This window comes from Vulpes lagopus, chromosome 6 (genome assembly GCF_018345385.1).
Source record: "Vulpes lagopus strain Blue_001 chromosome 6, ASM1834538v1, whole genome shotgun sequence".
NCBI lineage: Eukaryota > Metazoa > Chordata > Mammalia > Carnivora > Canidae > Vulpes > Vulpes lagopus.
The window spans coordinates 44,241,298-44,385,476 of record NC_054829.1 but is presented as its reverse complement, the minus strand read 5'-3'; the positions used below and the strand labels follow the sequence as shown (position 1 = coordinate 44,385,476).

The following is a 144,179-nucleotide window of genomic DNA, read 5'->3' as shown; positions in this document are numbered from 1 at the left end:
AGAGCCTGACTCAGGGTTTAATTTCACAATCCTGAGGTTATGACCTGAGCAGAAATCAAGAGTCAGACCCCCAGCCAACTGAGCCCCCCCAACACCCAGGGGCCCCACAATGACCCTTTTAATGGCATCTATAAGGACCTCATTTGAAAAAGGGATAGAGAGTGGTGCTATTTCAGGTAGGAAGATCACAAGAAGCCTCTCTGATGAGTAGATACCCGAATGAGAGAAGGAGGTGGCCATGAGAAAACAAGTGCAAGGTTCTTGCGATTGTAAAAAAAGATGTCCATGAATGCTCCATGCCCTTCAAGAGGTGGAACTTAACTCCCATGCCCTTGGGTGTGGGCTAAATGTGAAATAAATAGATATGGAAGAAGTGGTGGCATGTTACTTCTGCAATTAGGTTTTAAGGAGATTGCAGCTTCTATTCTGGGTGCCCATTTTCTCCCATATCACTCTCCCCAGTGGAAGGCATCAGCCAGGAGAGCGGCTTCATGCTCTGCAGAAAGGCCTGTGTGGTAAGGAGCAGAGGAACTGGCCAGTACCTGGCCAGCAACCAGGAAAGAACTGAGGTCCTCAGTCCAAAAATCCATGGGGCTCTGTGGCCTGCCAACAACCTTATGAGTGAGCTTAGGAGATTCTCCCCTAGTTGAGTCTTCAGATGAGACTGCAGCCACAGCCGTAAGCTTCACTCTTCCCAGAACTTGATCAGAACCACCCAGCTAAGCCACGCCCAGTGTTCTACCCTCAAAAACCACGAGATATAATAAAAATTTGTTATTTTAAGCTGCTAAGTTGTTTTATGAAGCAACGTATAATTATTAATCCCCCGAGGCTGCAACTGGCTTGCCAAGTTGGAGAAATAGCAAGAGGCCTAACGTGGTGAAACAAAGTGAGCAGGAATGGGCACAGTCCATGGTGAGGTCAGAGAACAAACAGAGTCCTGTGAGCAGCGCCAACAGCTCTGGCTGCTAATCTGAAGGAGGTGAGGGTCTAGATTGCAGAGTTTTGAGTAGAGGAGTGACATGATAAAGGATGGACCTGATGGGACAGATACACAGGCAGTGGGGAATGTGGGGGACCAGTGGGGAGGCTGCTGTCCCAGGAGGCTGCCTGCAGTAATGAGGGTGTGGTGATAGTGCTGAGCAATGACTGGGCTCCAGTAGGCTTTGCTGTTGGAGCCAGTCACAGAGGAAAGAATGGCACATTTCTGAAGAGGCTGGCCTGTGCCAGAATTAGGATAATTCCATGAAACTTCAGGGGAAAAGATGAAGTGATAAAATTGGTTTCCAAAATACCTACCTGGCAGCTCTCTTCTCCGGCCTTTGGGCTGGCTCCTTAAAGTCTCTTGTCCTCACACATGTTTCTTCATGTTCTTTTTCCTCTTCTCCTCTCTACCTATTAAAATCTCCTCCCAGGGAAGAATCTATGAATTTGTTCCCAGTGAGATATAAATAATTGATGAGATAAAAATCAATAGCATTTGTTTATACTAGCAATAAGCAACTGGAAAATATGTAATAGAATAAGATACTTTCACACTAGCAACAAAAATACAAGATACTCTAGGAATTAAAGAATATACTTGAGCTGTAGAAGGAATAATTTTAAACTGTATTAAAGGACAGAAAAGGGAAGGCCTAAGCTGGCTTAGATAATGGAAAATGTGACTCTTGATCTTAGGGTTGTGAGTTCGAGCCCCACAACTGGGTGTAGAGATTACTTAAAAGTAAACTCCTTTTTTAAAAAAAGGACACAGGGGATGCCTGGGTGGCTCAGTGGTTGAGCCTCTGCCTTCGGCTTGGCGTGATCTCAGAGTCCCAGGATCAAGTCCCACATCCGGCTCCCTGCACGGAGCCTGCTTCTCCCTGACTATGTCTCTGCCTCTCTCTCTCTCTCTGTGTCTCTAATGAATAAATAAAACCCTTTAAAAAATAAGATAAAAAATAAAAATAAACAAAGGACACAAAAGATCTGAATAAATGGGAAGATATTCCATGCTCATAAATTGAGTAGCTTAATATTATGAAAATGAAGGTCTCTCCAAATTAATCTATAAATTGAATCTTATCAAAATGCCAGGGTTTTTGTTTGTTTGTTTGTTTGTTTTTTTGAGAAACACTGAAAACTTATTTTTAAACTTATTTGGAAAAACAAGTCCATGATTTAGCCAAGTTTCCTTTGAAAAAGAAATACATAGAGGTGATATTTAAGACATACTACTAAGCCACAATTGTACAAACATGAAACCGATTCAAGGACAAAATGGATAATGGAATGGAATAATAGATGGCTTAGGGACAGAGCTGTATTTAGATTAGAACTTGGTCCCCACATACAAATGTAGGAAATGATACAGCTAGAGGGAAAAGAGTGGGAAAAGATTTTTACTAGATGGGAAAACTGGCTCACTACATTGAGAAAAATAAAACCAAATCCCTACCAACTGCATCAACAAATGTTGGCTCCCAAAGGGGTAAAGATCCATTTTCAAAACTATCATGAAGTTCCTAGAAAATATAGAAATCATTGTGATCTATGTGTGAAGAAGGGCTTCGGAAAATGCAAAAGGCATAAACCAAGAGAGGAAACCAAATTTGCTTGACGTTGTTGAGGTTGCCCTTCCTGCTCCTGCTGTAACCATGGAGTGCGGAACCTCCAGGTGACTTGTTTTGACAGTTTAATCTGGGCCAACACAGCAGCTCTTCTGAGGGATCCACTCTGCTGACAGGTAAATCCACCCCCAGAGACTCAGGCATCACTTTCCAACCTCTCATCTGAGATGTGCAAATGGGATCCCATCTTTGTCACTTCCAGAAAATCTATAAATACTACCCCTTCCCAGCTACCCAGGCTTGGGGAAATGCTTAGCTCCAAGCCCAGCCTTGAACCAATGGACTTATTTAAATCAGTCCTCCATACTAGGTCCCAAGTGCAAAAACTTTTTTTCATTGAGAGAAAAATAATAAGGACCACCCCCAGATTTTTAGAGTCAACATACAACACATTAAGCATGAATAATACAATGAGTAATTGAGGAGAAAAAGAGCCCTGATGTAACATTTCCTCTTGCCCTCCATCATAGAAATGGGTTTTGAAAATTTAGAGAATCTTTACTCCATCCAGGACCCCACTTATTTATTCAAGATGCCATTCTGATTTCACTTTTTATACTTAGTGCCTCCTAAGGGCCTTTGGAATTACTCTGAGATCTGTAAATGAGTACTGGAGTGTTTCAATTCTGGTACTCTCGAGTTGCAGGGATACATATATTAAGTTGTTGGACAAGGAGAACCCAGCTCCTGCCTCAAGCATCCCACAACTCTCAGTGGTGGCTGACTGACAAAGAGACAAATGTGGCAGGAGGTGGTAAGTCTAAAGAGGTATGTGCAAATGTGATGTTGTGGGATGCCACCTGCTTCCTTGAGCATGACAATTATTACAATGCTGAGCTTTCCCTGGATATTGCTGTTGTTCTGTGTTTTGAAGCTGATCATACTTTTAGATAGTTTAAAACCTTATTTTAACTATTATAACCATTAGAGCTTACTAAAGTAATTAGCACTAGTCAGTTTTGAACATCCTCAAAAACAAATGATTGTAATCAACCTAATGTAGATGTTACAAAAAAAACCAAAAATGCCCAAATAATAAAAAGACGTGACTTTGACCAAATTAGGCACCATCTTTAATTCTGTACTAATTAGGAAACTTTTGATTGCAAGCAACAGCAAGTCCGACTCAGACTGGCTTTAGAAATAAGGAAGTGTGCTAATTCATGTAATAGGAACTCCAAAGCTATGACAGGCTCAACAATATCATCAACCACCCAGATTTTTTCTGCCTCTCATCACTGCTACCCACAGGATTCATCTGAAGCCTGGTTCCCCTTGTGTCTCTAATATGGCTGCCCACACCAATTTTAGCTATGTGATTCCTTGTTCTTATCCACTAGATGAGAAAGCAAGTAAATTCCTGACGGACCAACTTAATTAATATGTCCCCTGCTCCCCTGGTTCAGGAGCTGTCACCAAAGGGATTGCTGTGTGCTGTTTGGCTCAAACCTTGCTTACCAAACCAAACTCTGCCAAAGTGGGGAGAAGGAATTACTGAAACTGGTTTAGGTTAATCAGAGCACATTCCTTGAGCAGGAATAGAGGGGACAGAGTCATTTTCCTTCAAATCCCATGGGCTGCATGAGAGAGTATTGGATACTTCAAGAAAGTCTGGATTCTCTTGGGAAGGAGAGAAAGGCAAATGGATGTGAAGTGGTTACCCCAAAGTGACAACTTCAAGGCTTGATCTACAGTATAGAGGAAGGGCTGCTGGATGCAGTATGGATCAGTGAGGGCTGGCAAAGACATCAGAAGGGATATCTGTGGTGTGGGTCTCAGACATATTCCCCCCACATGGTGTGCCATGAGGGAGACTTCAACATTTCCTTGTAGGAAATTATGGGAACAGGGGTGCCTGGTGGCTCAGTCAGTTGAGCATCTGACTCTTGGTTTTGGCTCAGGTCATGATCTCAGGGTTGTGAGACTGAGCCCTGTGTAGAGCTCCACGGTCAGCACAGAGTCTACTTGAGATTCTATCCCTCTGCCCCCACCCCCTGCTTGTGTGTGCATACACACACATGTGCTATCCCTCTCAAATAAATAAATCTTTTAAAAAAAGAAAGAAGGAAGGAAATGATGGGAACAAGACGCTTAGGCTGGGAGTGCCTGGGTGGCTCAGTGTTAAGTGTCTGCCTTCAGCTCAGGTCATGATCCCAGGGTCCTGAAATCCAGCCCTACATTGGGCTCTCTGCTTCCTTTCCCTCTCCCTGCCTTTCCACCTACTTGTGCTCTCTCTGTGTCAAATAAATAAAATCTAAAAAAAAAAAAAAAAAAAAAAAAAAAAAGGATGCTTAGACTGGCTGCAGAAGTTTTCAGGTGGCTCTGAGGAGCAGCAGTACAGGTGGAGTTTAATGAAGAAACTCTTGACGTATTTGTAGGAAGCAATCTGTCAGTGAAGTAGGTAGGGTAGGGGAAAAATACCTGTGAATTGTGAATAGCCCCACATTTGTTGATTGCTGGGGACTGAGTAGTAGAGAGGGCTAAAGCATCACACACACACACACACACACACACACACATACATATACACACACTTTTTTTTTAAAAGATTTTATTTATTTATTCATGAGAGAGAGAGAGAGAGAGGCAGAGACATAGGCAGAGGGAGAAGCAGGCTCCACGCAGGGAGCCTGATGTAGGACTCGATCTGGGGACTCCAAGATCACGCCCTGAGCCAAAGGCAAATGCTTAACTGATGAGCCACCCAGACATCCCTACAATTTTGTGTTACAAGGAACCAGGAAGAATTTTTGCCAGCTGAGAACAAATATGGCTCCTTCAGCTAAACCTCCTACAAATTGCTCTTCAAGGAATACTCCCCTTGTGTCTGGCTCTGCCACTTATTAGCTGTATGACCTTGGGGACTTGTTGAATCTCTCTGTACTTCATTTTGCTCTTACGTAAAATTAGGATAATAATACCACGTACCTTCCTGGGGCTGTTGTGAGCACTAAGTAAGTTAATACATATAAATCATTTAGAAAAGTCCTTGGAATTTTGTAAGCACAATGTACCATTATATATATGCCAATATATGTTATGGACATTTTGAACAGACTTAAACCTGTGAATTGCTGTGGACAGTGACTTTCGTACCTCCCACCATCTTCCTTTTTGAATGGGAGTGTTTGTTATCCTTTGCCTCTGTTAGGTGCATGGGCAAGTGACAGGTCACATTAGTTTCACAGGTCTGCAGATGGGGAGAATTGTGCTCCAGGAACTGGACCTAATGAGCTATGTCTGAGGTACCTGAGCCACACTTGGCCTGGTTTAGATGATGACATTCCAGACTTCAAAGTGATGCTGTAAGGGGATGAGACTTTTGGAGAACATTTTGCTTGTGAAAGGGACATGAATCACTGACCAGAGGGCAGACAGACTCTAGGATGACCCCCCAATGAATACCCATATCATAGTATTCACTCCCTTGTGTAATTCCCTCCCTTTGAGTGTGTGTGGGACCTGTGACTCAATTCTAACCAATAGATGGTGGAATGTCACTTCTATCCATTAGATAAGACTGGATAAGATGGTAACTTAAATCTTGCCAGCAGACTCCCTCATTGACTCTCTCCCTTCCTGGCTTTGATGAAGTGAGCTGTCATATAGCCAGGAACTTAGAGCGGCCTTCAGCAGATAGCCAGCAAGAAGTTAGGCCCTCAGCCTGACAACCTACAAGGAACTGAATCCTTCCAACAGCCATGTGATCTTGCCAGCATGTCCTTCTCCAGTCAAGCCTCAGATGAGACCCCAGCCCCAGCTGACACTTTGCAGCTTTGTGAAAGGTCCTCATGCTGAGAACCCAACTAACCTGGGTCCCACAGAAACTGCAAGGGAATAAAGGTGTGTTATTTTTGTTGCTAAATTTATGGTGACTTGTTATGCAGCAATAAATTACTATATAAACGCATTTGAAAACTTAAGTTTCCAATAAAGGTAGTATTTCAGTTTAGTTGCGGGGGGATTGGGTTTTTCAGTAGGTGGTTTTGGAACAGCTGGATAGCCATCTGAAGAAAGATATAGATCTTACCAGTACAATAAATTCTGCTGGATCACAGATTTAACTGCTAAATGCAAAATAATACATCTTATATAGAAAATATGGGGCCAAGTTATCATAATTTCAGGGGAAATACTATTAAATGCTAAACTTTCTAGATGCTAGAAGTTAAAAGGTAACTTCAACAGCAGAAAACTAAGAAGAGTTCTGTATGAAATAAACACTGTACTTATAGGGAGAAGAAAAACAAATTGGAAAACAATTTTCTCTATATATACATTGACAAAGGGCTATTTTCCTTAATACATAGAATTCAATGAGTCAGAACCATCAGTACATTAGAGAATGGGCAGAGAACATAGCTCACAGAACAGTAAATACCAGTGCATCTCAAACATAGGTAAAGATGCTCAGCCTCACTTGTAAAAGAGACCAAATTAGAATTATGAGATACTATATTTTAACTCCTCAATTGGCAAAGAAAGTTGGATAATCCTGTGCTGAGGAATAAGGGAAATAGACACATTCATGCATTTGAATATAAACTGGTATAATCTCTCTGAAGGACAATTAACAACATTTCAAAATGTCAAAATACATGGCACCTGTATTTTGTCTGTGGAGCATATGACTCTTTTTTTCTGTTAAAGATTTTATCTATTCATGAATGACATAGAGAGAGGTAGAGACATAGACAGAGGGAGAAGCAGGCTCCCTATGGGTAGCCCAAAGTGGGACTCGATCCCAGGACCCCGGGATCATACCCTGAGCCACCAAAAGCAGATGCTCAACCACTGAGCCACCCAGATGCTCTGGAGTATGGGACTCTTGATCTAAATTGTAAATTGGAGACCCACGTTGGGTATAGAGATTACTTAAAAATAAAATCTTAAAAAACAAGTAACAAAATATCAAAACATAACACAGAAATTCTGCGTCTAGAAATTTGATCTGTATATAGACCTGCACATATATTCAAAGATACTCACTGAAGCACAGTTTGTCTTGGGCAAGGATTGAAGATAACTGTCATGTGTATTAACAGGGTACTGCTAAATATCTAGGGTACTGTTAAATGAACAAATAAACAAGGGAGTTCTGTTTGTACTCATATGAAATGGCTTCCAAGGTTGTTAAAAACAAAGAAAGAAACACTGTGTAACATATGCTATTTGTACAGAAATTTACATATATCAGACATGTTTGTGCATGTAAAGAACACTTCTGGAAAAATACACAAGACACAAGTAAACAGTGCTTGCTTCCACTATGGAGAAGGAGGTGGCCGGGGTGGGCCAAGTAAGAGAGGCATATAGTCCTCATCCACAATTTTTTGAATATTTTGGATGAATATATGAATGTATCCTCTATTCACAGTTATTCATAAAATAGTATAAAAGAGGCAATGTTTTGACACCCAAGGGCTCTGATCAGGATTTAAAAGACAGTCATACTTTCCGGCAGAGAGAGCCCGTGAATGCCCTCTCTGTTGGCAATAAGGAGAGAACGCCCACTACGTTTTTAAAGTGCATCTTAAAATAGTGTATTGCAAAGCTCACTGGACTCAGCCCTTTATGATTGTTGGTTAGAGGACTGTCGGGGATCATTTTCCAAAAACCAACTTCAGCCCTCTCTATTCCAGAAGTTGTTTTTTTTTTTTTTTTTTTTTTTTTTCTGTGAAAATGTTCAAGACTTGGAGAATGTGGCTAGAAAAGCTGGGAACTCCCCGTAAAGCAGGTGGGGAAGCTTCAGAGCAGTGGTCCCATGCACCCTGTTCCTGGTTGTTGACTTTCCTCATTCCAGCCAGTGCTGACTTTCCTCATTCCAGCCAGTGCTGACGCTCCTCTTTCCTGGGTCCAGCCTTTGACACGAGCTCTGCAGCTGCTTCCACTGACCCCTCCTCGCTCCCTCTCCAAGTCTGGAACAGCCCTAGCTGGCACCATGGCAGCTGTGACTCATTGCAAATGCTTTGCATTCCGGGATGGTCTGCAGGGTTTGGGTCTCCCCTGTGGCTCCAAGCATTAGGCAAGTTTAAAGGGAGGAGAACAAGGGGCCCCACAGCTGCCAAAACATTGCAAGGAAGAGGGAGGAATTGTTAGGAAAATTGGAAAGGTTTTGTCCCGGCAGGACCCCAGCCAGCTGCTCCTTGGCTTGGGTCTGCGGTAGCTTGAGCCAGGCTGGGGGACATGGTGGAGGCCTACCCAGGGGCTCGTTGAAGCCCCGGTGAGGCCCATTCACACATCCAGAAGCTCTACCCACCATCTGGAGACATCTCCATCTGTCTGGGAAGGACTGGGTTGAAGCCACTCTAGAAAGCAGACATGGGTCTCATTCAGAAATGTTTTTTTGTTTCAAATATTAGTTTACCTTTAATTCACTGGGATTATTTTGTTAGCTTATTTCTTCTCCCCTCCTCCTATAACTGTACACAATTTATTATTTTAGCTGTACACATTTATATTCAAGTCAATTGACATCCTTTTTTTTTCTTTTAAAGATCATTTATTAAAAAAAAAAAAAGATCATTTATTTATTCATGAGACACACACATACAAAGGCAGAGACATAGGCAGAGGGAGAAGCAGGCTCCACGCAGAGAACCCGGTGAGGGACTGGATCCCAGGACCCTGGGATCATGACCTGAGCCAAAGGCAGATGCTCAACCGCTGAGCCACCAAGGTGCCACGACATCTATTCTTAAAATGTTAGTGTTTGGATCCCTGGGTGGCTCAGTGGTTGAGAATCTGCCTTTGGCCTAGGGCATGATCCCAGGGTCCCAGGATCAAGTTCCACATCAGGCTACCTGTATGGAGCCTGCTTCTCCCTCTGCCTGTGTCTCTGCCTCTCTCTCACTCTGTCATGAATAAAAAAGTAAAAATCTTAAAAAAAAAAAAAAAAAGTTAGTGTTCTTTCCCTCAAAGCTTTGGAACTCTATGCTGAAGGCTTTATGTAAAAAAGAAAAAAAAAAAAAAAAAAAGCCAAGCTACCCAGGTTAATTTAACAGATGGGTAGGAGTTAGGGTAGGTGAGAGCCCTGACCACACACCTTCACCTCATTTCTTCCCTGCTTTTCTCTGCAGACTCCAATGCAGCATAATTAAAAAAAAAAAATCTTTATAACTTAATCAACTTTATTGAGGCATATTTACTTATAATAAAATGTACCCATTTTAAGTATACAGTTTGATGAATTTTGGCAATATCCATGGAAGGCATAATTTGAAAACAGTGGTTTAGTAGATATAATGAAATAAATGTACATTTTTTAAGGGGGAGATCAACAGTATTTAATATTCACTATATTATCCTAACTGCATGCATTTACATCATCACATATTAAGCTTCTTTTGCTATCAAACAAATAATGATAGTCAATTTAGTTTTACTTGTATTTCATAGAAGGAAACAACTTGGATTTAACACAAAACAAAATTGAAGTAAAAGAATTGCTAAATTCTCAATAAAGTTTTCTTCTCTATGAGAAATATTAGCTTCTAAAATCTCTCTTTAGGATTCAGGAGGAATTTTGAAAGTCAAGTTTTTTTTTTAACCTTGACCTCTTCTATATATAAGACAAAGATAACAGACGATAACGTTCTCACACCTACTCCCATCTGCATATCCCCTTCCTCTTTTATAGTATTTTTATACTGACATGTTTGGGACATCGGCATTCTCACAACAGTACAATAGTTTGTACTGGTCTATATTGAAATGGTTTTGGTATTCACCCAGAGCCTCTTATATGGCTTCTCCATCCCCTTTCTGTTTTTCTTCTAATTTTAATTCTTAATTTCCAGCCTATCATTATGAAGTTTTTGTTTGTTTGTTTGTTTGTTTTGAGAGATGCTCATGGGTGCTGGGTTTCCTTTCCTTTTCATGTTTTGGAAAGTCTATCTCCTGAAGTGGCAACTTCTTTTGTTAAGATATTCTTGGGTTACGAGTTAGTCACTGCTCCAGTCTTTTGCCACTGAATTCTGAGGTCAGTATGTTCTCTGCAGATTATCTGATACTGTCAATCTGAAAGTGTGAATAATTCCTTACTTTTGAGCTTCAGTAGGTAGGCCAAGATGGGCCTCAGGGTTGGGCAGTCCATGTGGAATTTTTCTGGAATGCAGTATGCTCTTTAATTCAGCAGATTTGCTTTTGTTTCAGGGACATTCTCTTGGGTAGTTTTCATTTGAGTGGTTTACTACTTCAGACACCACTTGTCATTACATGAGGTCGCTTTTATCTGATCCCCACTATCCTTTCTACTAACTTTAATCTTTAGTTCTTTTTTTTAAATTTGTATTTTATTTTTTTGCAAGATTTATTATGAGAGGCACAAAGAGAGGCAGAGACATAGGCAGAGGGAGAAGCAGACTCTGTGGGGAGCCGGATGCAGGACTCTATCCCAGGATCCTGGGATCATAACCCGAACCAAAGGCAGAGCTCAACCACTGAGCCACCCAGGTGTCCCTAGTTCCTTTCTTTTTTAAAACCTGTCTTTACTGTGGTTATATCTAACCTCTGCTCTATGTTGTAATTCAAGTTTTAGCTGTTTCTCTGTTCTTTGCTGTTTTTTTCCCTAGTTTTGTAATTATGTTGTTTTGTACTCATTTTTTTTTCAACTCATTCTACTTTTTTCTTCTTTTATCACAGGGTATTTGAGCTCATGTTCTATTTAATTCATGTTCTTAAAATGTTTTGTGGAATCAAGCTGTGGTAGGCAATTCCCTTGTTTTTGAATTGGACCATTTATCTATTAGGTTTGTGACTGTTTCCCTTTCTCTGAATTGTTAAAAAGCCAGTATGTTTGTCAAATACCTTTGTAATTTTTTTCTCACTCTGCTCACATTCTATCTAAATTTCCTACTTTCTATTTGCTTTGAGTCAGGATTCTTTTTCCTCTATAAATATATGAAACTGGTTTGTTCCAGTTTGTTTTCCTTTCTATACCATGGTCTGAGGGCTGGAAATTTGGGGTCTTTACATGTTCTGTAACTTGAAGTGATGACAAGGGATGGAAGAGATATATATCAGCTAGGCAATATGCAGTCTTACAAGACTTGCGCTCTGCTTTTCTGAAATTTGGTTAAATATCCCTTATCAGTTCTTTTTTTACCCTGTTGGAGTTTGTGTCCTCTTCTTGGGAGTGGTGGGAGGAATACCTTTAGGATTATTTAGCAATCAGAATTAACCATCTAAACTGGGATTAAATAATTAGTAATGTGGATGGCTCAAGAGCGTTACTTGACAATTAGTTATTGAAATTCATGGCATTTGGTGAAGCCCGCTCCTTGTTTGATTATTGTAGGTATTTGTGTTACTCTTTTAAAAAAGATTTTATTTTACAGAGAGAAAGAGAGAGAGAGAGTGAGAGGACAAGCAGTGGGAGTGGCAGAGGGAGGAGCAGATTCCCAATGAGTAGGGAGCTCCACCCTGTGATCATGACCTAAGCTGAAGGCAGTTGAGTAACTGAGTCACCCAAGTGCTGGTTTTACTTTTTAAAAAAACTGTATGTTCATTTCATTGGGCACTGAGGTATTATTTTTTACCTGGATTTCTCTAATAGCTTGTTTTTTAAAAATGCTAATGATAATTTTCATATTAAATACTTTCAAATTTACAGAACTATTATAAGAATAGTCCTCTAAGCCATGTGGGAGGGAACTGCCCTAGAGCTTACTTCCCTCCTGGGATAATAAAGAGTCTCCTTAAACACAATCATGTCCAATGAGATAGGAAAACTGATTTCTTCTTTAATCATATTTGGTCTATTGAGAATAGTAATAAAAATAAAAAAACTAGAAAAAATAATACTGTGAAGTTCAACAGTTTATTCTTTAATGCCTATTATCTTTGAGACATGAAAAATGGAAACTATGTTTTAAATCCTTGTTGTCTGACTTTACTGTCTCCATACCTCTGGTGGCTGCTGGACAGAACACATTAACAAAATTGAGGGGATCCCTGGGTGGCTCAGCGGTTTGGCGCCTGCCTTTGGCCCAGGGTGTGATCCCGGAGTCCTGGGATCAAGTCCCATGTCGGGCTCCCTGCATAGAGCCTGCTTCTCCCTCTGCCTATGTCTCTCTTTCTCTCTGTGTATCTCATGAATAAATAAATAAAATCTTTAAAAACAAAACAAAACAAAATTGATAGGTTTAGTAGATTGGTAGATAAGGGTACTTACTGGTAGAGATCTAGTGTGTCTAGATTTGTGCAAGGCATCTGATAAAACCTTCCTTAATACCTGTTATTTAAGGGATGCCTAGATGGCTCAGTGGTTGATTGTCTGCCTTTGGCTCAGGTTGTGGTCCTGGGATCCTGGGATTGAGTCCTGCATCGGTTCCTCACAAGGAGTCTGCTTATGCCTCTGCCTATGTCTCTGTCTCTCTCTGTGTGTCTTTCACAAATAAATAAAATCTTAAAAAATAAATAACAAAAAGCCCGTTATTTAAGTGGCAGGATGGAGGTGTGTGTACTGGGTGATCAGATTAGGCAAGTAGGAGGACCACAGCTGGTTAGACAACCATTTCCTGGAGATCAATGTGTGGTCCTCCAACCACAGGGAAGCCTGGTCACAATGCTTCCTTCTGACACTCTCCTGTGTAATCCTTTGAGTGTGGGGAAACACAAAAAAACTAGCTTACAAAGTCTGTAGCAGCAGCAACCTGGGAATGAAAACTGACTAGATGACAGAATCATTCTTTGAAGGTTATTATTTGCAAGTAATGAACCCAAATTAATGAAATGAAAATATATGCATAATAGATATTTATAATTTGGGTTGCCTAGCATCTAAAAGCTTTTCCTATTTGGGAGGAATCCTAAGATAATGATAAGGAAGAAGCTACCTCTTTGACTACAGAAACTAAAAGGGCAGCTATCCCCCTGGGAGCACAAGCAAGGACAAGACCTAAGACACCTAATCAAATGCTGCCACCTGGGACTTTGTATCCTGAAGGATAATGACACGGCTCAGGTCAATTGGGTGTGCTCAGGGTGGCTCTGCAGGGGAAAAGTTAGGGGTGTGTGTGGTCTAGAAGAATGAGGTGCATGTCTAGACAGCAGAATGCAGCACAGGAGTGGTAGGTGTCCAGTGGTGGTGAGGCCAGTCTTGGGGCAGTGTGGTGAAAACTCAGCTGGGCCTTACCTCCCTTGGCTCCTCCTGTCTTTCTCAGAGCCACAGGAATCAAAAAACATCCCATTTCTGCTTAAGGAATCATAGTTGTCTTCTGTTTTATAATCAAGAACCTTGTTGAGTATAACATATCTCAGCTCAGGATCCCAAAATCAACTAAGAAGACCTGGATACTTGGCAGTTCATGTGAAAAAGACATAGTGAACTGTGACATAATAGGTATCAATCAATCAATCAAAATAAAAAATAAAAAATAAAATAGCGTGGCTGCCAGAGTGCTACAATGGACAGGGCGAAGACGATCAGAGATCATATTACTGAATATTCTGGTTTTGTTAACTATCACTAGAGTGCATTTTGCTGTTCCAACTATTTTCTTTTAAGGCCAATGGGGACAGATTGAAATATGTATGGTAGAAGAGTGACCAGGAGGTTGGTGATTCTTTGTATGAGGAGCTGGAGAAATTTAACTTAGAAAAGCCACAGGGAGGGGCAGCCTGGGTGGCTCAGCAGTTTTAGTGCCCTCTTCAGCCCAGGGCATGATCCTAGAGACCTGGGATCGAGTCTCACGTCAGGTTCCCTGCATGGAGCCTGCTTCTCCCTCTGCCTGTGTCTCTGCCTCTCTCTCTCTCTCTCATGAATAAATAAGTAAAATCTTATATATATATATATATAAAAGCTACAGGGAAGACATTCTGGGATTCTTTCCAATAATGTTGCTGAGATAATTTTATAAAAATCTAATGATAAAGACAGATGCAAAATGAGCTAAAAAATAAAATGTTCCCCAACCAGCATTAAGTTCTGTGTATATATCACAAAAGGTGAGAGAAAGTAAAGGCTGAGAATTTTCAGATGGGACAAGGATAAGAAGTGAATGTTGTTTCTTCTTCTATCACTAGTAGAATGAGCATTGGAGGGACCATTTTCCAGGCTCCAGTTAGACTAACACCTTCCTCCTGGGTACTTCCTCCTTTTTAAAAAGCTTTTATTCATTTGAGAGAGAGAGAGAGAGAGAGAGAGAGAGAGAGATTGAGACAGCACAAGCAGGAGGAGCAGCAGAGGGAGAAATAGGCTCTTTGCTGATCAGGGAGCCTGATGTGGGGCTGAATCCCAGGACCTTGGGATCATGACCTGAGCCAAAGGCAGATGTGTAACTGATTGAGCCACCCAAGTGCCCTTCTCTTGGGGGCCCTTATTCACAGGGTGTAGATATCTTTTACTTCAACAGTGTTCCTAAACTATTGTTCCAGAGACTTCAGATGACTCACCTTTTCCATTGTAGAAGAAAATACAAGATCTAAATGTACTGAAATATTCCAAAGATATCCTCTTGTATACTATCATAGTCTTGCTTGCCTCCTGGTTTCTCATGTCTCAAATGAGTAGCAAGCCTCAAATCCTGTTCTTTCCTGTAGTTTCATAATAAATCTAAGGCTGCTTTCATCATCAGAGTGTTCCTGGGGATAATGTTGATTATTTTGAATTAACTATTTCAAGTATGAAATAATAAATGTTATATATGAGTATATTACCTGCATATTTCTTCCAACTTTTATGTGGAATTGTCAGAATTAAATAATTACATTTTTTGAGAAATTAAAACCTCTGAAGGTTATTAAACTCTCTTGTAAGCTTTATGCAAACTGGTCTACCCTCCTAGGATCCCCTGGCATCAAGAATTGAGAGAGGTTAGGAGGAAATGAGGCCTCCCCACCTTCAACTCTTTTTGGCACAGCACCCGGAACCAAGTCTTCTCCCCAGGAATACAATCAGGGGATTCAATACTGGCAGGGTTTAGAGAGTCAAACAAGAGCTCCATTCAGGCTCCTGAGGGTTGCTACAAGTAATACTGCTGTGAATATCCTGCTGGAGACGGAGCATGCATATTAACCAGCTTAACTTTTGTTCCTTGTTTTTAGAGCTATGGCAAATGATCTGGATTTAGCCATTCCTCTTTTCCTCTGTCCTGCCTTACAACACATCTATCTCTCTGCAAAGTCTGATTGAGACTAGAAGAGCAATCCGTACCAACAGAACACGGTGTGAACTCCTAGGGGTGAGAGGCTGGGGAGATAGGGAGAGGAGGAGGTATGGTTTATCAAGTATTCTCTCTCTCTAGCACCTAGGACAGTCAAAGCACACAGTAAAGGACTGCTGGATTGAAGTGAACTAAAAGGGATGGAACTACTTGGCTCATAATATCAAAACCACACATAGACAAGGAATACTTGCTAGGTATCTAAACAAATTAATAGAGAAAGAAAATTTTGCGCACAGAGAAAAGCTGGGGATGTATTTTTCCTTGATTTCCTTGACCTATGGCATAATCATTTATTAAGAAATAAAGGAACAGAGGACTGCCATCTTAAAGAAAGTCAATAAAAACAGCATCCTTTTAACTCCTAGTGTATTATTAAGGTTTGTTTCTTAGGAAAAATGAATTGTCAACAATTCTAAAATCAAAAATCGCAAGACAGTTATGATATTTACCTAGAAGAAAACAAGAATTAAAGACTTCATTTAATTTATCCTCTCTAAAGTTTAATTCTCTCTCTCTTTTATAATTATTTATATGGGGGGAGCAATAGAAATGGCACATTACTTTTTATTTATTTTATTTAAACAGTTTCCTAAATTCTACCTATGCAGGAATTGGCATTATTACACTCAATACAGCAAAAAGAAGGAATGCATAATGAATTAGAAAGACAAAAGGTAGTACTGGTAAATAAATCCAAAAACCAACAAAATTAATAATCCATTTTCTTTTTATTTATTTTTATTTTTATTTTAAATTAATTTTTATTGGTGTTCAATTTACCAACATACAGAAAAACACCCAGTGCTCATCCCATCAAGTGTCCACCTCAGTGCCAGTCACCCATTCCCCCCCACCCCCCCGCCCTCCTCCCCTCCCACCACCCCTAGTTCGTTTCCCCGAGTTAGGAGTCTATGTTCTGTCTCCCTTCCTGATATTTCCCAACATTTCTTTTCCCTTCCTTTATATTCCCTTTCACTATTATTTATATTCCCCAAATGAATGAGAACATACACTGTTTGTCCTTCTCCGATTGACTTATTTCATTCAGCCATTTTCTTTTTAATGGAGAAAGCACACAGACTAAAAATAGGAAATGGAGGGGTGCCTGGGTGATTCAGTTGGTTACGTGTCCTCCTTTGGCTAGGGTTGTGATGGGATCAAGCCCTGAGTTGGGCTTTCTGTTCAGCGGGGAGTTTCTCTCTCTCCCTGCAGCTCCCCCGGCTTGTGCTCGCTTTCTCTGTCAAATAAATAAATAAAAATCTTAAAAAAAAAAAAAGGAAATGGAAATGGATTAATAATCACATACGTGGAAGAAATTAAAAGAATTCTAAAAGTTGATTTTGCTCAGCCCTATGCAAATAAAAACAATTAAATATAAAATATGGATGAATTTCTAGTGAAATATTAATTGCCAATATTGTCCCCAAAAGAGACAATCAAAACAGCAATTACTGAGACAAATGTTGAGACTTGTTAACCTCCTTACCGAGAGTAAACAACTAAATAATGCCCTGGTCATTAAAATCAGTTGATTTTACTAGTAAATTCTACCCACTTTGGGCAGCCCTGGTGGCGCAGCGGCTTGGCGTCGCCTGCAGCCTGGGGTGTGATTCTGGAGACCTGGGATCGAGTCCCACGTGGAGCCTGCTTCCCTCTGCCTGTGTCTCTGCCTCTTTCTCTCTGTGTGTATGAATAAATAAATAAAATCTTTAAAAAATAAATAAATAAAATAAACAGGTATTTTGTGAATGTAGTTGTAGGGGCCCAGGGCAGGCTGCAACAGCATACTGATTACTTTGAATTGAATCTATTTGGGAAACAATCAGGACAAGGACACTCAGAACTTCTTTTATCTCCCTGAAAGCAGAAAACAAATCTCCCATATGGAAAATAGCCTCCCTGTACTCAAGGTAAAAAGACATCCTTATCAACATAGAGAAATAAAATTGAGAATGCTATAAAATAAGCCTTGCTATTTTTTCACTAATTCACTTTCTCAGGCTAAATTCTGCTTAGAATTTACTAATTAAAGATCCCAAACTTGCCTGTTTATTCCGCAAAAATCTATCATCCTTTGTCTAAAATGTATAAACACTGGGATGCCTGGGTGGTTCAGTGGTTGAGTGTTCGCCTTTGGCTCAGGGAATGGTTCCAGGGTCCTGAGATGGAGTCCCACGTTGGACTTCCCTGCATGGAGCCTGTTTCTTCCTCTGCCTGTGTCTCTGCCTTTCTTTCTGTGTGTCTCTCATGCATAAATAAAATATTTTAAAAAATAAAAATAAAAAGTATAAAAATTGCCTGCCTTGGTCATTTCTTTGGGTCTCAATTTCATTATGGGGGCATCTGTTTGCATGTAACAAAAATTTGTTTTTTTCTTCTGTTAATCTGTCTCGGGTAAATTTAATTCTTAGTCCAGCTAGAAGGCCTCGAGGATAGACAAAGAATTTTCCCTCACCGTTAAAGTCAATGGAATAGATTACAGAATCCAGAAATAGACTTGTGAAGAATTTTAGCACAATTAAAGTGGCATTTTAATTGAATAGGACAAGGATTGATTATTCAATACAAAATGGCTGGACAGTTAACTGAGTGACTATGTAAAAAAACAAAACAAAACACAAATTCCTTTTATATCTCAAAATAAATTTGAGATCAACAGATTTAAATGGTAACAAATGAATCCCTGAGAGTACTAGAAAAAACCATGGAAACATTTTTATGAGTAAATTCTTTTTTTTTTTTTTAATTTTTATTTATTTATTCATGAGAGACACAGGCAGAGGGAGAAGCAGGCTCCATGCAGGGAGCCCGATGTGGGACTCGATCCTAGACCCTGGGATCAGGCCTGAGCCAAAGGCAGACACTCAACCGCTGAGCCACCCAGGCATCCCTTATGAATAAATTCTTTGGAAGAATTTTGGGAGTTCTTTGGAGGAAGCAAGTATTTTAAAGATCTCAGAAATGAGAGGTCTTAAAAAGCCTAATTTCCTGACCAAGAGTTTGAGATTGGGTTAGGGGAAACCTCTGAAATTCTCTCCTTAGAAGAAGGAGTGGGGAATTCCAAGTACTCCCCTTGTGCCTGCTTAGTGCTGTTGAGGTAATAAGTGTATTGGCCTATTTCACAATCTCACTGTGCAAGTCTTGAGTGGAGGGAGGAGGTATAGCCTGGATGTCAGCGGGATTACCTTCTCCTTTGAAATTCAAAGGAAATTAGCTGGAGCCTCTTGAATTCTCCCTTAAAGAAATCTGGGTAATTTATGTATTTTCCAATCCCCTTGGCATTTGGAAATTAATTTCATTTATCTACTGTTTTGCCTAACCCTGTGCTGTTAGTATTGTGCATTGCTTTGTCCCCAAGTGTGGAATAGCCCTCCTTCCCCTTATATTAACATTCATAAAAGGGATTTACGTATGGAGCAGACTTTACAGAAGTTTGGTTTCCCTTTCCCTTTGACACGCTGTTTGCATCTTTTCACCTTAAATTTACCAGGACTCTTGTGGCTCTTTATGTATTAACTCCGTTCTCTTTGCATGCAGAACTATTTTGATCTTTTCCAGGCTTGCCTTTGCATATCCCAAAACTCATGGGTATGTTTTGCAAAACAATGCTCATGAACCTCAAGCCTGCCAGTGGTAGTAGTGCTAGCAAAGACTTTTCTTTTTGGCCTCTGTGTGAAGTAGGGGGCTGATATTTCTACTATTGTCCTTAGAAGGCAGAAGTGGCTGCAGTTTTGATCTTACATAATCTGCTTTTTCTTCCTCATAAAATGGACCAGATTTCATAGCCATCAGAGTTACATTTGCTCCTTTGCCTAACATTAATCACTACATAAAAGAAACATTCCAAAGGTAAAACAATACAAGATGACAAACTCATTTATGGAGTTCCTAGTTCCTGTGAGAAAGTGCTCAAAGTCCCATTAAGCATATTTAAATACTATTCCTAAAATGTTTAGACCATTCAAAAGGCAGGATTCATGGGCAAGCATTATGGTTTTTAAAGTTACTGGTTATTTGGCTGACTTGAAGCTATGTCAGGGCCATCAGTTACTGAAACTCAGAACACTGAGACAGATAGTTAAATTGTCCTTTTAAGAGATTCTGACCCTTTATTCCTCTAAATGTCTGGGTAAGACATTTCTTTCCTGTTTCTTACATTCTAAATCTTCCAGTGTCCACCTCTGGAATAATAATCTTATTTATATTGTTCAACACTCTGAACAGAATAAGAAACATTTATATTCTGTGGTGTTTAGACTGTGGTATATAAATTTATCAGAGGTTATTTTTTCATATTATTTTATTTCTGCTATCAGTGTTATATTGTTTGTTCTTTCTTAAAAAATAAAAAGCCCCAGATTTTTGGGTCAGTTAATTTATGGGCACAATTTTAAAAAGTCGAAAGACACAAATGACTATATATAACTAAAAGTGAGTCTCTTCCGCTCTGTCCCTCACTTATTCTCTTTTGCAGAGAAAACCACTAGGATTAGTTTCCTTTCTGAAAGATATACTATTCCCCTCCCCCCAAGTATACATTCTATACACTCTACATTCCACATTCTATACATACTGCTCTGCATTTTGGTCTTCACTTAACCTTACAGCTTAGGAATTGTTCCATATCTGCACAAACAGGATTGTCTTATCTTTAAGCTGCACATCATTCCACTTTATGAAGGTATCATCATTCATTTAGCTAATCTGTCAATGGACACTTACATTGCTTCTAATTTTTAGTTCTCATTAACATTTCTGCAATCAATTACCTTATATGTAGGTCATTTTGCATATAAGAGAATATTTGAAGGGTAAATCAGTAAAAGCAAGGGTAAACATTCTCAATTTTGATAGCTATTGCCATATTGCCCTCCAAAGGGGTCATGTCTATTCATGTTTCCACTAGCAAATGTTTGAAAATACCTGTTTGCTACTGACCTGACCATTAGAGCATGTTTTTTTTTTCTGTCAATCTTATAGATGAGAAGTGTAACTTTTAGACTCTTCTCACTGAATGATTCAAAATGCCTTCTTTATCATATACTAAATTTGTCTGATGCATTTCTGGGCTTTCTGGTTTATTCCATTGGCCTCTCTTGTCTCTTCATATGCTATTACTACAGTTTTTAAAAAATATATTTTATTTATTTATTCATGAGAGACACAGAGGGAGAGGCAGAGACACAGGCAGAGGGAGAAGCAGGCTCCATGCAGGGAGCCCGATGTGGGACTTGATCCTGGGACCCCAGGATCATGCCCTGAACCAAAGGCAGACACTCAACCGCTGAGCCACCCCGGCATCCCCATCCCTACAGTTTTGATCACAGTAGCTTTATATCATGTTTTACTTCATAATAGATCTAGTCACCTTTATTGCTCTTCTTTTCCCTAAGAAATTTCCTGGCTGTTTTTCTTTTTCCTACATGAATTTGAAAAATTGTTTTGCTTAAAAAAAAAAAATCCTGCTGCATTTTTATTGAGATTGTATTACATTAATTTATTTAGAGACACTACTACTTTTTAAAGTTTATCATTGCAGGCTTACCATTTCTTACCAGTATCTTTTGGGTTATGTCTTCCTGATGCTCATAACCATGTCTTACATAAAATATTTTCTTATTAATTCTTCATAGCATCTTTGAAAATAGCAGGGAAGATAGAAGATAAAGAGATTAGCCTAGGATTACATATGATAAAGAGCCTTAATACAGTATTATATCTACTATTTGGTAATGCCTCACCAGTAGATATTACACAAATTCAAAAACAAAACAAACTTTTCTACCAAGGATTAAATTTTCCTGTTGCAAAAAAACCAGCAATGTGCAAGAACAATTCTGCAATATATTTCTGTGTGATGATCTGTGGCCAAGCACAGAATGCATTCCTATCATGGAGTAACAACTTCAAAAGAATTTTGAAACCAGAGTTGGCTTGGATGCTATACAATGACACCCAGGATGTTGGCCTACTTCCCAGATTTCCCCTTTTTGGTTTTCTAGCAAGTTGGTTGTGCCTGGGAATTTGCTGAATATGGTACTTGGATCCGTGACTTCCTGAATGTGACACTAGGATCAATGGTATTTGTCTGCCCAAGGGTTTTCGGAGTATAATTTTTAGACATACTGCAGTTGTAAATAAGTCCTTTATTGAACCGGTGCTCAGTTGCAAGGGTGTAGATAGGAAGGGCAATGTATGAATTGATTATAGAAGGCAAAGATCTTGAGAGATGTTCTCTTGTGAATATTGAGTTACATACCTGGGCATACTGGTGTTCCAGCTGGAGGATCTTCAAGTCCTTAAATAAATATTTAATGGATTTAAAAGCTGTCTTTCATGCCACATTTGACAAATAGCCACTTACTAAAGGTCAGGCAAGATTTGATAAATAGTTGATTATCTGCAGCACCTCCTACCATCACCCTGGCTCAGTTAACATGCAGAGAGCTGACAAAGGGCTTGCATGGGTTACTGAATTACTTAGGACACACAAGCATGTGTTGACATATATCTGAGTATACTTTTGGATCACATTTCCAAAACAATTACCGTTTTCATCATTTTGTTTCAGTCAGCACTATTCTCCTCAATGCCATGTATAATTATGAGCTGACTTATGTAAAATATTTTAAAAATGTATAGTAGTATGATATACGTACCTAGATAACGTCTGAGATTATTTGCCACCACATACATGAGAACATTCTTTGGCTTGGCTCTCTAAAACAAAAAGACTACTGTGTTCTAAACTAGAATGTTATGCAAGAATCTGAATAGCATAGCTTACTGAATGCTCAGCCTGTTTAGTGACATACCAAAGAGTAGGACAAAGGCTAAAAGCAAAAACATGGGGCAAGTTTTAAGCAATGAACTTAAAGGTATATGGATGGTGAAATATTTAATTATCAAGGCCTCAGAGACCAGGTTGTAAAATCTAGCTAATGAAAGTATAAAGATGAATTATTAATGAGATAGCTGTTTAATTAGATGATTCATTGGTTTGTTAAGCCATAAGAGTATTGCCAAAATCACAAGATTAGACCTCTCCTAACAGAGAATGGAGATGGTGGGATGATGTCATATATTACTTGCCTTTTATTTCCACTATCATGACAACACCTTAGGCTATACATATGAGCTATTTAGATATGAGAAATCAATAAAAGGTGAGGCAAAATGGGCAGCAAAAGGAAATTGTTGTGAATTAGGCATATGAAGTTAGGAAAACATTTACAAATCTAGGAAAATACACAACACAAATCTCATGATTATTCTTTGATTAATAGAATTTGTCTCAACCAAGTCACATGAGGAAGGCTTTTACAAACATGACTTTGCTCCTGTATCTTGAAATCTGCCTTAAGTATTATTAAATTCTGTGTAAAGGCATCTTTACAGGACTCAACAAATCTCAGGTCAGTGGAAATCTGAGTCTGTCAAGCCTCTCAGAGAAATGTAAAACATGATTTAAACTCGAGGAATTCTTTTTTTTTTTTTTAAGATTTTATTTTTAAGTAATCTCTACACCCAACATAGAACTTGAACTCATAACTCCAAGATCAAGAGTTGGATGCTCTTTTGACCGAGCCAGCCAGGTGCCCCTCTAGTTCCTTTTATTTTTATTATTAAATATTTTATTTGAGAAAGAGAGAACGAGCACGAGCAAGGGGAGGGGCTGAGGGAGAGGGAGCAGCAGACTCCTCACTGAGCAAGGAGCCTGGATCCCAGGACCCCGAAATCAGGACATGAGGTAAAGGCAGACACTTAACTGATTGAGCCCCCAGACACTCCCCTCTAGTTCCTTTTAATGACAATTTTTCATTAAGGATTTATGGACTTCTTAGGGACCTCTGCACAGCTAAGAACCTGAGTGCTGATACATAGATAGGTAGGTAGGTAGGGTGGGTAGGTAGGTAGATAGACAGACAGACAGATAGATAACATTATTCACTACAGAGAGTAAGAAACATTCAAGGGTAAAACAAAACAACAGAATCATTATGGAGTTCTTAGGTCCTGTGAGAGGAAGTGCTTAATCTAAATCTTGTTGAACAGGATTGTTGATATGTATCCTGTATGACTGAAAGATTTCAGGGTCTGAATTCTGGAAAAGACTTAATACCATTAAAAATGTAGCACCAAAAAAAAATAAAAATAAAAATAAAAAAATAAAAAAAATAAAAAAGCACCAGGATGATTGTGATAGATTATAATACAGGTTATTTTCAGCTTTCTTAAACCTGGAGTATCTAGATTGACCATTCACAGGATGATTTTATTTCTGGGTGAGAATATTTAGCTGTTGTATGTATTGAAAGTAGTATAGTTAAGGTTATATTCACTGAGGAACCCACTGGTCAAGACATCAGCCTTCCTACTTACAGCCTGGAGGAAGGCAAAGTAGGATGTGATCCCCAGGTTTATTTTTCTAGTGAAATATGGTCTTTTCTATCCCACTTGCAAGCACTGTGGTTATTTTTACCAGTAATTGAGACCACAAGCAGGGGAGTAAGTTAGAATTTTGACTGAGTCATGATTCCCAGGCCTCTTCCTATAGATATTTATGTGGAGTCTGGTTCTGAGGCTACCTGGAATGTTCTCCCACACATCATGCTGGGCAAGGCAGTAGAACACAGGTTTAAACATCCCCACAACCAGGCTCCACCATCACCTTGTGGCTGTGTGACCAGGGTCTGGTTACCTAAACCTTTGTGTCTTGGTTTCCTTGTGGAAAAAGAAGTCTTAACAACAGCATTTACCTCATAGAGGTATTGTGAACATTAAATGAGGGAATATATCTAGAGCATCTAGAAAGGTGCCAGGTAGATAATAATAATGATTTTATATAAAAGCCACTGAAGGGAAGATTTAATAAATTTGGCAAGCTGTAAGCTTCCACACCCCCGGATATAGGCATATCCTTAAATCTTTTTACAATTGAGTGGGGGAAATGAGCAGAGAAAACTTTGAAACAGGTGGTAACTGCAAGTTTTTAAAACCACAGATCCAGATGAGAAAAATTCCCAGGCTTTCATGCATCAGAAACACGTAATTTCCAATTTGGCATTACTATGAGGCACCAGCTCAGACAGCACCCAAACAAGGTGCCTCAGTTGTCCCCACTGCCTGAGAACTTTCTGCTGTCACTACCTGTGGGAATAGACCAGTCCTTCCCCTTCTCTGTGCAGTGGTAGCCTTTACCCACAGAAGGCATCTTTAGTACATGTGCTCATTAGAGGCATTTAAACATAGGTATGTGGGGTACCTGGGTGGCTCAGTCTGTTAAGCGTCTGCATTCAGCTCAGGTCATGATCTTAGGGTCCTGGGAACCAGCCCCTTGGTTGAGGGTGGTGGTGGTCCCTGCTCAGTGGGGAGCCTGCTTCTCCCTCTCCCTCTGCCGCTCCCCCGCTCCCCACCCCCGCTTGTGCTGTCAAATAAATAATATCTTTAAAAAACCAACAACATAGTTACAAACCTTAGCTCCCTAAAAAGTTACAGCTCCAAAGAGTTATTTCAAACTTCTAGTACACTCTCTTCTTTATAAACACTAGAGCAGAATATTCTAGTCTCTCACAAAAACAGATTAACTGACCAACTACCATTTCTCACAAACTCCCTCTTCTTTGTTTTCCCTTCCACTATGTTTCAGTTGCTCTGGGGATAAATTCTAAATTACTGTCTGGTATAGAGAGAAACAGTCTGCAGCTAGAAGAAACTGGGAAAGCACTAGAGATTTTTCTCTCCTTACCATGAATTCAGTGATTACTGACTTCAAAATAAAAAAACCAAACACATTCCAAGGTGAAGGGATGGCAGGTACAAAGATTGAAAGATATGAACATGGGAAGCCTGGGTGGCCCAGTGGTTTAGCGCCGCCTTCAGCCCAGGGCGTGATCCTGGAGACCCAGGATGGAGTCCCACGTCAGGCTCCCTGCATGGAGCCTGCTTCTCCCTCTGCCTCTCTATCTCATGAATAAATAAATAAAAATCTTAAAAAAAAAAAAAAAAAGATGAGCACACACTGTCAGTTTTAGAGCATATGGTGAGAAGGAAATAATTCTTGGTCTCTGAGGGAAAACTTACTGAGTTACCAAGGGGCACAATTTGGGGAATGCCTGTAATTTTACCTAGCTGGCCATTTTCATTTGACACAGGTTAATACAACCATCTTTTAAAATAGTATGCTCAAGTTCTATTTTCTTTTTTTTTTTTTAAGATTTTATTTATTTATTCATAAGAGACAGAGAGAGAGAGAGAGAGAGACAGGCAGAGACACAGGCAGAGGGAGAAGCAGGCTCCACGCAGGGAGCCTGACGCGGGACCTGATCCCTGGTCTCCAGGATTGTGCCCTGGGCTGAAGGCGGCGCTAAACCACTGAGCCACCAGGGCTGCCCTCAAGTTCTATTTTCAACTTCATCCTGACATATACTTCCCATACTTCTGCCACACTAAGAGCTCTTTGTTTTGTTTTCTTTGGTTGTGGAAAAAGCAAAGTCCTTTTGGTCTGAGGCTCTTGGTTCCAGGTAGGGTTTGCCTTTCTTCAAGGCTTTTCCCAATTCAGCAATTCCCATGAATTTTGGTCAAATAATTTTCCTATTAGAATGTCAACTCCATGAAGGCATGAATTTTCATATTGTAAAATTCACTGTTATTCCGAGTTCTTAGAACAGAGCATGCATGATACATAGTACCAATCTAGACATAATTCAAAACATTTAAGCACCTACGAGGTGGTGCCCTATGGAGCGTCCAATGATGATTAAGGTATGCTCTTTACCTTTAAAGACCCTGCAAATGAGGAAAAGAGATGTGTAATCAAACCCCAAATCGAGGCAGAATGAAACCAGTGCAACTATTGAGGTACACATTTAAAAAAAATTTTTTTTTAAATTTATGATAGTCACACACACACAGAGAGGCACAGAGACATAGGCAGAGGGAGAAGCAGGCTCCATGCACCGGGAGCCCGACGTGGGATTCGATCCCGGGTCTCCAGGATCATGCCCTGGGCCAAAGGCAGGCACCAAACCGCTGCACCACCCAGGGATCCCGAGGTATACATTTGTTAATGGAGGATGCTACGGACTGAACATGTCTCTCCCCCAAACTTATATACTGAGACCTAATCCCCAGTGTGATAGAGTTTAGAGATGGGGCCTTTGGGAAGAAGTTAGGTCATAGGGTGGAGCCCTCACCAAAGGGATTAGTGCCCTTATAAAAGAGATCCTAGAGAGCCCTTGCACCTTCTGCCATGTGAAGGTAACAGAGAGAAGACAGCTGTCAATGAGGAAGCAGGCCCTCACTAGACACTGAATCTCCTGGTGATCACGAGTGTGGACTTCCTAGCTTCCAGAATTGTGAGAAATGTTTATAAGGCATCTGTGTTATGTTATTTTTGCTATAGCAGCCCCAAAGACTAAGACATAGTACTCACGTGCAGTAATTAATTTCAAAAAAAGTAATTAATTTCATAGAACTCACTGTGGAAAGGCTTCACAAGACATTGTCCTCAAAGACAGAATTTCCATTAAGGATGTAGAGGTTATTTTTGGTCAAATGATTATTAGTTTGTACTCTTGTTTCCAAGGGCCAGAAACCCATCTCAAAATAGCTTACATAAATACAAGGAAAGTGTAACTGGGAAATCTGGGGGTGGCACTTGCTTCAGCTCTCCCAGAACTCTTGACCCTGTTCATGTGTGTATGCTTCCTTTTCTCCCATAGCAGATAGACATAATCCATGTTGCAGAGGAAGGGGTGGTTTGGCCACAGATAGCACTATGCTCATATCACACTGGATTGTATTTAATAGCCATAGAAGGCAATCCGTATTTCAAGGCCAGCAAAGAAGATCCCATGGAAAAGCTCTGCTCTGTCTAAACCCAAACTAGTTTGGGTCACATGCCTATCAATAGACAGGCTAATCACTATAGCTCGTGGAGTGGGAAGTTTACCTATCACCTGGCCATGGAATAGACAGCGCTAATATGGAGCTCTGTTAATAGAGACTCATACAAAGCAGAAAATAATTTTAACAGAGGTAGGAAAGGTTGTAGGATTGGCAGCTCTATTAGAACTGTATAAAGTGGGCAGGGCTAGGCAGTATTTCATAAGAAGTTGGAGAAGAAAGGACCCCAAAAGAACTAAGGTGTTGGACAAAAACAGCAGGTAACCACTACAATAACTAAAATGCATGCACTCATAGGCAAAAGGGATGCAGTTTGCTTTGAGAGAAATTTGATTGCCAAAGATAGGCAGTGGGAGCTTAGGCAGGAGTTAGGTTGGGCTAGGTCATGGAGAGCCTCCACTGATAAATGGGAGTTGTCAAAGGGCTTAATTGAAGCAATGCTGTGATCAGACCTAGGTTGTTCTACTCCCCATCTCTCAGAAACATAACCCCTGGGCTAACTTTTCTGGAATGCCTAAGCTGTCAGACTTGACCATGCACCAAGTTTCTTCTTCCAGTCCCATTTGCTTTTTCTTTCTCCAGTCCACACACTGTCTCAGCTCAATTCTGGATGTAGCCTGACATCCTAGCCACTTGTTTCTCAATCTAAGGTCAACACCCCATTAGGGAATTGCTTTTGCCCAGCACCAACATTTCTGGATTCTTACAAAATACATCTAAAATCCTAATTCTCAGTCATTCTGGCACCAACCAAAGTAGGGGTGTGGGGATAAGAAATGGAAATGTACTACCAGTTGGTTGTTAATCTGCATGGGTTACTGGGGTTAATTAGAAAATTATCACTTATCACATATTCAGATTAGCTTGAAAGCCTGAGAACTATGGTCATCTTTTGAACCCTCGACTGATCAGCTGTAAATGGATTATGCTGTATAAGACCTGAATGTGCCAATCAATGTTTCTCTATACATGTTTTTGAAGGAGCCAGTGTGCCCTTGTGGCCACCAACCTCCCGAGTAGGAGGTGGTATTATGGCCATAGCTCATGAATGTGTAGATTTTAATATCTTTCACTCTTCATAAACTTTTGGGGAAGATTACCATAAACTATATAGGATCAGGAGAATTATGTTCCTAAGAATGCTTAGAATAGCCTACTCTTTCAGGTTGTTACTCTAGGGCATAGTTACTTGCTCCTGGTGAATGAGATAATGGATCCATTCAGTTAGAGAAACATTGTGTAATCCAGGAGAAAACTACATTTACATCTCACTTTCCTGAAATTATTAAATGTACATCCACTAACTCCAACTGAGAAAAATCAAAATTGAACAATTCTAAAATGATAGTTTGTCACCCAAGTGAATCACTGCAGAGATAAAAGAGGAATAATGCTTCAGTAAAAACTGAAGTTTCTGAGAAAATTAACCTTGCAATGAGAGGAAAGAATGGAAAAAGAAAAAGGCTACCTTCTAAGAGCTGGACTGTCAGGGAGGGTGGGCGAACATCAGAAGAGGTCATGGAAGCTGAAGGGTCTTGGGAAAGGCACAGTGCCAGCTGCTTCTGAGAAATGTACCTAATGGCAAAAAGCAAAAAGCTCTCCAGACTCTTACTGGCAGAGTTTGGATTTATTATGACAGCCTTAGAACCAAAAATGGTTATATTTTTCTATGACAAACTTCACAGGGAATCAAAGATTTTCAGAGATCAAGCAGAGAAGGTGGTGTGTGTGGGTATAGTCAAGGGAAGGTATGAATGATGCTCATATATTCCATGTTTTCCAGGAGAAAGCATTAAAGGTGAAGTGTTAATACACTTGTTTTTCATCTTATTCCAACAGAAGACCAGATGTAATCTTTTTAAAGAGTGACTTCCCAATGTATCCAGATAACTGTAGGGTGGGGAGGAAGCAAGTTGCACTCTGTTACAAATAAATGAAAAACCATAAGGTGACAGACAATACTAAGCACACTCCCACCCTTATTCAAACACAAAGGCAGAGGAAAAGTTCATGCTATCTGCCAAGAAATTATTTTTGGAGGGAAACAAGCAGATACACACATCAGCAATAGGAGCAGCAGCAAAAATTCTTCTGTTCTCCAAAATACTAAAATTGAAAAAACTTCAAATAGTTAACCTCTGTTGGAATAGTTTTAGAAGGGACCTGCTTGTCATGAATTGATAAAAAGCCAACATACAAACACTAAGGAAGGGAGTGAAGGGAATATAGAACATTATTGAACACTGTGCAACTTCCCTACCAAGTTTGCATTTGTCACCAGAATGGAAAACTAATAAATTGTTTCTGGTGTAGCTTTAAAAAATTTTTTTCATTCTTTTTTCTTTTTCTTGAGTATGTTGAGTCTAAGACAAGAGGCCTTCTGTCCTCACCCAGCAGGGCACTCTTTCTTGAGGGCCTTGGAAACAAAGGAAACCAACTGGGGAACTCAGGGCAGGAGCCATTTGTGGAGAGCTTGCAGCCCATAAAGCATCAGGCTACACAAGAGGGCTATGGGTGGGGCGAGGAGGATGCACAACAAGGAAGAGGGGCAGTTTCTGCCCTTTAGGAGTTCCAGATCTACTAGGGGAAGGAAACAGACCACAGTGTGGCCTAAGATGTCACTGGGAAGGGGCTGGGGTTGGGGACTAGGTTCTAGTTCTGACTCTGTCATTGGCTGGCCATGTGATCTTACAGGGTAGGAGTGGTCACTTGTCAAATGAAGAGATTGCATGAAGGTGCAGATCTCTGTAAAATGGAGTAATTAAATTAAATGTGATCAGGATTCCTCTAAGTATATTCCAAAACAAAAAACCAAAAACAAACCTGGTTAAATAAATTTGGAAAAACTGCCCTTCCCTGACCCAACCCCCACAGTAGCATATAGGTTCTTAATACCTTTAGGGTATCACAGGCTCCAAAGTCCGGCTGTAAAGGATTCTTTTAATTTGGCATTTCCCAAACTTATTTTCTGAAAAAAAAAAAGTCTGCTGATATTTGCAAAACATGCTTTGGAAAATGTTGATCTATTCACTCCTCCCAGCTTTAGAATTCTACTACTGCTAGTGGTTATCTTTCCTTAGGGGCTTGTCATTTCCCTTCTCTGCAGTGTGCAGTCAGGCCTTTCACTGAACCTCTTGGGCTGAACCTAACATGCTGCCTCTGGCTTTACTTTTCTTGACTCTATGCTATTTAAATGTTCACATGAAACTAAAACAGAGTTGGAGCAGTAGACCTCTAAACTCTATATAAATCCTGAGATTTTAGGATTCTTTGAATATTATCACAGCCACTGAAGACTGAAGCAGGATGTATATAACTGAGGCTGTTCCCATCATAGCACTAACATTTACTAAATGAGAACTTTGAGATGAAATTCTATATCCTGCCATTCTGTACACTGCCCCAAACTCAATACTGTATTTCCTTGCAACTTCCTTTCCCCTTGACTAATACAAAAGGAGAATATATAGGGAGACAGTGTGTGTTGTACAGGCTCCCTAGACCCATTCTAGAGACAGAGTTAGGAGACCAAGGGGGTGCTTCCTGCAGATCTGTTCTTTGTAGGTACGGCTAAAGGTTTTTCATGTAAGTGAATTCTTACAAAACATTAGGAAATTATATATATTCACCATACCTAATTATAAAAATACTTAGCACACGTGTTTCAAATTCAGCCAGAGTACCCTCCAATTCCTGGCAGAGGCTGGAGGCCCAGGATGACAGAATATGGATAAGGTAAAACTTGAGAATATTCGCAGAAGTCAACTAGCCAAGGCTTAGAGGGTTGAGTAAAATTCTAGTTCTCTGGTGTAGGATTAATTAATATATCCTCTTTTTTGCTCTGTCTTGACCCTTCTTTAATGTCACATGTTTCTTTTTTAGCCTCATTTCCATGTCAACAAGATTGTTGAAAAATACTTTTAAGACAGAGGTGCCTGGGAGGCTCAATCGGAAGAGCAGGCAAGTCTTTCTCTTGGGACTGTGAATTTGAGCCCCATGTTGGGTATATAGATTACTTAAATAAACTTAAAAGAATATTAAAAAAAAAACTTTTAAGACACACACTCAAACTAACTTTCTCAATTGTCCAAATGTAGTAGCTGGGGAGACTGAAATATTAACCAACCTAATTAACAAGAAGGCCATTCAATTCATTTTCCTCCACTGCAGGCCTTACAGTGAAATCTCAAGGTCTGGTCTCTTTAAGGGGCTGAAGTGCCATCACTGAAAATGAATGGTGAACCGACTGGGACACCACCGGTGGTTTCTTTCCCCCGTCTATGCTTCAGGGAAATGCAAAGCTGGCATAAGGTGTGTGAAATGCCATGTAGAACACGATACTTCAGGCCCCAGTGAAGAAACAACAGAGAGAAGAGAATGAGGATGAATGTTCACACTTCACTGTCTGAAGGCTTCGGTAGGACATGTGAAGTTTGAGAATTTCCAAAGGCTGACAGATGCTATTTAATAGAAAAAAGTAAAAGATAAGATTCTTAAGGTTTGCCTCACATAAAAGGGGTAGTTCTTGGGAAACCCAGCCCATTTTGTAATTTTGTCCTATAATACAGTAATGACGGATTTAACATAAGCCTAATTACTGCTGAAAATAAGGTTATGAACAAAAGGGTTTAGCAAAGGCTGACTTCAAAGTAAAATAAGGTAAGATTTAATCCCAAACATTCTCCTTATTCTAAGTTTTGATCATCCTTGGGACCCTAACTGGATTAAAATTGAATGATCTGACCAGCACTCAGAAGAATCATCATAGCATATACACAAAATAGAGAATAAAATTTTAATGGTATCAAAAACAGAACTTTTTGGCCAATTTAGTACTTGCTGGAATAAAGTTGCAAAATGTTACTCAGTAACGGACTTAGCTTCTAAATCAAGCCGGAATTACACATACTCTGTATATTACTTGAGTATATACAAGTACATTCCATGATAACATGCAGAGACATGGAAGCAAGAAGAGTACGACCAAATCAAGATCACCATCTCTATTGATGAAATATTGAATTGAAAACAAAACACCTGTTCAGTAATCCAAGACTATCTCATTTTGCCAAGGGGGTTTTAAGTGTTGCTCTTTTCAAGAATTCAAATAAACTCCATATGGTTAAATCTGATTTTGTTTCCTCAACGTGAAAAATAAGCAGATGATATGCTGTAGCTATGGGTATATCCTTTTTTTTTTTAAAAACTTATTATCAAATTAAAAGGTTTGATAGACTTTTCTCTTCACATTCTAGTAGTTAAGAATGAATCGTTTAAAGATCTTAGATATTTGAATGTCACACCACCTACAGCAACATATGCTCAAGTACCTTTAATGATACAGTCATATGAGACAGGAGTTTAATTTTCCTGAGAACTAAATTAGACTTACGAAGTAAAACAGGGTATGAAAATGACCTGAGTTCACTGGAATCTCTATATTTGAAAGAGATTGCTTCAGCTTTGCTAAGATTTCATCAAAAGCCATTTAGAGCAAGCATTTCTTAGGGAGTCACATATTTGGTCATGGAACCTTGGGATCTTTTTAAGCACTAAAAAGAAGTGCCTTCTGTTGTGCAAATTCATTGAAAGGCCAGAACAGACCAGAGAACTGATGGTGCTGCAGGAGAACCTATAGGTGAGCCTATGGATTCCATTATTTGTAAAGAGAGTAGGTGAGATGTGCAACTGACCAAATTTGCTCCCAGTCTGACAATGATTACTAGGCAGCTAAAATCCTTGTAAGATAAGCAAAGACAGCACCGTAAGTGGAACCTAGTAGAATCCACTAGGGAGTGAGGGTTGGTTGGGGTAGAGATGGTCCCCCTCCAAGTAACTCTCCTTTGTATGTGAGAACCCCAGAACATATATGAAAAGTAGGCTAAAATAATGGCTTCACAGTCTCTTCTCCAAATTACACATTTCAACCTTTGTGATTATTATTGTTTGCAAACTAAGAGGTCACATGTGAATTACTAGTCACTGAACAGCTTATAAAAGAATACAGTCTAGCCTCAATCTGAGCTCTTCTGTTTGCTCTGTAATCTAATTCAAGGCACTTTAAAATATTTTGGTGCCTTAGTGTATTAACATGTAACATGAGAAAGACACTCATTTACTTACCACAGGGAGCTACCACATAGATGACTGAATCTTAAAGCACTTTGAGCTCCTCAGATGAAAAGCACTGTGGAGACCATCACAGCAGAGGAAAACTCTCTCAATGCCTTGGAATCCTGATCTATGTGCCTTGTGTCCCAACCAGGTTTTCTTATATACTTCGCAAGTAAAATCTGTTGGTGGCACTCCATTCCTTTATATATGTTAATTGTTTGGCACACAGATGTTTATATATTTAAAATAGTTGTAGTACTCACTACTCCAAAGTTGTTTACTAATTGTCCAATAAAGTTAATGAGATGTAGCCACGGTGGAGTACTTTGTGTCAAATTTAGAAAACTTGAGCTTTTTCAAAGGTACATCTGACATAATACAAAGTTCTTTTTTTTTTAAATAACTGAACTAGTATTAATTATGTGAAACCACAAGTTTTTAATGCAAAAAATACTGAGAGTATGCCACAGTGTCTTTATATTCATCTGAAGAGTACAAAGATGGGAGTTTTGAGGAAAAAAGGGTCTTAACTCTATAGAAATCAAATGTGTTTCTTAAATTGTTCAAAGGAAACATTTAAAAATTTTCATGTTTCATATGTTGAAATAAAGTCGTTAGAGGAAATAAATTATAAATACAGTAGTAGTTTAAATATTTCTTTTTTAGCATTAATTTTTCTAAGCAAGTTAAATTCAAAACACTTGAAATCTGTTATCCTCTTCTTCCAAAGGAACTGTGGAGATAGAAGCTTTCATAGAAATCTACAACAGTGATACCACCTGTGATCTTTACATAGACTACACTGGACCTTGGCCATTTTAGATTTACAACATATTTTGGTTAATACATTAGATTCAACTCATTAATATGCTTTTATATTTGGGAGAAATTAAGATTGTGATTTATAACCTTACAGTTCACCCAAACTCAATTCTAGGTCTTGATTCTCTGCAGGGGGTTGTATCAGACTCATAATTAAAATGATGAAAACTGTAAATAACTTCTTTCAGGCTGAAAAAATATTTGTTTTTTAAATAAAGTGCTTTTAAATTCAAATGTTTCTTGCCCTAAACAAAACTGAAACACTTTAACCTGAAATCTCCCTATCTTGACACACATATTTTAACAGAAAGAAATCAGTTTTGGGCCATTAATGTCCTTCAAGAGTTCAGATTGGATCTAAATTGGGTTTTGCATTACTATCGTGCTCATGTTTGTACATGAAAGTTAAAAGAAAGAGGGCAACATCCAAGGATGACCAATAGGCAGTATGCGATGTGACAGCTGACCAGTAGCGGCTTTCCACAAGTCCTTCTCTGAGTTCAAAATCAATTCTGTGATCCAATTCCACTAAAAAGAAAAGAGAGTCAAACAAATAAGTTTTACAGTATGTTCTATATAGACCTTACCTAGAGTTGAGAATAAAAATTTAGCTAACAGAAGTGATTCTCCTAATTATATTTTTTTCCTCTTACATGACCATCCACTGTAATCTTGTGGGGGTTGGGGGAGATCCAACCACAGTCTAAATAGCTCAGGATTCTATTTGGTGGAGTCCTTTCCTTTGTATGCTCAGGCCAATATGGGATAATAAAGGAATAAAACAACAACAAAAAAATCACTTGGTATCACACAGTATATCTGAAGTAAAGAAACTGGGCTCAAATCTGACTTTCCCATTTAATTTTTGTTCCTAATCTGTAAAATAAGGAAAACCGTCTCTTGCAAAACTGTGGGCCAGACTTATATGCAGTGATGTCTGTGAGGGTGCACAGGTCACTCAAAGGCTCCTTCTCTGGGGTGGCCCTATTTACCTACCCATTACCTTGCTCTGTTGTGACTTTTTGCAGTCCCGGACTCCCCCTGTGGCTGCCATCACACAGCCTGGTCTCCAAGCAGTCAGCAAGGCCTCACATGCACTCGCGATATACAAGTGCTCACTAAATGTATGATGGATAAAGAATCCACTGGGTGGCAGGGGCAGTTAAACTGGGAGGAACAGTCGTGATCCTTGGGAAGAAGGACTTCACTTATAGCTTCTACCCTCAAATAATCCAGTGAATTCAAAAAATTTTTTTTCTAAAACCCATAGAAAGTCCTTGCAATACCTGTTAGAGAAAAATCAAGGCTAATAAGAGAATTACAAATGATTCATTTAATAAGTCCTTAGAGATAAAACACTTAGAAAAATAATATTTTGATCTTTAGGAACTCCTTTAAAACTGTCATTGGGCGATATAATACTTTGATGGAGCTATCTTAAAAACAAAAAACACCCAAATCTTTGTTCAGAGTGCCAGAAGATGTGGAAAGTAAAAGGTGTCAAAAATCAAGGAGGATGGAAAAAAAGTTGGGTTTTGCTTTCTAAAAAGCAAATTTGGTAGTTGCAGATGGGAAATCATATTATTCTAGAGAACACTTTCACATAAATATTTAGCTAATGCTTATTTTAAGTAGGTATTTTATGACAAGATCCTTTGGTGATTTAAAAATGCATATAGTTGTTATTTTTCTATTCAACTATGCTTTTCTTTCTTTTTTATTTTTTAATATTTATTCATGATAGAGAGAGAGAGAGAGAGGCAGAGGCACAGGCAGAGGGAGAAGCAGGTTCCATGCCGGAAGCCCAACGTGGGACTCATTCCCGGGGCTCCAGGATCGCGCCCCAGGCCCAAGGCAGGCACTAAACTGCTGAGCCACCCAGGGATTCCCCAACTATGCTTTTCTGACAAGGAACACCCATGTTGTATATAGATATATATACATTTTCAAATAAGCAGTATAAATGCCAATTAGGTTATAAAACACTCGTAAAATATATTGACATAGGCCTTTTACAGTTTTTTTTCCTTTTACACTTTTTAAAACTATTTTTCTCATTTAAATTACAGTAAGCTAATCCACAATACAACAGAAATAGCTGCAATCCATATGTGGAACTGTGGGATAGTAATATCTGAATCTTTTATCTTTTGTATTCTGTGGGACATTTGAGTTTGATTTGTAGGCACAGTCTGGCACAATAGACAGGAAGATGAAAAAAGAGGAAACTGGAATTCTCAAGCATGATGAGAAGTCAAGCTGCAGTTAGTTATAAAGAAGAGGAGAAACAAGAGGAAAACCAGAAGAGACAAGAAAAATACACATTAGTATCGGCAAAGACCATCAAGTTATAATTTTTTTTAAGATTTTATTTATTTATTCATGATAGACACAGAGAGAGAGGCAGAGACATAGGCAGAGGGAGAAGCAGGCTCCATGCAGGGAGCCCAATGTGGGACTCAATCTGGGAACTCCAGGATCATGCCCTGGGCAGAAAGCAGGCACTCAACCGCTGAGCCACCCAGGCGTCCCTCAAGTTATAATTTCTACTTTAAAATGCCACTAGAGAATGTTTTCCTAGTCCAACAGTTTTAAGTCGAATTGTTGTTTTAAAGTCAAAGCAAGGGAGATTTTTTCTGTTTTAGTAAGTATTATTTGGCTTTGAAACTGTGTGAAATTCTTTTTTTAAAATATTTTATTTATTCATGAGAGACACACAAAGAGGCAGAGACACAACACAGAGGGAGGAGGCGGCTCCATGCATGAAGCTGGATGTGGGACTTGATCCTGGGACCACGCCCTGAGCCAAAGGCAGACACACTCAACAGCTGAGCCACTCACAGGCATCCCTGTGAGATTTATTCTTAAATGTTGTTACTGTCACGAAACACTGTCTTTCATATACTAGAAACTCAAATGCTGAATTATCATCCTATTATGGGTCTTGTCATTCTTATCACCTACAGGGACTCTAGTAAGTGTTGTTAAATAGACTGACCATCTCTACCCCTTGCTATTTATCTGTAGGCTGCCCTCATCAAAATGGGAATAAAGTAGCCATCCTGTACCTGATCATTGGTTTTAGTCTCTCATTTTCCTTAAAAGGTTTACAACAGACAGTCTGGCTGCCCGTCCAGCTGACCTTACATATGTTGATTCTACAGGTAGAGGAATGGAATTAGGTGGGCCTATGTCCCATCTTCTCTCTCCCTTTTATGTAGATCATAGAATTCCCAAGGGAGAAGGGTCTAGATGGCAGTACCATTCTTTATGTGTTGTGAGATGGGCTCTTAGCCCAAGTAGGCCCAAATCTATATGGAATTGCCTTGGACCTACTTTCTCATTATTAGCATATCAAAAATGGGTGGCATAACACAGCTGATAGTTTTTCCTAGTTTCTCTCACCAAGTGAGGTCAAAGAGAAAGGAGAACATAAAATCATCACTTTATCCTTTTTTTTCTCTTTTGAGTGCCCAAGGGCTAGAATTCCTCTATCCACAAAGACTGAGACCCTGAACAATGGAAGAGAAGTGAAAATGAGAAAAAGACCGTTAGATTTTAACAATCATTAGCAGTTTGCTTATACTGTTTTAAAACATGGATTTTTTTTTTTTCTTTTCTGGGAGTCTCACAAACAGGCCTATTTCCCTTCCTATTCCCCAAAGTGAATGTTGGCAATTTATGAACTATTTAGGTAAGGTGTCATCAGTACTGTGCTTTCATCAGAGAACTCTCTACACAAGTCTTGTCCATATGGATATGGTATTAAGAAAAATATGTATGAATATAAAGTAAGCATCTTAGTATTAAAATGTGTACTAACTGGACAGGTTTCTACTATTTTAATGGAAGCATCTTACCTTCCCTGGAGAGAAATGTTCAAAACCTTAATTTTAAAGTTATCTTGAAGTACCTGGGTTGCTCAGTCAGTTAAGTGTCTGACCCTTGGTTTTGGCTCATGATTTCAGGGTCATGAGATTGGGCCCTGAGTTGGGCTCTGTGCTCAGTGGGGATGGGATTCTCTCTCTCCCTTCCCCTCTCATTTTCTCAAATAAATAAGCTTTTAAAAAAGTTATCCTATTTGTAAGTAATAATTATGGCAATAATTGCATGATTTTTGGCTATAGGCAGACACCAAGAAAAATATTAGTAAAGGAAACTGTGTTTTCAAATAACTGGCCAAAGATTTTTTCATAAAAAAAAAAAAAAGATTATGCTGAGTTCTTGTTGGTAAATTATGTTTTCTTATTTCTGTGCTGCCTCAGCGCAGCTATACATTTCATGTGGTAGGTGTTTGACATTCAAGGAATATTTACATCTTGTGAGTTGTTATAATTTCAAATATATTTAAGAATATTCTCCAACTGTCATTTATTTGAAAAAAAAAAAACCCTCTAAAATTAGTTTTATAGACGGTTTTCTTATCTGTCAAAATAATTTCAAAATAATTTCCCAACACTAATATATCCTGAAAGATATTCAAATATCTCACATTTGTAACAGATGGGCTTTATGGGTGAATATACGGTTTATGGGTAAATTTTGAATAAAAGGAACTCTAAGAGATGGCCAGATTTGTTGGAACCTCTAACAATCTGGTTTAAGAAACTTTTCCTATTATATTTGGAACTATTCCTTTCCATTCATCCTTTGGTTCAACTAAGTTCTGGCTCTCTACATACCCTGTGCTTTGCTTATGCTGTTTCTTCTCCCCAAAACATCTTTTCATCTCTGCATGTCCAAATTCTACTTCCACAGAGCCTTTTATGATTTCTCTAGGTCAAAGCATTTTCTCAGGCCCTAGAACTGGCAGACTCCTTTACTTATACCTTTGTTATGTGGCTCATCACATTCTATTATATATTATAATTATTTATATAGTCATCTACCTCCCTACTAGAATATGTATTCTCTAGAAAATACTTAATTTCCATATCAGCATTTAACATCTTTATGGGCAGTACTGAGGTCTGTTTCATTTTGCTATCTTTTCTAGTGACTAGCTTGGTACTTTGGCTCATGGTAAACATTGTTAAATGAAAAAAAGCAAGGGGAGAGAAACATAAGCCATATACATATTACCATTTGAATCAGTTTGGTGTAGTTACGATTAGTGGTCTAATTGCCTAGATAGCTGGGATGATTTTAAGATAGTAGGTATAAGGGCTACTTGAATGCAGGATTAGTAAGTATATCAATTTTCCTTCATCCAATAAAATATGCAAAAAGCACAAGTCAAATAATTTCTTCAATGGATTTGACTATTTACATGAGCAGGGGGCAGAGAGAACACTTATATAAGATCATTCCTTGAAGGAAATTCATGAAGTTACATCAACACAAACTGTTGCTAGGGAGCAAAAAAACTCATATTAGTTTGTTATAGTAAAATACTGTTTTGGAATTTTTATCAAGTTAAGAGTTTTCTTGTTTTTGAAAATAGAGAAAAAAAGTATGGATATTAGCAATTAAATAGAGAAGTTGTATAATTAGATGCAGTTAAAAATCCAAGGAAAAACCTGTAATGTATTTTTTGTTACAGAAAAATCCAATATTAAAAAGAAAGAAAGGAAAGAGGGAGAAGCTGTGGAAAAAAGAATGAAAGTTAATGATAAAAAAATGATTTTTTAAAAAGATTTTATTTATTCACAAGAGACACAGAAAGAGAGAGAGGCAGAGACACAGAAGAGGGAGAAGCAGGTTCCCAATAGGGAGCATGATGCGGGACTTGATCCCAGGACCCAGGATCACGCCCTGAGCCAAAGGCAGACGCCCAACCACTGAGCCACCAGGTGTCCCTAAAAATGATTTTTAAACTAGGATCAATCCTTAGTAATACATTTAGAATCTGCTGAAAATTAAGAGACTGAAAATATGTCTTGCATCCAAAAATACTAATTTTTAAAAGCGATCCTATCCCTTTTAAAGAACATTAAATATTTGTGTTGAAACCAGATATCAGCAGCAATGGCACACCTACAGCCCTAAGTAGAAATGTTACCAGTATCTGAAATAACTGGGAATGATTACATTTCTTATACCATAAAAACTTTTTATATCTAAATGTCTTACATGAAAAGAACAGTGAACTCTTTCGAAGCCTTTAGGACAATAAAGAAGGAAAATGGCCTAATGCTTTTCTTCCCTCTATAAGATTCCTTCTTTGTAGGAACACACAGGATTATCATTTTAGCACATTAATCAGCTAGTCAATACTTGGGTTTTAGGACCACCACTACTTAAGGTTAGAAAATACATATAAAATAGTCTATATAATGGTGACATTCAAGCTGATCTCATAGTTTCAATGAGCAGAAGACTTTTAAAGTAGATCATTGTCATAGTATTCTGAATGCTATTCCTGACATATACCATACCGAGGGCATTATCTTTATTCTGCATTACATTTTCCGGAAAAAGAAGTTGTGGGAGATTAAAGAACGATTCCTGAAGTCTGAAATCTGTGAAAAAAAAACACAAGATGTGTAAAGTGCTGGCTGATGATTACAAAGGACCTTCAACGATGTAGTGGCCAAATTTAGATGACTACCCCTAAATATGCTGATTAAACCTAGCAGACATAAAGAAGTACACACTTTGGTTTTTATGAAGAGCTCTTTCATGGAAAATGTAAGCATAATTAACTTTGAAATACAAGGTCATAATTAACACTCAGATATCCCCAACATTTATAGCTCATTTAAGTTCTAACCTAAGGTAAAACATGTTAAAAGAAATAGTTTTTTCTTTTCATATGTTACAAACACGGGGGAATATAAGAAATGGAACCATAAATAAGCCTAGACTTTTCAAAAGAAATGAAGGATAGCTATCTAAGATGCTTTAACTTGATGACAATAAAGTGGATTCAACAGACAGCACACACATACTCTTCAAAGAGAGGAACCCTGATTGATTCATGAATTCAGAGTCTTTGTTCATCTTACCCTCAAAAAGCAAGAGAATCAAAGTCCATAGCTTCAGAATAAAGGTTATCAAGAACTGAGGCAATCAATGTGAGCAGAAAGAAGGAAGGAAGCCAGAATCGCCTAATCACAATGACCAAATTCCAGAAAGAAGATTTAAGGAAGAAAGTCTTTATGGTTTGCAAGATATAGTCAAAATAGCAAGTATGACATAAGGAATGTCTAAATAGGATTATATAGAAAAATGTATTATTGAAGCAAATCTAAGAATTAGTAAGGCAAATCTTGAGAATCTGATTTAAAAGGTGGAATCCTACTATAGTACTTTCATTTTAATAGTTACATCTATGTCTAAAGATAAATATATGCAACCAAGAGTCATGATTAGCTCATATTTAGAGAAGAACAAAGAATTTATACCTAAGAATGGCAGAAAATGAATTTTGTTAAGCTATCAAAATATGATGATGCAATATAGCTAAGCATCTCTGTAACTGCTGTCCTGAAAGAAGAAAGGTTTTTCTATTATTCTTTTGAAATTACTATGCTAAATAGTAAAAAGACCTAAAAGCCAGCTTTCTTCCCTCAGATCCTATAGACTGTCTTTATGTCTTCATTACCCTTTCTAGGGAGCATTAATATTACAAGGAATTGTGACTTTTTACCTGCCATCTTACAAAATTCTTACAAAGTTTTTTTTCACAGAAGTTTAGAGTTTTGACCTCTGCATGTCACAAAAGAATTCTGTATTTTTACAGTCACATTTTTGATATTAAGTAGAAATGAGAGCTTAAGTCAGCAGTAGTATAGGAACTCATATAAGAAAACTAAAAAATGAATTTTGTACAAAGTCCAAAATGAATTTTCTAGGCAGTGTTCAAAAGGCTTACAATTATAAAATTTTCAGTACTCAGAGTTTGACATAAATAGAATTATGCTTAAAAAAATGCTACTGGTCCAAACAGGAACATCCAATTCAGGAATGTCCAGGATAATTTCTCCTGGAGTGGGGTTGTCTGTGGAGAAAGACCCAGTCTCTAGGACTGCCACACCTGAACTTCTTTTTTAAGTTATGTTTTATGGATGGCAATGGATAATGGTCATTTTGAAATTTAGAGTAGCTGATATAGCAAGAAAACAAGGCTGCAAGTATCTGAAATAAATTCTGCTTAAACATTTAGAGAGAAAGGAAGGAAAGTTTTCTGCTTGCTATAGTTACAAAAAGCAGCTAGTTCGAGAATCTACATTTCCTTACATAGCCAATGGAAAAGTAAGACTTGATTTATAGTCTTATTTAAATGGACATTTAAAAATAAGGTTCGAATTTAGACTCTTGAAATTAAATATAAATAAAATGTATAAGAACTTCATAACTATTTAAGATTTTAAACCTTAGAAATCTATTGGAAAAAATTAAATAAAGCTCTATTCTAATGCTAAGTCCAGCATAACTATCCATTCATTCAGTTATTTCTTGAATATTTACTTTATGCTAGGTAAGCTGGGATAGGATTGAAAGCCATACAGCAGATCCAATACAATATAAGCCTTAAAGTCTTATAATTTGGTTGGATAAAGAGAACTATAGAATTAGCAGCAGAATGGCTCTGGCATAACAGCTTTGAAAAAGAATCAAGAATATCACAGTATAGGTTTGAAGCAGTTAAATAAAATTTTGAGGCTGAAAAGACCATATTTTAAAAAAAGATCTACTTTATAAAACCAGGAGGTGCTCACACCAGAGATTTGTTTTATGCTTGATGTTTAAGACTCCTGTGCCACCAGGCTCCGATTATTAATGTTCTTAACTGTTAATTCACCAATGCAGAGTAAAACTGCATTTACCTGGGAACTCTACTTAAAAATATAACCAGAGGAAAAAGTATTTTTCCTTTAAAGCTAACTTATGCTTTAGATTTTAGAGTTGACTGTTCCTGTCAGAATCTCAATCCTTTCCACATTCAAGTTGTAAGTGATATAGTATAAACGTAAGGAAAGAAGAGTATGAACTAACATGCAGAATCCAGAAAGCCAGAACTGCTGTGTGGAAGGGTCTGTGTTGCAACAGTGGTGGTGGGAAGCGAGGCAACAGACTTCTTCTCGTCTTCTATTGAGTCTTTTGATGTCTCAGATGGCTGTGATGTAGATGAACGTCCAAATCTTGAGAACAACATTCCACCAAGGCCCTTTCCAATGCTAGCGGCCCCTGTATTTCACAAAACAGGGCAGTCAGACTGTTGAATTACACCACATACCAAGCTAAAGAGCACCATCCATAGTTACAGCCAATTGGCAGAGGAACCAAGCCATAGTCATATTTTTCCAGGGTGGGAACATAGGAAAACTGCAATTTATACTGTAGGTTTCTTTTCTCTCTCTCTCTCTTTTTTTTTTTAAAGAATTTTCTTTATTTATTCATGAGAGAGAGAGAGAGAGAGGCAGGCAGAGACACAGGCAGAGGGAGAAGCAGGCTCCATGCAGGGAGCCCAATTTGGGACTCGATCACGAGTCTCCAGCATCACAACCCAGGCCAAAGGTGGCGCTAAACCGCTAAGTCACCAGGGCTGCCCTATACTGTAGGTTTCTAAGTAAAAATGGTGTTGAATAGAATGAGAGTTGTACAAAACTGCAAAATCTAGCTTACAAAAAAAGGAATAAAGATTCTATCTCATTCAAGGGATCATTGTTTATTAAAGTATTTGGTAAGGTTAAAAACTTTAATAACAGAACCATGCCACTGACATGAGCATATATTTATTATCGATATGCTTTACTACTGAAGTGAATATGTTATAAAAAACTATCAAAAAAAAAAAAACAAAAAAAAACTATCATAAACTATCGAGATAACAAAGTGAAATATCAATGAAAAGTCTATTTATAGTGCCATCTTGTGGCATTCTATGTTAAGACAACCCATAACCAAAAGCAATGAACTAATTTAAGGGGCACATAATTGAGCTCCAGCGCTACACCAAACATTGTGGCTGGTGGAGATCATTTAAAGAGAAATTAAATATCCTTGTTGTCCCTAGGATGATACAATTTGAGAGACTATTAAGTCATGAATCAGAGAACTGGTTGGCACCCTTGGGGGCCCCTGAGAACTCAAGTACTCTCTCATTTTACATATGAGGAAGCAGACCGTTAAAAATGATGTGACTTACCCAATACCTCACAGTAGGTGGCAGAGCCAAGATTAAAATGAAGGTCTTGATTTCCAGACTTTTTGTCTATCCAGCTATCTCATAGTCTATAACTACAAGATCTGATCTAATCAGAACCTTTAGGGCCTTTGGCTCTCAATACGAAAGAGAGGGTAGTTAATTCTAAATGCAGGAATTAAATGTTGGGTATTTTGTAACAGAGTATTTTCAAGTAACCTAAACTTAATGCCTATCTAAAAAAACGCTTATATTTACTGATAAGAAATACTTAGGAGAAATTACCTAATATACTTGCTTTGCCTATATTTGTTATAGATTCCCCATAGTGTCGGCGGGACAAGACTGGTGAGGTCACAGGGCTTGGTATTGTTGAGATGCCTTCATTCTCTGAAATTGAGGTAGGTTCTTTTGCTGGGTGGAGAAAGCTTGGCTTCATATACTCATAAGGTAGAGGATTGGAAGTATTATACCAGTGGATCTGGACAGGTGAAATGTTGCTGTAGTGTTTCAGTATTAACGGTTCTAATCTATAAGCCTTGAGATTAAAAAACATTCAAAGAAACACAACATTAAGGCACAATGCTTGGATTTTATTAAACTTTTTATTCTTATTCTATTGCATGCTCAGCAGACCTTAGGGAATTTTTAAAAACCTGGTATTTCTAACATGCATTCCTATTTGTTCACTATTAATAATATATAATTGGTATAATTATATATCCTTAATGAGGAGATTATGGAAAAAAACTAGCATAGGTCTGTTAACAGTGCCCATTGATTTGTCTTTCAGACAGATTCATTTTTATTATGTTCTGATATCATCCTAACAATTAGATTTATGTTTGTCTTACCAACAAAGCTGAAGTAGTAAAGAGTAAACCAGAATGTGATCAAAAATCAATCTGTAATATCTTAGGAGCTCTTAGTAAGCTCTATTTTCAAATAGATTAACATAGTAACAGCACAAATTAGATGCTGATACAAGACCATTTGTCTAATGTGAAGAAGAGATGATATAGCAGAAAAAGGCAATGAATGGATTTGGCATTGGAATTCCCCCAAGTTCGTATTCTAGCCTTTGTCACTTATTAACTGTATGAAATCTACCAAGTTGCAAGGTCTCAGAGACACTGTTTCCTGAGCTGTACAAAGGAGATTAACACTTCCTACCTCATAAGGATGTTGGAAAGAATGGATAATGTTTGTAAATACTGCCTAGCAGAGTTCTGACATAACCGTTATTTAAAAAAACTTTACTTAAAAAAATCAGAGAAAAACTATAAAATGAATAATAACTTAAATACAATGAGTTTAGAGCCCCCCCTTTATAATATAACAAAGTTAAGATTATACCAAGGACAGGGTATACAATGAAAACTCAGAGTTCCTCTATGAACTCAACTTCACTTTCAAGTTGTGAGACAATGAGTAAAATGAATGTATACTAATGAAATACTTAATGTCTAGCTGGGTTTTTTCACATACATTTTACTTAATACTAACAACTTTATGAAGTAAAATATCATCTGCATCATATAGATAACAGCCTTAGGAGTGACATGGCCAAGATTGTGCAGTCTGTATTTGAATCTAATACTAGTTTCCAACTCAGTGAAATTTATTTCTTAAATATAGCATTTTTGATTCTTTAACATATAGGAAATTTTCTAAAATTCTCGCATTTAGTCAATGTTATATTTACTTGGTACTAGCTAAATATCTTTTAAAAGACAAAGCCATTTTTTCTGAGAATGAATGATATTTAAAATGGTTTGTTTTAAATTTAGTTATACCTAGCCTTGTCCTTAAAAAAGGTTAAAGAGCATTTTTCTCATTTAAAAACCTTACTTGGTATTAAAAAATGGTCCACCTGGATGCAAGATCACTGGAGTGTTTACATTAAAAAATTATTAACAGTATAAACATAACAGAATATAAAACCCCCCAATTTTATAATTTTATAATATAAGGCTAAAGTAAATTCATCCATTTTTTCAAATATTTTCATCTCTAAGAGGATCTACCAGACACATTTCAGTACTTGTAGCATGCTTTACAGAAAGAAGAATTCAAAGTGGGATTTTTGAAATTTATGGTTGCTGGGTTATTGGTATCACAACTGGTAATGGTTTGACAGTTGAGAAGATTTTTTCCATGTATTAATTGTCCAGAGATAAAATTTTTACATTATGCTCTTACACTGTAACCTAAACAGATCATCTCTAAAGTATTAGCTGAGCCCTAAACCAAAACACAAATGTCTTAAAACTTATTAATCTATGAAGATATCATCAGATAAATGAATTCATTTCTCATTAGTTAAGTTGTACCTTGTAATATTTCTTACAGTCTTTAGGAATGATTTAATATTGAGGGGAAAATACCTAACTGCAACTCACCACTGGATCTGTTGGATGAAAAATATTTAATAACCGGTTACAAATTTCTCTGGGCAAAATATGGTCTTGACTTCCACTATTTCCTGGGCGGATGCCACGCAATGCCAAGAAAACCGCTAGTGGGGATCCCATGCAGAAGAAATTCTCAACCTAAAATGAGAAAGTTATCCTAAATTTTAAAACTGGTGAAGTGTTTTTTATCAGATTTGGGCACAACATAATACAAATAATAAAATTATCTTCAAATATAAGTCTTTTTTCATGAGCTTTGTTCAGATGGTATCTGCATTATTTAATTATATGCCAACCATTAATTTTTTTTAAAGATTTTATTTATTTATTCATGAGACACACACACACACACAGAGGCAGAGACACAGGCAGAGGGAGAAGCAGGCTCCATGAAGAGAGCCTGACGTGGGACTCGATCCAGTTCTCCAGGATCACGCCCCAGCCGAAGGCGGCACTAAACCGCTGAGCCACCCGGGCTGCCCACCATTAATTATTCTAAAAATCTATTTTCAGAAGCAACTCTATTTTCCTTTAAACTAATAGAAAACAAAAGAGGAGAAGTAAGACCATTTCATTGTGTGTTTCCTCAACACTAGTTAGTTTCCTTAAGCTACTATTTTGTGTTATGTAATATTCTAGGTGCTACGAAGTCTGTAAAGACCAATAAGGCAGAGCTTATGCACTCAGAGTTTACAATCTTGTGGGGGAGGCAGAATAAAATTAGTGAACAGGGGAAAGACTGCTATAAGAGAGTAAAGAAAGGAATAACTCCAACTCTGAGGGTATGTTTTATTTATTTATTTATTTTTAGACTTTTAGAAAAAATTATTCATGAGAGACAGAGAGAGAGACAGAAAGAGAGAGAGAGAGAGGCAAAGACACAGGCAGAGGGAGGAGCAGGCTCCATGCAGGGAGCCCGATGTGGGACTTGATCTCGGGTCTCTAGGATTATGCCATGGGCTGAAGGCAGGGGCTAAACCGCTGAGCCACCCAGGGATCCCCTCAACTCTGAGGGATTTTACACAGCTCTTTTCACATTATATGAGGTTTTTTTTTTTTTTTTTTTAATTCCAGTATAATTAACATACATTGCTATATTAGTTTCAGGTGTACAATACAATGATTCAACAATTCTGTACATTACTCAGACCTCACCACAATAAGTATATTCTTAACCTCCTTCACTTATTTCACCCATAACCTTGCCCCTAACCTCTCTTCTGGCAACTACCAGTTAGTTCTTTGTATTTAAGAATCTGTTTGTCTTTTTGTCAATTTCTTAAATTCCACAAGTGAAATCATATGACTTTCTCTGACTTATTTCATGTAGCATTATACCCACTAGATCCATCCATGTTGTTGCAAAAGGCAAGCTTTCATTCTTTTTTTATGGCTAGTATTCCATGTTTTGTGTGTGTGTGTGTTTGTGTGTGTGTGTAAATCACATCTTCTTCATCCATTTATCAATGGATGCATTTCTTCCATAATTTGGTTATTGTAATAATGCTGTAGTAAACATAGGGGTGCATATATCTTTTCAAATTAGTGTTTCTGTATTCCCTGTGTTAGTATCCAATAGTGGAATTACTGGATTCTATGTTAATTCTATTTTTAATTTTTAAAGATTTTATTTATTTGACTGAGAGAGAGAACACAAGCAGGGGAGTAGCAGTGGCAGAGGGAGAGGGAGAAGCAGGCTCCATGCTGAGCAGGGAGGCTGACACAGGGCTTGATCCCAGGACCCCGGGGATCATGATCTGAGCAGAAGACAGCCTCTCAAACAACTGAGCCACCTAGGCACTGCTATTTTTAATGTTTTGAAGAACCTCCATACTGTCTTCCACAGTGGCTACACCAGTATGCATTCCTACCAATAGTCTACACTTTTCTCAAAGTCCTCACCAACACTTGCTGTTTCTATGTATTGCTTATTTTAGCCATTCTGACAGGTGTGAGGTGGTATCTCAATGGGGTTTTGATTTGCATTTCATTTTCATGTGTCTGCTGACTACCTGCATGTCTTCTGCGAGACAGGAGAAGGCATTTGCATTGGTGATACAAGGTAAAAAGGATTTCCCCATTTGAGGCTGGGTCATTGAGGCCAGAAAGGAGGGCATTTCAGATTGACAGAATCACTATGAACTAAAGCAGAGGCTGGAGAGAACCTGGCTTAATTTAGAAAACAGAAATAGTTGAAAAATTGGGTGTTGGGAAAACATAACTTGGAATGGGAAGGTAGAGAACCTTGACTATTTAACTTAAAAAAGTAGGACTTAATTGATTTTTTAGTAGTGAAGGGAAGAGGATTTGACCCCATGTTTTAGGGGGTTAGTAAACGTGGTAGTAGTGTGTGGATGAACTGGAAAACTGAAAATCTGGTGACTCAGAGACAAGTTAGGAAACTACTGACAGTGTTTAGGCAAAAGATAATCTGATCTGGGCAGGACAAGACGTTCCATTCAGAAATGGAAATGGGAGAGGAGAGGGTGGAGTCAACATGATTTAATGGAGATGAGGAATGAGTCAGAGGCAAGTTATAAGTTTTGGGCCTGGGTAACTGGGAATATAGTAGTAGTTCCATCTACTGCAGCAGGAAACTGTAGGTAAGTCCTGTTTTTGTTCATGACAAGTTTGAAGTATCTGTAACATATCTACCAAGTGCTGAAATTTTAGGGCAAGAGATATAGAATTGGATATGTCTTCTCCGAAGTCTATGTGTCACCATCACAGAAGTGACATGCAAAACCAGGAGAAGTGGTAAGATGGCTTATGAAGTGCACAGAGTAAGAGATGGCTTTAGCTGGAACTATGAGCAATGACTACATTTGATTAGCAGGTGAAGGAGATAACCCTACAAATGGGGAGAGTGAAAGGAAAAGGAGAACCAGGATAATGCTGTACACATGGAAGCCACAGGAGAGAGTGTCTAGAAAACTAGTGTGGCCAGCAGCACTGGATTATATATGGAACATGACACCTTTCTCACCTACAGTCACCCTACTTCTCTCATATGTCCCATTATCCCGATGAGTGAGACATCCCCAATTCATCTTTCCCTCTCATCCCCAATATCTAAGAAGTTATTCCAACAGACTAACACTTCATCTCATGGTCTCTAATCTGGACTGCACTGTAGCTATATCGTAACTACACTGTCCCTGGCTCCAATTTTATGCACCTTTAATCTCTTCTCCCACTGCCTCTGAAGTGATTCTTTTTTCCAAATGAATGAATATATACATTTTGAAAATGGTACCTTTATGTTAAAGATATGAGAAAGTTTTTATTTTTTTAAAAGATTTTATTTGAGAGCAAGCAAGGGAGCGTGCAAGTGAGACAGCATGAGGAGGGAGTGGGGCAGAGAGAGAAGGAGAAGCAAACTCTGCTGAGCAGGGAGCTTGATGTGGGGCTGGATCCAAGGACCCTGGAATCATGACCTGACCTGAAGACAGATGCTTAACCAACTGAGCCACCCAGACGCCCCAGTTTTTGTTTGTTTTTAAAGGACTGGTAGCTTCAGCATGTCTGAAGGCTGAAGAAAATTAACTTGTGTTATTAAAACTATAGAAATAGTGACACAGATAAAAATACCAATTTTGAAAGGATAAAGATAATTAAAATAATAAAGGCTAGAGAAAGATATAAAAATAGTTGAGATAGAAGAGAAGCTATGTAAATCCTTTCTTTTTCTTTTTTTTTTTTTTTTGGTAAATCCTTTCTGCTTAATACACACATGTATATACACATACACCCTAGCAAAACTTTATGCTTTGGTCTGGTGTTTCATAAATGTTTGTTAAATTGCTACATCCATGGAATAAATAACTTTTCTTTCTTTTATGACTGATAGGCGGTTTCATTGACAAACACACCAAGTAATCATTATAGGAATAATGACTACTTTAATGCTATTACAACTATCAAAGAACTTTAAAAGTGAAAAACAGGTTTAGACATGTAGTCTAACCTCCTTGTCCAGAGAGGAATAAACAGATGAATTTAAGATGTTAAATGATTTGGCTAACATTACATAACCAGATAGTAACAGAGCTTCATGATCAGAAGCAAAGTTTTCCACTCTCTAAGACCAGTTTTTGACAATGGTTTCTTTTTTTCCTTTTCTTTTTTAAGTTCAGTGGTCATCTACAACAGATTTAACACATGTATTCTGAAAGTAAATCCATCCATTGGTTAACAGGCAAAGAAAGACTTTTGTTCCTCTTAGATCTCTGGAGTTCTACATATTTGCCAATTCATCAGATATTCCTTTTTAAATTTCAGATTTCTGTATTTTTTTCTATGAGTAAATAATTTAAAACCCATATTATTAGACTATATATGACTATATTTTAGAAGAATACCCAATAATAGTGTATATGTTCTAGTAATATGATACTGAATTTTGAGAACCTAATACACTTGGTGGATCATACTCAACTTTCCAGTTTAAAAAAAAAACAAAAACAAAAACCAAGGGCTTCAAATAAAAGAGTTTACTTTTTCTATCAGATCAATTCTACATATTTAAAACATTGATTATATATAATCATGGTGGTAGAGATGGAACTCAAATTCCAGGTGGAGATGACTCCAAAGACCATGTTTGTATGGTTTTTATTTTTTATTACTATTTTTTAAAGATTTATTTATTTATGATAGACAGAGAGAGAGAGAGAGAGAGAGAGAGAGAGAGGCAGAGAGACAGGAGGAGGGAGAAGCAGGCTCCATGCTGGAAGCCCAACATGGGACTCGATCCTGAGTCTCCAGGATCATGCCTTGGGCCAAAGGCAGGTGCTAAACCGCTGAGCCACCCAGGGATCCCCTATGGTTTTTAATATAAGTTTAACTTTACCATATGGCTATTACGTATGTTAAAGTTTAAAAAGAAAACATTATAAGTCATAGAGACAGACTCAGTAAGAAAATTCTTACTGCTCAAAAAAAAAAAAAAATTTCTGCATCATTCCATTACTTAGCCTGTATATTAAAGTTCCTGTGATAAAGAGATTTCAAGACGAGATAATATGGTACACAATCCCTGGGTATACATTCTCAAGGAAATGAGTATTAGGGAATTTATACCATGCTCCACTTAACATTGCAAGCAAGTTATTTGTTATTCAGCTATAGGCTGTGTCCTTTTCAACCATTAGGTCAATGTCACCATCTCTCTGTCACTTTTTATATTTCTAAACCACTGCTTTCAACAACTTCATTCTGGTGCTCAAAAATCCTGAAAAGTTTCCCACTGTCCAATCAAATTAAGTTCTTTATTTCTAGCTCTTCCTGCTATCCTGCAGCCCTTGCCCTGAATCCTATACATTCTAGTTAAACTGTTTTGTATGTTCTAAACCAATCATATATGTCCCATCTTGTGCTTGTCATAGACTGCTATCTGAATGAAATGCCAGCTTTCCATTCTTAAAATCATCACTGATATACTTCTACTTATGCTTCTTGTCATCCAGAACTAGCTAGTCACTAAAGTTTGTTAATTCTATATGCTAAATATTTCTAGATCTGTCTCTCTTTTTCTCTTTCCATTACTTGAGATTATTTCATGTTTCTTGGAAGTCATACTCCTCCACACTTTTGTTATGCTGTTTCTTTTATACAGAATATTTCTCCTTTCCTTCACTTGGCAATATCCAATTTACTGAGATCAAGTACAAATGTCATTCCTTTGTAAACCTTTCCAGACAAAATTACAACCCCTCTCTTGTGTATATAACATTCTATACACTGCTAATAGTACTATTAGCACCATGTTCCAGATCCTGTGGGTTGGGGAACCATCTTGTCCATTCTTCCTTGTAGAACCCCAAAACTAGCAATGTCCAACATACAGTGTGTGTTTAATATATATTCATTTGAAAGGAAAATTCAGATTTCACTTGAATGCTAATGTCATACTTCAAATGATGTCTGAAAAGAAATGGAGATAAAAAATAAAAATCTCATCTCTCTTTTCTTACCTTAAATTTTAAGGCAGGTGTTTGTGTCATGGATGATGCCTTCAATCCATGTAGTCGTTCTTCTATTTCTCTCAGCCTAGAAAGCAGTATGAGATTATGTAGTAATATTTATAATTCCATAAATATTAGATGCTTACTATCTCACTAAAGTATAAAGAAGAAAATGATGACCCCATTATCCAATCCCTCAAATTAATCCTTATTGACAGTATTTAATAAATAAATATACCTGCTATAAGCATTTATAAAATGATTAGTAAAAGTAGCCTTACTCTTCATAATAACTGCTGTTAATAGCTTTTGGGGAGGATCCTTCAGGAAAATGTGAGGCAAAGAAAGACAAGCACAAATATACTTAAAAAAATAAAAAGTCATATGAATGTTCATATCACATACAACATATTCTAGGTCTTTTTTTTTTTAACTTAATAATGAATCTTGAAGGTCTTTTCATTTCATTGCCTCCTGATCTATTTCAATCTCTGTTGACAGCTGTTTAACTGTTCTTCATACATATCAGTTTATTAATCCATCTGTGCTGATGAACATATGCATTATTTCAACTTTTTCCCATTATAATGTTCTGTATCTACTTATATTTAGTAAATTACACAGCTAAGTTTTTTAAGGTATAGTTCATTTTTTTTTAAAGATTTTATTTATTTATGAGAGAGAGAGAGAGAGAACATGAGTGGTGGGGGGAGGGAGAGGGAGAAACAGACTCCCCACTGAGAAGGGAGCCTGATGCAGGGCTCGATCCCAGGACCCCGGAATCATGACCCGAGCCAAAGGCAGATGCTCAACGAACTGAGCCACCCAGGCGCCCCTGTAGTTCATTTTCTAAGCCTGTTTATTATTTTTTTTTTACTGCTACCCTGAGGCTTACTATATTTTTCTTTTCAAACTATCAATTATTTTGACGCTATAAAATTTATATATCTAGCCCATGGTACTTAATAAGATTCTAAATGAAATCTTTAGTCAACTTCTATAAGACTAAAACAAATCCAAGGCTTCCTGAATAAATGTTTTAGTCAACTAAATTTTGTTTTTATGTGATGCTAACTACCCAAATCAGTGACTTTCCACTATTCTATTAGAATTGATGGGATGCATTGAGGACAAAGAATAGAGCACATGACTATAAATGAAGATAGGAATGTGTTAAAGAATTCTAAGACAGTATAGGGAGGATCTGATCCAAGACAACAGGATCACTTGTGAGTGATTGAATAACTGTAAATCGGTGAAAAATTTATTTGCCAAGAAAGAAAGGGTTTTTAAATTATTTTCAGAATAATAAGAAAGACAAAGGCCCATCTCTAAGATTAGTAAAAACTATAAAGGATTATAAACTGATAAACATTTTCAATAAGGATTCTGTGTGGTGACTCAGCTCAGAATAAGATTTAGATTTCACTCCTAATAAATTATAAAGAAGAGATGGAAGGAAAAAGGAGACGATGACAAAAAAATTTACTTTGTGCTACTTGAACACACATATAATTGGCATGAAAATTTAAAAAACTGTCTCTAGTTTTGTTATCTAAAAATCTTTACACTCTGAATAATGTTTTTATCATGAAAATCTTACAGTGTTCTCCTAAGAAGTCCAGTAATTCCACGAAGACTTTTAAAACGCTTTTAAGAGATTAGGGTATTTTACCGTCGCTTTGTTATATAGAGTTCATCCAGCAGGTGTCGTTCTTCATAGCTCATCCATCGTTCATCAGGCAGCTCTTCTTCCTTCTGCAGCAACTGTTCATAGAGTCTAACTGGATTCCAGCCAGTCATTATGTCATAAGTGATTACACATCCCAAAGAATGTGACACTATTGAGACTTTACCCCCTTTTTCTTCAAAGTCTGGATTCCGAGAACAGAAAAGGGAATATAATCGATTCAGCTCTTGCTGAAGGCCTTTAACTAGCTGTTTGAAATAAGAAAACATTATCATGTTAATCACTGACTTTGCTATAAACTTTATTTCTAAACTCAAATACATGAAGAAAGAAAAACAGACATTACTGGTCAAATATACCTAGTTCATTAAAGTTAACTCAGGTGCTTCAAAACCTTGCAGAGAATGAAGAAAAGAATACATAATGTGTAATCCATTTCATCATTAAAGAATAAAGGCAGGGGGCAGTCTGGGTGGCTCAGTGGTTAAGTGCTACCTTCAGCTCAGGTTGTGATCCTGGAGATCCAGGATCAAGTCCCATGTCTGGCTCCCTGCACGGAGCCTGCTTCTCCCTCTGCCTGTGTCTCTGCCTCTCTCTCTGTCTCTCATGAATAAATAAAAATCTTAAAAAAAAAAAAAAAAAAGAATAAAGGCAGGCATCTTTTCACCATCTTTTTAAATTTTTTTTTAAGATTTTACTTATTAATCATGAGAGACACAGAGAAAGAGGCAGAGACACAGGCAGAGAGGGATAAGCAGGCTCCATGCAGGGAACCTGATGTGGGACTCGATCCCAGGACTCCAGGATCATGCCCTGAGCCAAAGGCAGATACTCAACTGTTGAGCCACCCAGGCGTCCCTTCACCATCTTTAAACCAACTATATGAGCAAGCAGTTTCAGAGATTTAAAAAAAAAGTTCCATGCAGATTCCAGTAAGACTTCCAAAGAGCCCCTTCAAATTTTCCCTTCATTGAAACTTACTCATATGCTATTCTAAGTTTTTATACCTTACAGTTTTGAGCTATAGTAAATTTTACAAAAAGAATATCTGCGTTTATGCTAACAAGTGTGCTAACATATACATATTATTACATCATGCATTTAGACAAGAATAATGTAATGGAAGACCATTGTACGATTGAAAAGAAAGCTAATGTTGATCTATTCAATATTCCAAAATTCCCATTAAGTTGGCAATATGGATGAGTAAAAAATTGTGTGTGGCTGGAAAGCAGGACCTTTTAAGGCTTAAGGTTAGCAATGTGGAAGTATCTTAAGTAATTTTTCTTTGTAAAACTTCTTCCTTTGAAATTTAGCTTTAATAAATATTAACTGAAATATTCCATAAAGGCAGAAAAATATGTTTGCTTATTATACAACCCATACTGGGCCCTGACCTAAGTTTTAAGGCAGTGCTTCCTCTCCTCTTCCTATCATTGCTTGCTACTATTTGATTATAAACTTCCTGCTTGACATTAATTCCTCATTTCAGTACTTAATATGCCAGCTGCTACTCTGACATACAAATATTGCTTATACATTACTTCTATTTTCAGTTTTGTTATTTTGTCTCAAGAGGGAACTAGCTTCCACTAGATTTTACTCAACATTTTCTACCTGCTGAAAATCATTTGAGCATTCATGCTTGGCAGGATTAGCAGTGACATGAATGAAGGCATGGTGCTCTCTCTTGATTGTTTGCACCGAGGAATTCTACAATACTGAGGTCTGTTTAAAGCTACCAAAAGCATGTGTTGGATCTGATGAGATACATTCAGCCAATTAAGGAAGAGAAGAACAGGAGGAGCTGCTAGCATGTGGAAGGGTGATAAGCCATCTTTTCTCTAGGGAGAAATGCAAAGGTTTTATTTTAACTGGACATTTTAATTTTTTTCTTGGGAAAAGCCAACTCCAACTTTCAAAGTGCATCAGAATCACATGGAGGGCTTGTTAAAGACAGATTGCTAGGCTCCATTCCAGAGTGTCTGATTCAGCAGTTCTAGACACCGCATTTTACTGCCTTAGTGGCAAATGCATATAAAAACCTTCTAAGACATGGGTTGTAGATAATTCCAGTCAATACAGTTTGAGGAGTATGCAGTATGATATGGATTACAGGTTCTGCTCAAAGGGAGCTACAGTGTAATGCTTTGGATTTAGCTTTGACAAGAATATCAAGTAACTCTTAAAATTTGTATTTTTCTTGATTTATAATCTACATGAAAGGAGGTGCAGCAAAAGCTAACTTACAGATAAATTCCTTCGAAAGCAACATTTGTTAATAGTTCTTACTTTTGAAGTTCTTAATTTTAAGACTCACACCACATAAATCTAGCAACACTAAAAGACAAATACTTAAGTACTCTGGCAATCTTTTTGTTTTAGAATACCACCTCCTCATTAAAATTTAAAAATTGAAAAAAAGGGAAAAGGTCTACAAGTATTTCTACCAGTGATTAACCTAATTCGTATCAAAAAATTTTAAAGCATTTCTCATTATATGCAATACTTCAGCAATCATTATATGGATAATAAAACAAGGGTAAATATCTAAGACAGAGAAAGTCTATTTGATGTTAAAATACTTCACGGTGGAATGAAATACAGAATGGACAATTTCTGAAGACCTGATGCTTTCATCTGTTTTAATAATCATGTACTTGAGCAGAAGTGGTCTTCATGTTTCCTTATGAGAATAAATCTAGATATGGTAGCATTTTTATTTTTTTTTAATTTTTTAAAATTAAAAAAAAATTTTTATTTATGATAGTCACACACAGAAAGAGAGAGAGGCAGAGACATAGGCAGAGTGAGAAGCAGGCTCCATGCAACGGGAGCCCGACGTGGGATTCAATCTCGGGTCTCCAGGATCGGGCCCTGGGCCAAAGGCAGGCGCTAAACTGCTGCGCCACCCAGGGTTCCCTGGTAGCATTTTTAAACTTTGTCCATAACTTACATATACAGGAATGTTTGTGTTCTAAAACATTATGATTTTAAAAGCCAAGTTTTAAACAGTTGTGTACTACCTCAAAATGGTTTTATAAATCAGTCAGCAGCAAAAGGAGAAATCCATCTCTATTTTGTGTACAAAAAGTCTACTCTAATTAGGGCTTTTTTTTTTCCTCCTTCTCCTCGCTGATCCAATTATATTTTCCCAGCTATGATCCCTTTGTGACCAAGTATATTCATCTGAGATATATGAAGATTAATGATATACCCTGTGATATTAATTTTACTAGCTCTACAATATTATCCAATCAAGTCAGCTAATCTCTTACGTGGTAGGCAAATTGATGGCTTTTCAAAAGCTTAAGAGTTTTTAGTTCTCAGAACTGCTGCTTACAAGTTAAAATTTATGAAAAAAATCAACCCAAAAGGAAAAAAGCCAGCAGTTTCCAGAGAAAATCCAAACACACAAAGTATGGCTGAAAAATATTAGTCCTTCTTTGTCCTTCTCCCTATTTCAGGAAATTTTAATGAGAAAAAGAAATTTAGAGAGTTTTAGTCATATACATCAGTTGAATGATTTTTCAAGGAACACTGACAAGAGATGGCCATGACCATTCTCTTTAAAATTCTTCAGTTTAAAAAAAAAAAATTCTTCAGTTTTAAAAATCACTGGAAAGAGAGTTCAGATGTACACAAGATGTCATTGCTTTCTCTGGATTTTTCATGTTACTTTATTCAGAATTAAAACAAGGGCCAAAGGCTCTCTGATGATATCTCTATAGTCAGGATTAGTTTCCTTTTTTTAATCGGTCATTGGAAAGTAAGACCTGAAAAGTACTAATTGACACACAAAACTTTTCCCTTAACTATGGGCTTTTTAATGATTACTGGCACAATCACTGATTAGGGTCCTCCCAGGAGTATCTCACAATCTTCAGTGAAAGGGGAATTAAAAGAGATTATCTAATTTAAACTACTGTGAAGGTAGGAGTCCCTTCAGTGGCATCCCTGAGTAAATCACTCAGCATCCACCCCAGTGAGTATCTCTACTCTAAAGTGGATACTTTTGGTTTTTAAAAACTTTTTTCCAGTTTATTGTGATATAATTGACACATAACGTTGTATATGTACAACATAACGATTTGATATATGTATATATTGTGAAATGATCGCTATAAATAAGTTTAGTTAAAATCCATCACATTATTTACAATTTTTTCCCTTGAGATATTTCTATTTTTTTAAGACACCTTTAGTTACAAAGTTCTTCATTAGTAAACAAACATGTTCCATATTTTCTATCACTGATCCTTATTCACTTTCTAGAGTTAACAGAATAAGTCTATTCCTTTCTTTTCTTTAATGAGAGACCTTGAAATACATAAAGACAGATATATAATTAATCACAACTGGAGACTCTAAAGAGGAGGAATTGTACTGGGAACTTTATATATACGTTACATCTTTAATCCTCACGACACCCGTTATCAGGTAGGTACCCTGTGTCCATTTTATAAGTGAGGAAGCTGAAAAAGTGAGAAATTTCATCTAAGGTCACACAGCTAGTTAAATGGCAGGTTTTGAAGGGCATCTATTTTAATTCCAAAGGCTGAGTGAAAGGGATAAAAAGGCTCTTTCATATGCCTATCAAGTAAACCAAACAAGGTTCATTCAACAGGCACGATATAATCCTAAAGAAGTCCTGATTGCTGTTATTTATCACTTCTTCCCTTAGGAAACATACACTGTTTAAAAATAATTAATCTAGAATGGGTAACATCACCCTGTGCAAAATGAGTTTTGATTTGCAGAATCAGCTTTCCTTTTTTAAAATTAAGAACAATTTTTGCCTGCTTCTCACTAAGTTTTCTTTTGTTTTTCACAATACCTTAAGCAATGTTTCCCAAATTTCCCTGATGGTATCACCTGCGGAACTGTTAAAAAACACAAATTCACAGGCTCTACCTCAGATCCACTGAATCAGAATTTCCAGGGGGGAGACCTTGGAAACCATTATTTCCTCATTTCCTTTTTTTAACTTTTTACCTGGAAATAACTTCAAGTTTAAAAATGTTGCAAAAAAGCCCAAACTACAAATATCATCCATATATCCTTTACCAAAGGTTTATCTATTGTTAGCTTTTTATCGTGTTTATCATTCCTTCTATTCTATAGCACACACAATCATGTACATTTTTTGGTGAACCATTTGAGGATATATTACATAGGTCATTGTCTTTTACCCCCTAAATACTCCAGTGCATATTTCCTAAGACTAGGGATATTCTCTTCCATACTCAGTGTAGTAATGAACTTCAAAAACTTACTCTGATATAACACTTCATCTAATTTTTTTTTTTTTTTTAAGATTTATCTATTTATTCATGAGAGAGACACAGAGAGAGGCAGAGGCAGAAGCAGGCAGACTCCCTGCAGGAACACGATGCGGGACTCGTTCCGGATCCCGGAACTCCAGGATCACGCCCTGAGCGGAAGGCAGACGCCCAACCGCTAAGCCACCCAGGTGTCCCAACATTTCAATCTAATTTGACCTACCATCCACATCTTGTCAGATGATCTAATAACATCTAGTACAGATTATGGTCTAGGATGAGACAGATGTTGGATTGAGCTAGGTGTCTTTTTAGCCTCCTCCAGCCATTCTTGTCTTTCACGGTATTTACATTTGAAAAGAACACAGTCCCATTCTTACTTTATTTGAACTTCTTCATTCTGTGTTTGCTTGATGTTTCCTAATGACAGAGGCACTGCCTAAATGATGCTGTGTCCTCTGAGTGTCCCTCAGGAACAGCCAGGAAAGGTGTTGCCTAATTTCTCCACTCTATACCTGCTCTTTTGTTTTTTTTAAATAAGCAGTTTATGAGGATATACTTTAAGACTATGCAAATATCCTATTCCCCATCAAAATAATATCCTCAGTTTAGCACCCACTGACAAATCTTGCCCAAGGCTCTTTTACCTAATCCTACTACTATAGCTACAAAATGAGGATTTTCCTCTGGCATTCCCTTGAGTTTTCAGAAAGCCCTTGGCATTTACTATAAGCATAGAGGCTTTCTCTTCCATTTGCTTCTTTGTAATTGATACGAATTATGAATTTTTAGGTGATTTATAACTCATTATATTGTCCTTATATAGTTGATGGAAGCCTAGTTCTTCTCAGAGGGTAACAACAGGACTAGAGACAGACTCTGGTTGCTAGATGTGCTCATCACACTGAGGTATCTTTGCTTCTTGGGCCTTTTCAATGTACACAGGTGGGAAATATATACATGTATATATACACATATACACTTAAATATATACTTACATATACACACATTTATGATTTTCAAAATCATAAATTCACATGAATACCTTCAATTCCAATGACTTCTATGAGGCTGTTTTTTGTCTCTACCATTAATGAGTACCCCAAGTAACTGTTTTAATTAAGGATGTTTGGGAAACACTGCTCAAGAATGATGATAAATCGCAGCCACAAGTTCTCTGGTGCTTTTTCCACAAAATTCAAATGGATTAAAAGACAAACTAATTTAAAACACTGGGTGTTCTTGGGGAGCTTGGGTGGCTTAGTTGGTTAAGCATCTGTGTCTGCCTTCCACTTAGGTCCTGATCTCAGGGTCCTGCAATTGGCCCCATTTCCCTGCTCAGTGGGAAGCTGGGGAGCCTGCTTCTCCCTCTGTACCCCCTCCCTCAAATGAGTGAATAAAATCTTAAGAAACAAACAAACAAAAACCCACCACTCTGCGTGTTGTCTATTTCATTTATCTTAGCTATCAGTTCCTTCTTTCTACTGAATATGTTTTATTCAATTCCATTCTGTAGATAACTATTTCTGGAGATATGAGAGTAAAATAGAAACTGACTACTTTTCTCTTTCCAGATTTTCCTGTTATTAATGTCAATTTACAACTTTTTTAAAAAAAGCTCTTATTAGTTTGGAGGATGTGCCTCAGTACATTTTACCCTTAAACATTCAGGATACCTTCTTAGAAATGCTACCAACCATATATCTGTGTCTATAAGGTATACTTATGGTTTATGAGTGTGTGTTACATGCTTTCAGCCATTCTCTTTCCTTTTCTCCCTCTCTTACTGATTTCACTTGCAATACTTATTGTTCAATTTCCTAATCTTTAGGGCGTATATCCAACGATGCCCAACATAAACTATAAACGACTATGAACATGTATATTATTAGTATTCTACTTCATGAGCCAGGCCTTCCCTGTTGGGCTAGAATGAAGCCCTGTATAGATTGTTTTTACTGTATTTATTGTTTATTGTACTTTCTTATACTGTTATCAGTCAGAACAAAGCAGACTTTGCCCCATACTGGTACATGACAATGAGGGGATATAGAAAGGAATGGCGGAAAAATCCTGAGGGAATGGCAGCCCAAAGAGAAGGAAGTTGTGTGGCAATTAACCTAACATACTTCTGTACATATGCAAGGGATATCCTGAGCGAAGTGAGGGATATTCTGTTCTTAATGAACAGAATCTGAAATGAATTGGCTTGGAACAACACAGAGCAACTCTACTGGTAACTACTCTTTATATCAGTTTCTTCATCTTTTGAATGAGGATACAAATTATATCTACCTCATACGGTTTTTATGAGATTTAGACAAGCTAACACGTTAGGTAATTAATAAGGTTATTCCTATGAAACAATTCTTTTTTTCTTACCAACAAAGTGACAACATGTATTCAGTAGAGTCTCTCATCCCCCTGAATAAAGTTTTACTCTCACCCAACCCCCCAGGGTTATTTCTGTGATGCATCAGCAACATTATTAATTAAGAACTAGAGGAATCCACTATAGAAATGACACTATAAAAGCAAGTCTTTGACAAACAAAAAACTTGAAATTTCTTAAGCATCTAACTTTTTTGTGAGGACAGTAATCGTAGATATAATTAATCAATTTATGAAAACTGGTATTTTTCAAAGAGCTGTTTATTAACCAATTTCCTACTTCCAATATTATCCATTTTATTAATGTGTAGTTTGAAGATAATTAAATTTACTATTAAATACAGGCTATTTAGAGGTTAATGGATTCCTATAAATTATCATTTGCTTGTAAAAAAAAGTGCATAAAATTTTAAAATTTGGGATATATGCTATCACTAAAAAAAAAAAAATACGCAACAGCAACAAGATAATCAAGATACTTACTTCATCTCTATAAAGTGGGCTAGTGTAATACATTATGTCCATTGCACTGCTGTTCAGCATATCCCTTAAACCTCGTACTTTGTCTGGAGTAATGGAATCAACAGTGTCTACAAATTTAAAAAAAGAAAAAATTAAACTTATAGAAGATCTTTGTTTTAGGGAAAAAATAAATTGTGAAAAAAATTACATTTTCCAAAATAACGGGTCTTTAAGTTCACATTTACATATTCAAGAGTGGCTAATCTAATGAAACTTCCCTTCTTACAAAATGTTGCAAAAAAACCCCAAACCAAACCAAACCCACAAACAGTAAAAGACTAAAGGGAACATGGGAAGAAAAGGAACATTAAGGATGAAAGCCATGATCAAATCTGTAAAGATTTATCATTTTTTCCCTATATATTGGCTTTTGCATGACAATCAGGGGTACTCAGAGCAAAACCAGGCCATCTGTATTCTTGAACAAGAATTGTTCAAGGGATACAATCTTACTCTTCCTGTACCTGTTTCTCTGTTTCCTTTCTCTTCTTCCTTGGCCTCTGTACTTTGGGCCTGGCAATACCCATATGGAATGCCCACCGCCACCAGTGGCAAGCCAGTAACAAATTATTATTATTTTTTTAAAGATTTTATTTATTTATTCATGAGAAACAGGGAAAGAGAGAGAGGCAGAGACACAGGCAGAGGGAGAAGCAGGCTCCATGCAGGGAGCCCGATGTGGGACTCGATCCTGGGAATCCAGGATCACACCCTGGGACAAAGGCAGACACTCAACCTCTGAGCCACCTAGGCGTCCCCCAGTAACAAATTAAAAAGTTTCCCTACACTTCCTACACTTTACATATATCTCTCTCCAGTGAACCCAAGATCCTATGGGCAAGAGCTGCCAAATTACAAATATGTAAACATGATAAAGTTGGTATAATTCACTTTTGAAAAAAGAAAGTCATGTACACTAACTACACTGCACTGCAAACAATTCAGCATTCCTGGATTACAGCTAACCCGTGAAAATTCTACCTTGGAAAGCTTATTCTAGGAAACACCTAATAAAGTGATCAGAGATGCAGGAAACTTTGAATTTCTTACAGAAATACAAAGAAGCCTTATATAAGGATGAATATCATAATATGAAAGCACAAGGTGGGCAGCACAAAGCTTATATTTTTAATCTAGTGTAGTTTATCTTCCAGTTTTTCACTGAATTTTTATTCATCCCCTACTTTAATACAATCTAGTAACAACTGGAAGACAATGACTCAAGCAAAAGCTAGAAGTCTTCAAAGATGTAAAGGATGTGGGTAGCACAATACATTGATAGCCTATGCCTATTTTTAAATTGTAAAAGTGATAGACGTGACTACCATGCTGATACAAAGAACTTAAATGCCATTTTAATGCATTTCCCAAAAAAAGTTTTTACTGTGAAATACACATACAAAGAAGATATTAAATATATAAATGCATCTGAAAGAATAATTTATATATATATGGGAAAACATGTTTCTGTCACCTAGCTTAAAAATATTGCCAGTATCTCTAAAACTCATAGCATAACGCTAAATGATCACATGCCTCGCCCTAAGTAACTACCAATGAGAAGTTTGTGCTATACTCTTGCTTTATAGACTTACTACATGTTCATTAATATTAATAATTTTAGCCAATTCTAGAGCATTTATTATGTGCCAGAGCATAAATATTTTATTTCATTTTGTCTGTTTCTGAATACTATGTAAATTGAGTTACTGCCCATGGCTCCTATGGCCCAATACTACTATGCTTCTGAGATTCACTGATGTTGAGCCATATAGCTATAACCCACTCATTTTCACTGCTGTATACTATTTCACATATATCTATCAATGTACTCATTTTCCTTTGAAAGACATTTGGGTTGTTTTTAGTTTTTGCTAATATAAACTATGCTCCTAATAACACTGTTGTATGTCTCTTGGTGCACATGTGTAGGAGTTTCTTTAGTATATATACATCTAGGAGTGAAACTACTGTGTCACAGGGCACACTCACATTCAACGTTACAAGAATATGTCAAACCATCTTCCAAAGTGATTGTACCAATTCACATTTCCATCAATAGTCAATGAGAATCATAAGTGCTGTATATCTTCACCAACATTTGGTATCATCAATTTCTTAATTTTTTTCCTGATGAAAGGTATTTCATTGTGGTTTAATTTGCATCTCCTTGATTACTAGAGAGATGTACATTTTATATATGAAATTGTAAATTAAATATATTATAACACACACATGTGTATGTGTGTGTCTGCCTATCTATCTCCATTTAGGTTTCCTATTCTTTACTCTGGATATTAGACTTTGGTGGTTATATCTGTTGTTCTGTTGCAACATCTTTTCCATTTGCGGCTTATCTTTCTTTTTTTTTTTTTAATTTATTTATTCATGAGACACACAGAGAGGAAGAGGCAGAGACACACAGGCAGAGGGAGAAGCAGGCTCTCCATGGGGAGCTCTATGTAGGACTCGATCCCGGGACCACAGGATCATGCCCTGAGCCAAAGGCAGCCGCTCAACCACTGAGCCACCCAGGTATCCCTGTGGCTTGTCTTTCATTTTTTATGCTATTGCGAAAAAGAAGTTCTTAATTTCAATCTAATCAATTTATCCATGTTACTTTATAGTTGTGTTTTTGTGTCATTTTTTTTTTTTGTAATACATTTTAAAGCCCTGGCTTATATGTTTGATCTTCTGGAATGTGAGGTAGGAATGATTTTCACTTTTCTCTCTACAGGATAACTGGTTACTAAGCACCATTTATGGGACAGGCCATCCTTTCACCCGTGATCTGTAATGCTGGCTCTATGATAAACCAGGTTTCCAAACTAAACACAGATCCATTTCAGGGGTCTCCAGTCTGGTGTACTGATCTGTTTACCTAACCTGTGCCAATCTAAATCTAAATTATCTTATATACAAAAGTTAAAAAAAAGTCCAGTTACCTACAAGGATATGACACCCACTCCACTCTCTTGTTTTGTATCTTGGCTATTTTTGGGCCTCTGATCTTCTACATTAATTTTGGGATCAGCTTGTCAAGTTTTATGGAACTCTATTGGGATTTTGATTGAAAGTACATGGAATCTAAAGATCAGTTTGGGAGAAATAATATCTCTAGTATATTGAACCATCCAACCTACAAAAATGATCTTTGTATATATTTGAGTTGTACTTATGTATATATTTAAGTTGTACTTATGTATATATTTAAGTTGTACTTAGTATCCTTTAAATTATTTTCATTTTTAATATAAATATACATATTTTATTAGATTTCTAGGAATCTTGTATTTATGCTACTTCGAATAGTCTGTGCTGGCATATAGAAATACAGTTCTTTTTGCATATAGATCTTTTATTTCACAACCTTGTAAAAAATCTTATTAATTCTAATAATTTTTCTGTAGATTCTTTTGTATATTCTGTGTAGACAACCCTCCCTTAAGCCCTGTAACCACTAATCAGTTCTCTGTCTCTATAATTTTGCCTCTTTTAGTATGTCACATAAATGGAAGCACACAGGGTGCCTGAGCTGCTCAGTTGGTTAAGCATCTGCCTTTAGCTCAGGCTGTGATCACAGAATCCTGGGATTGGGCCCCTCATCAGGCTCCCTGCTCAGTGAAGAGCCTGCTTCTCCCTCTTGCTCATGTTCTGTTAAATAAATAGAATCTTTTAAAAAAATAGAAGCACATATTATGCAAACTTTGAGACTGGCTTCTCTAATACTGTGATATACAGCTGACCCCTGTACAACAAGGGTTTAAACTGTGCAGGTCCATTCATACATGGATTTTTTTTTTTTTTTGATAAATACAGTACAGCACTGTAAATGCAGTTTCTCTTCCTTATGATTTCCTTTTTTTAAAGATTTTATTTATTTATTCATGAGACACACACACACACACACACACACACAGAGACAGGGACACAGGCAAAGGGAGAAGCAGGCTCCATGCAGGGAGCCCGACATGGGACTTGATCCTAGGTCTCCAGGATCACACCCTGGGTTGAAGGTGGTGCTAAACCACTGAGCTACCTGGGCTGCCCTCTTATGATTTCCTAAATAACACTTCCTTTTCTCTAGCTAACTTTACTCAGAATACAGTATATAAGCACATAAAATAAAACATTTGTTAATTGACTATGTTATCAATAAGGCTCTGGTCAACAGTAGGCAATTACTCATTAAGATTTTGAAAAGTCAAAAGTTATATGCAAATTTTGATTGTGTGTGGGGTGGTCAGTGCCCCCATCGCCACACACATTTTGTTCAAGAACCAAATGTAATAAGATACATGTTTGGTCTTTGTCTGGTTCTTGGCACAGGGTTCCTAAAACCCTCATAATTTCCTGAGGGGTGAAAGAAGTATCTTCTATTATTCATAATAAGCCTCTTTCAACTGCACCTGAGTTTGTGTTAGTAAGGTGATTTTGGAGGATGGGGGCTGATTCACAGAGAAACCAATCATGTGAAATCATGTGACTAGAGGGTTGAACTTTTTGTACCATCCCCTGACCTCTGTAAAGGTCTTGAGATTGATCTTGAGGTCAATTGCCAATGATTTAATCAATTATGTCTACATAGCAGAACCTCCATAAAAACTCTAAACAACAACAGGGTCTCGGGAGCCTCCAGATTGGCAAACCCATGGAAGTACTGGAAGGAAGGCGTACTTGGACAAGATATGAAATTACTGTATCCCTTCCCCATACCTTGCTCTACGTAGCTCTTCACCTGGCTTTTTATTGCAGCCTTTGTTAACACTCTTTCAAATTAGTAAATGTGTTTTAAACTAATGAATGTAAGTAAATGCTTCCTTAAGTTTTGCGAGCCATTTTGTGAATCTGGTAAATTATTGAATCTTAGGATGGAGTCACAGGGACCCCTTCCCCCAATTAATAGCTAGTCCGTCAGAAGTACTAGTGACAATCTGGAATGTCTGACTACATCTGAAGTGAGGGGGGGGGGGGGCAGTCTTGGGGACTGAGTCCTTAATCCGACTGCACTCTCCCTGGAGTTTGTGACAGAACTGAGTTAAATTACAGGACACCCAGGATGGAGAAATGGTTGGTATGGGGAAAAACCTTCATACTTTTGGTATCAGAAGTATTGAGAATAGGGCAGCCCCAGTGGCGCAGTGGTTTAGCGCCGCCTGTAGCCCGGGGTGTGATCCTGGAGACCCGGGATCGAGTCCCACACCAGGCTCCCTGCATGGGCCTGCTTCTCCCTCTCTGCCTGTGTCTCTGCCTCTCTCTCTCTCTGAATTAAAAAAAAAAAAAGGGGGGGGGTATTGAGAATAGAGAGAAACAGTGGTGTTTTAACTTTAACTGGTTTTTCTCACTCACTATCATGCCTTTGATAGTCTATCACAGTAGTTTAAACCTTATAGAATATTAGAGATTCAGTTTTATTAAATGTCAATTCAACCATGTTGTCTACATGCTTAAGTAGCCTGAAAAATTTATCTGGGTAAATGGGAAAAGTCCAAAAGAGAGTTGTTTCTACACTAGAACCTTATATATGAGCTCCTGCTGCTGAGAAGTCTTCTTTGGTCACTAGTATTTTTTTTTCAACTCATTAAAACTTTGGATACTATTTTGATTTATAAGCTATAACTGACAAAGTAGGTATATTTCACAAAAATATGCGAAATTAAATGAGAAACTCTATGCAAAATGAACTATGGAGTGCCAGGCACATAGTATAAGCTCCACTAGTGATATCGTGTCTAGAACACTCATTTTCCAGATTATGCAAATCACCAACTGAAACATGCTATTCTAATGGTTTAAATATTAAAAGGTCACAACTTTGTGCATATTTTAGCTAACACCTCTTTATAAGGAAGCAAACAAAAATGATTTTATTTAAACATACTGTATAATTTCCCTATGCTAGATTATAATTCACCAGCCCAGAGAATGCAGGAATCACTAAAAGGAAACCAAAAACCTGAGATTTTATCTTCCAAATACAGGAAAAGAAAACTATTAGAAAGAAAATGTAAGCTCAAATGGAACTGTGGACAACAAATGTTTTTAGTGTCAACAAATCACTTTCTCTCAAAAACTTTAGACAGTATTTTGTTCCCTCCACATGCTCCCCGCCACGCCCCCAAATCCCCAATCTACAGAAGCCATGCACAAAAACTGGGCTACCTATGAAACCTATATGGTGATCTGAATCAACATATGACAATATAATTATTTTAAAAATCAACAGATTTTCTTAAATAATCTAGAACAAAGACTGAGTATACCTCAAGACAACTAAATGAAAGACACTTTGTTCCCAACAACCAACACTTTGTTGCTAGTGGCTAAATCATTTAAGTTCTAAACAAACCTTACCTCCATCAAGAGTAAGTTTTGATCGCCACTCAACAGGCAGAAATTCAACATGTGTTGCATGGTTGGAAAAATGCCTTTCTTCGATTTTTCTTGCAGCTTCTCTCATCCTAAAAAAAGAAAATAAAAACAAAAACGTGTTATCAGAGAAACTTCTTCTATGTATTTATATGGTATAAAATGTCTTTAATCATACCACTTCCACTTGCTTCTAACTTTATCCTATTATGTTTCAATTATTCTTACACCATGCAATGGTTCATAACAGTAGGAAACCTTCATTTCAAAGCTATTTCCCTAAACTTCTCATCTATGATTTCAAATATTATAAGCTTTCACATTATATCCTAAATAACTATACATAAAATCTTTGGTAGAAGGCAGCCCAGGTGGCTCAGCGGTTTAGCGCTGCCTTCAGCCCAGGGCGTGATCCTGGAGACCGGGGATCGAGTCCCACGTCGGGCTCCCTGCATGGAGCCTGCTTCTCCGTCTGCCTCTGTCTCTCATGAATAAATAAATAAAATCTTAAAAAAAAAAAAAATTAAATAAATAAAAATCTTTGGTAGAGAGAACAGTACAATGAAGACTTCCTATGCTATCATCCTGCTCCAAATATTAGCAAGTCATGACCTGTCTTATTTCATCTATTCCTCCACTCATCTTCCCCATAATATGAATTTTTAAGTTTTATTTTAAAAATTAAGATAGAGGGATCCCTGGGTGGCTCAGCAGTTTAGTGCCTGCCTTTGGCCCAGGGCGTGATCCTGGGGTCCCGGGATCGAGTCCCACGTTAGGTTCCCTGCATGGAGCCTGCTTCTCCCTCTGCCCGTGTCTCTGCCTCTCTTTCTCTCTATCGTGAATAAATAAATAAAATCTTTTAAAAAATAAATAAAAATTAAGATAGAGCAAAATTGTTTTTTTTCCTTTTTGGGGTCAGTGGTATAGATTCACGATTAGAACCACCACAATTAAGATACAGTCTAGTTCTATTATTCCCCCAAATTCCCTCATAAGAACCCTTTATAGAGCACCCTTCCCCCATATTTTAAAGCAAATCCCAGACATCACATCATCTCATCTGTAACTTGTTTAGTTGCTATTTCTAAACATAAGGAAAACATAACCTATTCAGAGCTATTATCATACCAAATTTTTTTTTTAATTTATTTTTTTATTTATGATAGTCACAGAGAGAGAGAGAGGCAGAGACATAGGCAGAGGGAGAAGCAGGCTCCATGCACGGGGAGCCCGATGTGGGATTCGATCCCGGGTCTCCAGGATCGCGCCCTGGGCCAAAGGCAGGCGCCAAACCGCTGCGCCACCCAGGGATCCCCATACCAAAATTTTTAACAATTCTTTAATTTCAGCAAATATGTGGCTCAGTGGTCCCATTTCCCCAGTTAGACTAGACATGCTATTTTGTAACATAAAATATATCTTTCATTTGTTTGAATTGAGCTCGAAATACAATGGTCTCCCCTTTATATGTGGGATACATTCCAAAACTCCTAGTGGACGCCTGAAACTACAGATAGTACTGAACCCTGTATGTTCTGTTTTTTCCAATACATATACACCTATGATAGTTTAATTTATAAAGTAGGTACAGTGAGAGCTTAGTAACAATAATCAAACAGAAAAATTATAACAATTAAGTTATATATATGTGGTTTCTCCCTCAAAATCTTACTGCATTGTATTCATCCTTCTGCTTCTTATGATAACATATGAGATGATAAAATGTCTATGTGGTGAGATGAAGTGAGGTGAATGACACGGGCACTGTGAGGCAGTGTTAGGCTACTATCATCTGCTTCCAGATGCAACTGACACCAGGTAACCGACATCATGGAGAATGAAACTGCAAATATGATGGGGGACTACTGTATAGTCCATGCACTGTAATTGGTGGATATCTCTCTCATGTATCTTTTAATCTATTGGTTCCTTTCTCTCCTTTTTTTTTTGGGGGGGGGGGGTTGGTTTTCTAATTTATTTTTGTCCTGTAGAGTTGCTCAGAGTCTGACTTTTAATTATTGCACTTCCATGGTATTAACATGTTCTTTGTCCTCTACTTCCCATAATTTGTTAGTGAGATATGGGGCTTGATCAGATTTAAGTTCCACTGTTTTGCCAAGACTAGTAACTCCATAGGTGCATATATCTGTGTTGGTCTCTTTTTGGTGATGCTAGCAGTTATGACAATCATTGCTTAGATTGATTTATTATGGTTCCATCACTCCTTGTTTATAAAGCTTATACTTCTAGAAAGAGAAATTTCCTCATATCGAATACTTGGTTGTTTTATAGTACAACTGTCTCCTTTTTTTGGTCAGTAAATATCTTCAAGTTGGCTTCTCTTTTTTTTTGTTTTGTTTTTTTGTTGTTGTTGTGGCTTCTGTCTCCTTTTGACACAACCTGAGTCTTTTCTTTTGAAGAATTTTTATTTAATTTAAAGAATATTTTATTTTTAATTATTTTTAAAAAGACTTTATTTATTCATGAGAGACACACAGAGAAAGGCAGAAACATGGACAGAGGCACAAGCAGGCTCCTTGCAGGAAGGAAGCCTGAGACTTGATCCCTGGAGCGGGGATCACGCCCTGAAAGTAGACACTCAATTGCTGAGCTACCCAGGCATCCCAATTTGGTGGCTCTTTTGTTTGTTCAGAGTTGTGCAATTATCACCACTATCTAATTTCAGAACTTACATATCCCCAAAAGAAACAATGTAGTCACAACGTTCACTCCCCATGTTTCCTCTCCCTAAGCCCTGGTGATCATGAATCCACTTTCTGACTCTATGGATCTGCCTATTCTGGATATTTCATATAAATGGAATCATATGTATGTGGCTTTTGTGTCTGGCTTCTTTCACTTAGTATGTTTCAAGGTTCATCCATGTGGTATCATGAATCAGTACTTCACTGCTTTTTATAGCTGAATAATATTCCACTGTATGAATATACTTTTACTTATCCATCAGCTAATGAATATTCTATTTTTGGGGCAATGATGTATAATGTTGCTCTGAATATTCTTTAACAGGTTTTTGTGTAGATATGTTTTCAATTCTCCTGGGTATATACCTAGGAGTGGAATTATACTGGCTTGTATGCTAACTCTACATAATTTTTTGAAAAAGTACTAAACTATTTTCCAAAGCAGTTGTACTACTTTACAATCCCACCAGCAACATGAGGGTTCTAATTTTTCCACGTCCTCATTAACATTTATTATTTTCCATCTTTTTTGTAAGAGTCAACCTAGCAGGTGTAGAGAGTAGCATCTCATCGTGGTTACAAATTGCATCTTCCTAACCTCTAATGATATTGAACATCTTTTCAGTGTTTATGTGCCATTGTATATTTTATCTGGACAAATGTTCAAATCCTTTTCCTATTTTAAAAAGTTGAACTTTTAAAATAAGCATTCTTTATACAGGCTAGATTCTTCTCAAATTACAATTTTTTAAAAAAGATTTTATTTGTTCATTCATGAGAGACACACATACAGAGAGATAGAGGCAGAGACACAGGCAGAGGGAGAAGCAGGCTCCATCCTGGGTCTCCAGGATCAGGCCCTGGGGAGAAGGTGGCACTAAACCACTAGGCCACCTGGGCTGCCCTCAAATTACAATTTGTAATTCCCCCCATTCTGTGGGTTGTCTTCACCTTCCTGATAATGTCCTTTGAAGAACAAAAGTTCTAACTTTTTCTAAAGTTCAACTTATCTCTTTTTTCCTCTGTGGCTCCTATTTTTGATGTTGGATCTTAGAAACCATTGCCTAATCCAAGGTCACAAAGATATACTCCTATGTTTTAAGAGTTTATAGTTTTGGCTCTTATATTTTAGCCTCTGATTTTGAATTAATTTTTGTATATGTGTGAGGTAGAGGTTTGATTTCATTCTTTTGCAGATATCCAGGTGTCTCAGCACCATTTGTTAAAAGGCTATTCTTGGGACACCCGGGTGGCTTAGTCAGGTAGATGTCCAACTCTAGATCTCGGTGATGTGAGTTCAAGCCCTGCATTGGGCTCCATGCCCAGTATGGAGTCTACATTTTTTTTTTTTTTTTTTTAGGATTTTATTCATTTATTCAAAAGAGAGAGAGAGAGAGGCGCACAGACACAGGCAGAGGGAGAAGTAGGCCCAAAGCAGGGAGCCTGACGAGGGACTTGATCCTGGGTCTCCAGGATAACACCCTGGGCTGAAGGCGGCGCTAAACCACTGAGCCACCCAGGCTGCCCTGGATTCTACTTTTTTAAAAAAGGTTATTATTTTCTTAATGAATTATTTCAGCACTTCCGTTGAAAAATCAATTGAACACTAAATTCTATTCCATTCATCTTGCTTTGTAGTAAGTTATGAAATTGGGAAGTCTAAGTCTTCAGTCTTTGTTCTTTTTGTTTTGGCTGTTCTGGGTTCCTTGAATTTCCACAAGGATTTTAGGATCAACTTGTCAATTTCTGCATAAACACAGATAGGTCTTTAATAGGAATGTGCTGAGTTTGGAGATCAATTTGGGAAGTACTGCAATCTTAACATGAATTCTTTTAATCCACAAATGAAGGCAGTCATTTTCACTTATATTTAGGTCTGCTCTAATTTCTTTCAAAGGTATATTATAGTTTTCAGTGTACAAATCTTACATTTCTCTTGTTAAACTTATTGCTAGGTAGGTTATTCTTTTTGATATTTAGTAAAATGGAAATGCTTTTTTTCTTTTTTTATAAAGTAAACTCCCCCCAACCTGAGTCTTGAACTCATAACCTTGGGATCAAGAGTCATACATTCTTGACTGAGCCAGCCAGGTGCCCCTGGAAATGCTATCTTAATTTTCAGATTGTTCATTGATAATATGAAATTACAATTTGTTTTTGCATCTGATCTTGTATCCTACAACTTTGCTGAGTTCATTTATCAGCTGTAATAGCTTTTTTGTGTATATGTATAGATTCCCTAGTATTCTCTCTCTATAAGATCTTATTATGTGGGCAGCCCAGGTAGCTCAGCAGTTTAGCGCCGCCATCAGCCCAGGGCCTGATCCTGGAGACCCGGGATCGAGTCCCGCATCGGGCTCCCTGCATGGAGCCCGCTTCTCTCTGCCTCTGTCATAAATAAATAAAATCTTAAAAAAAAAAAAAAAGAAAAAAGAAAGATCTTATTATCTGCAAACAGAGATCATTTTATTTCTTCATTTATAATCTGGAACTTTTTAATTTCTTTTTCTTGTCTAATAGCCCTGGCTGAAACCTACAGTATAATGTTGAACAGAATTGAGAGAAGATGTCCCAGTTTTGTTTTTGATCTTGAGGAAAAGCTTTCAGGTTTTTAAAGTATAATTTTAGTCATGGGCTTGTAGATATCTTCTGTCAGATTGAGGAAATTCCCTTCTCTCTCACTAGTTTCCTGAGTGTTTTCATTATGAAAGGGTGTTAAATTTTGTTAATGCATCAAAAACCACATGCTGTGTTTTTTCCCTTTGTTCTATTACCCTTGATTGATCTTTAAAAATATGTTGAATCAACCTTGCATTCCTGGGATAAATCTCACTTGATAGTAGTGTGTATCACCTTTACATGCTGTTGATGGATTCAGTTTGTTGAGGATCTTTGTGTCCATAATGAATACTAATTTGTATTCATAAGGGATACTAACCTATAGTTTTTTTTCTCCTTATGACATTTTTGTCTGGTTTTGGCATTAGGGCAATACTGGCCTCAAAGGATAAGTTGGTAAGTCTTCTTGACTCTTAACTTTTCTGAGTTTGTGAAGAATTGACTCTTTCAATGTTTTGCAGATTTTGCTAATGAAGTCATCTAGTCCTGAACCTTTTCATTTTTTCAGAAGTTTTTGGATTATTATTATTTTTAAAGATCTTACATATTTATTCATGAGAGACACAGAGAGAGAGAGAGGCAGAGATATAGGCAGAGGGACGAGAAGCAGGCTTTGTGCAGGGAGCCTGATGCAGAACCTGATCCTGGGACCCTGGGATCATGCCTTGAGCCAAAGGCAGACAGAACACGCTCAATCACTGAGCCACCCAGGTGTCCCTGATTATTAATTCAAATACTTTACTTGTTAATGGTCAATTTAGATTTTCTCTATCTTCTTACTGACCACCAGATCAGTTTGTGTGTATCTCTCTAGGAATTTGTCCATTTCATCTATGGTATCTAATTTGTTGGCATAGAATTATGCACAGTATTCCCCTATAATCCTTTTGATTTCGATAAGTTAATTATTTCCCTCTTTGATTCCTGACTTTAGTAATTATTTTTTTTAAAGAGTTTATTTATTATTCATGAGAGAGAGAGAGAGAGAGAGACAGAGACAGAGACAAAGGCAGAAGGAGAAGCAAGCCCCATGCAGGGAGCCTAATACGGGACTCGATCCTGGGTCTCCAAGATCAGGCCCTGGGCTGAAGGTGGCGCTAAGCCGCTGAGCCACCAGGGCTGCCCTGACTAGTAATTTGAATCTCCTCTCTTCTTCCTTAGTCAGTCTAGCTGCAGGTCTCTCAGTTTTGCCAATCTTTTCAAAGAACCACAATAATATATGCAGATCATCCTGTTTTACAACTGCATAGTTTTCAATCATATAAATAGCCATAGTTTATCAATTAGTCTCTTACTGATATATATTTGGCTAATTTCCTATTACAAGTAATGCTGCAAAGAATAGCTTTGCACATGTATCTTTTAAAAAATATTTTTGCTAATATTACCCTTGATTCAGAAGTTAAGTTTGCTGGGTCAAAGAATAAATGCATATATAATTGACAGACATTCCCACATTCTCTTTTCGTCATTGTAGTTTACTAGCAGTATGAGAATGCCTATTACCCCTACAGTCTGGCTAAAAGAATATGTTGTCAGATTTTGGATTTTTGCTAATCTCATTGCCAAGAAATGGCATCTTAGTGCAATTTCAATTTACATTTTCTGAGCAAGGTTGAGCACTTCCTATTCTGGAAATTGGCTGCTCACCTCTTTAGCTCATATTTCAAAAAGGCAGCCAGATATTTTTTCATTATTTTTAGAAGTTCTCTCTATATTAAAGATATTGATTGTTTATTTGTGATATAACCTGCACATGGTTTCTCTCAGCTTGTCTTATGTTTTTGGCACATAGCTTTTTTTGGGAAAAAATATTTATCAATATTTTTCCTTATTGTTTCTGGATCAAGTCCTAGTTAAGACAGTTTTTTCCTATTCCTAAAATATAGAATTCAAACTCAATTTCACCTCTTAAATCCATAGTATTAGTACGATTTCATTTCTTACATTTAAATGTGATCCAATAAAAATTTATCTTAGTGGGAGAAATGGACCCAATTTTATTTTTTTCCTATGGCTAATTATCCCAATACTATTTGTTAAAAAGTCTATCTCCATTTCTAGCATATTTTTAAAAGAAATTAGTTACAATATGATTACATTTTATTGACTATATATCCCCAAAGTTGCCTTTAAAATTTAATAAATTGGGCAGCCCTGATGGCGCAGCGGTTTAGTGCCGCCTGCAGCCCAGGGTGTGATCCTGGAGACCCAAGATCGAGTCCCACATCGGGCTTCCTGCATGGAGCCTGCTTCTCCCTCTGCCTGTGTCTCTGCCTCTCTCTCGCTCTCTCTGAATGAATAATAAATCTTTTTTTAAAAAATACAATAAAATAAAAATAAAAATTAAATAAATTCTAGGTTGCCAAAAGGAAAATCTGCTTCCTTTATCATTACTGAAAATAAATATGATAGTCAAAACTTTAGGCTTGAAGGTATGGCCTCTTTTATTACCCACAGAGTCTAAAAGTTCCTACAGCAGATACTTCAGTAAGGATTATAAATACATTTTTAAGTTTGTTTGCCATCTTTTCAAATGTTTAGGTTTAACAAGTGTAAGAATGTATAAAGAAAGACCACACTTTAAGGTTTCTACTATTATCCTACCCACAAATTCATGTTTGATGGCTGTAGAGTTCTTATGTAGTTCATTATGATATAATAATTAGAATTATCTGACCAAAAATGTCAAAACTGGTGGGGCTGAGAAACTCTGAGTTATAATCTCAGGAAAATACTGCATTTGACTAAAGTACTGTGGTCTCCTACAGTAAATTTACATAATCCTCCACTCTGCAGGATCACTATCCTAGTTCTCAAATGGTCACAGATTTAGATACTAATTAGGCAAGCAGGTATGTCTCCTAAATCACTTGGTTGTAATTAATTGCAATAATTCAAAAAAAGGAAAGAAAGAGAAAGATGAAAGAAAATAGTAAGGAATGGAGGAAGGAAGGGGATAAGGAAGGGAAGAGGGAGAAGAGAGGGCTGGGACGGAGGAAGGGAGAGAGATTGGCTATGCCTCCAGATTTGCCTTACTAAAAATGGTAAAATATTTTCTAAATATATGGGTCTTGACTACATGAGAAACCCTGAGACCAATGGAGAACAGAGAAAACAACAAAACAGGAATGATTAAAAAACATTATACTATAGCACAGGCTACAATCCATGACTGTACAGCTATAAGGCTCCGCACAAAGTTGCGTCTTGCTATAAGCTTATTAAGCTTCATTGTTCCCCTGTAGGCAATGAATGCTTGCTTAGTTGATATTTTAAAAGAGAGAGAGAGAGAGAGAGAGAGAGAAATTAATAGGACCTAAGAATTACTGTCCAATTAAAGATCATTAAATAGCTCTGAAAAAATAAATCTTTATAATTCTCAATTTAAAAAAATCAATTGATAACACAAATTGGTTTTAAGATATATATAGGAAAGGATGAAAATAGAAAATGAAAACAATTGACAAGGTACACCCTTTACACAAGAAAGCAAGGCCCAAAAGTGTATATGCCACCTTTGTGTGAAAAAATTTGCATTGCTGAAAGAAATTTTAGAAAAATATAAAACAAATGAATAACATTGCTATGAGACACAAGGACAAAAGACAATGGGGGATGATGGAGAGAGGAATGGGAGTCAGACTTCTCATTCTGCACATTTTTATACTTTGTAAACCATGTGAATATATTTCCTATTCAAAAAATAAATTTTGTTGACAATCTGGTTTGCTGTTGTCCTTCCATTTTTTTCTGTGCTTACAGCTTGATGCCTTTCTTTAAAAATTCCTTTATGGGGACCCTGTTAAAGAAAGAGGAAGCCAAAGGAAATAATCCACAAAAACAGGGATTGAAAAGATATTACAGTGACACTAAATTCATATCTTTCAATAGTTACTCTGAATGGGAATGGGCTAAGTGATCCCATCAAAAGACCCAGGGTATCAGATTGGATAAAAAAGCAAGACCCATCTATTTGCTGTCTACAAGAGACTCACTTGAGACCTAAGGATACCTCCAGCCTGAAAATGAAAGTTGGAGAACCATTTACCATTTAAATGGTCCTCAAAAGAAAGCAGGGGTAGCAATAATCATATCAGATAAATTAAAGTTTATCGCAAAGACTGTAGTAAGAGATGAAGAGGGACACTATATCATACTAAAAGGGTATATCCAACAAGAAGACCTAACAATCATAAATATTTATGCCCCTAATGTGGGAGCTACCAAGTATATCAATCAATCAATAACCAAAGTAAAGACATACTTAGATAATAAAACACTAATAGTAGGAGGCCTCAACACGGCACTTGCTGCAAATGACAGATATTTCAGGCACAACATCACCAAAGAAACAAGAGCTTTAAATGATACACTGGACAGATGGATTTCACACATATATACAGAACTTTCCATCCGAACGCACTGAATACATATTCTTCTGAGGTGCACATCGAACTTTCTCCAGAATAGACCACATACTGGGTCACAATTCAGGACTCAACTGATACCAATAGATTGGGAATGTCCCCTGCATATTTTCAGATCACAATGCTTTGAAACTAGAACTCAATCACAAGAAGAAATTTGGAAGAAACTCAAACACGTGGAGGTTAAAGAGCATCCTGCTAAAAAATGAATGGGGCAACCAGGAAATTAGAGAAGAATTAAAAAGATTCATGGAAACTAAAGAAAAAGAAGACATAACCAAAATCTTTGGGATACAGCAAAAGCAGTCCTAAGAGGGAAATACATCGCAATACAAGCATCCCTCAAAAAACTGGAGTAAATTCAAATACACAAGCTAACCTCGCACCTAAAGGAACTGGAGAAAGAACAGCAAATAAAACCAACACCAAGTAGGAGAGTTAATAAAGATTTGAGCAGAACTCAATGAAATAGAGACCAGAAGAACTGTGGAACAGATCAACAAAACCAGGAGCTGGTTCTTTGAAAGAATTAATAAGATAGATAAACCATTAGCCAGCCTTATTAAAAAAGAGAAAAAAAAAAAAAAAAAGAGAGAAAAGACTCACATTAATAAAATCATGAATGAAAAAGGAGAGATTACAACCACTACCAAGGAAATACAAATAATTTTAAAAACGTATTATGAGCAGCTATGTGCCAATAAATTAGGCAATCTAGAAAAAATGAATGCATTTCTGGAAAACCACAAATTACCAGAACTGGAACAGGAAGAAATAGAAAACCTGAACAGGCCAATAACCAAGGAGGAATTGAAGTAGTCATCAAACACCTCTCAAGACACAAAAGTCCAGGGTCAGATGGTTTCCCAGGGGAATTCTATCAAACGTTTAAAGAAGAAACAATACCTACTCTACAAAGGCTGTTCTGAAAGCCAGAAAGGGACAGAATACTTCCAAAATACTTACAAATACAGAATACTTCCAAACTCGTTTTATGAGGCCAGCATCACCTTAATTCCAAAACCAGACAAAGACCCCACCAAAAAGGAGGATTAGAGACCAATATCCCTGATGAACACAGATGCAAAAATTCTCACCAAGATACTAGCCAATAGGATCCAAGAGCACATTAAGAAGATTATTCACCATGACCAAGTGGAATTTATCGCGGGGATCCAAGGTTGGTTCAACACTGGTAAAACAATCTACCTGACAGATTATATCAACAAGAGAAAAAACAAGAACCATATGATCCTCTCAGTAGATACAGAGAAAGCATTTGACAAAATACAGCATCCATTCCTGATCAAAACACTTCAGAGTGTAGGGTTAGAGGGAACATTCCTCAGCATCTTAAAACCCATCTACAAAAAGCCCATCAGATATCATTCTCAATGGGGAAACACTGGGAGCCTTTCCCCTAAGATCACGAACACGACAGGGATGTCCACTCTCACTACTGCTATTCAACATAGTACCAGCAGTCCTAGCCTCAGCAATCAGACAACAAAAAGAAATAAAAGGCATTCAAACTGGCAAAGAAGTCAAACTCTCCCTCTTTGCAGATAACATGATACTGTACATAGAAAACCCAAAAGACTACATCCCAAGACTGCTAGAACTCCTACAGCAATTCGGCAATGTGTCAGGATACAAAATCAATGCCCAGAAATCAGTTGGATTTCTATACACTAACAATGAGACTGAAGAAAGAGAAATTAAGGATTCAATCCCAGTTATAATTGCACCCAAAAGCCTAAGATACTTAGGAATAAACCTAACCAAAGAGGTAAAGGATCTATGTCCTAAAAACTATAGAACACTGCTGAAAGAAATTGAGTACACAAAGATATGGAAAAATATTCCATGCTCATGGATTGGAAAAATATTGTGAAAATGTCAATGCTACCCAGGGCAATTTTCACATTTAATGCAACCCCCCTATCAAAATACCATGGAGTTTCTTCAGAGAGTTGGAACAAATAATCTTAAGATTTGTGTGGAATCAGAAAAGACCCTGAATAGCCAGGGGAATATTGAAAAAGAAAACCAGAGCTGGGGACATCACAATGCTGGATTTCAAGTTGTATCACAAAGCTGTAATCATCAAGACAGCATGGTACAAAAACAGACACGTAGATCAATGGAACAGAATAGAGAACCCAGAAATGGGCCCTCAACTCTATGGTCAACTAATATTTGACAAAGCAGGAAAGACTATCCACTGGGAAAAAGACAGTCTTCAATAAATGGTGCTGGGAAAATTGGACAGCCACATGCAGAAGAATGAAACTAGACCATTCTCTTACACCAGACACAAAGATAAACTCAAAATGGATGAAAAATCTAAATGTGAGACAAGAATCCACAAAAATCCTAGAGGAGAACATAGGCAACACCCTTTTTCAACTTGGCCACAGCAACTTCTTGCAAGATACAGCTATGAAGGCAAGGGAAACAAAAGTGAAAATGTACTATTGGGACTTCATCAAGATAAAAAGCTTCTGCACAGCAAAAGAAACAGTCAACAAAACTAAAAGACAACCTACAGAATGGGAGAAGATATTTGCAAATGACCTATTGGCTAGTATCCAAGATCTATAAAGAACTTATTAAACTCAACAGCAAAGAAACAAACAATCCAATAAAATGGGCAAAAGACATGAATAGAAATTTCACCAAAGAAGACATAGACATGGCCAACAAGCACATGAGAGAATGCTCTGCATCACTGGCCATCATGGAAATATAAATCAAAACCACAATGAGATACCACTTTACAACAGTGAGAATGGTGAAAATTAACAAGACAGGAAACAGCAAATGTTGGAGAGGATGTGGAGAAAGGGGAACCCTCTTGCACTGTTGGTGGGAATGTGAGCTGGTACAGCCACTCTAGAAAACTGTGTGGAGGTTCCTCAAAGAATTAAAAATAGAGCTACCCTACGACCCAGCAATTGCACTGCTGGGGATTTACCCCAAAGATAAAGATGCAGTGAAAGTCAAGACACCTGCACCCCAATGTTTATAGTAACAATGTTCACAGTAGCCAAACTGTGGAAGGAGCCTCGGTGTCCACAAAAGATGAATGGATAAAGATGTAGTCTATATATACAATGGGATATTACTCAGCCATTAGAAATGACGAATAGGGAATCCTGGGTGGCTCAGCAGTTTGGCGCCTGCCTTTGGCCCAGGGTGTGATCCTGGAGTCCCAGGATCGAGTCCCACATCGGTCTCCCTACATGGAGCCTGCTTCCCCCTCTGCCTCTCTCTCTGTGTCTCTCATGAATAAATAAATAAACTCTTTAAAAAAAAAATGACGAATACCCATCATTTGCTTCAACGTGGATAGAACTGGAGGGTATTATACTGAGTGAAGTAAGACAATCGGAGGACAAACATCATATGGTTTCATTCATAAAGGGAATATCAAAAATAGTGAAAGGGATTATAGGGGAAAGGAGAGAAAATGAGTGGGAAAAATTAGAGAGGGTGACAGAACATGAGAGACTCCTAACTCTGGGAAATGAACAATGGGTAGTGGAAAGGGAGGTGGTGGAGGGATGGGGTGACTGGCACCGAGGGGGCACTTGACTGGATGAGCATTGGGTGTTATAAGTTGGCAAATCGAACTCCAATAGAAAAATATACAAAAATTTTTAAAAATTAAAATTCCTTTGCTATCATTTTTAGTTAAGTTTCAAGAGGGAATAAGATTATCTTAAGAGTTAAATCTACCATGTTCTAGAAAGTCTCTATATCTGCTAAAATTTTAGCACGGTATTAGCGTATAAATTTAGTGAAGATTTACCTTATAATAAAGTGCCCCAAAAAGTAAATCCAATTTCAGATACATTCATCCATTTCAGTAAACCAGTTCTGATATTCCTAGAAGTTGTCTATAAACTTTCTTCTCAACCCACATCAATCACTAAAATAAGGTGAAGGATAAACACCTAGCTCTAGGATTCTAAAAACATGATTTCAAAGGTCCTCAGAGAACAAAACGTTGCCAGCAGGGTGGAGTCTGATAACCCTTTATACTACTTTGTTCATTTCAACTATAGTCTCACAAATACAAACAAGATTCAGAAGGGCAGTGACCAGGATGGAGTTAATTTTACTCTTTCTCTAGTTTTGGACAGCTAACTTAGGAATGAATGGTAGAAAGCAGCGAAAGGATTATGAAATTCTCTGGATTTTCCATTAAGCTGAATTCCTTTTTGTTTATTTTCTATCAATTACTAATTTATGTGGGGAGTTTTCCATCAAATTAACCTGTCTCTGAAGGAATAATGCCAATTCTCTATAGCCAACAATTTTTTTTTTTTAAAGATTTATTTGAGAGATAGTCAAGTCAGTCAGCAGGAGGGGCAGAGGGAAAGAATCCAAGGAGACTCAGCACTGAGTGTGGAGCCTGACACGAGGCTCAATCCCACGACCCTGACATTGTCATCGGAGTAGAAACCAAGGGTTGGACACACAACCAAATGTACCACCCAGGTGCCCTGGCAGATACTTGTTTTTTTTGAGCCACTCTGGATTCATTCATCCTAGTTCCAATACTAGCTCTTGATTTTTATCTGTGGCTCTACCTCTCCCTATGATTATGATGAAGCCAATTTTCATCTGATTGTGGGAAATGACAAGTTCAGCAGATCAGACCCTGCATAGCAGCATGTGTAGATTCAGGTAGCTGGATGTGACACCACTGGTCACTGAAATGCCTAAACCAACTGGGACTTATGGAAAAAGGGCTTATTCTTCTTGAAGTTGAACACAATATAAACCATATCTGGAACCAGATGTTTAAGTATAGCTCAAAAATGAAGGAAAGCAGAGTAGATAGACACTGAATTCTGGATTCTCATGACTGGCAAATTTTAGGTTTAGAATTCTCAGTTTTATGAATTACTAAATCTTCCTTTTGGCTTAAGCCTTTATGGTTAGGTCTTCCCTCAGGTACACCCAAAATATGCAAGCCAGTACCTTCCCATTTATCAATAGTTCCAGAGAAAACATGCCATTAAACCTATTTCTCGGGTTCCTAAATATCCAAGCAAAAGATCAGCATTTTAACAAAAACGTATATATATGAAGTAATGTGCAACTCAACAAAAAATAAAGTCAGAATCAGAGGGAAGAGATTTGTGTAATAAAAGTTATGAAGATTGACCAAAATTACGGTGGCTTGGCAGTATCTGACAAAGTTTTTAAAAGCTGAACTGTACTTTTACTTTAATCCATTAGTTGGCATTAAGAGATTACAATAAAAAGTGAAAACAAAATGCAATGTTGCACTATTATTATTTGATGAGGACAAAGTTCCTGGTATCACATAGTATTTGCTCTATAAGGACTGAAGAAATACATTTACTTGAAGCCTCAGAACCAGATAAAGTGTGCTCTGAATCAACAACTGATCTATTTTCATCACATCATAAATATGATTAGATTTTTTTAAAGATTTTATTTACTTATTTACTTATGAGTGACATAGAGGGAGGCAGGGACATAGGCAGAGGAAGAAGCAGGCTCCACGCAGGGAGCCCGATGTAGGACTCGATCCCAACCCTGGGATCACACCCTCAGCCAAAGGCAGACACCCAACCATTGAGCCACACAGGCATCCCTCTTTTTTTTTTTTTTTATTTGAAGTAGGCTCCACGCCTAACACGGGGCTTGAACTCATCACCCTGAGATCAAGAGTGGCATGCTCTACAAACTGAGCCATGCAGGCACCCCAGATTAGATTTTTCTTCATACTGGCTGCTAGGTTAGGGCCAAATTTTAGGTGAAACTTTTTAACCCTAACATTTGCTTTCAAAATACAGTCCTTAATGTTTTTCAAACACAAATACAAACATCCTCCACCTCCATAACATGTTGGAGTTTTTAGAATAAAGATATGAATATAAGTAAATTAATGAGGTAAACAATGTACCTGGTGTATTGGTAAACACCCACCTTCTCTGAGTAAAATTTAGAGTCTGGTTCCCTCTTGTAGTAATTAATTGGCCAGGTTAAACTGCTGACCGGCAATTTAAATAACTCCTAGGTTCTTCATAATCATGAAACTTTGCAATTATTCTGTTTCTGCAGTTCAGAGAGCAAGATACAAATTGAAAACTAAACGTTTTTCTTTACTTTCAATCTTAGTTTAATGTAAATCAATAAGTTAAAAACACTTTATCCTTCACCTTCTCGATGCGGTGGGGGAAAAAACTCAAATATCATCATCACCATCATCTGGACATAATCACTCCAAAATCTGGTCCAGAATTTCCATCTATAATGTAGGTATTACAGTGCTCAGTTCGGCAGCACATATATAAAGTAGGTATTACAGTAACTGGCATTGAAAAAACGTGTGGTGGAAAGATTAAACTCTGGTTACACTCCAGACACAAGTTTGGACTATTAGACTAGATGAAGAATGCATTCATCAAAGAACTCACATGGCTGTATTTTTGATAATTCTTCCTTGGTCCATTTTCTGCCCAATGCCATGCACGACAAATACAATGTGGGTAGTCTGTGATGGCTTATCTTCTAATGTGGCTTCTTCTACATAACCTCTATGAAGTCTGGTCCCACTGCTTGATGCTGTAGAAAAATTATGATTCTAAGTTTACTATGTATTCCAGAAATAGCATTTTGACAATATATATTGAAAGAAATAATAAAGTAAAAGGGATATTAAGAAAAAAAATACAAAACAAAACAAAAAGAAAAAAGAAAAAAAAATTCACTGGGTTGGGTGGGGATGAAATTTGTAAGATAATGTATCTTGACTGGCTCAGATACAAAGTGCTTAACTGGACATGACACCAAAGTCAGAAACCACAGGAAAAAGAAAAGGAAGGAAGAAAGGATGGACTGAACACAAAAGTTTAAAAAGCTGTCTATCAAAAAAATACCATGAAGCATAAATAAAAGATGAATCACAAGCTGGGAAAAATTTTGCAAAATATATGCATAATTAGCTAATTACTGAGGTACAAAGGAGGGCTTACTAATCAAAAAGTGAGAAGACAACCATTCAAATAGCAGAACAGGCTAAAGATACAAGATAATTCACAAGACAAATATAAATGACTAGTAAACAAAGAATATACTCAAGCACATCTGTTATCAAAGAAATCACAACAAAAGATGGAATAGCAAAAAAAATACCAGACTTAACAAAAATTTCTGAGAATTTATTAATAATGCTCTCACATCTTCCTCAGGTACCATTTCCTCTTTTCCTCTTAGTCACACTTCTTGAAAGAGTTGTCTATTCTCACTGCCTCTATTTCTTCACCTACCTAGACTTCAAATCCACTCATGACTTCCATTTCACTAGACCCAACAGAAAATTTTAGCTTTCACCTTTAATTGCCATGTTTTATTTTCACATCACTGCCTGAGGTTTGACTGCTCTTGTGTTTCTAGAAGTATAAAAGATATTAATCCTGCCAGATCATTCTAAATATATGATTATCACTGATAAGTACATGTGAATTTAGTCACCTTAATAAATTTTCATTTAACAGGGCAGTAACTGTCACTAAATTTAAAACATATTTAAAATATTCTAAAAGTAGAATTTGAATAGTCTATTTTGAATATAAGAGAAAAAGATTCTACAAATTTTGACAAAGCATAGTAACACTTAACAATTACCTTTAGAAAATCCCAGTTTTTGGGTAACTGTCCTTGCAATTTTAGATGTTGTTGCATCACTATAAAGATACACTTCATCCATACTGTGCCAGTCAACGTGATTTCGACTCAATTTGAAACTATGAATAGCTGTTGCAAAAAGGAAAAATTAATTTGAAGGTCTCTTATTTATAAGTGTAAATAATTATAATACACAGATTTTTGAATCCGTATCTGAACTGAGCTCAATAAAAACTATTTTGCTGAAACACATATTGATATGAAGCAAGTAATACAGGGACTTTATCTTATAAATGATTAACCATGCTACAGGGAATGTCAACTTGTTAGAAGAACACAGAATAACTGGCTTAACCACCATAATTTTAACCTCTAACATGTAATTAATATGTTTTGACTATTAAAGAATTACTTTCCCAGATGATATAATTGTTTCTTAGGTCTGAGTCCTCAATACCTTTGACATAGAAACTTAAGTTTCTTTTCTTCTGTGGATTTTATTTTTGGATCTGTGAAAATTTCACTCAGTGCCAGATAAAACAAGACTAAGGGAAAAAAATTATCTTTAAACTGGGAAGAGAACAATCTAAATTATTAGAATAGATGGTAGTTTTGAAATAGATATGAAGACCAATTATCATTGGATATTGCTCACCATAACAGAAATCCAAAGTTAAAAGATGTTTTAATAAGAAATCAAAGACATTTTTTTCTACTATAATGTTCAAATCAGTATGGTTACTGCATTTCTGTAACTAAGATATGCCTGGTGAAAATAAGCTAAAAAACAAACCCAAAAAACCCACAAACTTCTATGCTCAAGAAATACATATAAGCTGTCTGAGGCAGGTACTAATGTCTTGATCATTTTGCACCACTAACACCAAACACAGTGTCCTAGCACAGAGCCTGACATGTATCACTAATTTAGTAATGCTTGCAGAAGCAATAGATTAAAAGAACTGTCATAACGTATTCATCCATTCATAACTTGATAATTCTTATAATCCTGAAGGCCTTAAACTTTCCTCTCTCTGTATCTCTGGAATAGAGGTGAGAAAAAATCCACATACCCATCTTCAGAAAACTATGCACCTTAAAACTGCTATGCCTGATTTATTTAAAACAAATCATCTTTAAACAAAATATTATCTCCCATTATATATAAAGACTCTGAGGTACAAAGAGATTAAATGACTTGCCATAAAGCAAATTACCAGCAGAGCCTAACTATTCTGATTTGAAGCTGGGTTGAAAATAACCTCAAGTTAAATGTGAAAGGTTATATAGCCCTGGCCAAGATCTAAGATCAAAGTCATTTTTATGAAAACCTATTTCCTACTAGAACACATAGAAAAGTAAATCCTTTCTGGGAAATTGTTCTTGATTACAAATCCAATTTCAAAAATGTATGAAAAACCAATTTATATTTCATTTATCTGTCAGGATACATTACTAACATTGAACATAGACCAAGATGCAATTAATGTGACAAACAATAATATCTTCAATTAAAAAAATAAAAACAAAAAAACAAAAAAACAAACATCCACGATGTACAAACTCAGCTTTTTTTTTTTTAATAAAAGAACTTTTTGTAAATTAGGAAAATCTTTCTCAAGAGTTTAATAATTTACTTTTCTATGTCTGATCCAAACCACTATTTTATGCTTTTTAATCTAATGTTTCTAAACCACATCTATGTTAAAATAGTTTTGAGCAACATATGCTTAAAACATTGAAACTACGGGACCAAGATTTTAAGAGAATAGTGTTAAGCCAACGAATTTTGTTCCTCTTCAAATCATCCACAAACTGTTTTAAAGTAAAACATCTTAGTATTGGTAAACATCTTATTACTGGACCACATATATTATTTACAAATGTTTATATCCCTTATAATCAAGTAACTCTAAACAAAATAGCACAACGGACACATTTCTAAAAAACTAGTAATTTCTATGCTTTAAATACTGAATACTATAAGCCAGGGAGTATAACTACATGGAGAAATGAAACTACAGTTACTGTACCTTGAGAACGCTTTCGCTTAAGACCTGCCGCATCTGAACTCTCCTTATATCCTCTCCATTTGAACAGAGAAGGGAGGGAGAAGGGAGGGAGGTGGTAGGCAACTAAGAAAGCAAAAACACTGAGCTTCAAAGTAAATTGTAAATGAGGTTTGCCATTTTGCCTTTTTGTTGTATTAACTTTAAAAAAAGGAGTTGTATTTGACAAACATTATTCCAAATGTTTATGTATATAATTTTCTAATTAAAAATCAGTGAAGCAAAATAGTAGTTTAATAATGTTTATCAAATATATGCTCTACTTTTATTGAATGAAAAAAGGCAAATGATACCCAAATTTTATCAGACAACTATGTGATCATCACATTTAATGTCTCTGCACAGACAGAATAAAAAAATAGGTCATGGTATTTTTGTATGCATAAGGGATTTATAAGCCCCATCTTTACAATATTAAGGTTATTTACTCTCACCAAATTAGTTGACAGTTGATGTGCAAATTAAGAAGGCAACAAATAACATTTTAAACATCTAATTGCAGTTTTCCTGAGAAAATATCAAAGTATACATTCCACTAGATGCCTTCTATTACTGAAGTGTATAATGGAAGCTTCCCACAGAAACAAAATCTTTTCACAACTCTGTTTGAGTTGCTAAAAGAATTATAAAATGAAACTTTTGCCAAAGTAAATCAAATTGGAAGCTCTTTAACTGATCAGTGATAAAATGAAAAAAAAAAGTCACTAGTAACAATGTATGCTGTGACATCTTGTAAACATGCGACAGACAACATAAAGCCAGACACAGCCTTTGGCAAATCAGTAAATAACCTTAAAATCAACACTTTCCCTGTGGAACATTGCTAGTTATATATCAGTAAATTTCTTTACATTTTAAATAAGCAGTTATTTAAAAATCCACTTGAAATTGAACCTTACAAATCAGTTTCTTTTCTATTTTTACAAATCAGTTTTTAACAGTTCAGGAAATGAACCATAGAACCTTTATGACTTAGTTCAAATTTATATTCTAAAATATTTGCTTTTTCATCCTCACTCCCTTCTACATTAATGTGACATTCAAAGGTTAAATACTGCTCCAATATGAATACATTTAATTCCTGTTGTGCAGTACCAGAAATGGTTTAAAAATCTGTTGTATGTACAGATGAAAAGGTAACTGAGAAATGCTTACAAGGCACTTAATAATTACAACTATGTAATTAGAAGGCTATAGACTAGGATTAAAAACTGGGTTGGAACATTAATAAAAACACTTCATTGTTACAAAGGGCTGGAAAATGATAACTGGGTTGGAAAATGATAACTGAAACAATTTTCTTCATTAAAGTTTCTTCTCTGGGGTGCCTTCTGATCAGTTATTGAGGAGTAGAATGTACACTTGCAGGAAACATTTTTAAACAAAAAATTCATTAGGAAAAAGCTAAATATCAAAGTAGATCAAATTGGCATAAATTTGAGACTTTATTACTCAAAGAAACAAAACCTAGGTTTTATATATCCACTAGTAAAACATGAACTAAATCCATATTTACTAAAAGAAAACTAAAAATAATAAAAAGTCATTAATAAAAATGCATACTTTGACATTTTGTAAACATGAAACAGCCAACAGAAAGCCAGACAGACTTGATATTTGGCAAATCAGCAGAAAACCTTGAAGTCAACATTTTTCTTGTCAAATATTGCTGGTTATAATATATCAATACATTTCTTTACATTTTAAATAATTATTTAAAAATCCACTTGAAATTCATATGGACCATTTGACTACACTTCAAAATTATGCAAACACTTTCAGAAATCTAGTCAAGATATAAAAAAGAAAGGCTTTCTTTTTTAAATAAACAGTATAATTTAGGGATTAAAAGAGACAAATATCCCAATATACTAAAAAGAGAGAAGTACACTTATTTAAAACATCTTCACAAAATTAGACATGGTTCTTTACCTTCCTCTCAAATCAAATTCCTATTTTCACTTGAAAGTCACTTGCTGTATTTGTCACAATATCCCATAGCACAGTTAGAAAGCTTAATTTTTTTCAACCCAAAGCATAGAATTAGGGGTACTATTATAAGCACAGTACAAAGTATTTACTATCAATCCAAACAGGGATCACCACTAAATGAAATTCAAGTGCTAGAAAGCATTACTAAAATTTTTCCTTTTATGTTAGCAACAATATGCACAAACCCAAAACTGTTAACTTATTAAATGCTAACATTTCATTAAAATGTTGTTTTATATACTAAAGCCTTCCATAGCAATGAAAAAGATCTAAAGTACTATTATAGCATTTCCAATAAATGCCCCCTACTAATCCTGTTTCTTCATTATATAATTCTGAAAGCAAAAGAATATCAAAAAAGGGGGTTGTTGATGACATAGAAATCCCCAGAACAGAACAACTCAATGACTTCTCCCTTTCTAAAAGCTGGTAACCTGGATAATCTCACCTTTAGGGAAAGCAGGTCTGCACATCTCAAACATGCCAACTGTAATGAGAAAATGCCTAGCAACCTTCTTGGATCTCAGATTAAATTAGGTAAATTTATAAAAACTAATAACTAAGAGCTAGAAGATGGGGAATTCTCTTAGTCACCAAAGAGGGAGAAAAAGGAAAGCAGGTTAGAAGGGATTAGCACCCTTGTAGCTCCTCTCACCTTTTTGACTTTTCAGTTTTATATTCACAGTTTGGGATATTCTTATTCAGTTAACAGTGATAGGAATATACACTTTACATGCCAAATTGTTAAATGTTTGAAGTTCTTCAAGGTACACCAACACCTGTGATGTCACAGCACCCCAAAATAGCTTGAATGGTAACCTAGCCGAGACTCTTGTAGACAGCATATCAGTCAGGTTTCGCATTCTTAATATGTCAATCTTTGCCTTTTAATTGCAGCATTAGTTCACTTACATTCACCATAATTATCAATATGGGTAAATTTAGGTTTACTATTTCCCATTTACTTTCTCTTTGTTCCTTCTGTATTTTGTTTCTTGTTTCTCTTTTCCGGATTTCTTTTGGTCTAATTAAATATTTTTTACTATTTTATTTTAATGCCCCTACTGGACTTTTTTCCTTTCCTAACTTTGATACCTTAAAAAAAAAAAAAAAGTCATCTTTATTGAGATATACTTGACAAAAAAAGAAGATATTTAACATGTACATAATAGTAATTTGACATATAGTGGTAAAGGATTCACCTCATCTAGTTAACTAGACCCCATAACACTTTTGAAGAGCTATTTTGTTATTTTGTAGAATATCCCTTAATTTGAATTTATCTGATGTTTTCTCATGATTGGATTGATGCTATGCATTTTTTGGCCAGGGTGAGATGCAGGATTAACCCATTAAATTGCCTTTTTATTTTTTTTTTTTTAAGATTTTTAATGTATTTATTTGACACAGAGAGCGCACAAGCAGGGGGTAGCAGAGGGAGAGGGAGAAGCAAGCTCTCCACTGAGCAAGGAGTCCAATACAGGACTGGATCCCAGGACCCTGGGATCATGACCTAAGTGAAGGCAGAGAGTTAACCGACTAAGCCACCCAGGCACTCCTAGTTTAACCTTTTTTAAACTGATTACTGCTTGGATAGATTATAAAATGAGTCAAACACTAATCTAGTACTACCCGCAAATATTTTCAAAATTACTTTTTGAAGGGCTGATTTTATTTGTAGAATTCATCCCCAGTGAAACTCCAGGCTTCCATTTGTTAGGCTGCTAGGAGGTGGGGCAAGAAGAGAATTGATTTTTAAGTCTAAGGGAAAACAAAATTTAGATTAAAGTATCTAAATTGCAAAAAAGTGATGATGCTTTTATGGGTTATTTTGATTTGTGTGCTAAAAAAAGTTATGCTAAATTTTCATCAATCTATTTCAATGCTTACTTTGAGATTAGTAGGAAAATTAACAAGGAGAAAACATTAAGAAATCCAATTTATTTGTGGCATCAGCTGCCTTAACTAAAACACAGATAAGGTCAGAAAGAAAAGGAATTATTTTATATCAATGTCCTTCAAGGCAAGAACTCTGTTTAGTTTCTCAGAAATTCTGCTGAGGAAAAAAAAAAAATCCCAGAGCACTTAAAGGTTCCTAGATACAGTATTTTTAAATGTTTTTAATTATTAAATCGGATTTTTCCAGAAAGCCTTACTTGAAAACCTCCACAGCATCGTGATCTCCAACTCTCAGTATTCCAAATCTATTTGTAGAATATCTAATTCTATATTCATTGTTTACCGTGTTATCTTATACTTACTAACAATTCTCATCTTTGACATTGTCTTCCCCAAAACTTCTTAAAGGTAAAAATTTTGTCTATTTCCTTCACAAAAGTGCCTAGCACAACACTATCTGCACATGGAAACATTTAAAATCTGACAATATCATGAATCAAGACTTTCTCATATATATACATGAGAAAATTTAGGAGGAAAAGGTTTTTTTTTTTTTTTTTTACTCTAATTATGAAAGGTGAAATTTCAGAAGGTAGGAAGTAAAATAAAATATTATACTATATTTTATCTTTGTAGATATGGTAAATTGGATTTATTTTTCTAATAATGGTGGCTTTTTGGACAGCAAATGTTCTATCCTTAAGACCAGTGATAATTTTCAAATGTACTATAAAATTTCCCATAATTTTCAAAGTAAAATATCACATCTTAACATATACATGATACATGTACCTTTTACATAAAACTGAGAAACAACTAAAATGGCTGTAAGTTTATGACAACAGTATCCATACTAAACTGAATTTAAAATCTTTGCTAATAATAAAATATGGCAAAGCTTTACATGCCATGCTGTATTTAAAAAAAAAAATTTTCTTCTAATGAACCTCAAAGAATCATTTTGAAAGATTACAGTGCAAAAGTGTTGTAAGTTTAAAAATTTTCTATTACCAATTAGAATTTTACCACTAGATGTATATCCTTAAATCTAACAAAAAATATCACTATAATATCCTTGATTGATACTCTAGAATCAACACAGACACTCTAAGACCTCCTAAAAACCTTCTCATACAAATACACCTGTTCTCTATCAGACTTTTTTTTTTTTTTCTATCAGATCTTTTTAAATGACTGGCTCATAAAATTAGGGCACTGTGAAGAAAACTGAAGTATCTTGCTAAACTTAACATTCTGATAGGTAGAACTAAAAAAGACACACAAAATTCTAATTTTTATTGTAATAAAAACAAGATTCCAAATAGATGTGATCTATTAGATCTATTAGATGAAACAGAGCTGATAGATTAACTTCTACAAGATGAATTAGCAAAAGAAAAAAAATATGTTTTGAATACAGTACAAGAAAGGCGAATAATCAACTTATGTTTTTATTTTTTATACTTATTCTTGTTTTCCTCCAAGCTCTTGGGTTTTTTCCTCTACATTCATAGTAAGGAATTCAGGTGGCTAAACTGGGTTTGTTAAGGTGAATTGCCATTTTTGAGGGAGGACTAAAGGAGAATAGAAAAAAATCTAGAATTCAGCCCTCTCCAATAGCAATCTTATTTTGGTAGTGGTAATGAACCACAACTTTGAGAAGCTAGTTTCTCAGTTATGTAGACTTTTAATCAACTAGACACAAAAGATAATGTTAATCTGGTATGAACTATAGTTTCCTTGCTTGTGAGGTGTGTGTGTTCAGAGAGAGAAAATTTTTGAAATTTTCAGAAAGAAAATACTTAAGGATGTTTGTCACTAAGAATAAGAAAAAAAAACCCAAAGCCAATTTAAAGCTTGTTGTTCTGCTATTAATTATGTCATATGAGCAATTACTTCCAACCACATAATTTTTTCCAAACTGCATCTGTGAATTACTTGACCAATATTGAGTTTCTGCTTTAGAAATGTTTTGGGGTGGGGGGGAGAACTCACTTAATTCATACTTTTAATTCACGAGTTTCAATGGGGCTTGCCAAGAAACTTCCAAAATAAAGGCAAGCATAGATGAAGAAACACTTTTTAGAAAAAAATATTTAGAGAAATCTACAAATTCTAATCTACCTGGATTATCATACTCACCAGAATAGCTGATCCCACTGCCTGCAGTAAATGGAACAATAGAAGTATTTTTAACTTTACCACACATTTTGAATTTTACTCAAGATCAGACACATAATGAAACATGGCAATCTTGGCTATTATGTAAATATATTAAGCTATTGCAAACAAATCCAAATGCTGAATAAGGGAATATAAAGAGTAGACTAATTCAAATTAAAAGTTGATATGGAGACAGCCTAAAGTTATTTACATAAAGGAAATTAACTTTTTTTAAACTTCAGGAAAAGAACCAACATTAAAATATTAACAAAACTGTCCTTTTGATATAATGACAGATTTTTTTGTAGATTCAATTTTGTTGGTAATTAAAAACTACTAAAAGGACTAATTCACAGAACATAACAATTGTACAATTATAGTAAGTCATGTTAGTGTCATGCCAGTGCACACACATATTAAATAAAATAAAAAACTGAGATAGTTCAGAAATTCATAGATTTAAATTCTAAGTAATCAAATGTTTAAATCAGAAATTTTATAAATTCTAACACTCATGAATTACTATGCAAAATTAAGAACTACTCTACACTTCACCAAGAACTTACTTGATTTACAGAACATATTAAATATATTAATCGGTCTTACCATCTTTTCCATCTACGGATTTTGTCACTTCAATATCAAAATTTTCCTGCATCTGCTGACCTCTAAAACAGCTGAGATGTTCTTGCTCAATTAAATTACTTTCTTCTTCTTCTAGAGGCTGCCAAGTACCATCAATAAACCACTGTCCACGCATTACTGGTATTTTATCAGCTTCTGAAAAGAGAAGACACAGAATTATACATTTTAGGATCCAACCTCCTAGGAAGACACATAGTAACTATAATTTTATATTTTGTTACTACTGTGGCAATAACTTTCATCACCCAGCTTAATCCCTTCAAGTTTTAAATTCCAGATTTCAAACCACAGTGTATATATATTTTTACAGCATATTATTTTATTTATATTGGATATTATGCATAAAAATTACTTTGGCATTAGAAAGGCAGATGAAAAAGAAAAAAAGAAACAAAGGCAGATGAGTAGTTATCTTTATACCTGAGACCCCAGTAACCCCAATTAGTAGGGTATGGGGTTAAGACAAGTTCATGCAAGACTCTGGTGACAGTTCCAATGTCTTAGAAAATACTGATATACATTCCCAGAAGTAGTTCAGAAACAGTGTGTGTGGTAGTAGTGTGCTGCACTTTTTAGGGCTGCCTTAAAAGTTATAGGCTCCCAGTTAGAATACGGGAATAGCTGAAACATTTAATTATAATAAATTCCTCATCCATTTTAGAAAAAAAAAATGGGTAGAAAGTTTTCTTGAATAACTGTAAACATTTGTCTTTTTTTTTTTTTTTTTTAAGATTTTATTTATTTATTCATGAGAGACACAGAGAGAGAGGCAGAGACACAGAGGGAGAGGTAGGCTCCTCGCAGGGAGCCAGAGGTGGGACTTGATCCCAGGACTGGGATCACACCCAGAGCCAAAAGCAGACACTCAACTGCTGAGCCACCCAAGCGTACCAACATTTCTTTGATTAAATACTGTTCCTATAAGCCTAACACTTTTTTTCCTTCCTTCTTCCCTGTGTCTGTCTGTCCGTCCCTCCCTCCCTCTCTCCTTTCTTTCTCTCCTCTTTCTCTTTCTTTCTTTCTCTCTCTCTCTCTCTTTCTTTCCCTCTATGCCTAGTGTGGAGCCCAGTGCAGGGCTTGAACTCAGTACCCCAATACCAAGACCTAAACTGAGATCAAGAGTCAGATGCTTAACTGACTGAGCCCCATAGGTGTCAGCTATGATATCTTGAATCCTTTAAGGTTTGTTTAAAAAAAAAAAAAAAAAAAAGTAAAAATAAAATGGAAATAACAAACCCTAAAAATAAAAAGTAAAATAAAACAGATAAACTTAATTATGTAGAGATTTGGTAGTTTAACCATATACAGAAAAAATTTTCAAGTGGATTTAAAACAGTAATTTTTACATATATCCTGTGAACAAAAAAAACTGCAAATACATCTTAAGCCTTTTGCAGTAAGTGCACTGCCATAGATCTTAACATTGTATTAATATTGGTATTGTTATTTTGAAACAGTATTTGAAACAGTTAAAATAAATATATTAGCTTTGTTACTATCATTAGGAACCAAGAAAAAATAGGTACAGATATAAAAATCAAAGAATTAGAATTGTAATTTTAAATTTCAATTACTAATGTCAGCATGAACTAAAATGATGTATTTTCTCTTTAAAAGGTCCTAAGCTTTGTCCATTGAAAAGGCCTAGATGGGATCCCTGGGTGGCGCAGCGGTTTGGCGCCTGCCTTTGGCCCAGGGCGCAATCCTGGAGACCCTGGATCGAATCCCACGTCGGGCTCCCGGTGCATGGAGCCTGCTTCTCCCTCCGCCTGTGTCTCTGCCTCTCTCTCTCTCTCTCTGTGACTATCATAAATAAAAATAAAAAATAAAAAAAAAAGAAAAGGCCTAGAAAGAGACCAACAGGTGAGCACTCCTGAAATAAAGACCATGATCTCTAAATATCATACCTCACTAAAAGAAACCAAGAATTCTTTAAGAAATGGCTAATTCTGGGTGTGAGACTGAAAATTTACTAAACAAGCTTTAAATATCTTGTACCAGACTTGTACTGTGATGGATTAGAAATCCATCATGTATGTTTCTATTTTTTATATTATTCTATATTCTGCTATAGCAATTTCACTGTATTTAAGTGTTTACTGTGTTATATGGTGTATAGATACTAAAAAATATTATACCTTCATTATGAATCATGGCTTTTAACACTATGAAGTATACTTGGTTGTGTTTAATGACTTTTTAATATGGATCCTACTTTGTTTATTGAGATTACAACCCCTGCTTTATTTTTTTCTATTTGCCTGTGATGTTTTTGCACATCCCTTATTTTTAAATTTTTGAATCACTGAAAATCTTTTTCAGTGAAAATCTTTTTCAGCCACTTGAAAATCTTTTTCTTCTAAGGTGAGATAAGCCCATTTATATTTATTGACATGACTGATATATCTGAATTGTGTGTTCTATAATTACCTTTATCACCAAGTATTATTGGTATATATTATAATTACCAAGTATTACTCATACTTACTCTTTTTTCCCTGTAATTGGTATTCCTGCTTTTTTTCTTTTCTTTTACTTTCTTTTGGTATTTAGGAAGATTTACATTTTTTTTTCTGATGGTTGCCTTCATATGTTGTGTGTGTGTGCGTGTATTTTAGAGCATCTTAAGTCTCTTTTTCTTATTTAACCTTTTACCATCTGACTTACCATCATAAGTAGTATCCTATAATAGCCACTTAATACTTATAGGGAATGATCTTACTCTATTTTCCCTTTCTCTCTTCATTCATTATTAATTTTATTCATTCTACTTTGTCAGAATATATAAAATATTAAAACTAATAAATATATTAGTTTTGGATCTACAATTAAACATATTAAATTCTCACTAAGAATTACCTTTTACGTTCAAAACTGTTTATCAAAAAAAAATTATTTTTGTCTATCACCTTGATACTTGAAAGACAAGTTGGCTAGCTTGAACTTTGTTTCCTTGAGTTTTTAAAAATTCTGCTCTCTGGTAGCTTTTCTTGGTATATTGTTCTTGAGAAGTCTGATGTCTTTCTTTCTTTTTTAATTAGTAAAGTGATCTACTCAGTCCTTACCTCAGAGAACAGGAAAAAAAAAGTCTTTAAAGTCTAATAGCTTCACTAGTCTTTAAAGTCTAATAGTTTCTGGATCACAGTTCATTGTTCTGGACCAGTCTGTCCAAGTGGGCCCTTTTAATATGTGGATTTCAGTTTTCCTCTTGTTTCTGAAAAGTTCCCTCGGATTATGATTGTCATTAGCTCTGTTCCACTGATTTCTCCCCTTCAGAGACTCTAATTATAGAGTTGTTGGATCTTCCTTTGCCTATATTGCATTTCACACACTTTCTTTCTCAAGCTTTTTACTTCTCTCTGCATCTTTTCCATTATTTTGTTTGTTTTATCAATGCCTCTTACGTCAATGCCCCTATTAGTATGTCCACAAGTTTGTTTGAGAATTTTTTTGTTTGGTTGGAGTAACTTAATAGTTTCCTGAACCAATCTAAAGACTATCCACAGCTAAATGTAGAGAAGAGGCCACATCAAAGACAGTAGGAAGAATGGAAAGGTGGCTGGGAACTGAACTGACTGGGAGACGGTCTGCAGGAGGAAGTGACTGCAGGCACAGAAAGGGAGAGCAGTAGACACCTCATCAGGCCCGGGGAACCTGCACTGGGAGGACGAATCTTCATAACATATGGCTTTGAAAATCAGAAAAACATCTCTAGTTCTTACAGTCAGTGCTGATTAAAAGCTGGAATTTTAAAAAATCAGCAGGCTTGTCTCTGGGAGAGAGTAATAGAAAACTGAGTCCAGTCCTTGCCTGAAAAGAGACAGTATAAGAAAGAGCCCCATGGAGATACAGATTAGAAACAGCAGTTTGAAAAATACCTGGGCAAGAATCATTTATGAATCTCAGAATGTATGCTGGAGAGGCAGGGATTTTTAGGAGACTTCTCCAAGAACCAAAGAGCTGGAGGGTGCTATTGCCTTCCCCTACCCCCAGCCTAGATACACAGACACCTGGGGGAACCACTGGGAACCACTAGGAACACTCCACCTGGCTTGCTAACAGAGCACTCTCCTGTGGACTTGCCCTCTCAAACAGGCCCTCAGCAGGAGTCCATCCAAAGCAGTGCAACAAGTGTGGCAGTGTGCAAACAGCCCCAACAGGGGCCAGCACCATTCCAAAGTAATTCCTGCCCCAGAGAGAGGGGGAAGGCCATCATACATACCAGTCTCACTGCAGCCTCAGCAGTAGGGAGAGGCCAGACATGTGGTCTAACTGCAGGTCCTACTTACTGACAAAAGCTTCTCAGGGGACCACAAAGAGAAAGCACCCCACAGTTCAGTGATACTGCATCTCTGACAAACGCCTGATCTGACTCAAGCCCAAGGCAGCCCCAGACTGGCCCATTAACAACACAAGGACCAAAGAGAGCCATTGCAGATGACTGGACTGAAGGCAATGTGGCTCAGCCACAATAGTAGGGTACATGCAACACACATAGGACACCTGAAGTGCCAGGTTCTGATGAACAGGGGACATTGTACTGCAGGGCACTGCAGGACTCTTCATCTTAAGCAACAACTGTCAGGAGGAGATGTAGCTGATTGACCTAACACATAGAAACAGAGAATCACTCAAAATGAGGAGAGAGAAATATGTCCCAAATAAAGAATAGGACAAATCACAACAAAAGAGCTAAGTGAAATGGAGCTAAGTAGTAACATGCCTACTAGAGCATTTAAAATAATGGTTGTGAAGATACTAACTTCAAAAAAAGAGTGGAGGACTTCAGTGAGAATATCATCAAAGAGAAAACATAAAAAAGAATCAGATAAATTCAATAAGTGAAATCCAAAATAGACTAGAGGGAATAAATAGTACACTAGAGGGAAGAACAGATTGGCAACCTGGAGGACAGAGTAACAAAAAACAATCAAGCTGAACAGGAGAAAGAAAAAAGAAAAAGAAAAAGAAAAAATAAGAATAGATGAAGCGTACTCAGTAACACCATCAAGTATAGTAACATTCAAACTATAGGGTTCCCAGAAGGAGTATATAGAGAAAAGGGGGCAGAGAATGTATTTAAAGAAATTATAGTGGAAAACTCCCCAAATTTGTGGAAGGAAACAGAAATCCAGATCCAGGAGGTACAGAGAACCCCTAACAAAATCAACCCAAGGAAGTCTACACCAGGACACACAGTAATTAAAATGGCAAATTACAGTGATAAAGAGAGAATTTTAAAAGCAGTAAGAGAAAAGAAAACACTTAGATAGAAGGGAAACTCCATAAGGCTATGAGCTGATTTTTTTAAGCAAAAAAATTGCAGGCCAGAAGGGAGTGGCATGATATATTCAAAGTGCTGAAAGAAAAAACCCTGCAACCAAGCATACTCTATCCATCCAGCAAGGGAAGGAGAGATAGAGTGTTCCAGACAAATAAGAATTAAAGGAATTCATCACCATTAAACAGCCTTACAAGAAATGTTAAAGGGGGGTCTTTGGAAAGGAAAGACCGTAAGCAGGAATAAGAACAGAAGCAAGCATAAAAGCAGTAAAATTAAATATATCCATAATAATCATTCAAGGGATTCACAAAATAAAAAGATGTAAGGTATGATATCATATACTTAAAATGAGGGAAGGGGTAAGGAGAAATAATTTAGTGCTTTTAGAATGGGTTCAAATTTAAGCGACCATCAGCTTAGTATACACTGCTATATGCATATGATGTTATATATAAAACTAATGTTAACCACAAATCAAAAGCCAGTAATAGGTATGCAAAATAGAAGAGAAAGGAATCCAAGTATATCATTAAAGAAAGCCAGCAAACTGTGAGAGAGCAAGAAAAGAAAGGAACAGAGAAGAACTATAAAAAATAACCATAAAACCAGTAACAAAATGGCAATATGTACATACCTATCAACAATTACTTTGAATGTAAATAGACTAAATGCTCCAATTAAGACAGAGTGATGGAATGGATAAAAAAGTAAAATCCATCTGTATGCTGCCTACAAAAAACTAATTTCAGACATAAAGACACAGGCATATTGAAATTGATCTGATGGAAAAGCATTTATCATGCAAACAGAAGTGAAAGGAAAGCTGAGTATCAACACTTAAAATCACACAAAATAAACTTTAAAACAAAGACTATAACAAGAGTCTAAGAAGGACACCACATAATCATAAAAGGAACAATCCAAAAAAAGAAAATGTAACAATTGTAAATATTTATGTGCCCAGTATGGGAGCACCCAAATAAAGTAGTTAATTACAAGCATAATGGAAGTAATTGATAGTAATACAATTAATAGTAGGAGATTTTAACCCCCCACTTACATCAATGGATAGATTATCCAAATAGAAAAGCAACAAGGTAACAGTGGCTTTGGATGATACATTAGACCAGATGGATCTAACAGCATACATTCAGAACATTCCGTGAAAAAACATCAGAATACACATTCTTTTTCAGTGCACATGGAACATTCTCTAGAAGAGATCACATGTTAGGACACAAAACAAGTCTCAACAAATCAAAAAGACTGAAATCATACCATGCATCTTTTCTGACCACAATGCCTTGAAACTAGAAATAAACCACAAGAAAAGATCTGGAAAGAATACAAATACACGGAGGCTAAATAACATGATACTAAAACAATGAATGGGTCAACCAAGAATCCAAAGAGGAGAGAAAAAAAAAAAGAGACAAATGAAAATGAAAACACAACAGTCCAAAACCTTTGGGAGGCAGCAAAAGCTGTTCTAAGAGGGAATTTTATAGCAATACAGGCTATCTTAAGAAGCAAGAAAAATCTCACTAACCTGTCATCTAAAGGAGCCAGAAAAAGAAAAATAAACAAAACCCAAAACCAGTAGAAGGAAGGAAATATTAAAGCAGAAATAAACAAAATAGAGGGATCCCTGGGTGGCGCAGCAGTTTGGCGCCTGCCTTTGGCCCAGGGCGCGATCCTGGAGACCCGGGATCGAATCCCACGTCGGGCTCCCGGTGCATGGAGCCTGCTTCTCCCTCTGCCTATGTCTCTGCCTCTCTCTCTCTCTATCATAAAAAAAAAAAAAAAGAAAAGAAATAAACAAAATAGAAATTTAAAAAACCCAAGAGAACAGATCCATGAAGCCAGAAGCTAGTTCTTTGAAAAGAGAAAATTGGTAAACGTTTAGCCAGATTCATAATAATAAAAAAGAATCAAAATCAGAAATTAAAGAGAAATAACCAGCAGCATAAAAGTACATGAGATTATAAGAGAGTGTTGTGAAAAATCATATGCCAACAAATTGGGCAATGTAGGAAAAAATGGCTTAATTTCTAGAAACATAACCTCCCGAAAAAGGATCAGGAAGAAAAAGAAAATTTGAACAGACTGATTACCGGCAATAAAATTGAATCAATATTCAAAAAACTTCCAGCAAACAAAAGTCCAAGACCAGATGGCTTCACAGGTGAATTTTACCAAACATTTGAAAAAGAGGTAATACATATTTCTCTCAAACCATTCCAAAAAATAGAAGAGGCAGGAAAGCTTCCAAATTCATATGAGGCTAGCATTTCCCTGATACCAAAACCAGATAAAGACACTACAAAAAAAAAGAAAAGAGAGAGAGCCATAGGCCAGTATCCCTGATGAACACAGATGCAAGAATCCTTAACAAAATATTAGTAAACTAAACCCAAAAATATATTTTTAAAAAATTTTCACTATAAGTGGGATTTACTCCTGAGATGCAAAGGGTGGTTCAATTATTCATGAATCAGTCAACGTGATATATCACATCAGTAAGAGAAAAGATAAAAACCATATGATCATTTCAATAGATTCAGAAAAAGCATCTGACAAAATGCAACATCCATTCATGATAAAAACCCTCAACAGGGGATCCCTGGGTGGCGCAGCGGTCTGGCGCCTGCCTTTGGCCCAGGGCGCGATCCTGGAGACCCGGGATCGAATCCCACATCAGCTCCCGGTGCATGGAGCCTGCTTCTCCCTCTGCCTGTGTCTCTGCCTCTCTCTCTCTCTCTCTCTCTCTGTGTGACTATCATAAATAAAAAATAAATAAATAAATAAATAAATACCCTCAACAAAGTAGGTTTAGAGGGAACATACCTCAACGTAACAAAGACCATACATGAAAAACCCACACAGCTAACAGCATACTGGATGGTAAAAACTGAGAGCTTTTCCCCTAAGATCAGAAACAAGACAAGAATGCTGTTAGAACTGATAAATGAATTCATTAAGGTTGCAGGATACAAAATCCATTTAAAGAAATCCACTGCATTTCTACATACTAATAATGAAGTAGGACAAAAAGAAATCCATAAAATAATCTCATTTACAATTGCTCCAAAAATAATTTTAAAATCTAGGAATAAACTTAACCAAGGAGATGAAAGATCTGTATTCTGAAAACTATAAAAAAACACCAACAAAAGAAATGAAATATGACATAAAGAAAGAGATTCCATGGTCATGGAATGGGAGAACAAATACTGTTAAAATATGCATACTAGCCAAAGCTTCTTACAGATTTAATGATATCTCTGTCAAAATACCAATAGCATTTTCACACAACTAGAACAAAATCCTCAAATTTGTATGGAACCACAAAAGATCCTGAATAGTCAAAGTAATCTTGAAAAGGAACAAAACTGGTGTTATTACAATCCTAGATTTCAAGATATACTACAAAGCTGTAGTAATCAAAACAGTATGATACTAGCACAAAAACTGACACGTTCATAGATAAATGGAACAGAACAGAAAGCCCAGAAATAAACCCACAATTATATTGTCAGATAATCTACAACAAAAGAGGAGAGAATATGCAATGGGAAAAAGTCTCTTCAACAAACGGTGTTGGGAAAACCAGACAGCTTCATGAGAAAGAATGAAAATGAACACTTTCTTAAACCATACACAAAAATAAACTCTGTAAAAAAAGAATGGAACCTTGCCATTTGCAACTACACGGATGGATCTAGTGGACATAATGTTAGTGAAATATATCAGAGAAAAATAAATACCATATGATTTCACTCATGTGTGAAATGTAAGAAACAAAATAAAGGTACAAAAATAAAAAGAGACAAACCAAAAAACACTCAAATTCAGAGAACAAAATGATAGTTACCAGAGGGGAATGGGTGGGGAATGGGTGAAAGAGATGAAAAAGGTTAAGAGTACACTTAGTGTGATGAGCACTGAGTAACACATACAGAATTGTCAAATCATTATATCATGCACCAGAAACTAATATAACACAGTACGTTAATTAAACCGTTACTAAAGGGATCCCTGGGTGGCTCAGCGGTTTGGCGCCTGCCTTTGGCCCAGGGCACGATCCTGGAGTCCAGGATCCTGGAGTCCCAGGATAGAGTCCCACGTCCGGCTCCCCACATGGAGTCTGCTTCTCCCTCCTCCTGTGTCTCTGCCTCTCTCTCTCTCTCTCTCTCAATCTCTCTCATAAATAAATAAATAAATAAATAAATAAATAAATAAATAAATAAATAAATAATAAACTGTTACTAAAAATAAGTTTCCCTTTGTTTTATGTTTCCTTTTTAGAAAAGAATTTTTTTCAGTGGAGATACATTGTTTCATATTTTCTGTATTCCTCTTAAGTGGCCTTGTATAGCTTCTACTTTATTTCTATTCCTGAGCACTTTATGGTTAGAGTTCTTAGTTGAAGACTGTCTGCTTCTGCAGATTAGTAAAAGCAGCTGCTTTAATGGATGATGTTATGGTGGTGGTGGGTGGGTGGATGGATACTGAACTTGTGTGCCTTATTTCTCTTTGATTTCTCCTTACTTCCTTCTTTCCTCTCCCTGTGATGGCTCCAAGAGGCATCATCCTTTCTCGATCTCCTCTCCCAGAACAATATTTCTCTGATGCTGCTAGTGGTCTCTCTCTTTCATATACCTTCCCGTATAACTAGTGCTATGAATTCCAAAGTCCCAGGCCCGTGTCTGTATTTTTCCAGTTCTGTGGGGGATGTTTTCTTTCTGGAAGTCATTTTGCTTGTGCTTCATTGTGAACCTCTGATCTCCTTCCCCCACCCCCGTTTTCACTGTCTCTTATGCCTCTCCTTGCCCCAATCTCCAGACTCAGGGGTTTGTCTGAGTAGCAATAGGAACCATCGTAATTCGTTGTTTATTTACAACATAAAGGCAATTTAAAATTCATGGTATTATCTATGTTGTAGTAATGCTGAAGGTATGAGTTATATATGGGGAATGTGTGTGTGTGGCCCTTTTTGGTCTAATGGCTTCTGGGGAGGATGTGTGGAGAGATTTACACTTGGACAGTTGCCATTATCTTCCAGACCCAAAAGCTAATTTTTAAAATAATCTTAAAATATAGCTATAATTACTGCAGTTTTACAAATAAATAAGGTCTTAGTGAAACTAAATGACTTGCCCAAAGGCACATAGCTAGATAATATGAGAAACAGAATTCTTACCAAACTTTGACTCCAAAGTTCATCTATGCTCTTTCTACTACATAACACAACCTTCTCAAGTAAGAAAATCCTTTTTTTTTTTTGCCTTCTCCCCAAGAAATACAGGCTGTTTAGTTGTATTGGTAATTTGAAAACAAGTAATTTGGGAGATTTTATATTGACAGTCTATTACGAGACTTACAAACCAGAGCCAACCATGCCTCCCCATAAAAATCAGAGAAGTAAAAAAAGCAGAGTGAAAAACAATAAAACAAGTTTATAGCAAACATCTGCACTCCTAACTCTTTTCTTCTCTTTAGCATAATTAATCTAAACATGTATTCTGCTGATAGATGTTTTGGGAGTTTTACCCAAGCTTTAAATTCAACCAGTATGCTATTATTAAATACTATATCATCTTTCTCATTCAGGCCTCAGTCTTGTCCAAATATTCAACTGCCAACTAAACATCCCCTAGCAGACAGATCAACAATTACCAGAATCATAAGTAGCCATGGAACACACTAGATTCCTGGAAAACAAAACGGAACACAAACCTGTTACTCAACCTGTATTCCCTATCGTAACAAATGGTGCGCTGACAATATTCAGCCCGTCATCCAAGACAGAATTCTGGGAGTCATTCAAGATGCCTCCTCCTCAAATACTTCTTATACCTGTATATTAATCACTCTTTATTGTATCTCCAAAATCATTCCATATTTATCGGGCCTATAGTCTAATAAGTTCACACTCTTATCATGTTTCATTTTAGAACTTCTAATCTAACTGTAGTATTCCTAACTTCAACTCTCACCAAATGCCTACTCACATGCATGTGTAGTGTTAAGCACACACATTTATGTATACATAACAAAATTCCCCTTATTCTCTTCTATTGAGAAAGACTCTCAATCCTTCTTTTATAGAATTCCCAGAAAACCTTTCTAAAATATCACAAATCGCGTTATTCCAAAACCTAAATTCTTTAATGGCTCCTCACTGTCTACCAAATGAACTCTGAGCTTCTTAGAATTATAAGCTCATGACCTTTCTATACTTGATCTCAGCCAAAAGGCCAAGAAGCAGTAAGCTCATGATTTTTGACTACTTATTTACATAACTGATGCCATGTTAGGTATTTATTTACCTAACTAATATCTGAATGTCTACCATGAATCAGGCTCTGGGTTGGCCTCTTGATGATCAATATGATAATGCTGATGGTCCCTGTGCTTTCCATGTCAACAAGAACAGTTCCTTGAATGTGAGTTATACTTCTGTATCCTAAGTGTACTCTTCCTTTTACCTGGATGCTCTTCCCCATTTTCTCCATTTAGCTATCTTTCATCTTTGTTTCCTTCAGGAAGCCTTTGGTTACCTCCCCCTCTCTGTGATTTCACTGAATTAATTCTGCACATTTATCAGTGTTTGTGTTATTGTATTGCAACTGCTCTGCCTTCCTCACTTCCATGGGATCCTTGGATGTAAGTACTATGTTCGTAGGTGCCTCCAAAACCTAAAAGATAAGAGCACCTATGATAAAGTTGGATTTTAATAAAAGTATGCTGAATAAGACATATTTCATCCAGCTTGTCTGATCACCTGGCAAGTCTGGCAGACAGAGCACTTCTGTTACTGCTCCAAATTGGGCCTTCCCCAAGTTGAGCGGTATTTGTCAACCTACTTAGTTGGTTTATGCTGTGGTCTGTCAGCCATTAACATTCTATTTTCTGATAATTATGTGATTCTGAGGAAAAATTTTGACTATTTTCCAAGAATAAAAGAACAGGTTATTTCTTGGGAGGGTGGACTTTCTGTTGAAGAATGACGTAAATATAGAAAGGTGTGCTACTCTTATGCATACAGGACAGTGGCTTTTTACAAGTTACAAAATCAAGCAAGTAAACATTATCAACATTTCAGAAGCCCCCTCATGCATCTCTTTTCCAGATGCTACCTCTCACCAAGAGTAAACATAATTCTTACCTCTAGCACCACAGATTTATTTTGCTTTTTTAGTAGCTTATATAGAATTATGTAGTATGACATACTCTTCTATTTAGTTTCTTTGGCTCAGCATTACGTTATTGAAAGTCAGTCACAAAGATGTGATTATCTGCATGGTTCAGGTACCTGCCAGATGATAGCAAGTAAGCACTACATAGCTGTGAGCTATCTTTTTGGGTGGGCTTCTTCTACTATTAAAATAATTCCAAACAACAGAGACATTAGCCCCAAAATCCCTAATTATATGCCGTAAAAGATATTGTCATCAAATCAGTAATAGACCTCTATAGGAAGCAAACTCTAAACAAAGGGAAATCACCCTAAATGGGCCTTTACCCATATAAATGAGGTAGCTCTGTTTTGGACTAGAAAGGACTGTTCCTGCCTCTCTAACATGCACATACTTTTCACCCTACCTGAGGCTCAGAATACCCCATATACCAGGTTGCCATCATGGCTGGACCCCCTCCTAATGCTGCTTGTGTTCTGACATCCCACAATAAGCCACAATCTCTTGTGGCTGCCCTCCTCACCCCAGCGGGCCTCCAATATCCCATGCTAGGCTGCCTCGCATGTGGAGATCTCTTCACTCAACTTGGGCTCTGACATCTCAAGCCTGGCTGTGTGCATTACATGGGATCAGGAAAAGAGAGAGGAGCTAGTGTACTGGTTCTCAATCTGGGACAATCTCCCCACCAGGAGACACTAGCAATGTTTGAAGACATTTCTGATTGTCCCAACTTGGGGGTGGGATGGTATTGCTGGCATCTAGGCCAAAGATGTCGCTAAACATCTTAACAATGCACAGAACAGCTCCCCTGACCTCCTATCACCCTGCCCAGCAATGATAAATTATCTGCCTAAAGTGTTAACAGTGCTGAGGTTGACTGTGGTCTAGCAGCACCTTTTAAAACCTAAAATGTGGGTACCTTCTGATAGAGCAATTCTAGAAATATGTTTTACAGAATAAACTCTCACAAAAATGTTTGAAGATAAAGATGATTGTCTAAACATTGTTATAATGGAAAACAAAAGAATAAAAACAAAATGACCTAAATTTCTACCAATAGAGGATCAGATATATAAATGTTGCTTGGCACACTGGTATGTATGAAAAAATATTAAGTAAATCAAAATATGAATGAATGGATAAATGTCCATAGTGAAACAGTGTTCAGAAGAAGCAGATCTACATTTAATGACATGGAATAATGTCTAGAATAAAAATTTTAAAATTAAGTCAGAGTACTATATGTGTGTGTGTGTATGAAAGTGATGTAATCTTGTTTCTCCAAGAGATATACATTAGTATATATACTGTAAATAACTGGAGGAAATATACCAAGCTGTTATTAACATGTATCACTGGGAGGTAGGAATGTAAGAAAATTTTTATTTCTACAAAATAAATGTAACTGTTTGGCATTTTCCCAATATAAATGTTTTAGTTTTATTAAACTGGAACATTAAGCTCTTCCCTCTTGATGGCCTTTGAATAGAGACACTTGCTCTGCCAATTTGCCAGCCTCCCTCAAATTGTGTGAGTCAAATCCCTATAATCTCTTCATCTCTGGAGAACCCTAACATTCAGGAAAAATAGAGATTACATATTTTGGAAAAAACTGCTAGAAGGTCCCCCTATTATCTACTTTCTTCCTATTCCTTAGAATACTAATTTATTCAGGGCAGCAATATGTAGTTCAAAGGCTTTTTTTCTTTTTTCAAAGGCTTTTTTTCTAGTCTCCTTGTACAGCTAGGTTCAGTCACATGGCTGAACTTGAGCAACAGGATACTGCAAATTAGTGGTGGCACAGCTCTTTGACATTTACCTCTCTTTCTTTACTGTCACCTATTTGTCTAGAGCTCCTAAAGATCTCTTGGATCAAGTCACTAATTATAATATTGTGATTTGTAATTAAAAAGAAAACCATAGGCACAAGAGAGAGTCATTTACACCAGATCAAGTCATCAAACTGGGGCTTAATACCTAATTTAATTGCAGTTCCAATCTCTCCCAGAAACGTGTCTTAACCTGGCAGTCAGAAATTTCATCAAAAAAATAATAATAATAATAATAATAATCTGTCACTTGGGTCCTCTCCAACCCCCAAAGGAAGCTGAGGTAATCCACCTACCTAATAAGACCCTCTGCCCTTTCCCCTAAGGCCTAAAATAATTTTCTTTTGTTAATAATTTCTTGTCCCACCCTCCTTCCTATAAAAACCTTCCATTTTGTACAACTCCTGGGATGCTGCCTGATTGATGAATTGCTTAATAAAACCAATTATATCTTCAAATGTGCTCAGTTGAATTTTGCTTTTTAAACAAGATTAAGAAAAACATATTTGGTCTCTGCCCTTATTTCTGGAACAGAACTCCTAAAACCCTTGGAATTTCTTAAGAGATGGGAAGATAAAGGTATCATTTGTTATGTTAATGAGGTGACCTTTGGCATGCCCCTAGCTCATCTATGGATGGGGGCTGGTCAACGGAGGAACCAACCGTATGAGAGGGTTGGAATTTTCAGTCTTACTCCCTTACCATCTTTGAGAAGAAATGGGCTGAAGGTTGAATCAATCACCAATGACCATGGATTTAATCAGCTGTTATCTATGTAAAACAGTCTACATGAAAAACCAAAAGGATAGAGTGTGGAGAGCTTCTGGATTGGTGAACATGTGGAACTGTAGTAAGAATGCTGCACTAAAAGAGAGCAAAGAAACTCCGCACCCCTTTCCACATAACTTGCTTTATAAATATTTTACATTTGGTTGTTCCTAAGGCATATGGTTTGGAATAAACCAGTAATTCAGTATGTAGAATGCTTCTCTCAGTTCTGTGAGCCACTCTAGCAAATTAATCAAACCCAAGCAGGGGGGTCCCAGAAGCCTCTGATTGATAACTGGTCAGTGAGAAGTACAGACTGGCCTGTGACTGGCTTCTGAAGGGTAGGGGGCCGGGGAAACAGCATCAGAACTGAGTTGAACTGTAGAACAACTATAGCTGGTTTCCCTACAGAACTGGTGGGCTGCCACCACAGTACAACACAGTAGCATACTCACACACATGGAATTGGCTACAAGAGCCTAAAACAGAAGGATTACAGCGACATAGCCCTGAATTCGAGAGGGAAAGAAATATACCTTTTTGTGTTTAAGCCACTGTTATTTTGGCTTCTTAAAATCACACACGGCAGAATCACATGATGGTATGGACTTGCAGATGTAGACTGAAAATGTCGTCTTTGTGGGTATAGAATGGCGGGATCTGAATACATCTGTTAAACAATTGCCTATACGGTTAGAGACCAGAGAAAAACTTCACAGGGATAATGCATGTAAAGAATATGTTGGAACTAGATTATCAAAGTGTTACTTTTTCATTTACAACACTCATTTGAAAGTCATTTTAGACTTAATATAATTAAAACTAGTACTTATAATTACTACTTGCCTATCAGAAAACAACTAAATCATTATCCCAATTATAACCCTTAGGCAAAAAAAGAAAAGCCTTTACTGGAATCATGTTCATTGCCGCATTATTTACAATAGCCGAGATATGGGAGATATGGAAAGAACCTAAGCGACCATCATTGGATAAATGGGTATAGAAGATGTGGTATATACACACACAATGGACTACTAGTCAATGTAAGAAAGAATGAAATCTTGCCATTTCGGTCAACATGGACAGACCATGAGGGCATTATGCTAAGTGAAATAAGTTATACAGAAAAAGACAAATAGCACATGATCTCACTTATATGTTAAATTAAAACAAAAACAGAACAAGCTCACAGATACAGAGAACAGACTGGTGGTTGCCAGAGGTGGGGGAGTGGGTGAAATGGATGAAGGGGGTCTAATGTACAAACTTCTAGTTATAAAATAAATAAGTTGGGACACCTGGGTGGCTCAGCGGTTAAGCATCTGCCTTGGGCTCAGGGTGTGATCCTGGGGTCGGGGATCAAGTCCTATATCCGGCTCCCTGCAGGGAGCCTGCTTCTTCCTCTGCCTGTGTCTCTGCCTCTCCGTGTGTGTCTCATGAATAAATAAATAAAAATCTTTAAAAAATAAAAATTAAACAATTCATGAGGAACAATGTACAGCATGGTGACTGTAGTTAATATCGTATTCGTATCTTGTTTTATTTTGCTTCATATATATTACATTTTTTTTTTTTTTACAAATTGAAAAGTCTGTGGCAACCCTATCTTTCCAAACGCATTAGTTCACTTCGTCTCTCCGTGTCACACTTGGTAATTCTGGCACTATTTCAAACTTTCTAATTATGATGTTTGTTATGGTGATCTGCGATCAGTGATCTTTGATGACATTACTATTGTAATTGTTTTAGGACACCATGAACTATACCCATACAAGATGGCAAACTTAATTTGTAAACATGTGTTCTGACTGCTCCACAGATTACTTGTCTCTCTCCCTCTCCTTATTCCCTGAGATACAATAATATAAAAATCAGGACAATTAAGAGCCCTACAGTGGCTTGTAAGTGCTCAAGTGAAAGAAAGAGTTCCATGTCTCTCACTTTAAATCAAAAGCTAGAAATGAGGGCAGCCCGGATGGCTCAGTGGTTTAGTGCCTTCAGCCCCAGGGTATGATCCTGGAGACCCAGGATCGAGTCCCACATCAGGCTCCCTGCATGGAGCCTGCTTCTCCCTCTGCCTGTGTCTCTGCCTTTCTCTCTCTCTGTCTCTCATGAATAAATAAAATCTTAAAAAAAAAAAAAAAAGCTAGAAATGATTAAGCTCGGTGAAGAAGGCATGTTGAGAGCTGAGACAAGCCAAAAGCTAGGTCTCCTGCACCAAAGTTAACCAAGTTGTGAATGCAAAGAAAAAGTTCTTGAAGGAAATTAAAAGTGCTAGTCCAGTGAACATATGAATGATGAGAAAGCAAAACAGCCTCATTGCTGATATGAATAAAATTTTAGTGGTCTAGACAGAAATCAAACCAACATTCCCTTAAGCTAAAGCCTAATCCAGAGCAAAGACCTAACTCTTCTAAGAAGGCTGAGAGAGGTGAGGAAGCTCAGAAAAGTCTGAAGCTAGCAGAGGTTGTTGGTTCATGAGGTTTAGCGAAGAAGCCATCTATGTAACATGAAAGTACAAAGTGAAGCAACAAGTGTGCTGATGTAGAAGCTATAGAAAGTTATCCAGAAGATGTAGCTCAGATAATAAAGATGGTAATAGTAAACAACAGATTTGCGATGTAGACAAAAGTCTTCTATTGGAAGAAGATGCCATTCAAGACTTTCATAGCTAGAGGAGTTGATGCCTGGCTTCAAAGCTTCCAAAGATAGGCTGACTTTCATGCTAGGGGCTAATGCAGCCGGTGAGTTAAGTTGAAGCCAATGCTCAGTCACCATTCTGAAAATCCTAGAGCCCTTAAGAATAATGCTAACTCTACTCTGCAGGTATTCTATAAATGGAACAAAGCCTGGGTGACAGCACATCTGTTTACAACATGGTTTCCTGGATATTTTAAGCCCACTGTTGAGACCTACTGCTGGGGGGGGGGGGGGGAGAGATTCCTTTTAAAATATCATTGCTCACTGAAAAGGCACCTGGTTACCCAAGAGTTCCAATGGAGATACACAATAAAAATTAATGAATGTTGGATCTGTTTTGTAGAATCTATTGATCTGTATTCATTCAGAGAGAGAGAGAGGCAGAGACACAGGCAGAAGGAGAAGCAGGCTCCATGCAGGGAGCCCAACGATGTGCGACTTGATCCCGGGTCTCCAGGATCACACCCCGGGCTGCAGGCAGCGCTAAACTGCTGCGCCACCTGGGCTGCCCGTTTTGCCTTTTTTATTGAATGTTGTTTTCATGGCTGCCAACACAACATCCATTCTGCAGTCTGTGGATCAAAAAATAATATTTTTTAAAGGTTATTTATTTATTTATTTGTTCATGAGGGACATAGAGAGAGAGGTAGAGACATAGGCAGAGGGAGAAGCAGGCTCCATACAGGAAGCTGGATGCAGGACTCGATCCCAGGACCCCAGGATCATGCCCTGAGCCAAAGACAGATGCTCAACTGCTGAGCCACCCAGGTGTCCCAAGGAATAATTTCAATGTTCAAATCTTATTATTTAAAAAGTACACTCCATAGGGCTAGAGCTCCCATGGTTAGTGATTCTTCCAATGGATCCAGCCAAAGTTAATAGAAAATCTTTTGGAAAGAGGTCACCAATCTAGGTGCCACTGAAAACATCTTGATTCATGGGAAAAGGTCAAAATATCAACATGAACAGGAGTTTGGAAGTAGTGGATTCCAACCCTCTCTCTCTCTGTCTCTCTCTCTCTCTCTCTCATGAATAAATAAAAACCCTCATGGATGACTTTGAGGGTTCAAGACTTCAGTGGAAGAAGTAACTGTGGATGTGGTAGAAACAGCAAGAGAACTGGAATCAGAAGTAGAGATTGAAGATGGGACTGACCTGCTGCAATCCTGGGGTAAAACCTGAACAATGAGGAGCAAAGAAAGTGGTTTCTTGAGCTGTCATCTACTGGTGAAGAAGCTGTGAAAATTGTGGAAATGACCACAGAGGACTTATGACTCCAATTCTGAAAGAGGTTCTACTGTGGTTAAAATGCTATCAGCTTGCATTGCATGCTGTACAGAAACCGTGTGTGAAAGGAATAGTAAAATGGATACAGCAAACTTCATTGTTAAAGAACTGCCACAGACACCCTAACTTTCAGCAACCACGACCCTGATTAGTCAGCAGCCATTGGAATTGAGGCAAGATCTCCCCAACTAGCAAAAAAAAATAATGATTCACTAAAATCCGGTAATGGTTAGCATTTTTTTTTTAGCAATAAGTATTTTAAAATTAAGGGATGGACATTGTTTTTTTAGACAGAATGCTATTGCACACTTGACAGACTACAATATAGTATAAAGACAACTTTTATATGCACTGAGAAACTAAAAAAATTCATTTGACTTGGTTTATTGTGATATTTGTATTATGGTGGTGGTCTGGAACTGAACCCACCTGTATCTGAAAGTTACCTCGTCACAAGAAAAGATCATTTTTTTTAAACTATGTATAGTGATGGATATTTGATTAGACTTATTGTAGTGATCACTTTATAATATACACAAATATCAAATCACTGCGTTATACACTTGAAAGAAAATGTCACATGTCAATTATACCTTAAATAAAAACTAAAAAAAGAGAGAGAGAGAGAGAGAAATGTAGGTTCTTGTTGACTAGGAAACAATTGGAAGGTCCGTCTTCCCCTATGAACACTTTATTTAAGCAAAAGCCTGGATGGAGGGCAGCCCGGTGGCTCGGAGGTTTAGCGCCGCCTTCAGCCCGGGCGTGATCCTGGAGACCCCGATGGAGTCCCACGTCTGGCTCCCTGCATGGAGCCTGCTTCTCCCTCTGCCTATGTCTCTGCCTCCCTCCCTCCCTCTCTCTCTCATGAATAAATAATTAAAAAAAAAAAAAACTTAAAAAAAAAAAAAAAGCCTGGATTTCTCATGTGTGGAAGGGGGAAACTTGGCAATAATGATATTTATGTATAAAAAGCCACACTTACACCAAGAGGCAGAGGGAACAGCTATATGATTTCTAAAGGACTGTTTTCCAAGAACTGTATTTCAACCCATCTTATACTTCTGCAATATAGGATATGTATAGAGATGAAGTCTTGAACCTTCTCCAGCTTAGCTATGCTCCTGTAGCTTTATGCACTGAGGGTTCCAAGGCATGCCTGTAACTCACTGCTCTAAAAACTTAAGCAGCCAATGTGACCACACAGGACTTACAGAGGAAGAAAGTCCCAGAGGAAGGGAGAATAAGAATAGGGAGTATTGGTACTCAGAAGAATAAACTAGTATGGATCAGATGTAATAAAAATTAAAAAAACACAAGGAAAGGTGGAGAGACAGACAAGGAGGCTGGAAAAGAAAGTGGAAGACTAGGAAAAATACTTTGTCATTCATTCTTAAGGTTTATTGTAAACTTACTACTTGGGAACTCTGAATATACTTTCGTGGAATTAATGCTGCAAATGGTAGATAAGCAGCCCCACAGTGACCTACTTAAACTGTTATGTGCCTAAGATATTGATGAACCATTTCTTCCAAATCATCCTTTATGATGGAAGAAGGGGTTTCTCTCCCCCAGTTCCAGCGTGCTCACCTTTACTGAGTTCTTCTCAGCAGCACCCATGTGCTAAGAGCAGTAGCACCTTCCTGCAGGCAGTCGCCCCAGTCCCAGGCAGTCGCAGGGTAGAATGTCACAGGCTACACACCCTAAACCCTCAAAGCAGGGAGCTGCCTCACCCAGCTGTCCCAAGGGGAGATTTCCAGTAGTCCCATTGTGGTAGCACTTCAGTGACGAAATCAGGATGTCAGGCCCAAGAGGAAATGGCCTCTTCCTTGGGTGCCCAAGCTCACTCATAGAGCTGGTGGCTGCTATGTGCATCAGCTAACTCTGTATTCTTCATAGAGTTCTCTTTGCCCTGTTACTTCAATCCTCTAATAATTCTTTATGTTACACTTTCTCTGGTGAAATTACTGTGTTTGTGCCTCCTGATTGGATTCTAACTGATATAACAAGATTTCCACAGGGGAAAAAAAATCCCCAAATAATCAAGAAATATATAACATGAAATACACGCAGTCACCAGTATACAGAGAAAGAGATGGAATCTGAAACAGTGTGATTCCTAGGTATATACTCTACAGAAATTCTTGCACATCTGCATAGGAGGCACATATAAAAATGTTTATTACAGCAATGTTTATATTAGTAAAAAACTGCTAACAGCTTAAGTGTCCAAAAAGGAAAACAAACGGGGGTAATGTTCACATAACGTAACGCTACTACACAAGGTAAAAACAAATAGCTTTGTTACATGTATCAGCACAGATAAATCTCAAAGATCTAACCTGAACCAGAAGGCAAACTTCAGAAGTAAATAAACAGAAATGGCATTTCTATGAAGTCAAAATGAGAAAAAAAAAAAAAAGTATGAGAATAACAAATTAAGGAGGATGGTCACTTCCGGACTGAATAAAAAGGGGCTGAGGTGGGGTCATGTTTAATTTGCCAAGTTAAGTGATGGGGAGTACTCATTGTTGGTTATGTTATCTAGCCCTTTGTATATATTTGAGACATTTCAGAATAAAATCAATAATCACTAATAAACCAAGAGTTCTCAGAAAGTAGGTGATAAAAATATATATGAAAAGAAAGCTTTGTTGGTAAGTGGAATGAAAGGTAGTAAATTAGGATTCTAGATATCAAAATATTACTTTTCATTTGAATACCTGAAGACTTGTTCATTCACTGCACAAGAAACTATAATATGGAGGAATAATGTAGGACAGAAATAATTATACAGTCATTATCTCAATCATCATTTAGCTTGGCCACAATGTTATAATTGCAAAACTGGGTTCATCATTAGCAATCACACAAAATTCTATCTTATGAAAGAAATACCTATACCTCAAAATACACCGGGGCTCACATTTGAAGTAACAATTACACTAGGAATACTAAATTATGTTTGGGCAAGAGCTACAGTGAATAACATGTCCCACTCAACAAAGTTTAAACAGATTTCTTAGAGGTGAGAAACTCCAGACAATGTAATTATTACTCTAATACTGTTTGCTTCTTTTGATTCAGGCAACAAGGCCATGTGGGTTTTAGAACCTGTGTATGTTTCTTAGTTCTTCATTAGTATAACTGTAAAGTTTAAAAAGCAATTTATTGTCCCTGTAGTAGTGTGCTAGGACTGCCATAACAAAATACCAAATTCTGAGTGGTTTAAACAAGAGAAACTTATTTTCTCACAAGTTCTGGAGGTTAGAAGCCCAAGATCAAGGTGTTAGCAGGTTTGGCTTCCTCTGAGGCCTCTGTCTTTGGCTTATAGATGGCCACCTTCTCTCTACAGCCTCACACAGTCTTTTCTTTGTGTGTATGCATCCCTCGTGTCTCATCTTGTGTCTAAATTTCCTTTCCTTAGGACATCAGTCAAATTGGATTACTGCCTCCTCTAATGGCCTCATTTTAATTTAATCATCTCTTAAAGGCTCTATCTTCACACACAGTCACATTCTGAGGTAGTGGTGATAAGGGCTTTACCAAAAGGAATCTGTGGGAAAGACAAAATTCAGCCCATAACAGTCCTCAAAAATTCTTATATGATCCTTTTAGGCTTTTTCATTACATTTTCATCCTTTTCTATAATTTTAATTCACAGAAGGCATATTTTAGATGCTGTTAGCAAAAGCTTTCAATCGTTGGCCCTTTTGCCCTGAACCCTCCGAGTCTAATATTTGAGTGGTTCCAAGCAATGCAGAATTTTACATGCTTAGGAAAAAGTTCTCTATTTTCTTGGCTAGTTAAAAAATGTTTGATATAATCTGCATGGATATGGAAGGAATACCAATATCAAAAATGAAGTATATAATACAAAACAGACTTTTGCATTTTTTATGTTAATTTTAGCTTAATGGTGATAATCAATTTAGTATTGACCATGGCCATTCCATGAGATTATTAAAATCAAAAGAACAGAAATTAACATAGTTGGAACTTTTAGAATCAGCAAAGTGTCATTCAAACCTATCTTTTCTTCTCATCTCTTTCTATACTGTACATTTCCCACAGTTTTATCCTTGGTTCTCTCAAACTTGGCCTGATTGTCAGAATCACTTGAGGAATTAAATTAAAAAATGGATTTTTCAAATTCCTTGCTACACACTTAAAATAAAAATCAGTCTTCTGGAGATAGGGGTCCGGAAGTATGTATTTCCTAAAAGTTCTCCAGGTTACTGTAAAGCAAAATGCTCAGAAGTGACCACTAGTTTGCAACCAGCTTACATTAGTAATTGCCAGAAATATTTCGAGCATATTCTCATACATACTTATTTCTAAATTATGTATATTACTGTTCTACATATGTTACATACATTAGAAAACATTCAAAAATAGAAAATTTGAAGGGATGAAATAGAAAGTAAATATAAATTCAAACATTTTCATGCTTGCTTCGGCAGCACATATACAAAAATTCAAACATTTTCATTTTTATGTTCCCAATAAAGTGTCTGCATACCCATTTTAGATTTATGACGATCTTTGAATCTTTAATTGCAATACCATTTTCTTCTGAGCTCCAGACCTATATATCCAATTGCCCACTGGATGATTCTATCTGGTGTGCAATATACACCTTAAATGCAATCAAAACAAACTACTAAAAAAAAAAAAAAAAAACCTACTATTTAGCTTCCTTTCGCTGCCCCAAGCTGAACTTGGGTGGGAAACCTGTTCTTCCAAAATCCATCCAAGTTAAAAACATTAGAGATAAGCTGGACTATCCTCCCTCTTAATTGCATTGTACTGATAGTATGTACCTTCTACTTCCTTAACATCTTCTTCCAACCCTCCAATAACCAGAGTGTTGCCCTAGACCCCATTTTTCCTTTGTAATACCACAATAACTCCCTTACTAGTATGAGTATCAGATTACATTTTCAGATTTCCATTTATCTTCCATACAACTGCCAAATTCATAATTTAAAATGCAAATCTGGTCAAGCAATTTCCTCATTTTATACCTTCCTGTTTCATTCTCACAGAAAAAATTTAAATTTTCAGTATGAAAAGGCCCGATCTAGTCCTTGCCTACCTATATTCAATTTCCTTCTTCTGCCCTTTACTCTATTCCCAGGGCTCCTGCCAAGTGGACCCTCTTGAGGCCTTTGAATGCAGGAGTCCTCCTCAAGACTACAGGCCTGGGAAGCCTGGGTGGCTCAGTCAGCTCTTGACTTTGGCTCAGGTCATGATCTCAGGGTCCTGGGGTAGAGCCCGAAGTCTAGCCCCACTGATCCCACTCCTGTGTTGCCACTCAGCAGATAGTCTGCTTGAAGATTCTTTGTCCCTTCTCCTCTACCCCTCTCCTGGCTCTTGAACACACACACAAGTATGCTCTCTAAAATAAATAAATAAATCTTAAGGGGGTGGGGAAAAAAGACTCCAGGCCTCTAGCCATGCCATTCCCTCTGCCAAAACACTCTTTAAGAGTGTCAAGAGTGTTACCTGGGTCAAGTATCTATTTCTCTGGTAAGCTTTTTGTAATCTTTTTTTTTTTTTTATTAAATTTTTTTATTTTATTTATGATAGTCACAGAGAGAGAGAGAGAGAGAGAGAGAGAGAGAGAGAGGCAGAGACACAGGCAGAGGGAGAAGCAGGCTCCATGCACCGGGAGCCCGATGTGGGATTCGATCCCGGGTCTCCAGGATCGCGCCCTGGGCCAAAGACAGGCGCCAAACCGCTGCGCCACCCAGGGATCCCATGCTTTTTGTAATCTTGAAGTAGAGATGATCCCTCTCTTCACTAGATAAATATTTGTAAAATTAATGTGACACACTAAGTTAAAAGTATTGAAAGAAAATAATTCACATTACAAAAATAATAATAATTCACACTGCAAAAGAGAAGCACAAAGTTTAGAAGATGGCAAACAAATGCCAGTCTGTCAAAAGTTTCTCTTCAGGTGGGTTAACAAGCTACAAATGAAATATGATCATTTCAGAATGTAAGTTCTAAACTGGGTCAAAATCAAAAGAAAAGCTAAAATATTTTGTAAAAAAGAGGAACGGGGAGAAAAGGGAGAAAAAATTTGTGTAGTCAAAGTTCAGAATGCTAAAAAGCATAAAAGCAAAAACTTGAAAATATGCAAAAAAAGCTGAGGAAAACACTTAAGTTCCTAAAACTAAAGTCATAAGAAACTTATTTGAGGAATATATTTTTTTTTTAATTTTTTTTTTTTTATTTATTTATGATAGTCACAGAGAGAGAGAGAGAGGGGCAGAGACACAGGCAGAGGGAGAAGCAGGCAGGCTCCATGCACCGGGAGCCCGACATGGGATTCGATCCCGGGTCTCCAGGATCACGCCCTGGGCCAAAGGCAGGCGCCAAACCGCTGCGCCACCCAGGGATCCCCGAGGAATATATTTTTAAAAATCATCAAATAGAGGGGTGCCTGGATGGCTGTGGGTTGAGCATCTGACTCTTGATTTCAGCTCAGGTCATAGCCTCAGGGTCGTTGGGACTGAGCCCTGCATTGGGTTCTGCACTGGGCATGTAAGTCTGCTTGGGATTCGGTTTCTCCTTTTCCCTCTGTCCCCTCTTCTCTCAGGAAGGAAGGAAGGAAGGAAGGAAATCAAAGGAATGGGTAACAATAAAAGTGGGCAAGTAAATCTTACTTAGGTTATAAGATAATCCAGGATATTAAGTAATGTTAGTGTATAATCTTCATATTTGTTCAGATAATACAAACTGTGAGGTCATAGATGGTATACAGGAGAAAGGTAACTAGTTAAGGACTCAGAAGGCTAGGCCTAATTACAGTTCAATCTTAACTTCTCTCTGTAACCATCTTGTAACATGAGGATATTCTAGCTTATTGCAGGGTTACAATAGGGATTAATAAAATAATGTATGTGAAAGTTCTCTGTAAACTATAAAATCCTATGCCTAATTATGGTATTATTTTGATTCACATAATATCTTTTTAAATTTTTAAAACCACACGCAGTGGTTAAATCTAGCTATTTCAAGACTAACCTTCTAGAATCCTCAGCCATTTGAACCAACTAAACTCCCTTTTCCCCGACCATCTCTTCCAAATTGGAAACCTCACACTATGACAACTGAAGCACACTCAGAAATCCTAAAATTAGATATAAGCTTAAAATCTACATATGGGATCACTGCAGACATACTGTGACTGGCAGGTTAATCCAGTACTTTGATTTACTTCCTGCTTTGACCAGTAAAAGTATTTGGGTGTATGTGGGGGGGATCCTTTGATATTTTCACATCTCTGTTTTTACAGAGATTCTTGAGAGTGTTTCAATATGGAGGTGTAAGAAACTAGAAAAAGAAAGGTGGAGAGTAGGCAACAGGAGAAATTAGCAGCAGTTGGTATGGTAGGCTGCATGGAATATTCAGCAAAAAGCGGCAGCAGCAGATAGTTTTGATGTACAAGTCTAACAAGAACTTCTACCCTATAGCCCATAGAAACAGCTACAGAAGACACCTTAATTCTACTCTGTGTGGCAAATAGCCACTGGATCCATACTAGCTCACTAACGGTATTACTGTCCATTTCAACATTTCTACGCAGAAATGCATGTAGGATATGGGAGTAATAGATTGTGCCTAACAAAAGGAGACCTAAAAAAGGCCACCAAGAATGGAAAGAGTAAACCAATTTGCTAAATCGGAAGGACAGACTTCTACTTCTAGTCATGATGGAGTAATGCATACTAGATTTACTGCCCCACCTTAACTAGAAAATCAGATAAAATATATGGAATGATGATTTTCAGATATTGTGCAATAGGCAAAAGAGGGCAGCGATCACTGGGAGAAATCTTGCAACTGCCCAAGCCTAGTGCCTAGAGCTTCCATACTATACAGTAGGAAGAAGAAACCCAAGCAGAGCCCAGAAGTCTTGCTCAGATGGCAAATGGCTCAGAGCTCAGGGCAAGGTAGCTAGAATCTACAGGGCAAAATACCAGAAAATAGATGGCTATACAGAGAAACTGGAGCTCTCCAGAGGAGTTCCTGTGAGTCCTTGGGCAAATACTTATCTTTGCACACAGGGAAGAAAACTATCTAAGGCCAGGGAAAAAGACCACTGGAAAGGAGTAGGTGTAACAATTTTCAGAGCTCATATATGGCCAAGGATAGTTCAAGTTCCAGTAAACAAGGGTAAAAAAGACCTAATATCCTGGGGCCTTAAGTAATATCCTCAGAAAGGTACTGTCTTAGTAGTGGGGATACATTGTCCCCAAACTAAAGGCTGTTTGACCACCCTAATAAAGCTCAAAAGAAAGCCTTGACAAGGCCAAACAAATTTGAAGTAACTTAACTGTATATTATAACAAAGCCTAATAATATTAAAGGAATCCTACAAAATCCAGCACACAAGAGAAAATGTATAATATCTGACATAAAAACAAAACAAAACAAAAAAACACCAGGCATTCAAAGCAACATGAAAGTCTAACCCACAACCAAGAGAAAGGTCAGTGAATAGCAAGAGATCCCAAAACAACAAAAATGGTAAAATAAGCAGGCTAAAGATGTTAAAACCATTACACTCTAGATTCAAGAAGGTAGAGGAAAATATGAAGATAATGAGGAAGGGCATGGAAGATATAAAAAATAATTAAACTGAATTTCCACAGGTAGAAAATACAACAACAGAAATGAAAACTATACCAAATGAGATCAATAGCAGATTAGACATTGCAGATGAAAAGATCAGTGAACATGAAGTTTATAAAAAAGCAAAAGAATATATTCAAAAACATAACAGAAACCATCTAAAATGAAATAGTAAAAAAAATGCTGAAAAGAAAATGCATAAAGCTGGGTGACAATGTCAAGCTGGCTAACATACATGTGTAGGAATCCCAGAAAGAGGGTAGGGTAAACAGAAAAAATAAATTCAGAGAAATAATAGCCAAATACTTTCCAAATTTGATGAAAACTATAAACCCACAGTTCCTAGAATCTCAACAAATCCTAAGCAGAAGAAATATGAAGCCACACTAAGACACATCATAATCAAGCTGGGAGTGGAAAAGCTGCCAGAAAAAAAGATGACATCTAGAACAAGTAACAGCAGTTTCTCAACAGAAGCTATACAAATAAAAGGCAAGTGAGTGACATCTTTAAGTTCTAGAGGGGGAAAAAAAAAGTCAACCTAGGATGCTATATCCAGCAAAAATCTTTCAAAAACGAGGGAGGAATAAAGACTTCTAAAGACAAAAGCCAAGAGAATTTATCATCAGCAGATCTACACAAGAAACAATAAAAGGAAGTTCTTCAAGGAAAATCTCCAAAAAGTAATGAAGAACAACAGAAATGATATATATGCGGTAAATATGACTTTTTTTCCTCATTTAAAGAAATTTCTTGAAAATTGATCTTTTTAAATTGATTTTTTTAAAAAAAAAAAAGATTTTATTTATTTATTCATGAAAGACAGAGACAGAGAGAGAGGCAGAGACGCAGGCAGAGGGAGAAGCAGGCTCCATGCAGAGAGCCTGATGTGGGACTTGATCCCGGGACTCCAGGATCACGCCCTGGGCCGAAGGCAGGCGCTAAACCGCTGAGCCACCCAGGGATCCCCCTAAATTGATTTTTTTAAAAGATTTTATTTATTTATTCATGACAGACACACAGAGAGCAGAGACAAAGGCAGAGGGAGAAGCAGGCTCTACCCAGGAAGCTCCATGTAGGACTCAATCCCAGGACCCTGGGATCACGCCCTGAGTGAAGACAGATGCTCAACTGCTTAGCCACCCAGGCATCCCAAAAATTGATCTCTTAAGCTCCATGTAGGACTCAATCCCAGGACCCTGGGATCACGCCCTGAGTGAAGACAGATGCTCAACTGCTTAGCCACCCAGGCATCCCAAAAATTGATCTCTTAAAGTAAAAATATTTTGGGGTTTATAACATATGCAGAAGTAAAATATATACCAATAGCAAAAGGTTAAGAGATTAAATGGAAGTACTCTAATAAGGTTCTTTCACTCTACATGAAGTGACAACATAGTTTCTAGAGTTAGGCTGTGACAAGTTAAAGATGCACAATGAAAATCCTGGAGTAACCACTATAAAATTAAAAACAAAAAAGTATATCTGAATTTCAGCCTTTGCTTAGAATGTGAAAAGCTAAGAGTACTTATTTCTCCTACCCTTAACACAAACAAAAGACACAAATATGGGGGATCCCTGGGTGGCTCAGCGGTTTAGCGCCTGCCTTCAGCCCAGGGTGTGATCCTGGAGTTCCAGAATTGAGTCCCACGTCAGGCTTCTGTATGGAGACTGCCTCTCTCTCTCTCTCTCGAATAAATAAAATCTTAAAAAAAAAAAAAAAAAAAAAGACACACATAATTTCCCAAACTGTAATTTTTCTCAAATCCTTCAGAGACCTGAAGTCACAGGGCAACTAACTGTGTATCTAAAACAGGGAAGAATTAGATGGAGTACTTGCTTACTGGGTAAGAGCAGAAGTCATAAAAGTGAGTAAAAAGGTTTCAGCTATATGTTTTAACAAACTGCTAAAGGTAAGGTAGGCTGCAGTGAGAGTTTGAATCCCTGGAGCTTCAGAGTTAACTGCACCCTCTTGTACATTCTTCTTCAAAAATTTTACCAGGAGCTCTAAGAAAGATTGGGACAAGGATGAGAAACCTGAAAAAGGTACACAGTGCAGGCCTGGGGCAGGGGAGGAACAGCACTAGCTATGGGAAAAGTGTGAAGCCTTATTGGATCCTTCCTATTTCACCCATGGAACAAAAGCCTTAAGCTTTTATTAGAAAGGCAGAAACCACTGTTGCTTTCAGGGCATACATGAATACTCAAAGCTGGGAAAAGGCACTAAAATAATAAACCTACCCTTGGTGTAGGGGCAGGATACTGTCTTGAGTCTAGACCATGACGTTTCCTATAGCTGGGGTGGAGGCAGAATCACGGAGAAGGACCCACTCTCAAGAGTCAGAGACACTATATCTAAGATTGAGGCTGGTCAGAACAGAGTGTCCCTTCTCCACTCTCCCAACACCATCACCAATATAGTAAGCATTTAATCTTCTGCTGAGGGAGGGTAACAGCATGAACAAAAAACCCCTGGCAAACAGCCCCCACCCTAAATACAAGGTAATGCCAGGAAAATCCGAAGCCTGATAACAACTGTAGTAACAAAATCCAAAGCCAGCTCTACTCCCAAACAGACTGATCAACCTCCCATACTAAAGGCTGAGCAAAGATAAGGTGTGCCTATTTCTAGGCTAATTACTGTCCTACATAATACGTCCAGCTTTCAATAAAAAGTTGAGACATATGAAAAAGAAAGAAAACATACCATGAATAGACAAAACAACAGAATCAGATCTCAAATGTCCCAGATGTTGGAATTATAAGAGAATTTAAAATAACTATGACTGATATGCTAAAGGCTGTAGTGTAAAAGGTGGGCAACATGTATAATCTCAGATGGATGATTTCAGCACAGAGATGGAAACTGCGAGAAAGAATAAAAGATGCTAGAAATTAAAAACACAGGAAGAGAAAGAATACTTTTGATGGGTTCATCAGTAGACTCAACACAGTTGAGGAAAGAATTGGTGAGCCTGGAAGTTAATAAATATTACCCAAACTGAAACAAACACACACACACATACACAGCGGAAAAATTAAAAAACAGAAGAGAGCATCCAAGAGCTGGGGGACAATATCAAACGATCTAATACACGTGTAATTGTAATCCAAAAGTCTCAGAGAACACCAACCAGGATAAATATGAAAAAGGTATCTCTAAAAGCTAATAATGGAGATAAAAGAGAATCATAATAAATAATCAAAAGAAGGCAGGATAAAGAAAAAAGGAAGTAAGAATAAGCAGGACAGGACAGCCTGGGTAGCTCAGTCAGTTAGGTGTCTGGTTCTTGGTTTTGGCTCAGGTCATGAACTTACAGGTCCTGGGATTGAACCCCAAGTGAGGCTCCCAGCTCAGTGGGGGTGGGGGGTGGGTGTGTCTGCTTGAAGATTCTTTCTCTCTGCCCCTCTCCCCACCCCTCTTTCTCTCAAATAAATCCTTAAAAATAAAAAAAGGAATAAATGGGAAAACAACTAGCAAGATGGTCAATTTGAATTCAAACTTAGCATTAATCACATTAAATATATAAATGACCTAAAACACCAAATAAAAGCACTTCTCAGACGGAATTTATGAAGCAACATCTAAGATAGGTAAAGACACATATGGGTTTAAAAGTAAAAGAATATGACATATTACACAAATGCTAAATCAAAAGAAAGTTGGGAGTGTCTAAATTAGTATCTAAGTAGTATCATTCAAAATGATAAAGGTTTTATTTCATCACAAGGATATAATAATCCTAGATGTGCATGCATTTAATAATAGAGCTTCAAAATACACTAAACCGAAACCAATAGAACTAAAAAAAAATTAATCCACAATTATAGTTGGAGATTTCATCCTTCTTAATAATTGATAGAATGAGTTTACAGAATAATGACATAAATACAGAAATTTTAAATTGGAAGGGCAGAGCAGAAACAGGTAAAAGAAAAAGATGAAATAAAGATAAAACAATTGGTAGATAGAAGGCTGGTTCCTCTCAAACTGCTTGAAATACAATCTTGGGACTGGTTGAACTGGTAATCCTCTGATTGACACGAAGACAACCCAGGATGAAGCATTTGTGAGCTATTCAGACTGGAGGAGTTAATTAATCGAGTTATCAATGTTGAGGCCTATAATCCCCATCTCCCCACCCCCATCAGAATTACTTGAGATACCTATTAAGGAAAAAGATTCTCAGGCCCCAGGTCCAGATCTGTTGAATCTAATCTCCAAGGATAAGATCTAAAAATCTAGTTTTAACAATCTTCCGAATGACTTAGGCTCAATGAAATCTGCAAACTACTGGTCTACGACAGGATGCCATACTAGGAGAGGTAATTCAAAGGCTGAAGTGTTTTTCACTGTCCTCACCACATGGAAAGGTCTTCATTTTGTTCAGTCTCAGAGTCTAGAAGAGGAATTAGGGTCCCTGCAACGTTGATACTTGTGATTTCCAGAACTTTTTTTTTTTGGGGGGGGGATGGTGGTGGTAAGATTAAACAGCTTTACAATGAACATATAGATGTATATTTAGAAAAGAGTGAGGGAGAAGGGGAAAGGAAGAGTGAGGGACTACGAATGTATGTATGTATGTGTGCCTATGGTTATCAAATATGGGGTGAAGTTAATTTTGGTTGAGCCACAGATTCACATTCTGCTTTTTCACAAGTAAAAGAGGCCAGACACACACTTTTTAATTTCCAGAAGCTAGGCTTCTAGCTGAAGATCTAATATATCAGCCTGGCTTAACTATAACAGCTAACATTTATTGAGTACTGCACTAAGTACACTGGTATACTTTAACAGAATCTTTATAATAACCCTGTAAAGCAGGCATTATTATCCCCACTTACAAAGCTGAAACTGGACCATCAAGAGATTATAACTTGCCTCAAGTCATATGGTTATGATAAATGAAGGATTCAAACTAAGGGAATTTGGCAACAAAGATCTGTTTTCTTAGCCCACTCAGCTTTTATTAACAATGCTGGTAAGAGAAGGTTGCTTCAAATCCCTGGACTAAAAGCTTCAGACTGAAGCAAGATTTTGCACTAGGTGCCAGAACCCAGCAGCATTCCCACCACTACTACTGGTTCAATTGCAGGTCAATTAAGAGGAATCGATCCCTTCAAAGTTTTCATGTTGAGGTCTCCACTGTAAAAGGAATTATGGGCCACTTCTTTCGGCCAACATGGCAAAAGACCAAGAACACTACTGGCTCTGCCTCAACTGAAAACTGAGCAGCCTTTCGAAAGCTGTAAGATTCTCTATTGTATCAGAAATCCTGGTAGAAAAAGAAAGAAAGAAGAAAAGAAAGAAAGAAAGAAGAAAAGAAAGAAAGAAAGAAGAAAAGAAAGAAAGAAAGAAGAAAAGAAAGAAAGAAAGAAAGAAAGAAAGAAAGAAAGAAAAGACAAGACAGAAAGACAGAAAGAAAAAGAAAAAGAAAAAGAAAAAGAAAAAGAAAAAGAAAAAGAAAAAGAAAAAGAAAAAGAAAAAGAAAAAGAAAAAAAGAGAGAGAAAATAAAAGAAAAAAAGAAATCCTGGTAGCTGGTAGAGATGTTCTCAATGAGTTTTGGGGGTGAAGTCAGTACCTCCTGCAGCTGGTGATAGGATCTGCATACCAAAACAAGGAGATGCTTAATAACTTAGAATGCTTTCATGCAAAAGAATTCCTCCTTTCCCACAGGCAGTAGGTATGTAAGAAGAGTAGGGGACATCTCTGGTGCACAACCAGGAAAACTCAAGACAGTATGGCTCTTTCTGGGGCCTGAGAATAGGCAAAAGTCTGTCACAGTTTTTCACAGGAGCAGGCAACAGTTCACAAGGGGTTCTCAGGCTGTGTTGAGTTGATCACCAAGAGTTGAAGCTAAAGAAAATGCCATGTCAGGAAAGAGACTGCAAACTGAATTTGGCAGTCTCTTTTGGAGAGTTGAAAACCAAGAATGTCAACTGGGCTGTAAATTTCAAAGGACAGAAGAGGCAGGAAAATGGAGAAGCAATCACAGCTAACTGTTATATAGACCTTACTGTCCATCATGAGCGGTTTCAAGATCTCTGAATGTTATAACACATTTACTACAACAATCCTAAGTTAAGAGGTAGGTACTATTAACATCTTACAAGGAAACTGATGCACAGAGAATATAATTTGCCAGAAGACACAGACAGTATATGGCAGAGCTGGGATTCTGGCCCAGACAGTTGCCACCCGTGGTCATTTACATTCATAAATATGACATAGTACGGCATCTCTCGAAAAGCCAGTAAGAACTGAACTGGAAGTGGAAGAGAGAAAACCGATGTCCTGAGGTTGGCTAAGAGTTGATCTGAAAAGGGTCTGTAAACCAGGTCAACCCTTGTTTATGACCTACCATATACTTTGATGGGTTCTACTATATCTGCCCAAAAAGACAGAATCCTGTCAGGCAATCAGAATTCCAAACAATTCAGCCCAGTATTCCAGGATTAGGAACATTCGTTCTATGTGAAGTACAGTAACACCTTTCTTGCCCACCAAAAAAAAAAAGTGTAATATATAATGTGGTTTACACAAAATAACAGGTTAAATAGTAAACAGGTTAAAAATAAGAATAAACTATATCCAAAAAGAATATTCTAAAATATAAGGTCCCAATTTTTTCTAGCGAAAAAGAACAGAAGCACAAGTAGTGGTGCTAATCTTAAACAAGAAGAGTAAGAGTGGTGAGCTATATAATGAAAATGTCAAGCAAAGGCAAGCATCTGTTGATAAACCTTACAGACATGTATACCTGCCTCATTTAGTGCTAGCCATACAGTAAGGGTTCATTTCAGCAGCGAACAGCCAGTATGGTACAACGAGTGCCATTAAAAGTGCTTGAGCAGCCATACTGTGCTTTCTTCCGTTTGAGTGGTCCTCAACAATTTCTTTCAAGTAGACTCTCTCTTTCCAATGACTGTCTTTTGATTCACAGCAAAGATTTTTTTTTTCCTTATTTATTTATGATAGTCACAGAGAGAGAGAGAGGCAGAGACATAGGCAGATGGAGAAGCAGGCTCCATGCACCAGGAGCCCGACGTGGGATTCGATCCCAGGTCTCTAGGATCACGCCCTGGGCCAAAGACAGGCGCTAAACCGCTGCGCCACCCAGGGATCCCAAAGATTTTGTTTTCTAAAGCATAAACAAACTTGAGGGTACTTAACATACCAGATGTTAAAGTGCAAGCTTTACTGAAGGTCTAGGTGGGTGAATCAGGTGGTAGGGGATACCCTAGGCCTATCTAGAAGCAGTTCTATAGAATGAAAAGAAAAAAATGAATTCAGTCAATAAAACACTAACCGAAAGTTGATCATTTGTAATAATTAGTAAAACATAGGTGGAACTACATTTAACTCTATGTACATGAAGGCTTGGAAGTAATTCTAACTAAGCTCCCTGTGCATCACGTAAAGTTAGTGAACAGCACATTCTATGGCTTATGATCTAGAAGATTTGTTTTGGCACAGTTAATCCAGTTGTTTCATGTCATGAGTCTCAAGGACTATCCTGCATCCATTTCTACAATGATGGTTCACTGAGAAGTAGTCAAAAGGAGAAATAGTAATAATATAGAGATTTCCATTCACAGTTAAAATTACCCTTAAATAAAAGCCTAACTCTCAACTAATTTGGAAAAGATAGAGAAATGTAAATTCTGTCTGAATGGCCAAGATTTCCAGATACCTGAGGTCCTGGGGTACAGAAGTACCAATAACAATGTAATTTCTAAAGGCTGGCCTGGCCCCAAAAGTCAAAAGTCACTCAACAGATTTTACTTAAATACACAAGTGCAATGATTACAAAGATTATCTAGATATAGCTTAATGTAATAACACAGCAGAACAAGTACTAATGAGTATATAATTTATTCTTTATATAGCAATCTGGCAAAGTTAGAAAGCACATAAAACAGAATTAATTTTACATGACCATATCAATACTTCCACCCTTTTTCTTTTGATCTCTGGCACAGGCAATCTTGACAATAAATCATGGATAGCAGTTCTCACAATCTTGAACTTCTTTTGTCCCCTCATCTTTTCACCGTCTTAAATTATATCTGTCTCCTAATCCAGGGGTACCAAAAGGTATCTATATTATGCTTTTTATCCCATTAATCCACTCATTTGTTAGTGATTCAGCATCTTTTTGTGGGCATAATTTCCCTTGACCAAAGCAGATTCAAAAAAGTGGAACTCTAAGTTATATCTACTGATCTAAAAAATGTTTTCCCTTGTTATACTTTTTAACTGAGCTTTTAGAAATGTACTGTGGCAAAAAAGAGCTGGTATCTAGGCCTTTATCGGTGTTGAATTTTTTTCCTGATAACACATACGGTTTAAATTTTATCACACTCATGAAACGACAAAGGACTTAAATTGCCCAACAACCAGGGATTCTAGAACTGTCTACCTCCCCACTATTTCTGCCAATAATTACGTTTCCTGTGAGTGCATTCCCCATTTCCCTCTCTCCTTTCTATCTGCCTATTCTCCTCACTTAGTGTCCATAATTTCAGAGGATTCCATGACCAGCAGCACATCCAGCTTTTTCCCCTGTGGATCTGAAAACGATCACCCCCAGGATTCCAGACATCAGAGATCTTAACAAAGTAGAAACTACAGGGTGTGATGTGGAGATAAAAGACCCAGGAAATAGGATTTGGAAGAACAGTACAAAAAAGACTCTTTTATGAAAAAAAGAGTAGAGGAAAAAAGAAGCAGGTGACAGATGGAATAAAGAAAGAAATACCAGTTACTCTGAACATTTATATAAAGTACTTGTACAGCATGCATTATTACATTTGAGCTATATACAAGCAAGGTGGATCAATAACTGATATGAAATCAGTTTTAAAGTAATGGTCCCACGTAAAGGGGAAGAAAAGTCCTGAATGCCTTGATCAGCTTGTGCCAAGTCCTGCCCTGCACACACATCACTGTCATTCATATCTTTGTGCTCTTTCAGTAGGTCACTGAAAAATGCAGTCTAAAGTAGGCCTGATTTAAACAGCGTTCTCCCAAGACTTCAACCAGGATTCTGCAAACCTGAGCAGCCAGGGTTCCAATGCAGCCCAAGGTTACTTTCCAGTCCGGGCTAGAGACAGACAATGCAGTTAAGAAGAGATAGAAAAGACTTAACACTTTTTCACAATCAGGCATGTCAATCTCTGGTCTCCGTTCCCTATAGTTCTGCTTTACTGGAGGCAGCAACTGATCAAGAAAGAGTGACTTCTCCCAGCTTGGACTCCATTACTTTCCCATGATTCCCATGATGTCACATAAAGGATTCTTAATTATTAAGGTTATTAACCCTTAAATGAAAAAGGCCAAAGAGATGGTTATGGTTATGCCAAGTTAAAAAAACACCAGTTAGAGGAGCCTGGGTGCCTCTGTCTGTTAAGCGTCTGCCTTCAGCTCAGGTCGTGAGCCCAGGGTCCTGGGATCGATCCCCACATCAGGCTCCGAGCTCCATGGGGCGCCTACTTCTCCCTGCTTCTGCCTTTTTCTGTCTCTCATGAATAAATAAAATCTTTAAAATTAATAATAATAAACAACATTTAATTTGGGTACTTGCAGAAAAAGCCCTTATTTTTCTACCTCATTTTGGTGGGAATATTATTTTTTCTTCAACATATCATGAAGACTGGTTAATTTATAAAGTGTTTGAAAATGCTTTAGAAAAATAATGGAAGTAGACCGCAAGTATATGGGAAAATGGAGAAGGGGAAGAAATTGCACATTCATATAAATATTTGGTCAAATAACTTTAGTCAATAAATGAAAATTATATACTCCCTAGTGTATAACGCACACATCACTGCCATAAGAATTGCTATGAGACGATTCGTCAAGTATCTGTGTAATGTTCCATATGCCTTTCTACCACTATTATTAAATGCTTGCTAATATTCTTTAGAAACATTCTTTCATCTATGGTGAGGTATAAGCCAGTAACAACAAACCCTGGGTACTTCACAGTTCTGCACTGGTCAGCCTTAACTTTCATATGAGTTTCTACAATTCAGGATTATTGTTTTCTGATATCTACATAGATACAGTTAACACCTTGTACTTTGTGCCAACCACTGTTCCAGGCATGTTTATATATAATTCTCAAAACAAGCCTATGAGATGTATACAAGCAATTCTCCAATGCAACCTTTGTATGGTCACTCATCACCTAAGCAAAAGAGAATCTTCAACTGTTTGGTTTCTACAAGTATCTTAGGAAGAAGAGGGGGAGCAAGCCTTAGCTATTACTCAGCAAGAATCAATTTTTATCTAAAATGTTTACATGCAATAAGAAAAATATCTAAGCAGGGACGCCTGGGTGGCTCAGTAGTTGAGCGTTTGCCTTCGGCTCAGGTTATGAATCCTGATTGGGCTCCCTGCATTGAGCCTCCTTCTCCCTCTATTCTGCCTCTCTCTGTGTGTCTCTCATGAATAAATAAATAAAATCTTAAAAAAAAAAAAAAAACTAAACAGACAATAAAATGAAGATAAATTTCCTATAATTAATACTTTTTACATATACAATAATATGAGCTTCCTGTCTATAGAAGACAAATTCTATTCCCCTTCTGACTCATGTACCCCAAACTGCTTCTAATTTTATCTGCTAGTAAGAGTTCAAAAGGAAGAGCATATATTACATCTTTCCTTTAGACTAGGCAGAGCTAACTTATTGGCCTTGACACCCAGGTGCAGAGGGCTCAATTAGGTCCCAAAAGCCTCAACCACCATGTCATAGGAACTTTTTGAATTTTTTTGTGTGTGGTTTTTTTTTTTTTTAACTTTCATTGCCACTATTCAGAATGTTTCCAGAAGAGTTAAAAAAAAAAAAAAAAAAAAAAAACGTAAAATGAGAAGGAAGTCAAAAGCTGCAAAAGCTTAAGAGACCATAGTGAGACTGAACCCTTTCGAGAAGGTTGTGAAAACTTATATAACATGGAAAGACTTGAAGAAGCAATTAGAGCAGAGTGATATGGGATTTTGTGAGAAGTGGCAAGCTAGGGACAAAAAAAGCACCATTGTGTCTTCACTGTACTTCATATGAAGGCCTGGGACACCCACAGGATTGTATATTGTAGAAAACTATTTAGAAAATGCTAAAATGGAGTGAAAATAGGTGTTGCTGTCATGCTAATTAACAAAAATTAATTTATAAGTTATAATTGGTTTATAAGCTATCTGCTTTTTAAAAAGATTTGAGAAGGCTAAGTCCACATTTCCTTTCAGGTTAACATCTGTAGGCTCTCCCAGTTTTTCTCTTGATTTATGATGCTACTATTCTCATGATATACCCCAATTCTCCAACGCAACCTTTGTATTGTCACTAATCACCTAAGCAAAAGAGAACCTTCAATTGCTTGGTTTCTATAACTCACAGGATATAGTCCAAAGTCCTTAGCACTGCAGATCTACTCTTGTTCCTTTTCTAACTACTCTCCCAAATGCACCATTTAAGGGCAGGTACCCTTCACAATCTCCTCCTGTCCTTGACCAGAAACCTCTGTCTCTGTGGTGGTCAAATCCCAAGCCTACTGTATGTGTCTTGGCCCCTACAGGTGCAACCTTAATTTCCTCAAAATGCCATGCAGTTTCATGCCTCTGTATCTTTGTATATGTTACCCCATCTGGCTAGAGGCCTTTCCCAGCATCGCCCCCCCCCTTTTTTTTTGCTTGATTTATTTCATCCTTTAGGGTTCAGTCTTACATTATCTGGGAAGCTTTCCTGATACCCTCCCTCACCCTCGGGTAGTGGGTCAGATGCTCTCTGGATACCACACACATCCCCTGACTAGCCTCTAAAATGCTTCACCACTTTCTAGCTAAGTAACCTTGGACAAGTTCATTAACTTTACTGAGGCTGCTTCTTCATAAAACAGAAGGTTACCATTAATTTGGTATCACTATGAAATAATATGAAAAATCAGTTTATAAACAGTAAAGCACTATGCATTAACAATTTTACCATAAACCGAAAGAGTACACAATATTCTAGATGAATATACTTTAGTTGATTTAAAGATAGGATTCATCCTTTGATCTCCAGACTCTTCTCCAAGGATGCCCTGAATTTTATCTAACTTTCTCGCTCTACTAAGTCCTTGTTTTTCTATATTCCTTTCCTTATATTCAAAGGAAAAAAAAAAAATCTATAGTGATGTCTAGGATATTTGAAGAAAAGACTAAGTGGGAAGCTCCTGAAGGATAATGACTGTCCTTCCACCTTTCCTGATGCCTTCATGAAGACTACTATATTAGGCACATACAAATACGTGGCAAAAATGAAAGAGATGAATGAATGAATGAATGAATAAATTAATGAATATAAGTATACCCTATCCTTCGTGAGCTTGTAATCAAAAGGAGTTATGTGACAAATCCCATATGAATCTGGTTTTGTGTAAATGTTAACGAATGCCTTCAATGTCATCCTTAAGTGTAATAAGAAATTAAATTTTCTGCTATGCTTATTTGGTGATTTGATACACACTGTAATTGCTATCTTAGTGACTCATGCTTAACATAGGTTTTAACATTATCAGAATCACTCCTGCAATTCAATACCTATTTATTAAATATCTACTGCACTAGGCCCAATGAGAGTATGAAGATAAAGGTGGACTCTGTCCATAGATTGCCAAACACATAGAAAGGAAGCTAAGTCATGAATATATATTAATACAAGACCGAATATTGTAAAATGTATCCGAAGGCCAGTGACAACCAAAGAAGACAGAGTTAGGGCCCTAGGCCCATAAGAACTAAAACTGTATATTACAAATTACTGGTAGCCAATAGTTTCTGTTACAGTAGAATAGTATATATCACATATGTAACATTTACTTTTAATCTAATTACAAACTTAATTGTGCTGCTATCTAATTTAATAAGAACCCACTGTTAACATTGATAAATCACACGTGTGCCAAAAACAGCTGCAAGCAGGTTAGGTACATGATTTCATTTAATCTCTCCGACAACCCCGCAAGTAGATACAATTATCCCTATTTTATAGATGAGGAAACAAGGCACAGGCCTTGTAAGTTTTCAAGGCTAAGAATGCGTAAACGAGAACCTAAGAAGAGACAAAAACGAGTAATCCACAGACAGTGAGCAGCAGCAGTGCTCTCCCTCCACGTCTCCCGAATGCACCCGGAGACAGGTGCAAGCAACCTGCCTCCTTTCCTTTCCCGAGTTCATAACTGAACCGCTGATGCTCGAGCAGATCATCTCAAAACGCTCCCACCCCACAGGGCGGGCTGCTCTTTAAATCACAGGCAGAGATCAGGGTAAACGAGACCGAATCAGACCCCCGGGCGGACAGAGCTCAGGCGCGATGGCGAAATCAAACCTTCGGGCCGGGCATCACCGCTCCTGGACCACCTCCAGGGGATGGCAGCAGCACCCGGCCCGCCCCGTCTCCTCCTTCGGACCCCCAGGCAGCCTGCATTGGGCCACCTGCTCTTTAACCCTCCACCTGCCGGCTCGGCGGGTCTCCGCTCCCCCCTGCTCCCCCCGACGCCAGGCCTCGCGCGCCTGCCTCTCCGCGGCGGTCAAGCCCCGAGCCCACCGGGGCTCGTCGGCCCCCGCGGCAGCCCGTCCCGCTCCATCCCCCGGCCGGCTACTCACGGTTCCAGTACACCGGGTAGCACTCTCCTTGGGTCACATCCACCTCGTAGAGGCCGCCCCGCACACACACCCGCTCGATGTTCACCAGCTCCTCCATCTCGGGCTCGTGCCCCGCGGCGCGCGGGCAGAAGCCGCAGACGCGGTCCCCGTCGTCGTCGTCGTCGTCGTCCTCCCCCGAGCTGGAGGCCGGGCCGCACGCTCGGTCGCCGTCCGGGGCCTCGGCCCGGGGCCGGCCACCGGTGACCTTCAGCAGCGTCCGGAAGGCGAGCTCGATGCGGAGCGAGTCGTAGCCGATGAAGGGCTTCCAGGTCTTCTTGTCTTCCTTGTAGAACCAGCGCACCTCCTCGGGGCCCAGCTCCGTCACCACCTCGTAGCGGTGCCTGGCGGCCACCCCGCCGGGGCGGCTGCGCTTCCTCTCCCCCAGCCCCAGCCCCAGCCCCCCTCCCGCCGCCCCGCCGCTCCCCGCGCCCGACGGGACTGGGGGCGGCTGCGGCGGCGGGTGCAGCGACGAGGAGCTGCCGCCGCCGCCGCTCTCGCCCTCGCTGTAGTAGCGCAGCGAGGAGCCCGACTCCGCGGAGCTGAAGTCATAGTTCTCGTCACTGAGGCAGGCGTCCAGCGCCAGGTGGTGATCGTGGTCCTCCGCGCCCGGCGCCAAGTGCAGCCCGGGGTCCCCGCGCAGCAGGGCCAGGGGCACCTCGCCGTCGCCCGGGGCCCCGCCGGGCAGGGGGTCGAAGCAGCAGACGCCGCCGCCGCCGCCGCACGCCGGCTCCGCATCCGCGCCCAGCTCCCAGGCTGCGCTGCCGCCGCCCCGGCCGTTATGCTCCGGGCTCCGCGGGGAGCCGCGGCCCGGGTAATTCATGGTGTGGAGACGCCGCCGGCTGCCCGGCCCCGCGCCGAGCCGCGGCCCCCAGCGCTTCCGCCTCACATTCAACGCCGTCGCCCTCTCCACCGGTAGTTTTTAATCTTTCAAATCCCAACCGGGGCTGCGGCGGCAGCGGCGGCAGCGGCGGTAGCGGCGGTGGCTCCGCCCACCCGAGGCCCGCGGCAGCCGCAGCCGCGTTCCACCGCCCGCCCCATTGTCGCGCAGCCCGGCGGGGGCGGGGCTTGGCCCTGGCCCCGCCCCCGCCGGCCGCGCGCGCCGCCCCGGAAGCCCCTGCCCCGCCGGGCCTCCCGCGAGACGCTCCATTCTCTGCTTGGCCCCCAGTGGCGGGTCAGCTCAGGGCGCTGGCAACCCTTCCGAGTTCTCAGTCGTTTTCCGCCTCCGCTCTGCTCTCCCTGCACACCTGCCTCAGCCCTAGGGGTCAGAGCCCAGACGAGGAGAGGCTTTATCCCACCCATTCTTGTATTCTGGCTCATGAGCCCGGGGGGCTGAAGCTGCATGAGAGGGGCCCCCTGGAAGTTGGGTTCTCCTGACCTTGCTTTTGTTGACCTTACGTCCTCATCTGGACTTTCTCAGTTACTTAGCCCTGGTCCCTCCAGAACTGTCAGCCTGTCACACAAAGGCATTGCACCGCATGCCTGCGATCCCTAATGGTGACATTACCATTCCCTCGCAGAAACCTAGGCCTAAACCTTTCTTCGCAGGCCACCTGCTATTATTGTTTATCTTTTGATACATATATCTTGTTTTCCCAGCCTCATTGTAAGGCCCTTGATGGAGACCGAGTCCATATGTCTCAACCTGTCTCACACAGTGGGTGCACAATCAACGTTGATTATGATCGTGGCAAGCACAGCCAGTTGTGATAGATTATTACACTGAAGGCCGAAAAACACTAGGTCCTAGACTTAGTTTTACCAACCACAGGTGAGTCACTTCATCTCCTTGATCTTTTTGGTTTCCTCATCTGTAAAATGAAGTTGATCTCTCAAATGTCTTGCAGCAATGGAATTCTATGATCTTCCCCGGTTCTTCCTGTTCTTTATGCATCTCTGAGTCTGTAGCTCACTGTCTGGGATCAGATTGAATGCTGAGCCTCCACTGTGTAGTTCTTTTCTATCACACACAAAAAAAAGTTTTATAAGCACAACACCCTATGTTGAGAATCCAGGGAAAAACAATCTCCAACCTCAGTGTTCTCAATTCATGATCAGATAGTCTACACTGTTTCTTTTCCTCCCTTTGTGGAGGAATCAGATCAGTGGGGCAGTATTTCTTGCCCGGTGAACTAACCAGTTAGAGATTAAGTCATAATTTAAAGCATGGCTGTCTCTAGCTTGTGCTATATGAATTTGAAAGAAAGGGCATTGCTTCCTGTGTGCAATGCAAGATATGAAACAGTGTTGAAGTTCATGGGTTAGAAAGCAGAGCATGGGCTGGATTTTTGCTCCAATTTGTGCCCTTGCCCAAATGATGATTTTATGTAGTGAACGACATGCCAAATTGGACACAGCACATCTCAGAGCCCTCATCTTTATTAATACTGCTTTCTGAATACTTGCTTTTCAATTTCTTCTCCAGTCTTTCTATGACACCATGCAGAATTTGAACTTTGGTTATGAGCTTTGCTCTATTTACTACCTATGAAAGCATTTATTCTGTAGCACTTTGGTATATGTGCCAGGCACCTCTGTGCTAGGTGTCAATACAAAAGGGAATGGGAGAGACTTAGTTCCTTCCTTAAGGAAGGAACCTTATGATCTAATGAGGGATACATACAAGTACACAAATACATTATAGTAGAGTGCAATAAATACTATAAAGAGGATTCAAAATAAGTGATATAACATTTAAAATATCTCTATTTCTTCGGGTTTCTTGACATAGCCTACCTGTATAGCATCTGATCTGATTATTTTAGCCAAATGTTAACCTGTTGGGAAAGTACCATTCTCATTAATATTATCCTTTAAAAAAAAAAAAAAAAAAAGATTACTCTCTACCCTGTATGAAATGAATGTTTCTATTGTTTAAATGTTGTGCCTATTAGGTTTTACTAAAAGGGTTATCTTGTTGTGGTCGATTGGATAAGGCCACATTCATTTAGGTAGCATGACCTTTCTTGAAGAAGCTCTTGACCCCCAAAGACGATGGGAAACACACACACACACACACACACACAATCTAGTTGACAGGAGAAGAGAATCCCACATTCTCTTCTGATTTCACTATTTTGGTTTAGATCTTGGTAAGGGAAGATGTCATTCAGTACCTATGAGAGTTGAGATTGCTTCTACCTCTTGGAAGTGAGCTGGAACTAGGACAGACCCATGTAGCTGGCCCCTGGCTGCCAGTGAGTAAAAGATACCTGACTGTTATGTGTTTATTTCCTTGTTCTTCCTGAACCATGTCAAGGCAAAGGCCATGAAGCTGCTCTTCCCAACTTTCTTCTCTGCTTTAAAAAAAATCATCCTTTATCTGATTTTTCCTGCTACTGCTCTCCTACTTTTGCTTTTTAGAGCATTTTTTTAGGTCATAATATCCTGATAAGAGGGGGAAGGTTTCCTCTATTTCAGTCCCAACTTGTCATAGGTGTCGGGTAGCTCCTCCTCACTCTACCTCATTATTGTATGCAACTGACACAGCAGTATCTGAACATTAATGGTTGTATGTAAAGCATTATATTTTAATCGGTCTTGTATGCAAGACCAAGCTTCCTCCCCTTAAGCCAAATAAGTATGATTGATTCAGACTTCTGGTATTTGTGGATTTGGGCTGCTGTAATAACCAGGTGGACGTCCAACCAAGCCTGAGGAAGTTCTGGTTGGTGTGAGAAAGAAAAAGAGACAAAGCCAGGTGGTTTGTAGTATTAAAAACTGAAGCAGTTCATCTGTATATCCTGCCATCCTCCTTGCCTTATTAAACGTGACCATCTTTTCCTCCCCATTGCTCAAAAGTTACATGGTGCAATCTTAAGCCACCTCTCCCTTTTCTTCTCTCTCTCTCTTTTTTTTTTCCTTCTCTTTTTAAGGTTTCCCTGTTGTTCATTTTAATCCATTTTCACGTATAGAAATATTAGGGGTAGCCTTATGCCATGCAATTTATTCTGAACCAAAATCCCACACCCATACTTGAAATGGCTTTTTCCAAAGTATATTGATGGAAGATTTAGAATGGAGAAAGAGGGTGGTCATCTAGCCATATCTCTGTTTGTTCTATCTCCTATTTGATAAACCATCCACGACATTTACATTTTTTTTTCTTAAATATGTTTACATGTTTGCAATCACTGTTTCAGTTTTTTAAATTTTTTTTTTAATTTATTTATGATAGTCACACACAGAGAGAGAGAGGCAGAGACACAGGCAGAGGGAGAAGCAGGCTCCATGCACCGGGAGCCCGATGTGGGATTCGATCCCGGGTCTCCAAGATCGCGCCCTGGGCCAAAGACAGGCGCTAAACCGCTGCGCCACCCAGGGATCCCCGACATTTACATTTTTATTGGACTTTTTATTTTTAGGATCACTATCCAGTTTCTTTTTTTTTAAGATTTTTTTTTTATTTATTTATGATAGACATAGAGAGAGAGAGAGAGAGAGAGAGAGAGAGGCAGAGACACAGGCAGAGGCAGAAGCAGGCTCCATGCAGGGAGCCCGACGTGGGACTCCATCTCGGGACTCCAGGATCGCACCCTGGGCCAAAGGCAGGCGCAAAATCACTGAGCCACCCAGGGATTCCCTCCAGTTTCTTAAAATGAGAATATCTTAGTCTGTTCGTGCTACTATAACAAAATACCGTAACCTGGATAGCTTATAAACAACAAACATTTACTTCTCACAGTTCTAGAGTCTGGGAAGTTCAAGATCATGGTGCTGGCAGATTTGGTGTTTGGTGAGATCTTTCTGGCTCATAGTCATTTTTTTTCTTTGGGTCTTCATATGTCAGAAGGGGCTAGGGAGTTCTGTGAGGCCTCTTTTTAAGTCCCACCTCCTAATCCCATCACCTTGGGGATGAGGATTTCAATATATGAATTCTGGAGGGTACACAAACATTCAGACCATGGCAGAGTGTCTTTTTTTGGGTGCATAGATTGAAAGGAATGATAACCTAGACTAAAACAGGAAACATTCGTTGAACACATATTAGATGTTTGCTAAGTTCCAGGCACTAGCTAGACCCTACAGTGAAGCATTCACAGTCTAGAGGTATCTTTAAATAAAACCAGAATGCCACTCCTTAGTTCCTATGAGGAATATAATCGTAATATCAGAATGACCGCAGGAGTCATTCTTTCCCTAAAGACAGATCAATATAGGAAGCCAAATTACAATAAAAATGTTGCTATGTGAGCAGAAATAACATAGGAATACATAATGAATAAAGTCATTCATCTATTTATTCATTCAATAAATATTTATTGTCTACTGCTATTTTGCTTATGGTTTGTTTTTGTTTCTATGTTAATTGAAGTCACGCTTAAAGTGTAGAATTATCAAATGCATTTACTTAAAGATTTGTAAGAGGTCTGCCCTCAAGATTGTACTCACCAAAACCGCATAATTTTTTTTTTTATTCCTTCTGGAAATAAAGGTCAATGGTATTGAAGGTATATATTCAAATGAAACAGACTGCAGATCAATATAATATTGATGCATTCTTTATGGAGGCAACTACAAAATCCTCATTAGCTTGTTTATAACTGAAAGAGAAAATTTGGCTATATCCCTGTCCTTTCATTATAAAAAAAGTGAGTTAGACTATAATCATAAGCTATTGTGAGGTCCACATTATACATCCACTATAGATACACTTGATGACTTTTTGTTCTCCAGCATTTTTTCCTTTCTCACACCAGTCCATATTTATTTATTCACAAATTATGTAGTATATAATTCATATCCAGTACATATATAGTACATAATTCATATCATTTACCTTTAACAATAAGTAATTGATCATAAGTTTTGCTAAGACTTAGATGTTGCATATTGTATATGTGTAGCTTATTCTGATTTTCAAATAAGTGAAAAAGGAAAGAAAAAAGAAGCTATGTTTTAGTAGGGATTTCTATTAGTGCAACTCTGGATAACTTGCTGAATTTTTAAAGACTGAGTAGCAGAATCAATTCATTGTTTTTGCAACTGCTGCTTAAGACAGTGTGTTTTTATGGTGCACCTCGGTGGCTCAGTTTATCATCTGCTTTTGGCTCAGATCATGATCATAGAGTCCTGGGATTGATCTCTGCATTGGCTGAGCAGGGAGCCCAATACCAGCCTCAATCCTAGGAACCCAGGATCATGACCTGAGCAAACAGCAAGGGAGATGCTTAAGCAACTGAGCTACTCAGGCACCCCTTTACTGGACAACTGGACAACTTTTATATATTTAAATTAAAATGGAAATGCAAAGATCATGAATATAGATGCAGGAATTCAACATTCCAAATTCAGAAAATGATATGGTACAAAGGATATTCTATGGTATGTTTACTACAGTAAATGCAATAATTCATTATAAAAATAATAAAAATAATATTTGACAGGTAGCTCAGGAAAAGTTGCCTTTTGACTCATTCAACTATTTCCAGCCATTCATCCATCCAACTATCTATTCATCTCTCAACTATTCAAAAAGGAATTTGAATTGATTTCTAGAAATATGTTCAAAACAATTAATATAAGTGAGGAATTAGGAGAAAGGGGAAATGTGAGATTAGATAAATAAAAAATCAGGTAAGAAAACATACTGGGTTAAATCTCATATATTTGCAAAATAAAGATGGGCCACAGTTCGGCTCCTCATTTTCCAGCAGATTTGGTATGTGGTCTGTAATCTGAATAAGATGAAACAGTTGGTTATTAATATTTGTTTTTCATCTGTAAAAAGGAAATAAAGCATTATTCAACAAAGGGAATTTTTCTTTTTTTTTTTTTTAAAGATTTTATTTATTTATTCATGAGAGACACAAAGAGAGGCAGAGACATAGGCAGAGGGAGAAGCAGGCTCCTTGCAGGGAGCCTGATGTGGGACTCAATCTCAGGACTCCACTCTCACTCCCTGAGCGAAAGGCAGACATTCAACCTCTGAGCCACCCAAGTGTCTCAGCAAAGGGAATTACTTATTTTCATCTTTAGACTTTTAGATGATAAATATACTATTGTAAAACTTTATTATGCAAATGTCATTCTGAAATTTCATAGGTGAGTCACACATTTCCTACAAAACATTTTTTGGGGGGCAACAGGAGAGAGTATCTTTCCTAAATCCTTTCTGACAGACACATAATACTAGAAATATAATTCAAAGTGGATCATCTCTATTTTGAAAACAAAACAACAAGAAACAAAATAAAAATCAGCCCATAATTAGCAACATCTTGGCATTGGG

General features: G+C 37.6%; 1 protein-coding gene across 4 annotated transcripts; it reads right to left on the bottom strand.

The window, feature by feature from the left end:
• Nucleotides 1-32,469: 32,469 nt before the first annotated feature.
• DDHD1 (DDHD domain containing 1) lies at nucleotides 32,470-137,971 on the bottom strand. 4 transcript variants are annotated; one of them, XM_041759131.1, is made up of 14 exons: nucleotides 136,913-137,971; nucleotides 95,503-95,676; nucleotides 88,807-88,908; nucleotides 86,774-86,902; nucleotides 85,564-85,711; nucleotides 69,334-69,440; nucleotides 62,941-63,047; nucleotides 54,770-55,032; nucleotides 53,104-53,179; nucleotides 47,117-47,266; nucleotides 45,000-45,252; nucleotides 43,565-43,756; nucleotides 41,002-41,085; nucleotides 32,470-35,152 (listed from the first exon to the last, which is right to left on the bottom strand). In XM_041759131.1, the coding sequence occupies exons 1-14, from the start codon at nucleotides 137,769-137,771 to the stop codon at nucleotides 34,971-34,973; spliced, it is 2,826 nt and encodes a 941-aa protein (XP_041615065.1). In that variant the 5' UTR covers nucleotides 137,772-137,971; the 3' UTR covers nucleotides 32,470-34,970. The 4 variants fall into 4 exon arrangements, with proteins under 4 accessions (XP_041615065.1, XP_041615066.1, XP_041615067.1 ...); XM_041759132.1 differs by lacking the exon at nucleotides 41,002-41,085; XM_041759133.1 differs by lacking the exon at nucleotides 88,807-88,908.
• Nucleotides 137,972-144,179: the final 6,208 nt, after the last annotated feature.

Coding starts and splice junctions, on each gene's coding strand:
- DDHD1 (XM_041759131.1), bottom strand. CDS start 137,771: ATGAATTACCCGGGCCGCGGCTCCCCGCGGAGCCCGGAGCATAACGGC. Junction 95,677..136,912: donor CTACCCGGTGTACTGGAACC/GTGAGTAGCCGG, acceptor TTCTCTTTTCAG/AAGCTGATAAAATACCAGTA. Junction 35,153..41,001: donor GAATAAAGATAATGCCCTCG/GTATGGTATATG, acceptor TTTTCTTTTTAG/TGGAATTGGATCACAGAATT.